The sequence below is a fragment of the Zalophus californianus genome, chromosome X, assembly GCF_009762305.2.
Source record: "Zalophus californianus isolate mZalCal1 chromosome X, mZalCal1.pri.v2, whole genome shotgun sequence".
Taxonomy (NCBI): Eukaryota; Metazoa; Chordata; class Mammalia; order Carnivora; family Otariidae; genus Zalophus; species Zalophus californianus.
Window position 1 is genome coordinate 12,209,598 of NC_045612.1, and position 144,179 is coordinate 12,353,776.

General features: G+C 41.4%; 2 long non-coding RNA genes across 5 annotated transcripts; one reads left to right on the forward strand and one right to left on the reverse strand.

Annotated features, from left to right (window-relative positions):
* Nucleotides 1-48,685: 48,685 nt before the first annotated feature.
* Nucleotides 48,686-111,061, reverse strand: LOC113931063. 4 transcript variants are annotated; one of them, XR_003522673.2, is made up of 8 exons: nucleotides 111,037-111,055; nucleotides 109,229-109,264; nucleotides 108,769-108,872; nucleotides 104,883-105,031; nucleotides 92,132-92,227; nucleotides 58,264-60,186; nucleotides 54,130-58,133; nucleotides 51,281-51,416 (listed from the first exon to the last, which is right to left on the reverse strand). It is a non-coding gene; the product is annotated as an uncharacterized LOC113931063 (long non-coding RNA). The 4 variants fall into 4 exon arrangements; XR_003522672.2 differs by lacking the exons at nucleotides 104,883-105,031; nucleotides 108,769-108,872 and adding an exon at nucleotides 48,686-48,815 and having other exon boundaries at nucleotides 50,016-51,416; nucleotides 111,037-111,061; XR_003522670.2 differs by lacking the exons at nucleotides 104,883-105,031; nucleotides 108,769-108,872 and having other exon boundaries at nucleotides 54,130-54,291; nucleotides 54,978-58,133; nucleotides 111,037-111,061.
* A 16,726-nt stretch (nucleotides 111,062-127,787) lies between these two features.
* LOC113930263 lies at nucleotides 127,788-130,971 on the forward strand. Its single transcript, XR_003522499.1, has 3 exons — nucleotides 127,788-127,973; nucleotides 128,108-128,185; nucleotides 130,785-130,971. It is a non-coding gene; the product is annotated as an uncharacterized LOC113930263 (long non-coding RNA).
* The last annotated feature ends 13,208 nt before the right edge of the window (nucleotides 130,972-144,179 follow it).

A 144,179-nucleotide genomic window follows, 5' to 3' on the forward strand; every position in this document is an offset into this window, starting at 1 on the left:
GATGCCTAATTTCTGTGTCCATCAAAACAACTTTCATCATTCTCAGCAATGAACATTATAAATCCTATGACACTGAAATTATAAAATATAATGCATTTATAACTGACATTTTTGTCTGTTTTCCACATCCATGTGAATAAAATTTTGTTTAAAAACAAAGGGTTCTGCTACTTGAAGGAAGCAAGGAAGGAAAAGAAGGAAGGAAGAAAAGGGGAGGAGAGAAAAAGAAAGGAGAGAGATTTGAGATTTGAAAATCACTGATCAAGTTATAATACTGGCCTGGGAAACTAGAGCCATGAATTCTAGTTGATTCTGTCACAGACATGCTGTGTTCCCTTGAACATTTAAGTCCTTTTCCCTCAAAACCCCGAGTCTCCAATCTGTGAAACACATGGATTTAACAAAGATTTACTGAGCACGTCTCTTAACTCAGAGCTGTGCCTGGTGCCAGGGGTACAGTGGTAGCAGAACAGGTATGGCCCCTGCCCTCATAAGGCTTATCATCAGAGGGAAGAGAGAGAATAGCCAGGTTAAGCAAAGCAGCACTAATTCTACCTGCCGCATCAGGCTATTGTGAGGGTCAAATAAGAAGATTCATGCAAATGTGATTTGAAAACTCAAAGCATTGGCCAACTAGATGCTGTCTAATGTTGATGTTTAGTTCTTTTATTGACCTTAGTAGTTTTGTCTCCCCGATATAAGCTCCTTGAAGATAGATCAACGTTAATGCTTTTTCTTTAGCTTTGTAGAGATAGTATAAAATAAATGTTAGGGCATTTATTGTTTTACTATAAATCTGCCCCCTTGCCCATTAATATATTCCACATTTGGTCTCCTTTCCTTTCCTGGAAAACACCAGGCTCATTTCTGCCTGAGTTTCTGGCCATGATGCTCCCAAAGCCTGGAATTCTGTTTCCTCCTGCTTCCAGCCTTCACAGGGCTTCTTCATTCTCATCCTTTAGATTTCAGCCTGCTGTTGGGCAGAAACCTGAAAATGGGAATCTCAGCCCATGCCATTGCTTTAACCCCTCCATGTCCCCCAATCCCCTGCTTTTGTTTACTTTCCTGTTTGCCTTCCATTTTTTCCAGAGTTTATAGTTGTTATGGAAAACCAGGTCCAGTAGGAACTACTCAGACATACCAGAAGTGGAATTCCCAGGGTGATTTTTTTATTTTTTTTATTTAGAGGAAAAGGGAGAGGGACAGAGGAAGAGGGAGAGAGAGAGAATCCCACACTGTGTGGAGCCTGACGCGGAGCTCAATCTTATAACCCTGAGATCATGACCTGAGCTGAAATCAATAATCGGATGCTTAACCCACTGAGCCACCCAGGCGCCCTGGGTGATTCTTTTAAATACAAATCTGGTCATGAAGCACCTCTACTCAAAAACCTTCACTGGTTCCCCAGATTACTCCTAATAACAGCCAAGTGACCTACATAACTCTCTATAATCTGGCCCTTTATTGCCTTCTGACATTATATATTATTGAGTTATTGTGTTTGTTTCCTACTGTCTGTCTCCCCTCTCCTGGCTATAAGTTACAGGAAGACATAAACTTTTTTTGGCTTACTCCTACATCCCCAGCCTCTAGATGGAATCTACCTGGAGAGTAGGTATCAGTATTTTGACAATTTTGTCAAATGACTAAGTGGATAAATAAATAAATATTACAAATTTCTTACATGAGGAAGCTACAAACATTTCAGGGAAGCAACCATTGCACAAAATATTTAGAGGTGGGGAGAAAAACTAAAAAAAAAAAAAGTACTTTGGGGGAGCTATTCATTAGGATCATCTTCAAATACTGGTAATATAGTCTGACAATCTTTGGTTCCTAAGGATGAATTTACCTTTTAAAAACTACCAGAATTCTCTCAGGGCTAAGGATAGTCAAAAAAGAAGGTGAATACACTGGACATTATCATTTTAGGTTGAAAAATACATTATGGTATTATAAGATTATGTGTGATTCTTTGGCTCAGAGGCATGCTATGAAGTAGTTCTTGGGAAAGACTTCCAAAAACATTTCATTTGCCTGCTGCAAAGTTTAAATTGGTATGTGGTTTTCTAATGGAACGTTTTTGAAGTTAAGGGTTCTGATTTTTTTTTAACCACCATATTCATCCTTCATAACATTGCCAAGATAAGGACGTCCACTGAATTCAGATAGGAATCAAGAGCTGAATTTTGCTAGACTATCAGATGTGAGCAGTAGAGAAAGCTTTCTCCTTTCAGAAAGTGTGGGGCTATTAAGTCTGGTGGAGCTGGAAAAAACAACTGGGTCTGAAGAGTCTTGATTCCATTGATGCTGATGGTTAGTGGCATGGTTGCTGTAGCTCAGTAAGGGGAGAATAAAGTTTAGTTAGGATTAACATTAAAGGGAATTTGTTGAGGTTTTTTCTGCCTTCTAGTATTCTTAATAGTATGTTTTTATTATTGCCTGTTTTATAATCCCATAGTATAATTGAACTACTTTCTAAGCATGCTGTAGTAGGTTTTCTTCTTTGCGTGTAATCACCTTACCTCTTCTCTGGGTGATGAGTGGCCATGTAAGTGCACTTCCTGGTACTCTTTAATTGGTCACTGTTATCAAATGGGTGATAAGCTATTGATTTAACACCATGGGTGCTTTTTAAGCAGTCCTTCCTAATACTGGGTGAATTAGGAAAAATACTGTCCTCATTTAGTTGATGGCTTATTTTGCTCTCTGCTCTACTGCCCTCACTCTGCATGTTTTTCTTTTCCCTCCTAGCATTAGAATGTATAGACACAACTGTTTAACCTTATACTTTTAACTGTCAGCAGACCAAGAAATCAGTGAGCAGGTGATCGGGCATTCCTACAGTTGGTTGATTCTTTTTCCTGGTGCCATAGACCCAAGACATCAAATAGGTTTCATCTCAAGTTCCAAGACAAACAATTTATAGTAGCTATCTGGAACACTGTGTTGAGGAATGTATAACCAGTCTATCTCAATGGGAAAGTATGTCATAATTGATTAGTGATGTCTGCCATCAGCTTATGTTAGGAGAGATTCGAGACACATGCTACCATGATAGGCCATGGGAACAGAAACAAAAGACCTCAGGAGAGAGATAGAGAATGAGGTTTAAGGGGTGAGAACAACTATTTCCTTAATGTGCATTCTGCATTCAAGGGCTTTTGGAGGACTGTATTTTGTCCCCAACACACCACATGGATCTGAACAAAGTGACAAGAGTTGGGGGTGGGGAAGAGACAGGAATTTATATCCACTTTGGCTGGAAGTCTCTTCCTACTTGGAATCCAAATTTGAAAGATTTTCCTTTCGTAAAGTGCTCTGATACTTCCTGGGTAACAGGATAAAATACAGTCACCACCAACCAAGGCAAACTAGTTTGGGAAATTACTATTTAAACACCTCATGCTCAATATTGTTTGCATTAGGTATGCATAAAATATATAATTCATAAGACTTTATAAACACCATTTTTTCTGGCACTTATCAATACCCTTGGGTAGGCAGCTATTTGCTATTTAATATGTTTACCTGAGTGGTATGATCCAATTTTCTGTCCTGAGGGATCTGAGCTCTCAGTCACCTTACTTGTATAGTTTCAGTAATAGATCATTATGCTTTACCTCTGGGCAATATAGAACAGGACAACCCAGGAGATTCCTCCAGGCTCCCTTCATATGCTTCTCTGCCCCACTACATGTTGCAGCTCCCTTCTTCTCCTATATAATGTCAGTCACCTCCCCCACCAAAAAACAGCCTCATTTTTTGCCTGGTTGCCTAGTGGGCCCCAAATGCCTGGGTGTCAAACGTAACTTCCAGCCACCGAAGGCACAGGTTGCATGAGCAGAGTGGTAACTATCTTGATCTGCCTCCTGTTCTACTGCTACACTTCCCTCAACCTGCACCCATGATCTCTTGGGGATTTTTCTATGACCAGGGGAGTAAAGGGAAACTTTAAGTCTAAGATGTACATGCTGGTCCCAGTCAAAGTGGTCTCTTACAGTATTACAACTTCACTTGGGTCTGCCCCCCTTCTTCCTGAGACCTCCCTGGTATTGTTTGCATCTCACATGTTGTCTCTCCCACTGGATTTTAGCCTCTGGATTGGTGTTCTCAACACCTAATTTTTTTCATTTTTCTTCTGGCTCTGATCCCAACTCTGACCCCTCTCTGTCTTGATTCTTTGTAGACCATTAGAACTTGATGGGAATCATCTTACCCCTGATCCTGCTCTAGCCAACAGTGTACTCTAAAATCTAACCACAAGGTCAGAAAGGCTCCTTGCGGTATTCTCCTGGTTCCTGAAAACTGTATCACAACTAATTTTATTAACTGTTTAATGATATCATGGACTATCTTTCATTTGGGAAAAGAAGAACTCAGGTTGCCAGACACTGAATACTTATTCAACATCTATCATCAGTGAGCCATTTACTCTCAAGATGATTTGTTGAGGTCCAGACAAGCTATGGAACCAAGCCTGCAAAGAATTTCTATGTTAAGAAGTCTAAAAGTGTTCTTGTCCTCTTTCCAAATATAGAGACAAACATTCTTGGTAATATGGGCATACATTCTAATTAATTAGTCAAAAGTTGTATAGAAATAGCAATACTTTGTATTCCAGAAAAAGTACTCGTGGTAGTTAATAAATAATAATTATATTCTCATTTTCAGTAATCAAAAAAATAGTTTGAATAGAACAGATGAATGGTTTCCCACAGCTGAATAAAAATCAAAATAATTAGCATAGTATCATAAAAGTTCACTTTAGAGACAAGTTATTTTTAGGACTCTATCCTTGCAAATATCCTAAGATTTCCTACACAAAATAAACAAAAGAAGAAAGAATGAAAACTGCCATGAACAACTCCAATGACTTATTCTGAATAAGAATGAAAGATGCTTGGACTTGGAGAAACAAATTGAGAAATAGACCAAAATGTCGCTCAAGCCACTGTCTACATGAAACATACCAGCAAAGTGTACAAACCACAAACCTATGTCCTGAAGAGCCAGGATCCACTACATGATGCCTAAAAACATTGTCAGGAAGTCCTGGCTAATTGAAAAAGGTACACGAATTGTTCACAACAACTTGAAAATAACTGAGTAAAATCTGTTGTCACAGAAAGGATAGAGTTCATTAATTTCCCATCTCCTGAAGGTATAAGTCAATTGACTGTAAACAGGTCATTCAAGCTTAAAGATTTATTATTTACCTGCTTCTTCTAAATAGTTTAGCATCGTTAAACAGAGTAACAAGGCACAAAATTCAAAACTAAATTAAGTCATGTAAATAGTGTTCTTCTGGATACTGGTTCAAGTAAATACATATAATTCCCAAAATATGGGTACTACCCTGGATCTACTGATGGAGTGACATTTTTTTTTTAAATATCATCACCAAATTAACAAGAGAGCAGAATGTCCAAGGTCAGAACAGCAGCTCTAATGCTGAAATTTATTTTGGACACACTGTATATCACAGGTTTCTTTTATGAAATATGGGCATAGTAGAAAGCCTTTGAAAGCACGGACTGTAATTACATTGCCATGGGAAGTTCTGGATTCTATAGCCAAAGTTGGATGATTGAGAAATGCATTTCCAGATGTTCGCTGACCATCTCCACTATGTGCCCCATATGTATCTTCAATTCAGTATGCCCAAACTAGACTCCTGTTTCTCCCCTACCTTGCCAAAAACAAACAAAAATTGAAAACAAACTGCTCTTCTCCTCCCTGTTTTCTTATCTGAGAATGGTGTCAGTGTTCATCCAGTCACTCACACCAGACACTTGGGAGCCATGCTTACTTAATAACCTCCCTCTCACTGCCTATATTCAATCCATCACCATGTCCTATTGATTCGGCCTACAAAATAACTCAAATTTCACCTGTTTCTCCATCAGTATCAACCAAGTTCATCATTAGCTCTCAGTTCCTTTACTGCAAAAGCCTCCTGAGTGGTCTCTGTCACTCACTTCAAACCCCTCCTATTTATTCTCCATGCAGCAACCAGACTGATTTTTCCACCAAAAATGAAAATCTGGTCACACTGTTCCTTACACTCCTTGATGACTCCCCATTGCTCTTAGGGGGTAAAAAAAAGCACCAGATTATTCCAGTGGACTCTCAGGTCTTGAATGGTCATATTTGGGACAGAGTGGGTCTGAGTCATACAGAATTAATTCCATCACTTCGAATATGATTCCACTAACTCAAAGGATATTAAAAGTTTAACCCAGTTACAATAAAAATTAGGTAATGATGAAACCTAGAAAACATCCAAATAATCTATGACATCCAGGGCCGCAAAGCTATATCCCAGTTAAAATGCATGGGCTTGGGGCCACCAGTGACATAGCAGGTCACATCAGGTAATTAGAAGTAGCTCAGCATGTTAAACTGTGACTCGGGTAGAATCATCTATGAAATAGCAGCCAGTTCTCGAATTTCTGACTAAGATCCTTAAATCTGTACCTATAATCTTTGACCCTGTAACAATATTATGGGCAAAATCTTTGAGCAAGTAAGTACAGACCATCAGAGATGGTAACTCTGCTCTCCTAGTTCTATAATTTTGCAAACGCAGTAGAGTTGCCAGATAAAATACAGGATGCCTAGTTAAATTTCAGTTTCTACAATGTTATTTGTTGTTCATCTGAAATTCAAACCTAACTAGGTATCTCATATTTTATCAGCTAAATCTGGCAATCCAAGTAGTAAAATATAGCATTAAGTATATAAATATCGAAGCAAATCAAACCCTCAGTAAATAACTTTTCATTTTAGGAATACATTTTGTTATTATGATAATCTGTGTATGTGTTTGTAATTTAAGGTATTTGAAACATTTAATAGAAATGGACCTATTAGAGATTCTAAAAATGATAGCTTTAATTTGAATGTTTAATTATCATTAAACGACTGAAAAGGGTAAGATAATTTTGTTACGTGTACATAAACTCGAAAGCTTATCAGAATGTGACTTATTACCATTATAACTGTGACTAATTAAATTTGTAAGCCTTAAAATAGGGCTTAGAAACCTTTTCCTTCTTAGGTATGTAAGATTACCCTGTCAAGCACTGGGAAGGGTTACGGGAATCAAATTTATTAAATTTTAAATGTATTTAGGGTAGAAATTTAAGGTAAAGTCTATTAAGAGTTACTCAAAGAGTAAGTGAAGTGATTTTTTAAATTTTTGTACAAATATTTATGACTAGAATGTTGAATGTAAAGGCGTATAAGAAAAATTTGACTTTCAGTTTAGAGCTGATTAGTGAACATTAATACGATCACAACTGAATGCAGCTTCACCCGCACCACACCGCAGTTACCGTGGACTTTTTTCAGGCCTTTCTAGGCTGCTTCCCACCACAGGTATTTGCCCCAAGTTGTTCCCTCTTCCTTGAGGCTATCTATTCTCCCACACTCCACTGGCCCCTGATTAATTCCTCTCCTTTCAGATCTCAGCTAAAGCTTCAGAACTCCCTAACTAGGTCAAATCTCAGTACACACTCCAACAGTATAGGGATAAGAGGCTATTAGTGTTTATGGTTTATTATTTGCTGTTATTTCTGGATTTCTCACCTCTTCTTTTTCCTTCTTGGCACTTGTCTTAGTTATAATTAGGGTCTCTTTCTCTGTAAGTTCCACAAGGGCAAAGACTACATTTGTCCTTAGTCACCATTTTATTCTAGGTAGATGGTAGCATCTGTAACATACTGGCCACTCAATAAATACTTGTGGAACCAAGAGGCAGGGGTCAGCAAAGACAGTGTTCTGTCTGTTTCAGGAGGTAACTATGGGGCTGAAAACCTGCATAAGCACCTACATTCACAGATCTCCTTTCCCTCCTGGCAAATCCTGGCTTTCTCCCCTCTGTCTAGACAGAAGGGAAGTTTATATTTATACTCTGGAAAAAATCAACAACTTGGGGACACCAGGCTGAAAACAAAGGACACATGATAGTCTAAGTACTGAATGGCAAGGGGCCTCAATAGACCCCTTTCCTTGCTTGACTCCCAAAATGCTGTTAGCTAAGTTCCTATCACCCAGGAAGAATAAAGCATTTCTCTCCAGAGTGAGAGATACTGACAGTCCCTTATTAATTGCCCTACAATGCTACCAGTCAAAAACCCCCACTCATAAACAAAAGCTTATCAGTTTTTTTGTGCATAGCCATTAAATACAATGGACAGCAAATCTAAAGAAAGTCTCCAACATGAAAGAAAAGACCAAAATAAACAACACAGTGGAATTAGACAATCCATAAAGTAGGGAAAAACCTTTAGAATATTTATAATTAATAGCTTTAAGATTAGAAATATTGAATCTATGAAAATATTAAATCGCTATTTTTCCAAAGAAACACCAACAATATTAGAGAATAAGAAAGAGCTCCTGGAAATTTAAAGCATACTGGCCAAATTTTAAAATCCATTAGAGGTGGGAGGAGATGAAGTCGAGACTATTTCCCCAAAGTAGAACTAAAGACAAAGAGAATAAAGTGACTCAATGTAAGAAAATTAAGGAATCAACTGAGGAGCACCCACACCCCAATAAGAGAAGTTTCAGAAATAGAGAATGAGGAAAGCAAAGGGGTAGCAAATGAAAGAAATAAAGCAAGAAAACTTCCCAAAACAGAAGGGCATGTTTCCATATTAAGCGGACGCACTGAGTGCTCCGCACAAACTATCATTATCAAGTGTTAAATCAGAATAAAGACTCTTTCAAGATTCAAGGTATCGAAAACAGTTATTCCCCCCATGAATCTTCCCAAGTTGGGAGAACCTCAGTGTCTTCCCTCCTGTGTTTCTCCTTTACTCTCCCACTACTAACCACCCTCACACTCGGGACCCCAGATGTGTGGCTTTTCCCCCACACGACCAAGCAGTTCTCCTACAGGAGCTGGATGTCCTACACTTCAACCCCATTCTGACACCATCCACCGGGAGATGGTGTCAGACACCACAGGTTAAGGGCCCCCAAGACTTCCCTCCATCCCCTACTTCAGATGCCAGTTGCGAGGTCCAGGCTGTCACCTGAACTTCTGACTGCCTAGCTATAGATCAGAGGTTCCAATGACCGTGGCTTGAATTAACTTGCTACAGCGGCTCACAGAACTCAGAGAAACATTTTACTTACTAGATTACTGCTTTATTACAAAGGATATTAGAAGATAACGAATCAACAGCCAGATGAAGAGATACATAGGGCGAGGTCCCGAACAAAGGAGCTTCTGTCCCCGTGGAGGTTGGGGCCCGGCAAGGCGGCACGTGGATGCATCCTGGTTCACTAACCCGGAAGCTCTCCGAACCCGTCCTTTTTTTGGGTTTTTATGGAGGCTTCATTACACAGGCGTGATTGATTAAATCATTGGCCATTGGTGATTGAACTCGATCTTCAGGCCCTCTCCCCTCCCCGGAGGTCAGGGGGTGGGATTGAAAGCTCCAACCCTCTATTCACGGGGTTGGTTCCCCTGGCAACCAGCCCCCATCCTTAGATTACCTAGGGGCTTTTCCAAAAGTCACCTCATTAACATAACAAAAGACACCTTTGTTGCTCTCATCACTTAGGAAATTTCAAGGGTTTTTAGGAGTTCTGTGCTTGGGACAAGACCAAATCTAACTTTCTTTACAATAAATCGCAATATCACACCTTCTTAGCAAGTTCTTTGCAGATGGTCTGCACCCAAACAAAGAAGTAAACCAAGAATGAATAAGAGGTGGAACTCAGGAAGCTGGGGATCAACATAAGAAAGAAGGGAAGACAATCCCCCTAGGCAATGGTGAAGGAAAACCCCCAGGAGGGCAGTTGTAGAACTGGCTTAGAGAGCAAGCAGTCCGGATTGGAGTGGGGAAGGTGGGGTGCAGGACGGGAAAAGGTGGGGGGAAGAGTGAAGGAAGGGAGAGTAGGGACTAGAAAAACACCTGCTATGAGTGCCTGTAACAAGCGGTTTCTGCGGTCTGGTAGGGAGTCTAGGGAAATTGTAGGGAGCAGTATATAAATAAAAGAAAGAAAGAGAAAACAAGGGAATTATGAACTCTATGGAAAGTAAACTTGTACAGTTTTTAATAGTTACAGCACACTATATGGCTCAGCTATGTACAATATTCACATCATCAAAATAACGTTTGGACAGATATTGCTGATTTTTTAAATTATAACTATAGACAGAATGGGGGTGTAGGTTTAGGAGGCCATAAGTAAAATAAATCCTGTTTCCATAGTTGCAACTTAATGAATGATGTGTAAAATGTACAAAACAAGAAATAACAGTAGAAGCGTCTGACTAGGGAATATGGAAACAGTCCGTATTCCAGACCAGTAAAAAAGCTGAAAAAGATAAAAGTCGTTGCCTCTGGAGAGGAGAACAGGACAGGAGTTAGGGGTGAGGCTAAGGGACTCCTGTTGTTCTTTTCAAGACTTGTAATACACTTTAACTTTTTAAACTGTGTAATCTGATTTTTTTTTTTAATTTATGAAACAAACTGGAGTGCCTAACATTGTATACAACAACCTTTTATCACACGATTAATAATGGACGTGTTCCCCATTGCGGTGAGCAGCACCCACACTGCCTGTTATGTGTGCCTTCAAAAGAACCACCTAATGACTGTGGTTAGGAGCTTGAGTTCGAATTCTCACTGCCACGTACTGGCTCCGAGACCGCAGACAAGGGACTATCTCTCTGAGCCTCAGCTTCTTCAGCTGTAAAAGGGGGGTAAGAGTATCAATCTTAAACGGTTGTTGTAAGGAATTAAGGAGTTACTAGTGAAAGCTAAGGTAATGAATGATGCCATGCTCCTCCATAAAAGACCTCAAAGGTTCCCTTTGTCTTTATAATGAAGTCAGACTCCTCTAGGGCACCTGGTTGGCTCAGTCAGCAGGGCGAGGGACTCTTGAGCTTGGGGTCATAGGCTGAAGCCCCACCTTGCCGGTAGAGTTGAACTTAAAAAATTTTGTTTTAAATTAAAACTTAAAAAATTGTTTTAAATTTAAAACTTAAAAAACCTTTGTTTTAAAATTTTTTAAGTCAACTCTACCGGCAAGGTGGGGCTTCAGCCTATGACCCCAAGCTCAAGAGTCCCTCGCCCTGCTGACTGAGCCAACCTGGGGTTATAAACAAATAAAATGAAGTCAGAATCCCTCAAAGAACTCCACAGTTCTTGGTCCACTTTCTTCTATCTTCCATCTCTATCCTACAGGCATTTCACAATCAGCTTTACCAGATTATTTGCCATTCCCCAAGTGCTTTCACATCTGTTGATTTTTGCTTGCTAACCCTCCACCTGGAATGCCTCCTCTGGCCTCCTCTCTGATTCTCCCCGCGCACACCTCAGGACATCCATCTGCAGCAGTTCTGCCCACTCCTCATCACCCTGCTCAAACCACACTTCCTCTTGCAGACTTCCCTAGCTTTCACCAGCGACAAGTCATCTCCCTGTCCCCTCTACTCCCACTGGACTCTAAATTTCTATTTTACCCCAATTCTTTGTACACATCTGCTGCTCCCTGCAGACCACTGCTTTTTAGAGTGTGGACCAGAATCACCTGGAGTTTTTGGTAGCAATTCAGACTCCAGGGCTCCACTTCAGCCCGATGGAATCAGAAACTCTGCAGATGATGGCTAAAAAAATCTGCATTTTCCTAAGCTCACCAGGTAAAGTTCTGGAATATTTGCCCAAGACTGAGACACCCCTCGGAAAGAATCATACCTCATTCCTCTGTGGATTCATTCCCTCTTCATATCTGTGGCCCAGGACGTAGGCATCATTCAATAAAGGTTTTAAACAGTAATTTAATGTGGTCACAAGAGGATCTTGGCATGGACGCCATAGCTGCAAATTTCAAGAATTCTACAACACCTTCTACAACTTAATTCTCAGTGAATTTTCCTTTGAAGACAAGGGAAAGCACTCAAAGATCTCAAGGATATCATGCATCATTCTCCTTTCCCTCCACATTTCCAAATCCACTCTTGAGTTTTCAGAAATGTATAATAAAAGGTAGAGCTTTTAATATCTACTACACAAGAAAAAGAACTCTGTGTATCTACTACACAAGAAAAAGAACTCTGTGTAGCAGTTCTTAATCAGAATGAGAATAATGTTCTTGCCCTTCATCCCTGCAGCTTTTAATATCTGTACACTATATTTAATCATCTGGGCCCCTTAATTTACTGACATTTAAATGATCTCAAATTAGATTTCCTGGAGCACTGTTCCAAATAAGTAACTTTTTTAGGTAATGCAAGGTCTTATTAGTTGCAAATCATGACATTGGTTGCCACTTGCAGCTTCTACACCTTCCTGAAAAATTACCCTATTTCTATTTAAAGATTTTTTTTCAATGTGGTCAGAGTGTATAACTATGTAACCATCTGAGTTTTTACACTTTAGCCAGAATAACATCAAAAAAGTATAACATAATCAGAGGCTTCTTTCTCATCCTTAGTGCAAAGCAGGTTCAAACACTTTAAACACTTTAAATTTATATAATATTTTTTATATTTCTACTGTATTACTTTCACATGTGTCATTACATTTGGTTCTCAGAACATCCCTGTGAAGCTTAATAGAGTTGCTATTATTTATTCAGCTTTAGAGATGAAGAAAATGCGTTTCAGGGAAGTCATGTGATTTAGCCCAAAGCATAACCATTGGAGCTGAAACCCAATTCTTCTGACACTAAAAAAGCATGTTCATTTAACTATAGCGGAGTTTCTCAAACTTTTCGGACTGCCACAATTAGGACACATATCCCTAAGGTGTTAACTACTCACTTATCCTCACCAACTCAAGACACCCCTGATCAGGTATTAACAAACTGTAGCCACTCCAACTCCCTACAAGTGCCTTTCAGAGATGGTGAGATCACATAGTCCAGGCAGCACCTACTCCACACACATACAAAGCCAGAGCATCCTAGACTCCCTATTGGAAATGCATGGCAGAGGACAAGTGCCCTCTTTGTGATACACCAAGCCTACAGCCTTATCCCTATTCCTATAAAGGTAGCATACACAAGCCCTGGCTTGCACAGAAGGGTAGGTACCTCCAGTGGGGATGGTGCTCAATTATTTAAGAAATGCAATAGAGATCACAAGTTCCCTCAAAACTTGCAGATTTCAGTGAATTGACAGCTCATTAGGATTTAATGCATTAACTATTCAAAAGGAAACACAGGTCATCCTGTATTACTCCAAGCACAGGGACCAGAACCAAGGAGGTAGTAGTCTCAAGCCAAGTAGGGAGACTTCAAGAAAACCACCTGGAGAGCTTGGCCTACATCTCCTCGAGTTTGGAGAATATATGAGCTGGTTCCTACTGTCACCTGGAAGTCTAAAGATGAAAGGCAGGGTAGGGTGGGCTAAAGGGGGAGAGTAGAAGGCATGGCCAGAGTTTAATGGGAAAAAGTGTTTTCTGTGGTCAACAGTAAACACTGAGGAAGGTCGATGAGTGTGTGCCATCCTGAAAGGACCCAACCCAAGAGACCTGGCTACCAAGGCAGTGATATCTCCAAAGAAAATGTCCTGTCAGAAGCAGGAGGAGAGTGGTGGGAGGAGTCAAAACTAGTCAGTTCTGAGGATGTATCACCCTTGGTAAAGTTGGTGCAGTGGAATGTCCCCATGTGGGGTGACTCCAGAGAATCCTTAAAAGCACTTCACAAGAAAAAGAGGCAGCACTGGGGCATGCAGCACCCCCAGAGCTATGCCAATGTAGGATTAACACTGCACCAGACAAGGAAGGTCTTGTCCATTTCCTTCTATCCATTGGATCTGGATGATCCGAGTGAAGACAGAAATACTATCATGGGTGGAAGAATAGGAGGGCAAGAGCTAAGAGGAATGGAAGACTGACTATGCCCCTTTGGTGGACTCCATGATGTGCTGCACAGAGGAAGGAAGGACTCATTCCCCTATCTCCTGATGTGCTGTGAGTTGACAGCCCTCAGCTCTCAGCCCCTTATAGGAGATTGTCTCAGCTGAAAAAAAGCTACCTTGCCTCAGGTCACGTGCCCCTTCAGAGGTGGCTGTCATACAACGACTGATCAATGCAAGATGTAAAGGCCTGGTCCCCTCACTCAACTCAGGACAACTCTAAAGGGTCATCTCAGCTTCACAGCTCCCCATAAGGGTTGACCAAGACCACTGAGATGCATTGCAGTTCAATTTCTTCCCCTATCCAATCCTGCATCTTTCCCCTCCCTTCCTACCCACAGGTGTTGATCCCAAGAGCACTCTCTAATGAACTGCCTGCTCACTCATCTCCATCTCAGAGTCTGCTTCCTGGGAACACAACCTGCAACAGCTCCAACTTCCCTACTGGATGCTTCTGAGTCCAGGTTGGGTGGGGAGCTGTAAGATAGGAGAGAAGCTTTGAATTGACAAAGACTTAAGTTCTCGTTTTTACCTGACTGAGCTTTTTAGTCCTTAAGATTGCGACTGTGCATTAAAAACTCTACAGGACTGAAAAAGTGATAGAATCTGCCTGAGATTCTGTACAAGAACAAGAAGGGAGATGTTATGGAATGGATGTGAAAGTCACTCGTGACAAATTAAAGTAATTGCATGATTTCATCCCACTGAGTCCAGCCTGGGCAATAAGCTAGTTATGTAGATCACACCCCAGTTTTCCTGGTGTCAGAGGTTCATTCTTCCCTAGTATTCAGTTTGGGACATGACTGTTGTTACCTTCAAATTTGTCTCCATAGGAAGCCGTGCAGTGATTCCAGGGATACTGCCAGAACTCCAAGGGTGTTTGTCACTCATTTGGATGAGCCTTCAGAGGGTTTGTTGCTCGGCTCTTTTGTTTCTCCTCAATGGTGGCAATTCTTTCTTCTACGAACCCATTTTTTTAAATTTTTGGATATGTTTAAAAGCGACCCAACCAAATCGCTGAATCAGGTAGGTAATACTGTCCTCAGTCCAACATATATTTTAAAGTAGTTATAAGAAAAATGCCTTCATTTGGCTGGATGACTGCCTCTAAAAGCAAGAAGAATTCTGAACATAGTTTGAGCAATGGCAGGATCTTTAGGACGAAATGAATATCCTTATATGTCTATGTTCTAGTATGTTTGTTTTCTGGGCATCATCTACCTTGAATTGTCAGTTGCACTACCATTTGATAGATAACTCAGGAAGGCTCGGAAGATGGGAGGGGATCCGCTGGTGCCAGGCACTGGTATGATGCCAGAAGAAAAATAGCAAAGAAAGTATTCAAGGCAAAGAAGAAAAATAGCAAAGAAAGTATTCAAGGCAAAGAGCCTCACACCAGGTTCTATATCAGGCAGCCTCTGTTAGTTAACAAACTGCCAAAAACAGACATGTGGGGAACTGTTATACTTATGCTATTGGAACACATCAAATATCACCCCATTCCCACTCCCATCACATATACTTGTATTACAAAATATAGAAAAACTTTGTCTAAGGCACAACCAATGTTTGATTCACAAATTAACAAAATGGGATTTGGGCTGGAAATCATTTGTACGCTCATTGGCAAGGATAGAGCACAAGCCTCAATAAACCAGCGGCCTTGAGCTCTGAGGCCCAAAAGGAGCAGGAGGAATTTGATGAGCTAACAACTGGTTGCTTTCACAGTTCTTTCCCATGGAAGACCTAGAAGACCTGAATATCCTCCATCTTACCATTGCCCGCAAATATCAGCCCAACATACAGAGAAGTTAAAAGTGTGTACAATCCTGAGCACATAAAGTTTACAATGGGATGGATCCCCTAGATGAAATCAAGGGTATGCATCTACTAGGAAAAGAAAATAGGCATGGGGGAAAGAAGAGGGTACAAATTTTTTTTAAAAGATTTTATTTATTTGACAGAGACACAGAGAGAGAGGGAACACAAGCAGGGGAAGTGGGAGAGGAAGAAGCAGGCCTTCCGCAGAGCAGGGAGCCCGATGCAATGCAATGCGGGGCTCTGGGCTCCATCCCAAGGGCCTGGGATCATGACCCAAGCTGAAGGCAGACGCTTAATGACTGAGCCAGCCAGGCGCCCTGAGGGTACAAATTTTTAATACCTCAGTCGTAGTGTGGAGCCTGTGGTTTGAAAATTCTGACATCACAATAAGAAAAATCGATACAGTTCTATTTTCCTCTACAAAGCAAACAACAAGCATTTACAGAGCAACTGTGTTAGGCCTGGCACAGAGCTGACCACTTCAGGGAATAGAGAAATGAATAAGACATGGACCGTGGCCTTGAAAAGCTCATGCTGCAGAGAGAGATGTAGACACATAAATAATCACAGAACAGTGAGCTACATGGACTAATGGCCCCAAAATAGCAGTTATCACCACTATCACCGCTAGGCGTAGTAAAGAATTGGTGGCACCATGTCGTAGATACACCATTGATATCACCCACTCATAATAACTATGTTCTATTTTGTGTCTATCCATTGCCATCCCAAATTGCCCCTAAATGAACCACTCCTAGACTCTGGAAGTGTTCTGTTTCATTAGAGGACTACATTGTTTTATAAAGCAAAGTACAGTATAATATTAATTTTTTTAAATCTCTATTTTGTATACAAAGCTTCATAAGCAACTTAAAAGATACTCTTACATTAGCTAGATGTAGAAACTTCTGAAACAAACTACAGTAGAAATGAATAGCTTTTAACAAAGAAATAACAGGAAGGAAATGTTTGTTTCTAACAAAAATGTGACACTGTTATGTCAGCCCAGCCAGTCTCCCAGGGATTCCAAAAAGCAGCTATGGTGTCAGAGTATGCCATTACCTCTTGTTATTTCTGTATCAAAGAAATGAATTCAGTATTTCAATTACATTCTTCCCTGTGGGGCAGGATAGCTAATGTATTATTTATTTAACAGAGGAATTAAAATCAAAATGCTGGCACTTCCATAATTTTGTCTAATTAGACATCAATGAAAATAAAAGATAAAATTTGCAGAAAGTGAAACACATGTAGGTCTTAACTGTTAAACTCCCTCAATTCAGATATCAAACTTTTGAACAAAATGTCCCTTTGGAAGGCCAGTTCTAAATGACAGATTTATTTGATAGCACCATTCTTAAAGAAAATCACAATCTTAATCAAAAACTCATTTCCTGACATTTCTGAAAGATAAATCTTATTGGATATTTCAACAGAAAAATTTGGAGGGAGGAGGATCTCCTGAACATTCCTGTAGGTCGTTGCACATAAACCTGAGTGAACAATTTTACCAGAAACTCACTAGGGTAGAAGTGATGGGCACTTCTTGCAAACTCACCTATATGCCTTTTTTGTTATGATATGTAATGACTGTAAAAAATATGTGAGCCTGTGTAGAGTTGTTGAATCACTATGTTGTATACCTGAAACTAATGTAACATTGTGTATCGATTATACTCAAATTTAAAAAACAAACAAAAAACCCCAAAAACGTGAGCCTTATTTCCAAGCCCTCAGTATGCAGAGAGACTCAGAGAATCTTCTTATACCTTCCCATACAATTCTAGAGCCCAGTCTGAACATGCTGATGCTGATACAGGTAACCTAGATGCTGCTACAAGTAACCTAGAAACCTCCAAGGCAACACTGCTGTTCCATAGCTCCCAACGTGGTTGTAAAAACTGTTTAGAAGCTTGCTCTAACCAGCATAGCATGTGAGCAATCCATTTCCTACCCCACTCTACATACACTTGACTTAAACAGACAATACAAGGGAGTGTGGAAAGATGATCAATCCACTCCTTCCCAAGATTTCACAGAGTATGTGTTGAATACATTTGACATCTAGCCCTGCAAAGCTCCTTCGAGAAATCATGTCCACAGCATGGATTCAGGCCACCTCCACATTCACTCACAATGTAGGGATGCACTCACAATGTAGGGGCATCCTTACATTTATCTACAGTCTCTGTTCTGATCTGCTTCACAACCTTTATCCAGTGTCCTAACCAATCCTTCTCACCCTAGCATTGACCCTTGTGACTTGATACGCTATTTATAAACTCACATCTTGGACCTGAAACTTGATACCATTTTTTCCAACACTGAAGTCTTGCTTTTCTCAACCAAGATTTAGCTATACCCTCTGATTCTGCTACTTCAGAAACTCTGAGAATAACCTCGTCTATCTTGGCCCAAACTGTCACACGTGGAAGCCCTATATGTGAAACATGTGAGAGAGAACAAATTGCTGGGGGCCAAGAAAAATTGTATGATTGGTATGTAACATGCACACTTTGTGCAAACAAAATACACTTATATCATGCACTGGTTCACACTCTATTACAGTATGCCTTTATGTAACAAGTTTTTCTAGAAAGCATTTCTAAAACATTATTTTCCAAATCCTTCTCAGGATGAACGAAAAACAGTGTGGCCCACCTACCTTACCTAATCCATTTTCCAATGGAAGAGAAACTCAAAAAGAATTAGGTAAGCTCTGTTAAAGGGGGAATACCTTTTCCCCACTTCTGATTTCAGGTTGGAAGGATTTTCCCTAAGTACATTCCTGGTCACCTGGTCTCTCTCCATTCCTTTACTCGGTCTACCCTGGGGGGAAGAGGAGTGATTTATCCAGTTGGTAAATTTGGGAAGATCAAGCTCTGCTCTGACCTCCTTCTCTAGCTTCTGTCTGCTACTCCAGGAATTCTGCCTCTTTAAGAGGTTTGGGGGAGCTTTTCCAGCTTAGTGCAGTTGTGACTGGGTGGGCAAACTTGCCTATGTCAGGGTTCTGTATTAGCAAGCTCCATTCACTAACAGACCTAAGGCCACATCCTCCAAGCTGGCCTCTGAAGGTTATAAAGATGATATTCGACTCCATGTGCTATTTCTTTTCTTTCTCAAATTGTTCCAAACCTTGTTGGGAGGAAGGGCATCTCCTCAGTAACCTCAGTAAACACGACTACATAAGACTAAGGATTTTGCTTGTTTTCATGGCTATGTGTATCTACCATAGCAGGTCAGTCAATAAGTTTATTGGCCAGTGAAATGTGAGGGGAAGGATGCTGGGAGGCTTTTGGGAAATACTTCCTCAGCCTTGAAAAGAGACTTAAGGAAGGGAGGTTGTCTCCTCAGGCTTCTGGGTGATGCCTCATGAGGCTGCTATTTTTAGAGCCACGGAAGCCATCTTTCCACCATGAGAGGGTAAGTCTGAGGCTGAAGATGGTCAAATGTATGTGGGTAGAAAGAACCTGGGTCCTTGATAGTATTGCTAAATCGGTGATCTCGCCAATGCTGTTATCACTCAGCCTCTGGACTTTGTGTAATGTGCAATGGGAAATCTCCTTATGGCTTAAGTCAGTTTGAATTGGACCTTCTGTTGCTTCAATTAAAAGCCCCCTAAGTGACAGAACAGTGAAAAAGGACAGTTGCTGCTTAGACTCCAGTGAGGAGAGACGGGAATACACATGTCTACGTGAATAGATCAGATAATTTCAGGTATCGATGCATGCTGTGGAGACGAAAACAGGGTGATGCAGAGAGTGACTGGAAGAGCTGCTTTAGCTTATGTGGTCAGGGAAGGCTTCTCTAAGGAGGAGGAAATGCTTGTCTTGAGACCTGAATGATAAGGAGTCACCCATTTGCAAAAATGAAGAAAAAGCATGCCGAGTAGAAAGAACAACAAGTCAAAAGTCCCTAAGATGGGGATATTGGCATGTTCAACCATGAAGGAGAAAGCCAGTGTGGCTGAAGCAGAGGAAATGTGGGGCAGAGTAGAAGATGAGTTTAGCATGATAGGCAAAGGCCAGATCGTGGAAAGCCTTGCAGGCCAGAAAGAGAGAATGAATGTTCCTCTGGTTGTGAATGGGAAGTGCTGAAAGATTTTAAGTGGTAGAGTGGATATGTCTGATTTATGTTTTAAGAACATTCAGTTTGTCTGCTATGGGTAGGATGAACTTCATGGGAGGGACGGTCCTGCGAAGAAACAAGGACACTAATTTTGAGGCTATTGCAATAACTCAGGCAAGAGACACTATTGGCTCAGATTATGGGACTAAGAGTGGAGATGATGAGAAGTGATTAAATATATTTTGTAGATAGAGAAGTCACAAGACTTACTTAGATGGGTTGAATGTGACCTATAAGGAGAAAAGAGGAATCAAGGCTGATTCCTAAGTTTTTAGCCTAAGCAATTGAGTAGACTGTGAAGTCATTTCCTGAGATGAGAAAGGCTTGTTGTGGCGCATTGGTGCTGAGGGGAACAACAGTAGGCTTTCAGTAAGTATTTACGGAATGAAAGATCAAATATTTGAACAGTGAAGCTTTATTGTATGAACACATTTGGGAGGAGGTCATGTATACACTTACCATGACACTTAGAGTATGAGTAATCATATTTAGATTGTATCACACACATGTTATAAAGTCTAGTTATTGCAAAAAGTTGGGACAAACACTTAATGCAACCATGTGCCATTAACACACTTCAAAGATTAACAAAAACATGCATGACAAATTAAATAGATAATTATGGGGCTAAACCAATAGCACTTTAAAATTAAAAGGCAAGAAAACAGCCACAGAAAACTATAATCAACTCAGACAATAATGAAAATGCAGATGGATCACTGACCAGGTATACTCCTGAGAGCCATGGGGACTCCAAAATCTATGTGTGAGCATGCCCAGGGGGGTGCTTGACAATGTTGCTTAACACCTATCAGGCTTCTTGATAGAATCCCAAATTTAAGTCCGCAAGATACATCAGCAGTGTGCTCATTTTAGTTTATGAATACCAAGCTTTGATAATCTTTTAATATCTTACTTAGGAAGTTAGTATAGTTTGCCTCTGGTTATACATAAAATGAAAGTTTTGGAATTTGGTATCATTTGTCTACAGCAATCAAAGGAAGAATCTGCAATGAGAAATCATTCAGATCCTATCAGAAGGATCCTTATGGCCCAAATGTTGGTCCTGGGGTCCTACTCTTGAGAACTTCTACCCTAATGCCTACCTTCCATAGGCTTAGGTAGGAGAAGCAGGAAAAATTCAGCAACTATTTTAAGGGTTACCTCCTTCTCATAGCCAATCTTAAGTGCCCATCCCCAACAACCAGTCACTTCTCTGAGCTCTCTGAACTCCTTTACCATTAATGGTAAAGGAGCTTTGGACCCTGGGTATTTCCATCTTGCTTCACATACGTATCCTCTTTTTCCAACTGGATGGCCATTCCTTGGCCCTCAAGGGTCCATATGGCATACCTCATTGTATGAGTGCTTATAGTAGGGGCATAATTTATATTTGTTGTTTTTGATGATATCAATGGACATATATAAGGAAATTAATCTATGTGTGTATTTTTGTTAATGATAAGACCAATGACCTAACTTCCGTATGAGTTACTATAGTGTAAGCCCTGACAATTGTGTTTTTCTTTTTTGTAATGCAAGGGCCTGACTGAAGCTTTGATTGCCGAGGCATCCACTTTAAAGATGATGATCTTTAGATGACGATCCACTAATGATGATGATCCACTTTAAAGATGACGATCTCAAATAAACACATTGCCAGCCACGGGCCTAGATAAAGAGCCGGTCCTCCCCTCTCCCTCACAAACTCCTTTGTTTTAGAGATCTTGGTTGATTTCAATAATTGACCATTTGGGTGTCTTGTAAACTCTTCCAAAATTTAAATTCCTGCCCTTTTGTTTTATATTCACCAATAAAGAATGAAACAGCAAAATCCTAAGGCCCCACCCTCAACCCCAATAAAAGTAGAATTCCACGCCCCATTCTCAACACCCCTCATCCTTGCTGTGTGGCCCTAAGTGTGCAATGTAATTTCTAGGACCTGTAGGTAATAAACTCCCTTTCTTTTTTCACGGTTTCATAGTGCTTATTGCTCGGGATATCTTACAATCATAATAAGAACCACAAGGGCCGGTCCAGCCACAACACTGGTTACCAATAGGCTGAGACCGGCACTCAACAGTTATTTTATAGTCAAGTAATAGCATTATTTTGTTACATCTAAAAATATCAGCATGTGATACCATAATTGAAACATATGACATCTCACACACAAAATAATATACTGGGAGCCAAACAACAGAATGTTGATTCTGTATATGAACTGTGCAAATGTTTTATTAAAGAAGACTGAATAAGTTGTCATGGAAATTGTTCTAATTTGAGACTTACTAGATACATCAATATTTCATTTCTGTACCTGCTACATGTCCCTAAATCTCAGACATGTAGTTTCATAGGAACTACAAATTCTGTTGTAAAAAGTCATAGATTTGTGAAGAATTTTGTAATGGTTAGAAAAACCAAAAGCATAAACTGAACCATATTTCTTTTTCTATCACTAAAATTAGAACCTGGATTTCAAATAGCAACCTGCATTGTTTTTTGAGCAGCACCATATAATTAACCTCCTCAGTCTATCTTCCACTGTACAAGGTCTTCCTGAATTTGCCTACAAGTAATTGGAAGAATAAGTTGAGACTGGAAGAATAAACACATTCCCTATCCTCCTCACTCTGCCAATGCAGGACCTAAAGGGAATGAGAGCACCAAACTGAGCCCTTGCAAAAAGTAAGTAATCTCAAAGCTTTAAGTCTTTGATAGCTGAGAGAGAGGACATCCAGACCTATATGGCTCAGCAGTGGGCCTCTTTCTTACTGCTGGTGAGGCTGGGGAGGAATGATATGAAAGCTGAGAATGGAGGAAGGCACACTCCTGATGAAAATATTCACCAGAGCACACCAATGGTAATTTAAAATTAAAATGCAAGGAAATGGCTATGGTAAATACAAGCCACTCAAGACAACTTTGAAAATGGGTTGCTATTTAAATATCCTTCCTGAAACCATGAGAGGTCCAGCAGCAAGCTGTGTGTGAACATGCACTGTGGGAGCCTTACAATCCTGAATGTGAATTGTCAGTAAACTTAAGCAATGTGCTGATTTTAGCTTATGAATATCAAGTTTTAGAAACGTTTAATCACTCTCTTCATAAGTTGGTAGTACATAATAATGTTCAAGAGCATGGACTCTGGAGCCAGATTGTCTAGATTTGTTTGTTTGTTTATTTACTTTAAAGTAATTTCTACCCCCAACGTGGGGCTTGAACTCATGACCCCGAGATCAAGAGTCACATGCTCTTCTGACTGAGCCAGCCAGGTGCCCCAGATTGTCTAGATTTGAATCCCAACTCTGACACTTACTAGCTGCGTGTCCATGGGCAAATTACCCAACTTTTCTGTACCTCAGTTTTCCATCCATGAAATGGGGACAATAAAAGCATCTTCTATCTACAGTGTTGTTATGAGGGTTAAACCCACTTAAGCAGTATTTAAAATTTTCTTAGGGCAGTGCCAGGCACAGAGTAAGCTCTATGTGTGTGTTAAGCAAGAAAGTAAGTTCTCCTCATTGAACATAAAATGATGGTCTCTGGAATTATGTGCTTTTTGCCTGCAACAAACAAGGAAAGGACTCATACTTTTATATTCTCTTATAACCCATCAGGTGAAAACTTACTGTCGTGCAGTAGGCCTGGGATCATGTTTTGAGCATCCTTTAAAGGCTTCCAGTCTAACGTACTCAAGTTACAAGTGAGGTAACTGAGGACCATGGCAGGGATAGGACTTGACCAAGGTAATAATTTTTAAAATGTGGCAGAGTTAGGAAGAGAAGCCAAGTCACTGCTCTCCTTACCAGCTGCCTTTCCACCTTCCTAAGGTTCAGTTTCAAATAGATCTTGTGAGAAATTTATTATATATGATCTTGAAAAAAATGATACTCATAAAGATGATATTTGCCCTAACAAAGTAAATGGGTTGGGGGGGAAACCTGGCTGGCTCAGTCCTTAGAGCATGTGACTCTTGAACTTAGGATCATGAGTTTGGGCCCCACCTTGGGTGTGGAGCCTACTTTAAAAAAATGCAGTGACCAAATAAATTTAAGAGCATTCTTTAAAAAAAAAAAAAAAGTAGATTGTGTGCTTGGCACACCTGAATCATGTGTTATGTGTGAGACTGTGGTTCTCACCATCATCGATATTGCTTATTTCACAAACGTTTTACCAATATGTTTCTCTCTCTCATGTGGCTAAATTAAGTCACAAGATTAATATTTCCTTCTGTTACTGTCTGTTCAGGCTGCTGTAACAAAATACCATAGACTAGGTGGCTTATAAATAGATTTTTTTTAATTTAAATTTTGTTAGTTAACATACAGTGCAGTATTGATTTCTGAGGTAGAATTCCGTGATTCATCACTTACATACAAAACCCGGTGCTCATCACAACAAGTGCCCTCCTTAATGCCCATCCCCCACCCACCTCCCTCTATCCACCCTCAGTTTGTTCTCTATCATTAGGAGTCACTTATGGCTTCTTTCCCTCTCTCCCTTTTTTCTTTTCCCACTTCCCATAGATTCATCTGTTTTATTCTTAAATTCCACATATGAGTGAGATCATATTTTATTTGTCTTTTTCTGACTTATTTCACTTAGCATAATACACTCTAGCTCCATCCATGTTATTCCAAATGGCCAGATTTCATTCTTTTTGATGGCTGAGTACTATTCTGTTTAATATATATATCACATCTTCTTTATCCATTCATCAGTCAATGGACATTTGGGCTCTCTCCATAGTTTGGCTATTTAAACAACAGATATTTATTTCTCACAGCTCTGGAGGCTGGGAAGTCCAAGATCAAGGTGCCAGCAGATTCAATGTCACTCATTTCCCAGTTCATGGACTGCAACCGTTTCAAGGTGTCCTCACATAGCAGAAGGGTCAAGGGAGCACTCTGGGGCCTCTTTTATGAGAAGAGCACTATTACCATTCATGAGGGTTCCACCTTCATGACCTCATCACCTCCCAAAGACTCCACCCACAAATACCTTCACATTGGAGATTAGGTTTCAACACAGGAATTTTGAGGGGACACAAATAGCAATTACAATGTCGTTGTAGTAAAAAGGCATGCCTTTGTAGTCAAATACAACACCTTTGTAGTCGAATAAACTGACCCTGTTGAAAGAAACCCCCTAAGGCAATTTTATTACTTATAACAACACTTCAAAAGATCTCTCCCTAATGAGTGACTCAGACAATAGTTTAATTGCAAATTTGATTTCCCATATCAGGATGTCTCCATCTTTTTAGCTTTATTATACATCAAATATTAAATTATTAAGAATGTATACAGCACAGGAATTAAATAGGAAAGCCAGCTCAGAGGCAATGAAGTATAAAACCAGAAATTGCTTCTTAATTCCTTTGTCAATTAAAAAAAATAAAAATAAGTGAAGAGCTTGGCCTTACAGTTTTTAAAAAGACATTTCTGAAGATCAAGATTGTGTATCCATATGCTATATTCCTAATAGCCAGGGAGCCCTTATAAGATCCATTTGTTGAAAAGCAAAAACGCAGAGATTTGGAGGTGCCTCCTAAAATGCACTTCTCAAATTTGCACTTACTTTATATTTATCACTTATAAAAACCCAGCAAGCTAACATTTGTAAACAGGAAATGTCCAAAAGCAAACTCATTAATTGGAGTCTTCTTATAATTTCATTATGGACCATGATTGTCTGTTTGGACTAAAGTCCTGTTAGTCTGTCACAACCATTATTGCTTCTTAGGAAGCAGTGACTGAGATCTGTCCAAGCGTGTGAATTGTACAAATCATGCATTTCCTTCTATGGGTTTCATTATCCTCAATAATTGACACTATTAGAATAATAAACAATTACAGTTCAAAAGTGAGATATCAGTAGGACATTATGTAATAAATATGTTACTATTTTAAAGAATTATTAGAAAAAAACAGTTGGGGGGAAGGAAAGATGGCAGAGGAGTAGGGGACCCTATTTCAACTGGTCCGCGGAATTGAGCTGGGTATCTACCAGACCACTCTGAGCACCCACGAAATCAGCCTGAGATGTAAGAAGATCTGGATCTCTACAAACAGAATACCACAGGCGGTTGGTTTCGAGGTACGGGGAGCCCTGATTCCGCGGGCAGATAACGGAGGATAAACAGCAGCGGGAGGGAGCCTGGCCATGGGGATCCTGCACCGCCGGTGAGCAACAGCCTCACGCACTGGGGACGGGGCACAGACTCGCAGACTGGCAGCAGCGGGGAAAGGACTTTAGGGCAGCCCCCGGGGCGGGAACCCGGAGCGGCAGGGTTGCGCGTGTGAACTGGGGGCGGCTGGCGGTTTTAGAAGCACAAAGGGCAGAGATGTGCCCCGACCTGGAGGCAGGACTGGGGGCACTGTGGAGGGGCACACAACCCAGGCCGCTGCAGTTGATAGCAACACAGACAGAAATGGAGACAGTGTGGCCTGGAGAGCTCACTGAAGAACAGACTGTGGTCTCTCTGCTCTGAGGCAGAGGGTTGGAAACGGTCTCTTCTGCTCTGACTTGCGGAAGAGACACAGAAAGCTGCCAGGGAAAGCCGCCAGAGAACAAAAGCCCCCAAAACTGATTCCTGCTGAGCCCATCCCCGGCCACGGGGGGGCAGGGCAACTCTGCCCAAACAGGGTTGCCTGAGTAAGAGCGTGGCAGGCCCCTCCCCCAGAAGACAAGCTGGGAAAACAAGAGGCCAGCAACCCTAAGGTCCCAAGAAAACAGGTGCATCTTGCTTGGGTTCTGGTCAATAATTTGGACTCTATACATTCCCTTAACCACCCATCAAAAGAATGACCAGGAGGAGGAGCCCCCCAAATAGAAAAGACTCAGAGATTATGACTTATGCCACAGATTTACAAATGGATGCAGATATAACCAGGATGTCAGAGATGGAATTCAGGCTAGCAATTGTGAAGACAACAGCTAGAATAGAGAAATCAGTTTATGGCAACATAGAGTCTCTAAGGGCAGAAATGAAAGCTGAATTGGCAGAGCTTAAAAATGCTATCAATGAGATCCAATCCAATCTAGATAATCTAAAAGCTAGGGTAAGTGAGGCAGAAGAACGAATAAGCGACCTGGAAGACAATATAATAGATAAAAAGGGAAAAGAGGAGGCCAGGGAAAAACAACTCAGAATCCATGAAAATAGAATCAGAGAAATAAGTGACACCATGAAGCGTTCCAATGTCAAATAATTGGAATCCTGGAGGGAGTGGAGAGAGAGAGAGGACAAGAAGATGTATTTGAGCAAATCGTAGCTGAGAACTTCCCTAATCTGGGGAATGAAACAAACATTCATGTCCTAGAGGCCGAGAGGACCCCTCCCAAGATCAAGGGAAACAGGCCAAGACCCGGGCATGTAATAGTAAAACTCGCAAATCTTAGAACCAAGGAAACCATCTTAAGGGCAGTTAGGGGGAAGAGATTCCTTACGTACAGAGGGAGGAACATCAGAATAACGTCAGACCTATCCACAGAGACCTGGCAAGCCAGAAAGGACTGGCAAGACATATTCAGGGTACTAAACGAGAAGAACATGCAGCCAAGAATACTTTATCTGGCAAGGCTGTCATTCAGAATGGATGGAGAGATGCAGAGCTTCCACGACTGGCAGAAACTGAAAGAATATGTGACCACTAAGCCGGCCCTGCACGAAATATTAAGGGGGGTTCTATAAAAGGAGAAAGAGCCCAAGAGTGATATACAACAGAAATTTACAGGGACAATCTATAAAAACAACATCTTCACAGGCAACATGATGACAATTAATTCATATCTTTCAATAATCACTCTCAACGTGAATGGCCTAAATGCTCCCATAAAACGGCACAGGGTTGCAGATTAGATAAAAAGACAGAACCCATCCATATGCTGCCTACAAGAGACTCATTTTGAACCTAAAGATACATCCAGACTGAAAGTGAAGGGATGGAGATCCATCTTCCATGCCAGCGGACCTCAAAAGAAAGCTGGGGTAGCAATTCTTATATCAGACAAATTAGATTTTAAGCTAAAGTCTGTAATTAGAGACACAGAAGGACACTATATCATTCTTAAAGGGTCTCTCCAACAAGAAGATCTAACAATTGTAAATATCTATGCTCCCCACATGGGAGCAGCCATCTGCATAAGCCAACTGTTAACCAAAATAAAGAGTCATATTGATAACAATATGTTAATTGTAGGAGACCTCAATACTCCACTCTCAGCAATGGACAGATCATCTAAGCAGAAAATCAAAAAGGAAAGACGAGCTTTGAATGATACACTGGACCAGATGGACCTCATAGATATTTACAGAACATTCCACCCTAAAACAACAGAATACTCATTCTTCTCGAGCGCACATGGAACTTTCTCCAGAACAGACCACATACTGGGTCACAAATCAGGTCTCCACCGATACCAAAAGATTGAGATTATTCCCTGCATATTCTCAGACCACAGTGCTTTAAAACTGGAACTCAATCACAAGAAAAAAATTGTCAGAAATTCAGACACTTGGAAGCTAAAGACCACTCTGCTCAAGAATGTTTGGGTCAACCAGGAAATCAAAGAAGAACTTAAACAATTCATGGAAACCAATAAGAACAAAAACACATCGGTCCAAAACCTAATGGATATGGCAAAGGTGGTCCTAAGGGGGAAATACATAGCCATCCAAGCCTCACTCAAAAAAATAGAAAAATCCCGAATTCCCAACTAACTGTACACCTTAAAGAACTAGAGAAAAAGCAACAAACAATGCCTAAGCCACACATTAGACGAGAAATAATTAAAATTAAAGCAGAGATCAATGAATTAGAAACCAGAAACACAGTAGATCAGATCAATGAAACTAGAAGTTGGTTCTTTGAAAGAATTAATAAGATCGACAAACCACTGGCCAGACTTATCCGAAAGAAAAGAGAAAGGACCCCAATTAATAAAATTATGAATGAAAGGGGAGAGATCGTGACTAACACCAAGGAAATAGAAATAATTGTTAGAAATTATTATCAACAACTATATGCCAATAAACTCAGCAATTTGGATGAAATGGAAGCCTTCCTGGAAACCTATAAGCTGCCAAGGCTGAAACAGGAAGAAATTGACAACCTGAATAGGCCAATAAGCAGTAACGAGATTGAAGCAGTGATCAAAAACCTCCCAAAAAACAAGAGTCCAGGGCCTGATGGATTCCCTGGGGAATTCTACCAAACATTCAAAGAAGAAATAATACCTATTCTACTGAAGCTGTTTCAAAAAATAGAAACAGAAGGAAAACTTCCAAACCCATTGTATGAGACCAGCATTACTTTAATCCCCAAACCAGGCAAAGACCCCATCAAAAAAGAGAATTTCAGACCGATATCCCTGATGAATATGGATTCCAAAATCCTCAACAAAATCCTAATAGGATCCAACAATACATTAAATGGATCATCCACCACAACCAAGTGGGATTTATCCCCGGGATGCAAGGGTGGTTCAACATTCGCAAATCAATCAATGTGATAGAACACATTAATAAGAGGAGGGAGAAGAACCATATGGTCCTCTCAATTGATGCAGAAAAAGCATTTGACAAAATACAACATCCTTTCCTTATTAAAACTCTTCAGAGTATAGGGATAGAGGGAACATTCCTCAAGTTCATAAAATCCATCTATGAAAAACCCACAGCAAATATCATCCTCAATAGGGAAAAGCTGAGAGCCTTTCCCTTAAGATCAGGAACATGTCAAGGATGCCCACTCTCGCCACTATTGTTCAACATAGTACTAGATGTTCTAGCAACAGCAATCAGACAACAAAAAGAAATAAAAGGTATTCAAACTGGCAACGAAGAAGTCAAACTCTCTCTTTTCACAGACGACATAATACTTCATGTGGAAAACCCAAAAGACTCCACCCTCAAATTACTAGAACTCATATAGCAATTCAGTAATGTGGCAGGATACAAAATCAATGCACAGAAATCAGTTGCTTTCTTATACACTAACAACACAACTGCAGAAATAGAAATTAGAGGAACGATTCCATTTACAATAGCACCAAGAATCTTAAGATACCTTGGAATAAACCTAACCAAAGAGGTAAAGGATCTATACTCTAGGAACTACAGAACACTCATGAAAGAAATTGAAGAAGACACAAAAAGATGGAAAAACATTCCATGCTCATGGATCGGAAGAATAAACATTGTTAAAATGTCTATGCTACCCAGAGCAATCTATACCTTCAATGCCATCCCGATCAAAATTCAATGACATTTTTCAAAGTGCTGGAACAAACAATCTTAAAATTTGTATGGAATCAGAAAAGACCCTGAATCGCCAAGGAAATGTTGAAAAAGAAAAACAAAGCTGGGGGCATCACATTGTCTGATTTCAAGCTATATTACAAAGGTGTGATCACCAAGACAGCATGGCACTGGCACAAAAACAGACATATAGACCAATGGAACAGAATAGAGAGCTGATATGGACCCTCAACTCTATGGTCAAATAATCTTCGACAAAGCAGGAAAAAACATGCAATGGAAAAAAGACAGTCTCTTCAATAAATGGTGCTGGGAAAATTGGACAGCCACATGCAGAAGAATGAAACTCGACCATTCTCTAACAGCATTCACAAAGATAAACTCAAAGTGGATGAAAGACCTCAATGTGAGACAGGAATCCATCAAAATCCTAGAGGAGAACATAGGCAGTAACCTCTTGGACATCGGCCACAGCAACTTCTTTCAAGATACATTTCCAAAAGCTAGTGAAACAAAAGCAAAAATGAACTTTTGGGACTTCATCAAGATAAAAAGCTTCTGCACAGTAAAGGAAACAGTCAACAAAACAAAGAGACAACCCACAGAATGGGAGAAGATATTTCCAAATGACACTACAGATAAAGGGCTAGTATCCAAGACCTATAAAGAACTTCTCAAACTCAACACCCAGAAAACAAATAATCAAGTCAAAAAATGGGCAGAAGATATGAAAAGACACTTCTCTGAAGAAGGCATACAAATGGCTAACAGACACATGAAAAAATGTTCATCATCATTAGCCATCAGGGAAATTCAAATCAAAACCACACTGAGATAACACCTTACCCCAGTTACAATGGTAAAAATGGACAGGGAAAGAAACAACAAATGTTGGAGAGGTTGTGGAGAAAGGGGAACCCTCTGACACTGTTGGTGGGAATGCAAGTTGCTACAGCCACTTTGGAAAACAGTGTGGAGGTGCCTCAAAAAATTAAAAATAGAGCTACCCTATGACCCAGCAATTGCACTCCTGGGTATTTACCCCAAAGACACAGATGTAGTGAAAAGAAGGGCCATATGCACCCCAATGTTCATAGCAGCAATGTCCACAATAAACAAACTGGAAAGAGCCGAGATGCCCTTCAACAGACGAATGGGATAAAGAAGATGTGGTCCGTATATACAATGGAATATTACTCAGCCATCAGAGGATGAATACCCAACTTTTACACCAACATGGATGGGACTGGAGGAGATGATGCTAAGTGAAATAAGTCAAGCAGAGAAAGTCAATTATCATATGGTTTCACTTATTTGTGGAACATAAGGAATAGCGTGGAGGACATTAGGAGAAGGAAGGGAAAAATGAGGGGGGTGGATTTGGAGGGAGAGATGAACCATGAGAGACTATGGACTCTGAGAAACAAACTGAGGGTTCTAGAGGGGAGGGGGGGGAGTGGTTAGCCCGGTGATGGGCATTAAGGAGGGCACGTACTGCATGGAGCACTGGGTGTTGTACGAAAACGATGGATCGTGGATCACATCAAAAACTAATGATGAATTGTATGGTGACTAACATAACATAATAAAATTAAAAAAAAAACAAGTTAATGGGCCATGGTACATTATGAGAATGTTAGATTCAGTATGTCAAAATCAAAAATCTCTTAGAGATTGTGCAGTTAATCCAAAAAGGCAAGGAAATGTTTCAGATCAGTGAGTTAGTCTTGGAGTCAGGAGTCTTCCAGATCCTTGTCCAATGCTTTTCCAAATTTAGGATCTTGTGCGTGTGTGTGTGTGTGTGCATTTCAGTATATATTTTCCCTGTTTGAGGTTGGTTAATTCCAAGGTTTTTCTCTGAAGCAAATCATAATCTAACCAGGCTTCATTGCAAAGAAATTCCCATTTATGAATATTAACATTTATGAATATTAACTTATGTCTTCAGCCATGACATTCATATTTGGAAGAAAAAGAAGTATAATCTGGGAGAACTTCCACATTACAGGCATTTTCTATTATTTATGAACATAATTTTTCATATGTGGCTTCTTAGATTTATATTAAAATGTTACATATTAAGAAATTATCTACAGAATCATTCTAGAATTCTAAAGATAATTGGACCAGTTAATTTATTTTAGGCAAACTAAGAAACTAAGTAAGTGGAAAAATCATCTCAAAAATGCAATTTCAAAGCAATAAGGGCATGGGTCTTTTCAGTGACTTCATAGAAACCCATTGCCACAATATATCCTAAACTCTCAAGAGCAAATGATATAATCCTATAATAACCATTTAAACTTTTTCCCTGATTTGGGTTCAACAGCTATTCTGACACAATGCTGTCCTTAAAGGACACCTCAGCCTTGTATAATCCTTAAGACTTTACATGATGCTCAGTAAACCAAGATCAAGCTCCTCACCCACATCATCAAGGCATTTTGCCTCTTAGCCTTTTCAACTAAAACCTGAAGCCTGTTGCTATTTCCTTGCTTACATCTCCCACTTAAATGAGCTGACTCCCTTGCCCACTTGCAAGATTTTTAGCTAGACAGTAGAGTTTTGAGGCTTGTTCCATGCCAACCCCCTTAAGGGAGAGCTGCAGGCTATAAAACTTCTTAACTATGGTGTGGAATTGGCCCCTCAGGAACAAGGTATCTTACTACTCATATTGCCTTTCATCAGGCCCCTTTGATTTCAGTGTCCCCCTGTGGGACAAGTGATATGGGGAGCTGACAGTATAAAGATCTTGCTTTTGCTGTCTATGTAAGTAGTACACTCTTAAAATGTACATGGGCTGATTGTTTTTTTACCAGATGAATCTATCAAGCCATTTGATATAGTGTGTATTGGTAAACATCTGAAGCTCCAGAGCAAGATCACCTGAGTACAAATCCCAAACGTCTCACTTATGAGCTACATGATCTTGGGCAAGGTGTATAACATTTCTGTGCATTGATTTCTTCATATTATCCATTACTATGTAAGCCTCCGTGACAGCAAAAGAGCAAGTTTACCTGTGAAATAACCAGTCCACTCAGTGTCATAAAATAAGCTATATCACTTTTTTCATCAACCATCGTGTATTTACTTAAGGACAGTTTTGCACTAGGCCTTCTAAACAATACAATGACTTTTAAGACATGAAGCCCTTCCCCATAACACCACTTAGTTGGGAATGTTGAAGAACATGTGCTTAATGAGTAATATTGCACAATAAGCCTTCTAAGAGTTCAGAGGAGAGACCTGGCATTTTTTTCTCCCATTTTTTTCTATGCGTTTTTACATTGTTGAGATAATATTGCAAAATTGGCTTTTTAAATAATTTCTTTTCTCTTAATTTAAAACGTATAAGGAAGCATATCATATGTTTCACTCATAAAGTGGAATATAAGAAATAGAGCAGAGGATCATAGGGGAAGGGAGGAAAATCTGAATGGGAAGAAATCAGAGAGGGAGCCAAACCATGAGAAACTCTTGACTCTGGGAAACAAACTGAGGGTTGTGGAAAGGGAAGGGTTGGAGGGGTGGGGTAACTGGGTGATGGGCATTAAGGAGGCCACGTGATGTGATGAGCAGTGGGTGTTATATGCAACTAACGAATCATTGAACACTACACCAAAAACTAATGATGTACTATATGCTGGCTAATTGAATCTAAATTAAAATAAATAAATAAATAATTAATTAATTAATTAAAATGTATAAGGAAGGAAACAAAAATTCCATGTAACTCTACTACCAGTTAACACCAGATGACCTTTTTTAAAAAGCTTTACGTGATTAGAAAATTCAAAAGGTATAATGGTGCATCTTTCCACCGCACATTTATCAGAATATATGCTATATAATATGCCAAATGATTTTCAAATAGGTTTTCAATTACTTGAAATTATGAACAATACAGTGTTGAATATTTTTATGAACACATATCACTATCACAAGAAAATGGTTGAATGAATTTGCAGCAAATTTGTTAAGGTATGCTTAGAATAGTCTGGCTCAAAAAATAGGCTATTTGAAATACAGGAGTTTCACTTTGGGGGTCAGGAGGTTAACCCTCACAAAAATCTGCTTCAAAGCACCTAAAGCAGAGGTTCAGTGAGAGCCCTTTATGACTGCTAATCAGGAAAGCCCTCCCATATGCATTAAGATGCCAAGGAGACAAAAATCACACAGTGCTTAAACAGAAGCCCCTGTTTGAAAGTCACAAGAGCAGTTTGAAAGTCACAAGAGCAGATGCTCCAAATTACAATACTCCAAATTACAGGCACTGATTTTTTACTGAATTGTTTCCCAAATAGATAACTCAATATTATGTGATCCAGAGTAACAACAGGGATAGTAGTCACATTATGATCATTAATAATTAACTGGAACAGCTCAGAAGAGGCCAGCTGAAAAATAATTGCCCGTTATCTGAAGATGATGAACAGCATGGAAAAGTGAAGCAAAGCAGAATAGAGGAACTAACTCCCAAGGCTTAATGCAGGAAACAAGAAAACTTTGGGGAAAAGTCCTCAGAGAGAGATTCAAGAGGATTTTGAAAATGAACAACACAGGCAACAACAGATGTTGGCGAGGATGCGGAGAAAGGGGAACCCTCTTGCACTGTGGGTGGGAATGCAAGCTGGTGCAGCCATTCTGGAAGACAGTATGCAGGTTCCTCAAAAAGTTAAAAATAGAACTACCCTATGACCCAGCAATTGCACTGCTAGGTATTTACCCCAAAAGATACAAAAATACTGATTCAAAGGGATATATGTACCCCAATGTTTATAGCAGCAGCATCAACAATAGCCAAATTATGGAAAGAGCCCAAATGTCCACTGACTGGTGAATGAATAAAGAAGAGGTATGTACACACACACACACACACACACACACACACACACACACACACACACACACACAGAGGAATATTACTCAGCCATCAAAAAGAATGAAATCCTGACATTTGCAATGATGTGGATGGAGCCAAACCATATTATGCTAAGCGAAATGTCAGAGAAAGACAAATACCATATGATTTCACTCTCATATGTGGAATTTAAGAAAGAAAACAAATGAACATGGGGAGAAAAAAAGCGAGGCAAACCAGAAAAGAGACTCTTAACTATAGAGAACAGACTGAGGGTTACTAGAGGGGAGGTGGACATGGGTTGAGCTAAATGGGTGACTGGTATTAAGGAGGGCACTTGTGATGAGCACCGGGTGTTGTATGTAAAGTGTTAAATCACTAAATTCTATACCTGAAACTAATTTTTCACTGTATGTTAACTAACTGGAATTTAAACTAAAACTTGAAACTAAAAAAAAAAAAAGAGGATTTTGTATCCATAAAAGAATAGTAGCTTGTGCTACTGTGGAATAAAAAAAAGTATAATTGTAAAGGAAACAGTTTGTGAACATTGTAAATATAATTGCCAGATTAAAAAAAAAATCCCTCAAACAAAAGTCTAAGTAGCAGAAGGAACACAGCAGGAAATCAAATTAGCTGTCTGGAAGATGGCATTGAAGTACACTTTTAGAACATATTGGGGAGGAGTGGAGGGAGAGCAGCAAAGCTAGGAAAGAAACGCTGTGGGGGGTGGAGAATAGATACAGGTGAGTCAATGTCTGATAGAATTTCCAAATGGTGAAGAAGAGAAAGGAGAGATAGGAAAACATAACTGCAGGAGTAACGGAAGATACACTCCTTTAAGCTGAAGACTATTGTTTTGAAGAAAAAGACTGAAAGATGGCACATTATGATGTATCGCTTGCAAGAATGGCCACGATTATTCCCCTCCCTGTATTCCTGCCCCTTTGCAATGCCCTTGAAGCTCCTCCCATTGAGAAGTGGAACCTTTTTCCCCACCCCTTGAATCTGATAATGTGGCCTTCTGACTCACTTTGGCCAACAGAATGTGATGGAAGTAATATTGTGCTGGTTCCAAACTAAGTCTCAAGAGCCCTTGACCGTGCTTCTACGTTTGCTTGGAATCAACCTTATGATTACTATGTGAACAAGCCCAGTCTGGTCTGCTAGTGGGTGAGAAGTAATGTGGAGCAGACACAAGCCATTCTAGCTGAAGCCTTCCTAGCACCCAGCTGAGCTACCAGATTATCACAGACACATGAGTGAGTCCAGCCAAGAACAGAAAAATTGTTAACCCACTAACCTGAAGGAGCCAAAGGAACTAGCTATGGGAATATCTGATGGAAGAATACTTCAGGCCAAGAGATCAGCATGTGCTGAGGGGAGAGCATGTCTGCCATTCTAAGGAAAAGCAAGGAGGTCGGTTTGCCTGGAGTAGAGTAAGTGCTGAAGGGAGGGGTAGAGGATGACATGAGAGGAGGAGTGTGGTAAATTATAAAAATGTTATTCCCCTTTCTGCATGCTTGCTCCTGCAATGTGATATCACAGATCCTGCCATCAAGAAGTGGACTCTGTACCACCACTCCTTTCTATCTGGGTTGGCCATGTGGTTTGCTTTGGCTACTGGGATATTAGCAAAGATTAGCAGAGACTTGAAAAGCACTTGCACATCAGGGCTTGCTCTCTTGCTATTCCTGAAACCCCTGACTGCCATGTAAGTTCAGGCTATTTGGCTGGCTTGAGATCCAGTCACAGTTGTCATCAAGACAACCCCCAGCCAACCCCCAGCCATGTGGTCTGTAGTGTTATTCAAGTCAGCTGTTTCTTCATTGGCTTTCTGTCTGGATTTTCTATCCATTATTGTAAGTGGGGGTATTGGAGTCCTTTACTATTATTTCTTGCTGTCAATTTCTGCCTTCAGATCTGTTTTTTATATATAAGTATTATATATGTTATATATAAAACATATTTATAAATATACATTTAGATGCTCTCATGTTGGGTGTGTATGTAATTATTACATCTTCTTGTTGAATTGACCCTTTTATCATTATATAATGACCTTTGTCTCTAGAGACGGTTTTAGACTTAAAGTCCATTTTGTCTGATATAAATAGAACCACCTCTGCTTTCTCATGGTTACCATTTGCATGAAATATCTTTTTCTGTCCCTTCACTCTCAGCCTATGTGTGTTTAATTCTAAAGTGAGTCTCTATAGGCAGCATATCACTAGATCATGTTTATTTATTCATTCTATGCCTTTTTGTTGATAAGTTTAATGCATTGACATTCCAAGTAATCATTGATAAGTGAGAACTTACTGTTGCCATTTTGTTGTTTCGTTTGTCTCTGTTGTACTCTTTATTGTACTTCTCTATTATACTCTGGAGCTCTCCTAGAGCTATTCTCATTGGCATATAGTTGTTTATTCATTGTTTTTGTAGGAGAGATGAGCATTGGGACTTCCTAATTTGCCATCTTGCCAACATGAGGCCAGAGACAAATTTCAGTAACTCAGAGACTATTTAAAAATAGTCTCTGAATTGGAAATATTCATTGACGAGGGCTCCACCCTCATGACCTAATCATTTCCCAAATGCCCTATGTCCAAATACCCTCGCATTGGAGATTCGGTTTCAACATATGAATTTTGGGAGAGACAGACATTCATTCTGTAGCACCCTATAATTTGCTCTGGCCAACAGAATGTGGAAGAGGTGATGAGGGGCCAGTTCCATCTCTAGGCCTCAAGGGTTTGGTCCCTTCTAATCATCTCTTCAATTCCTGCTATGTCATAAGAATAAGGCTGCTAGAAAGCAAGAAAACATGTGGAACAGACCCCAACTGTCCCAGCTGGGGCCATCCTAGGGTAGGATAGTGCTAGTGACCCCCAAAGATGGGAGAAGGCCCAGTCAAGAGCAGCATAGCTATGTACGTGATCCACAGCTGATGGCCATCATTAATGGACTCCCTATAGCCACACCTGTAGCAAGGTGACTTTGCAGTCCTTCCCATTAACGGGTGACATTTTTGTTCCCCCACATCTTTAATCTGGGACCCATTGTGACTTACTCTGGCCAGCTGAATGTGGAATAAGTGATAATGTGCCAGTTCCATCCATAGGCCTTGAGAAGCTTTTCACGCTTCTACTCTCCCTCTTGGAACTCCACCATGCTATGAGAACATGCCTGGGCTAGTCTGATGAAAGATCATGTGATTGAGAGCCTGGTTATCCCAGCAAACCCCCAAATATGCGAGAGAGCCACCCAAGATCACCACAGCTTCCTAACTAACCCATAGCTAATTGCAGACTCATAAACGAGTCTAGCAAAAAATGAGAAGAAATACCCAGTCAACTCATAGGCTCATGGTAATAAAAGGTTACTGACTTAAACCCCTGAATTTTGAAGTGGTTCGTCACACCAAAATATGGAAGCAGCATAATGCCCTATCAACAAAGTAATCTGGAAGAAGGTCACTTTGTGTATCTTTATCGTGGCAGTCATTGAATTACCACTAAATTCAAACTTGGGCTCACAGAGATGGGGCATCTTAATCCATGTTGATCTTTGATCTAAGACTTTAAATGGCTGTTTTGTCCTTTTACAAATAAGAAAACATGCAAATAATACCAGTCCCTGGATTAGTGGAGAGGGGAAGGGTGAGAAAAAGAACAGTAAGGAAATGTAATGAACATAAAATTACAATTGAAGTTTGTTATCTTAGTTTTCTGGTGTTTTGTGTTGGTGCTTATGGTGAACAAACTAAATACGAATTATACATGCGTACAGAAATAAACCCACCCGAACTTCATGGATAAAAATTTAAGTCTGACTACTTTTGACATTGGCTACATTTTTCAGATATTCTTATTCTTAATTGCTATTTGCAAAGGTAAACTGGTACAATACTAAGATAATAACTATCTGTATTTATCTAAAGGCCTTTAATAAACTGGGGTTCAACATTAAAGCTGCTCTCAACAACAGAAAAAGCATTAGTTCCCATAAAAATAAAGCATCAATGATAATTTTCAGATAACTGCCCAATATCCACTTTGAACTACTTATGTCCTACATTTTTTAATTCCCTGGATAGAGATTTTTCTTTGTAGACAGCTGGGGTTTGGGGAATACTGATGGAGATTGTTTGAAGCTATACAACCTTACAGCCATTTTGAAGAAACATATGCTACTAGAAAGAAAAATGAAGGCTGCTAAATTGGGTCTGAGGCTAGCTGTGATTTGAACACGTGGTATGGTTTCATACATCGCACGGTTTAATAACGTCAGTAGAAAAGGAGAAAAAATTGGCTGCACAAAAACACAAATGAAAATTTGGATTAATAAAGCCCTCATTAAACCTGGTAAAAAGAAATAGTGACTTAAAAGCAATAATGTGAACCTGCGGTATAGTTTGAAAAAAAGTAATCCTCTCGATTCTTCATGAAAAGTGGAGAGTAGCTATCCTGTTCCACTTCAAGCATTCTTGTGAAAGAATTTCCACTCCTAGCATCCTGAGATTGGTCTCTCAATTTTTCACTGAAAAGAAACTGGGGTCCCTAGAGAGCAGCATACTTTCAGACCTGCCTGGAACATCCTGTTCTTTAAGGCAGCGAGGGACACCTTCAAAGATGCCTCAGTTGTGATATGAGTCAACATAAAATCACTCCTATGGGTCTATGAAAATTTGAACGTTAAAAAAGTGATTATGGTCCCCTAGAACCGGTGGAGTCTATAAAAGGCCAAATGTCTGTGATGATGCTCAAAAGGGACAACATAAAGTGAGCAAGAAACGAGTTGTGTAAAATACATATGTGACTGCAATTCTCAGGATCAGGACCACCTGAGTCTGGATGTTAAATCAGATCTGTGTCTCTCACCTACCAGGAACCTGGGGGCAGATACAGCACGAGCATCTGGGCCCGCCCTCATGTTTCACATCGCTGAAGAGGACGGGACCTTTTTGATGCTGAGTTTGGTTCAAAATGGAGGCACATGTTTTGGTGAGTTTATCCTCAATGATATAACACCCACATATAAAAAGGCGGTGGTACAGTGAGCTTCGATGTGTCTGGACCCCATCCCGTAGTGGAATTTTGCAGCTACCTGCTCCCAGGGATCCTACATACCCAAGAGAAGCTTTGCTGAGATATGAAAAAACTGAGACTCTATACCACACTTCAGGGGGGAAACATGTTTTATTCACTAAAAATAAGAAATGCATGCAAGAAGGGAGAAGACTTGGTGCTAACCATGAAACCAGGCAAACATATTGTCTCAATAAACTATTAAGTTGAGGTCCTAAAATAGAAACAGCATAGTGTAAGCATCCAAAAGTATTTTGAAGTCTAGACAAGGGGCAGGGGTTCATCAAGAATTCAGCTTTGTTGATCCAGCAGAACTCCATCTCAAGAGGAAAACACTGCTTGCAGATGTACTCCCTTCTAGGAACTCTGGGGGCAGAGTTATCTGGAAGAGATGGTAGGGAAAATAAAGAGCATGCTAAAGATCTTGTCTTGTTGGGGTAGGAGTGCAGTAGATAACTGATTATTTCTTGGCATTGATAAGAAAATATGTTTCTTTAGTGCCTAGAGTTCTTGCGTCCCATTCCTAACTTGAGTCTAAGACTTGATCTACACTAAGAATGGCCACTGAATGGCTGACTGAATGCAAGCAAAGGCTCTGTTGAAGCATCAGGCCTAGAGCAGCCTCTAGAAACTTCCAGAGGAGCTCAAGGTCACAGAATAAATTTTGATAGGCCCCCAACAATTCTCAAGGAAATAGAAGACTGACTATCCTTTGCTAGAGAGGATTCAGAAACTGGGGAAAGGTTTTAAAATTGAGGTGATGTTGACCAGCACTGCCATTAAGGAAATAGTATATATAAAGAAACCTTTGATTTGGGGTGAGGGGTTAATATCAATCTCAAAGTTAAGTCATTTTAGGACATCGTCCAAATGTCCCTTTTCAGTAAACACATGCTTCAGGGTTTCATGGTCAAAAATGAAGTCTCTTCCCACAGTTTTGTGACCGGAAATGTTTCTGCTCCCTGAAGATGCACACAGTCCTGTAATGGAAATCTATTAGGACAGAAGAAGAACTTATTTTGTAGGACAGGTATCTAGAGTCTTCGTGGTTCGGTAGGACTCAGGAGATCTAGGAAAACAGTAGAGAACAAAATAAATGAAAGTAAAGGAAGGAACAAAAGCTGACACGTGAGGGAGTGAGGAAATCAGTCTGACCGCAGTAGATGTGCAGGCAAGTAGAGAACAGGAATGGGTCATGGAGGACTTGGGTGTGTGTCAGGTGGAGAAGTTTAGATTTAATTAGGAACTGAGTTATATGAAGAAAATGATTTTAAGAAGATAACCTGGCAGCAATAAACAGGATGGACAGGAGTGGAAGGATATAAAATGTCCATGATGAGAGCCTGAGCAAGGGGCAGGAGACTGGTAAGGAATGAACAAATACTAGGCACATTTAAAAGCAGATGGCTTTGCTTTATTTTTTTATTACAAAGGTATTATGTGCTCACTTTAAAAGTTTTAATGATACAAAAGTATAAAAGGTAAAAAAATACATATATATTTATATATGTGCAACGACCATTAGAAGTGATATTTCAGGGGCGCCTGTGTGGATCAGTCAATTAAGCGTCCAACTCTTGATCTCAGCTCAGGTCTTAATCTCAGGGTCGTGAGTTCAAGCCTTGCGTTGGGCTCCACGCTGGGCATGGAGCCTACTTAAAAAGAAGAAGAAGAAGAAGAAGAAGAAGAAGAAGATTTCAAACTCCTAAACTACTATAGGAAAGGAAATCTAGCAAGAGAAAAAAAATGACAGAATTATAAATAAATATTACAGAATTGTAATAAATGTGAAAGTTTTAATCATGAATTAAAAGGCAGACATTCCAGATGGAGTAAAAAAAAAAAAATCATCACGTACTGTTTTGAAAAAAAAAAGCCTAAACAAAACAACATGGAAAAACTGAAAATATTGAAATGGATAAAGATACACCAGACAAATGCTAATGAAAATCAAGTAAAGGTGGTAAAGAAATATCAAGGCAAAAAGCATCAAATGGGTCAAAGAAGGTATCTTTATGTTGCGAACTAATACAATCCAATAAGATAATCACGAAATTTAATGCACTGAAAAAGAATTTCAAGTATGTAAAGCAAAAAAGGCTAGAAATAAGAGACTATGATAAAATAAGTGGGAGATTTTACATACTTGCGTCAAAAATTTAGATCAAGCAGATAAAAGGGGAAAAGCTGAGTAACAACAAGTTTGATTTAGTATGTAGAAATATGATATACTATTACCCAAACAAAAAGAAAATATACATTTGCTTTAAATGCCCATGGAATATTTATAAAAGTTCATTACATTAGGACACCAAAAAATTCCAAACTGTATAATCCACGCAGGAAATATTCTCCATCCATGAGACAGTGTAAGTAGTAACAAGGGGGAAAAAGGGATAGAAAAAACATCAACTAAAACCTGACTGTGCTGAAATATATAAATACTTCTAAATAACTCTTGGATTAAAAAGGAAAACAAAACTACAGATGAAGTGACAAAACAAGGATTATGGCAGTACTGCCGGTGGAAACTAGGGGACACGGCCAAACACGAATCCAGAGGGAAGTTTATCTGTTAAATGCATTAAGCATAAAATAAGAAAGACTGAAAAATAAACTAAGCATTCACCTAATTAATCTAAAAGGAAATCAAACAGAACCAAAGAATATAAAAAGAAGTATTAACAAAAGCAGAAAGTGATATTTTAAAAACAACTTGTAAAAATAGTTAACTGAAAATAAAATATATAAATCTATGAACAGTCCAACTAAGGAAAAAAGGGGAATAGAGTCACATATATGCAAATTGAGACACATTAGGAAATATTATGTACAATTTCTACTCAATACATTTGAAAATCCAAATGAAATGGAAGAGTTTTACAAACTGACCCAAGGAGAGGTGGAAAACTTACATAAACTGATCATCAAAGCATAAAAGAGACTCTTAAATACAGAGAACAGACTGGTTGCCAGAGGGAGGTGTTTGGGGGGATGGGTGAAATAGATAAAGGGGATTAAAAGTGCACTTATCTTAATGATCACTGAGACATGTACAGAATTGTTGAATCATCATATTGTACACCTGAAACTAATATGAACTGTGTGTTAATTATTCTTCAATAAAAAATATAAATGAAATTTTAAGAATAAAAACTCACACACATAAAAAAGAAACTGAAAGAAGATCTATATTTCTACCCTCCCTCTCCCCAAACAAGCACCAGGACAAAATGGTTTTATGGGTATTACCAACTTTTCAAAGGAACAGCTTGTGTCTAAGTTACACTGTAAAATAAGAAAAAAAAATTCAAGTTTGTTCACAAGTACACACAATCATGATATTAAATCAGGAAAAGGACATCATCACACAGAGGAAAACTATAAATGAGAGCTTCCCAACAAGTGTGCTGTGGATGGGGTGTAGGTGTCATTTATCTCCCAAGGCCTTGGGGGCAAACATGCAGAGCCTGAGAAGCCAGCCGCCTCTGCCCTCAGCAAGCCTGCCCATTTACCCCAGTGAGCCACGATGTGAAAAAGGGAAGGAGGCACTGCTCTAGGCACTTGTTAATATAGAGTTTTATATCCTAAATCAAAGATCGACAGTCAGAACACTACTAACAACTCAATGTTATTCCAAGAATGCAAGCATATCTCAACATTAGGAAACCTAATAATGTCATTAGCCACATTAATGGATTAAAGAGAATAACCATGTTATCACCCCGGCAGATGCCAAAAAAAAAAAAAGACATTTATACCATTCTATATCTGTTCCTGACAAAACTATAAGTCAATCAGGAATCAAGACTAGAAGGGTATTCCTGTAACTTGAAAAAGGTTATCCATCAGAAACAATGGCAATCATCAATTCTTTTAATGGCAATCATCATATTTTAAAGTGAAAAGGGGTATTTGTGTTAGAGTCAAAAACAAGAGAAGGATGCCTGCTCTTTATTAATCAATATAAATCTGCACTGTCCTAGAAGTCATAAGATCTTTATCAATGTAGTAGAAGGAAAAAAAATAGATACAAACATTAGCAAAGAAAAGACAAATGTTCCATTATTTATAACTGACATGACTGTGTACCTAGGACTTCAGGCTAATTAACTGGAAAACTAACAGAGCTAAGAACAGAGTTTAATATGAGGCCTGGATACAAAACAAACGCAAAACTCTGTATCGTAAAGATGTCAGTTCTTGACACAAAAGGTCAGAGGCAATTCAAGGGATTTTTTTTTTAATAGAAGTTGACGAGTTGATTCTAAAATTCATCTGAAAAAAGGAAATGCACAAGAATAGACAAGTAAATTCTGAAAAATAAAAAGAACAATGAAGGGAGAAGAGCAGTCCCATCAGATTTCAAAACACATTATAACGTTAGAGTAATTAAAGCAGTGAGGTAGTAGCTCAGTAAAAGACAAAACTGAACAGAAAAGAAACATAAGCATACCCATATACTTCATGATTCAAAAAGAATTCCAAATTAGTGCAGATATAATAGAGTAAATACAGTAAATAAATTAGGAAAACTATCTATCTCTTCTGAAAAAAAACAACAACACGTAAGTCCCTGCTTTCCACCACACACACACACACACACACACACACACACACACACACACACACACACAATCAATGCCATATGGACATATGGATTAAAGCACTAAGCAATAAAAAATATATAACATATTCAAAGAAAATAGAGAGCATTTTTAAAATGTTGAAATACAGGTGCCTACCTAAGTATGAGACAAAACCAAGAAAACTACAAAAGAAAGATTAATACATTTGTCTATTTCCATAATTAGATCTTTAAGGCAATACTACCGTAAATAAACTTTTAAAAAGACAGATGACAGACATCTGTGGCAGAGAGCAGACAAAAGGACACCAGCTCTAATGCCCAGAGACCTCCTACAAATCAACACAGAAAAAAGACAAATGATTCAACAGAAAAACAGGCAAAGGACATGAACAAGCATTCTCCAACCGAAGAAATACAAATAGCTAAGAAATACATTAAAAGGTGCTTGACTTTACTAGTGATTAGGGGAAAATAACTTAATGGAATGAGATTGGATTTTTCATCCAAAATGCTGACAAATTAAAAAGAATGATAGCGTCCACCACGCCAAGAGGGCAATTTAGCTCAAATCCTTTGATCTAGCTGTTCCATTTTTACAGTATCAGCCTGTAAAAATACTTCTAAATGAGCAAAAGATAGATTAAAAAGAATGCTTTTTATAGCATTATCTGTACTAGTAAACACACTGTTAACAATCGAAAGATTGATCATGTGGAAAGAGTTGGGTAAATTATATAGTACACTTTACCAGGGCATTCTACTAGCTATTACAACAATGACTTTCTATTGAGCAGCGGGTGGGGAGGGCAAGTTGTAGAATACTATGTATAGGATAGTTTCATTTTGTAAAACACACCAAGGACACAAGCACATAGAGAGAAAAAGTACTTGGAAGATACAAAGCAAACAAATAAGCATGGCTGTCTCTGGACAGTGGGACTGGGAGAGGGATACTTTCACTTGTTACTTTATATACTAATGCACTTTTTACTTTTATAATAAGTATATGCTACTTTTGTAGCAACAAAAAAGTAAGCTTACTTCATAACATTTGGATTAAAAAACAAGTATAAGAAAGCATAAAAAAAATGATGTGAAATCTCACTACACGAAGACAATTGTTATTAACATGTCAATACTTTTTCAGTCCCTGTTATGCATGTTTACTGTATTTGAGATCTTACTCTATGTAATTTAGGGCTTGTTTTTCAATTCATATTATAGAAAATTTAGAGAATAAAGAGGCACAGGAGAATAAAAAGCCCATGCACTCCAACCACCAGAAGATAACTGCTTAAAATTTCATGAAATTTGAGTGCACTGAATTGTATTATGAGTGATCCATGCACACTGTCATAGATCACGCACACAGTCTCATTGATCTATGCATGGCCCTCTTTTATTTTTACCCATTAAATTATTTTAGTTAATTTTCATAATACTCATACAATTATTAATAGTCAATGGCATGCTTTTAATTTGTTAAAATTATAAATTATATAATGAACACCCACCCACCCACTGAACCTGAGCACTAGAATACAGACAAGAACTTCAATCCATTTCCATGATCCTCTCCTATTCCAAGCCCCTTTCTTAAGCCCCAGTGACCATTATCCTGAATTTGATTCTCCTTTGCTTTTTAATAAAATACTTTAATCCCAAATATATATGTACACCTAAATAATATAACATCTAGTTTTACTTGTTTTTGAGTAATATAGAAAGGATATCCTATTATATGTAGTCTTCTGGGACTTGGTACCTTAATTTAACATTATATAAGTACAATCTACCCTGATTATGTTTAGCAGTAGTTCATTCATTTCACTGCTGTATAATATTACATTGTCTAAATATACCACAATTTAGCCATTTTCCTTTTGGGACTTTCACTACTAATATATTAGTGTATATTCTTCTGATCATTTTTCTGAGGACATTTATATAGTTTCATTTTTAAAAATTTGAATATTACAATACATACTTTCATGTGACCTGCTCCTCTCACTAATGGGATCTTATGGACATATTCCCGTTTCAGTAAATATTCTTCAATGGTATAAACTTAAATGGCTGCATAGTATTCCATCATATAGTTAGCACACAATTTTATTTTTTATTTTTTTTTTATATTTTGTATTTTTTTATTGTTGGACGTCTGGATTGCTTATAATTTTTTTGCTCTGATAAGCATCATGAGGCACATATCCCTTGACTCAGCAACTCTCCTCTAAGAATTTATCCTAAGAGCTGACTAGGGGCGCCGCCTGGGTGGCTCAGTCATTAAGTGTGTCTGCCTTCGGCTCAGGTCATGATCCCGGGGTCCTGGGATCAAGCCCCGTGTTGGGCTTCCTGCTCAGCGGGGCGTCTGCTTCTCCCTCTACCTTTCCCCCCCTGCTTCTGATCTCTTTCTCTCTCTCTAATAAATAAATAAAATCTTAAAAAAAAAAGTAATACCTGACCAAATTTGCACACAGTCATGGACAGGGTCACCATGCAGGATGACACGGTCTGTGCTCTGCACAACTTGTGTAGTGTATGTGCTCATCACAGCAGTTTTTAGAATACAAAAAAACTCGGAAGAACCTAATGCCCACCAAAGGGAGATAAAGTAAATAAGTTATGTATTAAAATTAGAACGTAGACTCACAGCTACTGACATGGAAAGATGTTTACAATTTATTAAGTGGAAAGAACAGGTTAAATGGCAGTAGGATTCCATTTCGTAAAAGAACAAACATGTCTGTGAAAAAGGGTGGAAACACATACACCAAAAACTTTATAGCATTATCTCTAAGTATTGAGTTTATTTGAGATTTTAATTTTTTCACTTTGCTTGCTTTTATTTTGAAGTGTTTTCAACAGTAAAACTTGATTACATTATAATAAGATGAATAAATAATGAGCTTTTCATGCACAATCGTTTAAATATTTTTCCTGAATATATTTTCACACTGTAAGAACTTTGGAAGAAAAAAAAGGAACACCAAGAAGTAAACAAAAATCACACATAATCTTACCTACCTAGAGATAATTAGTTCACAATCTCTAATGTGTTTATTTCTAGTCATTTGTCTCTGATTATATATATTTAAGATAATTGCAATCACACTTTATATAATCTTGTATGCTGATTTTTCACTTAACATTATATAATATCAACATACCATAAATATTTTAATGAAAGAATATTCCATCACATGGAAATAGCACATTTATTTAATCATGCCCGTAAAGTTAGACCCCTAGGCTTCTCTGTTTTTCTCTATACCAAATAACTATGTGAGGAACATCTTTGTGCATGAATTATCCACATTTTAGATGATTTCCTTGAACATATTCACTGAAGTGAAAATACTAAGTCAAAGAGTACCAACATTTCTATATCCCTTGATATATATTGCTCAAACTGTACTTACTATATATTTTAAGGCAGCATGGAGTGGTAGGGAAAAAAAAAAAGAAGTCAAAATACATGGATCTCATGCCCATCGTTAGTACTTGCTATTTAACCTGATTGGGTAAAACTGATATAAAAGCATCCATCTTAATAATCAAATAAGAAAATAGATCCTCAGTCACCATAAATGTTACTTCCTCAGGAATGCTTTCCTTCACCTTCCAGACTCTCACAGCATCCTATACTTACTTTTCCTTCATGGTCTTGCAACAACTGATAAATAATTTTTCAATTATTTGTACACTGTCAGTTTTCCCTAGGTGATTTTAAGCTCCTTTGAAATATGCCTGGCACACAGCTGGCGCTCAATAAATATTTGTTGAATGAATGAGTAGATGAGTGATGGATGAAATGACAGCACTTTGCAAAATAAGCCACTAGACATTTGGGAGGTATTTCAATTTTAATAATAATTATTATTATGATTCATTTGTATTACTATGTAGATGATTCTGTATCTTTAGAGATTCCTTGTCTAACCATAATTTCATTATGTAGCTTTGATGTTTGTCATGCCAGCCAGAGGCATGGTGGCCATGTTGCTGGAAGCACCTGGTAGGAGCTGAGACTTGGAGAACCAAGTAGTTAGTTCTCTAGTTCAGCATGCTGGGAGTTAGGAAGTTGTAGTTACCATTAGCTGAATGCAAGGCAGTGGTCAGGAATCTAGGAGGTCAGTGATATTTGAAGAAACAGGTGAATCCTAGAGGTCAGAAACAAACTAATGGTTAGTGGTCTAGACAATAAGGTGCAAAGTGGAGAATGGTCAGTGATAAGGGATTGAAGTAGATGGGAGAGTCAAATTCCAAGCACCAGTACTCAAAGCATGGAGATGTGAAAATGATTCTAAAGCAAATGGTACTTGAACTCAGTGCTTCCTTATATTATTTCTGCCCAAACCGAAAATCGTATTAGGAAGTGTTTGTGTCTAGTTCCATATATACGGGCAAGGGAATAATAGTAGCTAGTTGAGGAATGAGATCTGTGAACACAAATAGGTTCCGATAGTGACAGGATAAAGTAAGACCATTTGTACTAAGATCTGATAATAGTCTGCACATAAAGTCGGAGCAATCAAGCTTTGGATCCCATAATTCTCAACTTGACTTTCAACAGCAGATATTATAGCACAGTGGTTAGGATCATGGACTCTGGCAACAGGCTAGCTGTGTTCAACAGGCTAGCTAGCTCTCTCATTTATTAGTTGTGTCCTTTGGACAAGTTACTTCCCCTCTGTGTTAGTTTCATCATCTGTAAAACGGAGATGATAGAACCTACACCTCAGTGGGTTCTTGTGAAGATTAAATGAGGTGATGCATGTAAAACCTTAGAACAGTGCCTGGATGTAGCAAATGCTATGTTAAGTGTTGTTGTTGTTGTTGTTATTATTATTATTATTAGTCACATAAGACCAAACAAAAATTGGCAGTATAAGAAATGGATAAATACACTGTATTAACATACTCTATCTAAAATAATACAGTTTCTAAACGAATTTTTTTCATTAAAATAAGAATTTCATTTGTACCTAATCATAGTTGACTATATAAACACTATAAGCATTACCAAAGTAGCAAAATTTATCACAGTAATCCCATTGACGTGTTTATTTTATAGATGTTTTACGTACACCATCTTAAAAAGTTGTAAATACACAAATTCTAATAGCAAAAACACTATTAAGCTGCAATACAGTTGATCCATAGAATCTGGTTTATAAGAAGGAATGCCTTATTAAATTTTTTGAGGCTAATTCTACTGGAAGCAGGATTATTTGTGTTGGAAGACCTGTCTGTGGAAAGATCTGAACATGGAAAGGCTCGGACTTGGGAAGACTCCTTTTAAAAAGGTCTGGACCTGGGGAAAGGTCAGAAGACCTGGACTATGGAACATATTAGAATACCTGGATATCGTAGACACTGGAAGACCTGAATGTTAGAAGACCGGTACCCTGGAGACGCTGGAAGACGTGGATATTGAGCCCGCTGTTGGAAGACTGGGTAGTTGTTGGAAGACGCAGAGATCCCGGAAGACGAGCAGATGCAGGAAGACGAGCAGATTCCGGAAGACGCAGGGATGCCGGAAGACGCGGAGATGCTGGAAGACGCAGAGATGCCGGAAGACGCAGAGATGCCGGAAGACGAGCAGATGCCGGAAGATGCAGAGATGTCGGAAGACGAGCAGATGCTGGAAGCCCTGGAGATGCTGGAAGCCCTGGAGATGTAGGAAGACAAGGATTTTCTGGAAGACGTGGCTTAGTTGGAAGACGTGGATTTTCTGGAAGACGTGGATTTTTCTGGAAGACGTAAATTTGTTGGAAGACGTGGGTAGGCTGGAAGACATGAATTTGATGGAAGACACACAGCTTTGTTGGAAGACAAGGATTTGCTGGAAGACGTGGATTTTCTGGAAGCCATGGATTTGATGGAAGACATGAATTTTCTGGAAGACTTGGAGGTCACTGGAAGACATGGATTTCCTGGAAGACATGGCTTTTCTGGAAGACGTGGATTTTCAGGAAGACCCGAATTGTCCGGAAGACCTGGATTGTTTGGAAGATGTAGATTTGCTGGAAGACCTGGAGGTTACTGGAAGACATGGATTTTCCGGAAGACGTGGATCTCTAGGAAGACGTATATTTGTTGGAAGACCTGGATTTAGTGGAAGACATAAATTTTCTGGAAGACGTGGCTTTACTGGAAGACCTGGATTTACTTAGTGGAAGACATAAATTTTGTCTGGAAGACGTGGACTGACTGGAAGACTGGATTGGTGGAAGACATGCATTGGTTGGAAGACCTGGATTTCTCCGGAAGATATGGATTTGGCGGAAGACATAGATTTTTCTGGAAGACGTGGACTGAGTGGAAGACCTGGATTTCTTTCCGGAAGACGTCGATTGACTGGAAGACCTGGATTTTTCCAGAAGACATAAATTAGCTGGAAGACTTGGATTGATTGGAAGACTTGGATTTGGTGGAAGACATAGTTTTTTCCGGAAGACCTGGATTGGCTGGAAGACCTTGAAATTGCTGGAAGACGTGGATTGTCTGGAAGACCTTGCAACCATTGGAAGACATAGATTTTCTGGAAGACATGGATTTTCCTGGAAGATACGGATTTTGTGGAAGACCTATAATTACTGGAAGACGTGGATTATCTGGAAGACGTGAATTTTCTGGAAGACAAGGATTAGCTGGAAGACCTTGATGCTGTTGGAAGACTTGGAATTTGTTGGAAGACTTGGAGTTGCTGGAAGACCTGGAGTTGTTGGAAGACCTTGACACTGGCGCCATTGGAAACCCTGGACATTGGAGACATTGGAAGCACAGGATGTTGGAGACATTGGAAGCCTTGGATTTGGTGGATATTGGTTATTCTGGACATTGGAGACTTTGGAGACCCTGAATGTTGGAATTCATGGGTATTGGAAGCCCTGAATACTAGAGACATTGTAAGTCCTGTACCTTGGAAGCCTTAAACATTGGAAGATATAGATAACAGAAGATCTAAACATTTAGAAACCCTAAGTCAGAAGCCCTGGGTATTGGGAGACATTTGGAAAACCTGGGTATTGACACATTTGTGTTAAGAAATAAAATTTGGAAGTTGAAATTTTCATGATGCTGGAAGTCAAGGGTGTTGGCAGCCCTGGACATTAGGAGACTTGGACATTAAGATGTCAGGATGTTAAAAGACCTAGTCATTCAGACATTGGGGATGCTGGAACACCTAAACATTGGAAGACCAGTTCTTGGAGATATTGAAAGACTTGGATGGTAGAACTGGTGATAATGAGATACTATAAAACCAGAATTTAGGAGACACCGAAGGTTGTACAAACTGAATGATGTAAGCACTAGAAGATATTAGAAGAGCTGGACTTGGACACAATGAAACACGCAGACTCTAGAAGACCTGCTTATAGGAGACACTGGAAGATTGGGAACATATAAAAATCAGAACTTAGAACTCTGGACCCAGGAAGACAAGACCTGGATCTTGAAGATTGATTGTTGGAGAAAGTAGAAGACCTAGACTTTTAATTTCCCCCATATTGAGATTAGAAAACCTGCATTGGAGATACTTCAGGCCAGAGAATGGAAGACATGGATGTTTTAACATTTAGAAGATCTGGCAATTGGAGATGTTGGAAGCTATGGTGCACAGAAAACCTGATGTTAGAGACACTAAAGAATTGAAAGGCTTAATCTTAGAGATGCTAGGTCATGTTGACAGATATTGGCGATTTTGAAAGACTTTCATATTAGGACCTGGTATGACATTTAAAGACATATCATAAGGCTACTCTAATAGTCTTTATGCCTATGACATCTCTTTTCCTAAAAAGCAAAACGCAGAGAAAATACATTTTAGGAAGACAACAAAGAGGAAGTGGGAAATTCAAGTAAAAGCAAGTAGTATGAATGGATTGGAACCTACTTTCATGGTCTCAGTGAACTAGATTTCTAGGTCCATATTGTTTGACAGGATGGAAACAATGAATTATCAAAGAATAAGCAATATCAAGGCTTGGAGAACTACTTGGCTTTAGATAGGAGTCAGCAAATGTTTTCTATAAATAGTTAAGTTTTTAAAGGTCATATGGTTTCTATTGGAAGACCTGGAGTTGTTGGAAGAACTATCCAACTCTGTCATTATAGCGTAGCCATAGACAATACATAAGTGAGTGGGTATGGTTTTGTTGCAATAATACTTTATTTAAGAAAAAAAAAAAAACAGTTGGACCAGATTTTAACAAAGGGCCCTAGTTTGCCAGGCCCAGCTCTTCATGCCAAATCTAGGGTATAGTAAGTACATTAGGTACATTCCAGGCTAGCATTCACATGCAAAAGAATGGATAGAGTACTTTGAAGCCCAGTGGTAAATAAACATACTATGTATGTGATGATGCTCAAGACATGAGGCTAGCAAGAACCTAAGAATGGAGTTTAGATCTCCACTTACTTGTTTCAGGGACCCAGTAAGGATATTTGTATTCAGAGCCAAAATTAAATGGGTAGCATCCAGGACCCCAGGCAAGGGGGACTAGGGTTCAGTGCAGATACCCTAATTTGGTAGGCTGGAAACTTAAAAAGAAAACTAAAGAAGAAAGGCACCTTTTCAGATTGGGGCTATCCTTCCAGGACTAAGCACCACTCACCCAAAGAGAGGGAGTCCTCAGTCCAGGGCAGACAAGAAGTAGCAAAGCCCTCACTCTATTTCCCATGTTCTTCTCATTAGGGCACTCCTCATACCACTGCCAACTAATCAAGAGCCACCTCTAGGTGTCTGTAATGATGGAGGAGAAGAGGAAGGAGACTACAGCTTTGTAGTCTCATCTCAGGCACTCTGGCTTCAGGTAAGAAGTCTAATTTCTGTTCTTACCCACCAGAGCTTAAGTGACAAACTTAAGAGATCAGGGTTGAGTTGTAGGCTGAAGATCCTTAGTGCTTAGTCAGATGGGACCGAGGAAGACACAGACTATCACATATATTCTATGAAAGAGAACACTGGCAGACAAAACCGGTTCTGGCACACTGGGACCGGGTCATGATTTAAAGGCTAAGTAGTGGAATACACAGACAATGGGCGGCCACTGAAGATTTTTGAACAAGCAAGTACCAGAATCAGAACTGTAAACAAGGAATGTTCATCAAGCAGCAAAGTGCTGAAGACTACCAGATATATATACATACACACACACACACACACACACACATACACACACACACACACACACACACACACACACACACTAGGACATGAAAGACTCCCAGATAAAACAGTAAAAGGGTTGGGATGTGAGTTATGAGGCCACCGTGATCATCCGGGTGAAGTGGTAATGGGGGCCCAGGGATAAGGCAGTGACAGCTCTATTTCTCTACAGATCCAGCATTGGGATGATGATGAGTACTCAGCATGCTGAAAAGCATGATTTTAAACTTCTTGAATGCTATCAGAATACATCAAATAACAAAGATGTTCAGAAGCTAGTTATGAGGAATTGTCCTCACCTAGTAACACTGCTTGGATATCCCAATTTTCTCTCAAAGGCAGCAAAGCTAATAACTTGGTGGTTTAAGCAAAGTAGATCCTGCATAGTTTTATCTTTAGCTCTTATTAACACAGTGTGACTTCATTATCTCAAAAGTGGAACCAAGTGGACCGATTATTTTCTAGAGAATAGGAATACATCCATGTGAAAAAAGTCATTAAAAGTAACCACTATATAAATAAGTATCATGCAATGGTAACTGCATTCTAAGTAAATCATATATAAATGAAGCTGTAGGTCAAAGAGTAACATAGGGACAAAGGAATTACTGTTTCAGGTCTCTTTCACAAGCAAAGAAAAATACTGAAAATCAATTTTTATTCCTTCTCTCTTCTTAAAACTACATCATGCTACCATTTTTTGAGGGAAATTAGGTAAAATATCTAAATATTAAAATTTTGCAAAAACAGGAGTAAACTATCATATTTAACTCTATGATGCTAATAATAATAATAATAATGATAATGATAATAATTGCAACAATTTATCGAGCGCTTGCTATGTGCCAGGCACTGTACTAAGCATTTCTTATAATCTCATAGCAATCCTATAATGCAGGTATTTTTGACCCCGTTTTACAGATTAGAAACTCAAGTCTGAAATGGTTAAGAGGCACGTCCCCAGTCACATGGCTGGTAACTGGCAGGAACAGGATTGAAAGCAGGTCTGATTCCACAGTCTCGGCCCTAGGCTGACTTGTCACACCCCGACAGCCCAAGGGTTATCCTGCCAGGACTAAGCACCACTCACCCAAAGAGAGGGAGTGCCCCACCCAGGGCAGACAGGAAGTAGCAAAGCCCCCCTTACCTAAGTCCCATGTTCTTCTCATTATGGTCCTCATCACATCACTGCCAAGTGACCAAGAGCCAACTCTAGGTGTTTGCAAAAATGGGTTAATTATATCACGGACTTTACGCAGTAATGCAAGAAAGACGAAGTGCAACGTCTTGAGCACAACTAGATTCATATGTAATTCCTCAACATTCATTGTTCATGGTAATGAAATGTACTGTTTAGCCTTTCATCTATTTTCTATTGGATTTTATGGCTCCCAAGAACATATACACTCTGTTCGTACCACAATTTATTTTTGGATTCTTAGGTAAACAAGCACATTGACATCGAGACCATTAAAAGGTAACTCCATGTAAAGTTCAGTGATCAGTGTATTCCGTAGCACAAACATCGTTCACACACTCCTTTCCACTGTACACACTCTCCTCGAAGCCCTTTATTAGCATTCAGGTGGTGGCAGCTCTGTAATCCCAATGTGTGGTTTAAAGAGCCTTCTCTGCATTGTGAACTTAAAAGATCTTAAACAAACAAAAGACTCTTTTTAAATGTAATGCCGGTTTTCTAATCTTCTCTACAAAATTCAGCAGCTTGGGCTCTTCTTTCTCCCCACCTCCTTTTCCTTTCTTTTTGCCAGTGGTTAAATATGTCTGTAAAGAAGGAAACTGCCATGCCCTTCATAATAGTGAACACAAGACTTTACCTGAACCATTTGACAAAAGGAAGATTCTTCTCACTCAAACTGTGTGTAAAATCTTCTAAAAGAAATTTTAGCTTGTCAATTTTGGGGACTATTCTTAATTTGAAAAAGAAAAAGAGAAACGCCCAGTTACATGGCCATGTTGCCATGCATTTCTATTTCTACCACTTAGCCCATACCAACTTTCAAATCTGCCTGTAAGTTCTGCTCACTTGTTAAATTCAGCCATATTGAAATTTCCTGGCTTTTATCCTCATCGATGATACTTCTCAGACTACTTTAACTGGGTATTACCTTAAATAAGAATTAGATTTATCTCAATAATTTATTTCAAATGGCCTGGGCCCTAGGAGAACATTTGCATCTTACCAAGCCAAAGTCGAAGCATTCCTATGACAACTAAACTCATATAATTGTCAGTTACCCATTGTAGTATTTTCTACTAATGGTTCCCGGTTGATGCTCTTCAACTTAAATTTGCTTTCTCTAATTCTGGTCAAATTAAGAGAAAAAAATGCCAAGGCAGTAATCTCAATGAACGGTAAAATTATCAGGAAACCACATTCTCTAAAGGCATATGGAACCACTGATTATACTGGTAAAACAATCATTGACTTAAAACTATTTACCTCTAGATATGATTAAGAATACACCAATTATCCTTGGAACCTTGGAACAGCAACCCTGACACAAAGTTCTTTCTGCTTTGGTTTATGAAAACAATAGACACAACATGTTAAGGTGTTTTCCTCATAATATCTATTGTTTGCCCCAAGCCCTGTAACTCAGAAGAAAAGTAGCAATTATTACAAATAAGAAACTCACAGGAAGTCCCCTCTGTCTTCCTTTTCAGGAAATTGATGCTATGTTTGTTTCTCTTTTTTCTATGCCTCTCTTTTCTGGAAGGGACTAAACCATGGTCAAACTTGAACCAGAAGCACAATTTTTAAAATATCAAGAACACAGTGCAGCAACAATACTACTTACCTTGGTCTCTGTGAAAGGGCTCAGGTACACTCAAAGTCAACCAATGAGACTGATGCAGCTTTCTCTCAAAGTAACAATGTCAGAGATAGAGGGACCTTAGAGACCAAGTGGTCCTAATCTCTCATTTGACGGATAAGGAAAGAGTAGGGTGATTTGAATAAGACCATCCATTGAACTAGTGGTGAAGACAAAATTTGGAATCAAGGTTTCCTAGCTCCTGGGCCCACTACCATTTGCATTGTATTTTCTAGTGCAATTCTGTTTAGACTTAGAACAGCAGTTGGCAACTACAACTATATGAAAAAATCAGTTGAGGAGCTTTCAAAATAAACAGATGCTGACCCCATCCCTGATTCAGCACATCTAGGGGCAGGTCCCAGAAATCTGTAATTTTTAAAGCTCCCCAACTTGATCTGGATGCGTTGAGAACTACTGTGGCTTAGAACAAGCGTGTAAGCTTCGCTGGCACTGGGGGGGGGGTGTCACTAGATCCACAGCACCCGAAAATGAGTTTTTGACTCTCATCTGCCTCTTTTGAACCTGTTGAGGAATGTCTGTCATCTCAACTGTAACTATGCAAGCAAGCCCTTTTAACTTTCGTATTTTTTCCCCTTTCCCCTGATCACGTCAAACTCAGGCATAGGTAACCCATCATTCAGACCTCCAGGCTGGGGGTGGGGTGGATTACTGGATTTCCACCACCTTTAGGGAAGAAGAAGTTTCAGTCAGAATCGCTTTCCCAGAGGATAGTCAAATGTTCAAATCGCCGCAAGGACCAGATATGAGGACAGACAAGATCTATGGAAATGAACTCTAGCAGCTTCTACTCCTTGATTAGATACGAAAGTAAATGCAGGAGTCCATTCTAAATGCACTGCCCTTCGGGACTGACCGACAGCTACCTCACACAACCGCTGCAAGGCAAGTGCACTGATACCAAACCAGGTAAAAGGCAAGGGTCTGGATTCTTTCTGTTGAAATACAAGTTAGGCTGAATCAGAATTGAAATAAAGTTCAGGATCAAGAGTACAAAGCCAAATTGTGCAGCCAAGTAGAGTAGCTCCCCTCCCTAGGTATGAGAGCTGAGTTCCTGAAACCCTGGCAGTAGAGGAATTTGTGTGGGAGGGATTCACAAGCTTTCAGGGGAAAACTGGGGCAGGCAAGGGAGTATCAGGACAACCCAGACAATTGGTTTGTTCCCTCAAATAAAACACCAAGCAAACTGAAGCTTGTTGGTATTTTCCTAATTTTACATTAGCAGTAGTGATTACTGGGCAATTATTTTCTATTTCTCTCTGATCTCAAGGTGAGGACAATCATGGCGTCAATGCAAACGCAGATATGGGGGAAGAATCAGGACACTTGGGTTTTGTCTGGAGATAAGTAAGCTCAGTCTTCTGCACTACTTTCATCTTCTGCCTTTCTGCCGGCTGTTTGAGGAAAGGGTTGGAATGACGAGGTCCGAAGGTCCAGCCTCTTCTCCCCTGTTGAAGCAAACAGAGAGAAAGGACTTACTGGCCTTCATTTGAAGGTTTCTTATTACTGCTTTATAGGGTTGTGGGTAATCATTTAAATCTTGCCTGTAGGTCAATAAACACTCCGTCGAAGGCTCACCTTCCTCTGAATCACTACAGCCATTTCATTTGCAGAGGGGCTGCTTCAACATTCTTCGAGTTCTGGATGTTAACCTACGCTGACCTCTTCTATCAATTTTTGATATGATCATATCTCGGAAAAATTTCTCAACTGTCTTCTGAGGGTGAGAATCTAACAGTTCAGCAAAATGTCACTTCATTCAATGTCTTCAAATCCTACACTTCCCCTCCCCCCAAAATGCTTTGCAGATGCTACAACATTTTCAGTTTCTTCTACCACTGGAAGAAAACTTTCACAGTCCGTTACAACCTCATTCTGAAGTTGCTGTCCGGCCCCATTAGGGGGTGACTGTGTTATTTCTCCCACCGATTCTTCTACTACCATTAAAGCATTACAAATGGAGAAATTTTGCCAAGCTACTTTCACAGTAAGTTCCGGGGTCTCTTTCATTTGATCTTCGAGGAAATCAAATGTACTCCAAGTCCAGGACATCGTGAACAATCTTTAGCACTCCCAGATGCACGGGATGAAGGAGTGGAGTCGTACCGGGGGGAATGGAGATGACTGGAACACGACGATCAGCGGTTACTATCGCACTTTTGTCAGTGGCAGCTGTGTCCGGAATCAGTGACACTTTGAATTCATGATTTTTTCGGTTTAAATATAGTTTAACCTCAGGAACAAAACACTTCAAAAACCAGTCCGAAAAAGAGTTTCTCAGTGGCCCATATTTTATGGTTTCCCTCCATGTAAACAGAAAAGTGTTTTTAGCATTCTTTTTGAAGAGGGCAAGGATTTCGGAATCTGCGAAGCAACATGGATTTACTCTGAAAAGTAGCCAGAAGCACTGGAACGAAACAGAACTTTGAGCTTGTCTTCTCCGGGCTGGAAGCCTCTGGTCTTTTTCTCATCCTTTGCAATAGATGTGCAAGTAGGCACGCCCTTCCGGCGTGGGGCCAGCTCATGGGCGCTGAAGACACAGCCATTTTCCTCAGCTTCTTCAGGTATTCAGGATACTTGGCGGCAGCTTCACGACCCACTTCCTCTGCCAGCCATTTCTTGTCACACAGACCATAGCGTTTCTCAAAGCTATCCAACCACCCATTACTGGCGATGAACGTTACAACGTTTGGTCCAGATCGAAACTGAAACTTGCATTTGTGTGATGCTCACTGGCAGATGATGCATACAGGAGGAGGCCTATTCAGCTTTCTCTGCATTAGAAACGACCCAGGCCAATATTTCCCATTGTCTCTCCTTTGACATTTCAAGCTATGTATGATTTTCTCAATGATTCTGGTGTGCCCCTCAATACACTGGCCCCAATAGCTTTCTCATTTTTCTTTACTGTGCAAATTACAGATCTATTAACACCCCAAAAACACCCTACAGGTGTCTCAGTTTCACCATTATCAAGCATTTCAAGAACTTTCATTTTGTTTGCTATAGACATCCCTTTTCTTGCCCTCGTTGCTCTTCTTGCATTTCTATCATCTGTATTCTTGCTTTGCTGCTTGGATGCCATTCTTACTCAAACTTATGCAAATTTACAAGTATTGAAAGTTTTTAGATCACTGTGCAGCACACGACACTAATCTGTGATGTATACGAAGCCAAGGACAACATTCACAAGACAAAAAAGAAAAGCAAAACAGCTTTTGTATGACAACACGTGTGTGCGATCAATGGCAGCAGAGGGAAGGACAGGTGGAAGACCAAGGGCAGAAGCAAGCAACCCCAGTGTTGGTCTTGTCCCATGAGATCGTCAGCAAGATGACATGATGGTGACTTAAACTTGCATATTGTTCCAAAACTCTCAAAGGTGCACACTAGGTCAACTCAACGTTTGCTTGAGAATGACTTGCAGTTGTGACGGGACCACAGAACTCGGGAGTTAAGGTCAGGCCACCAGGCTGAGCTGAGAAGCACAAATATCACCATCTAGGAGAAAGCAGACACAAAAATAGGAAATGAAGCCCGGAACAGAGGCAGACTGCCTGAGTAGCTTTTACATTAGCGAGGAAACAGAAATTTGGAAGAATAATAATATATGCCAAATCGCCCTTACAAAGGCTGTACCAATTTGTATGCTCACTCACAGTGGATGAGAGTCTTTTCTCCCGTATGTTTCCCAACATGAAATATTACCGATCTTTGTAATTTGTGCCAAACAGAAAGTGAATAATAAGGTAGCTCATTTTTGTTTTTTCATTTCTTTAATCATCTTTCCATATGGTGAGTCATTTCTAGTTCTTCATCTTTAAATTGTCTGTTTATATCCTTTGCCCGCATTAGAATGTTTTTCTTGCTGATTTGTAGGCACTATTAGCATATTAGGGAACTCTTATTTTTAACTCTACGTTGCAAACGTTTTGTCCGAGCCTGTCATTTACTTTTTAACTTTGTCTTTTGCCATAAAGATGGTTCAAATGTTCTATGTAGTCAAATGTTTCTGGCCTTGCTTTGAAAAGGCTTCCCCTCCCTAAGATGATAAAAACATGTTCACATATTTTCCTTCATTATTTTTACAGCTCTGTGGTATTATTTCAAGGTATGAGGAAAGGATGGACTACTCAGTGAATGGTGTTTGGAATAACTGAGCGTCCATCTACAAGAGTGTCAGAAGGCCTCTCAATGGCATTTCCCCTCCGTACTGGAGACAGGGGCTCTTGGTAGAGTCAGGGCCCCAAGATGACCAAGTTGGATGGCTCAATGTTCTCTGGGGGTCAGTATAGCTTGAGGAGGGGAGTGTTTCCAAATGAATCATTAATTACTATACATTTTGCTGGCTTAAGTTCTGTTCCGCTACCAGTCTATACTCCTGCCTTATGTCAACTGAGGTACAGTATCCAGTTCTCCGATCTCTGACCTTCCGATAGTGGCTTCACCAAGAATTACCTGTCACTCACAGTTTTGGCACAACTGGAGAAACTTGGGTATGAGTAGGCTGCTGGGTGAGAACAGGTGATTATTGTTGACTCTAGTAGGTACAATAACAGAACTGTGCTAATGTTGGCAAATACTTTTTTGGGGGGAGGGGGAGAGCTGAAGCAAATACACATATAACTAGTCACTTATTTTATGAAAAAATGTTAACAATTGTTCAATCCAGGTGGGTGGTAGGTGGCCATGCATTTCACTATCTCACTTCTCTGTAGATTTGAACATTCTCATAATAAAAAGTGTGTGTGCGGGTGTGTGTGCACATGTGTGCATGAGGTAATAATCTCATGCCTCATGGGTACATTTTGGACACTATTCACATAGGTGTCAGTGGCTTTTCAGGTTAAAGACAAGATTCAGAATTACAGCTCAAGAACAACTGATCATTGAAGGGAAATCGCTTTAAATAAAATATTTTCCTCGCTTGAAATCAATAGATTAAATACTAAGGCATCACGAAGCCTGAATCCCAATATCAATTTAAAGATATGAGACTCAATTTCCAAGTCTCCTTTTTCTCTACCAAACCCGAACAGAAGATTTAATAGCAATTTTATCCAAAACCAGATTACCTGAACCTGGGGACTGCTTAACTTCATTATACTAATAACAACTCTCTTCTATACCATACAGGAGATGGAGATGGGGACGCCTGGGTGGCTCAGTTGAGTGTCTGACTCTTGGTTTTGGCTCAGGTTGTGATCTCAGTGTTGTGGGATTGAGCTCTGCACTGGGCTCCGTGCTCAGCAGGGAATCTGCTTGAAGATTCTTTCTCCCTCTCCCTCTGCCCCTCTCCCCACTCATGTGCGCGTGCTCTCTCTCTCTCTCTCTCTCTCTCTCAAATTAATAAATAAATAAAATCTTTTTAAAAAGAGATGGAGATGTATGAAAGGAAATAAAGAGCAAACAAGAGCATAAAAACAGATCACCCAGGGCAGGAGGAATGACTACTATATGTTTAACTAAATCCCTGGGTAAAACTTCATTCAACCAACTTTCAAAGGATAAAATGTGCCTTGTACCCACAACATTCACTTTGGGTCAGAGTTTCGCCTCGTGTTCTGTGCCCTTGCTAAGGATATGTCACTTTAGTAAGATACCGGCATCAAGCTAGTGTGAAGAGTAAAGCCTCTGAAATAAATGTCCTATTACCTTTCGGTTCTGTGAGCCGTACAGAGCCCGGAAGCTGTGAGGATGCTATTAAATAGCGACACAATCACGTGCACCCCTTCTCAAGTACATGCATCTCAAGGGTTGAGGGTGTCATGCCATTCGTCTAGCCCTTGTGATTCCAAGGATGCCCGGCATGTTCTCTCAGGAGAAATGAAGCCTAGCTGATGGAGCTTTGAATTGAGGTGCACACTGCTCAGGTGCCCAAAAGGGCAGGAGGATCTCAGGATGTTTTTTTTTTTTTTTTCTGTCGGCGGCATTTCAACAGAGAAGAACGAAGACTTTTTCCACAGGCCCCGCCCTGTGAGGATTTGTCTGGACAATCCGGGGTGAGTTCATCACAGCCTCTGCTTTGAAAGGACATTTGGTCTCGAGGTGTTTGCTGTCATACAAGCTGTGCAGAGCGATCGGTTTCCCCCTTCTCAAGTCTTAACACACACACACTCAAGCGGCGAGCTCAAAAAGTGCAGACCCTCTGAATCATTTAACCTTTTCAAGTCTCATACCCATAAATGGTAGACAATGGTGAGAGGTCCAGGAGAAATCTTATTTTCTCTCAAAATGTATAAACTACCCACAAAGCATTTGCTAAGATGATAAGCAGAGCTGTCACGCCACTGACTTTTGAGCCCAAAGAGCCCAAATCGAGCATTTCAAAAGCAAACCCTCATGATAAAAAATTTCAGACATTGTCTCCTCAGTCAACTCATGCTGATCATGTATAAGGCCATGTGAGATGAGGAATAAAGAAATGAACTGAGAAAAAAAAACCTGACCTCAAGGAACTTAGTCTCCCAGAGAAGGCAAATATAACACAACAGAAAGTAAAAAGCCACACATTCCATAAGAATTGCAAACAATGTGTTATTGGGGCCTAATCCGCCCCCTTTTGTCCATTTCTACTTCATCTGCCCTGGTTCAGGCCCTTGTCTTTCCTCATCTGAAGAATGGTGTAGCTTTGCAAGTCGTCTGCCTGCCATTCAAACCTAGGGACCGCACTGCCTCCCGAGCAACCTTTCTAAACTACGGGTCTTAATCCAATCCTGCCTCCATTTTAAACCGCACCAGGAGTCTCGGCGGCTTATCGAAGAACATCCAACCTCCCTCAGTATGATGGTGCCTGCCTCCTTTCCCAGGCTGATCTTTCACGACATCATCTACACCGTAGCCAGATAAGGGGCGATGTCAATCCTCCAGATTTCCTTAACCTTCAACACTAGTTCAAGCACTACCTCTTCCGGGAAGCTTTCCCTGATCTCTCTGGCTATATCCGAAGCACTGGCTGGCTCTGAAGTCCTGAGCAGCGCTCTCAGAGCCTCCTTCCCGTACTTATTCTGATTTCTTTATGACATTTCACTGTAGTGCCATCTGGTTCCCCGTGTTCCATCGTTTGTGAATGCCTTGGCAGCACTCACGGAGGTCAGGATTTGAATTGGACCTTGAAGAATGGGCAGGATTCCCAGTGTGTGAGATGAGGCCGAAAGACAGGGTGGCTGAAGTGGATAGTAAAGCACAACGTTGAAACGTCTGTTGAGGCAAATCACAGAAGGCCTCAGATGGCAGATTTCGTTGGTGAGATGGAGTTACGTTTAACTGCCCTGCTATTAATGAAAGAGTTTGTTTGTAATAAATGAAAAATTAAAAAGAAGATGTTTCAGATAAAGCAGATAGGTTCTTCCTTGTTACTAGGTCTCAGCACACACCTTCCCAGAAAAAAAGTCCTATTTGTGTCCTAAATAATTTAGGTATATCATGCTGATATTTATTATCACATTGCTATTTTTTCTTGCTATTTTAATGTTTGATAACGACAGTTATGAAACATCTTCTTTCCTTCCATGGTTCGATGGGTCATTAATCAAATAGACATCCACAAGTTCTTAATAATAATGGATTTTTCACATTAATATTTCATGGAAAATCATGCATGTTTCTTATTGGAGCCAAGTATTTGTTATAGCGCTGAAAATTCTCCCCGCCCCAAGAAGTCAAACGGATTCTGTGTAGCGACAGAGCCCTCTGCTGGCTACAGCGTGGCATAGCTACACCGGGACAGGGAAGGAACGCAACCGCCAAGGTGGTCAGCCATGCCTCCTGCAGGACAAGGCCCCCGAAGTCCGCACTTCTTCAGTTTCTTCCCCTTTGTATTAAGCAGAATGTTGACTCAATAGCTCCTCGAGGTAAGCAAACTCGTCTCAAATGGCCAGGAATTGGGCAAGTGATCCGACAAATTCCCCTTTTTCCCTGGTCTTTTGAGGGACTGGAGACATCCAAAGCTTCCAAAGATTTTTTTTTTAAGAAAACGTACATAAATATGAACAATAGTTTCCTGATCTCCTTCATTTGCTCTTCCTCTTTACCTCATTTTCACTGGCCTGTGTAAGACAAGAGGGAGGAACCCTTTAAGGAATCCAGCAGTCAGACCTAGTGGCCTTCCACATCCCAACCTGAAATATAACTAGGCCATCTCCTCAGCCTGGGCCAGATGTGTCCTTTGTCTCTCTCTCAGCCATGAGGACAGCAAACAACACAAGGTCAGCATAAAAACGGTTCTAGGGGATAATGACAATTGAAAGCCCTTTGAGCCAGCACCCAGCACTGTGCCTGGCTGCCGGCTGAGAGAGTTGATTGAGGTATAATAAAGGGGAGATGCACTGTAAAGTATGGAGTGTCATCCTCATTAAAGGTGCCCGTACCTTGCAAATTCAGACTGAATTGCAATACCAGGGAATGCTCATGGCCTGCTGGAGAGGAACAAGGTGTCCCCAAGCACTTCAGATCCCTCTTTCTGCAAAATAATTCCCAAAGTCCTTCCCCACTACTTGTGGTTCCTTTAAAACATTTACATTCAACCCAGTTCTGAATGGGTTCCTAAGCCCTAGTTAAGGGAGCAGAGCTTCCTCTTGTGCCTTACTTCTGTGGGGTTTTGGTGCTTCCAGTGCAGAGCTTTGCAACCTGGGGCTCTTGCATAAGCTCTTACCTTCGGTCTCCTCCAAACTCCATACTGTTCCCATGGCCTCAGTGAGCCAAGAACCGGGCTTTGCTCCTGGAGGCACAGGGTGGTGAGGCAGCTGGGTCTCCTTCCTGCTGCCCAGCCAGGGAGGGACGTACACAATAAAAACCCAACTCATTGCATAGAAAGAGCCAATGAGAAGTAGGACAGAGGTCCAGGCCTTGGGAGCAGAGAGAGGAGGGAATCACTTCAGGGTTGATTTGCAGAGCCTGGGATTAGGATGCGGCCAGTGTGGTTAAGTGGTGTCACAGCAGGGTCAGATCATGTCTTTATTTCACATTTTCATGTTTTGTTCACCATGTAATTTTTTTGCATTAACTTTGAATTTTTAAAGATATTGCATTAATTTTTATCTTAATACTGGGTGTCTTGGTGCACCCCCCGCCCCCGCGCGCGCCTTAAATTTTGCGCCCGAGGTGGCTCACTTGATTTGCCCTAAGCCCAGGCTCGGGGATTGGAGTGAGGGATACGTGAGGGCCTTAATTTTGCAGCTAGAAACGGGGTAAACGACCGCCCCGGGCAGGCGCAGGCGGTGGGAGCCGAAGCCCGGGCCCCCGCGGTTCCGAGGGAGCGGGAGGCCCAAGAGGCGGGCTTGGGCTGGCGGCGCGCGGACGGGTCATCTGTGGCAGCCCCTGGTGAAAGCGGGAATGCCGAAAGGACGCTGCTTTACCAGGCTCTGGCTGCTCCAGGCACCCCCCCCAACCCCCCAAGCTCCTCTCCTCACCACCAAGATACGATCCGCTTGCTCCCCTGCGGGGACGACGCGTCTCGTCCTCGCACTGCGCCCACCGAAGCCGTGCCCTTGGGCGCCGCCTTTACCAACCGGCTGCCCCCGGGGAAAGGCCTGCCCCCAACGGCTTCCCGCCGCGCCCTGTCGCCCGCCCGATGTCCCCTCCCTCCGCGCCAGGGGGGCCCGTCCCCCCGCAGGGATGGGAGGCCGCGTGCGGTCACTCCCCACCCACCCCGGTCGCAGCGTGTTCCACCGCTCCGTCCACCCCCCTGCCCCGCGGCCCGTCCCGTCCTAGCGGCGGCAACCGAAAGGCACTCTCCATTGTCCACGTCAAGGCCGAAGTGATGAGCCTCCGCAAAGGGTCGTTATTCCATGGCGGTCAAAGTCGCTGACCCGCCTGACCGCTTGGGCAGGCGGCAAATCTGAGGGCAGGATTTAGTCTTTTCGTGAAAAGTCACCAAGCAAATGAAGTATGTGTCAACAGTTGGTACAGAAGTGCACGCTAACAGGTGCATACGCAAAAACAAAAGCAAGACGTCTAAAGCAAGCTCTACCAATCGCTGCCTTGTGCACACTTGAAATTTCCATCAAGAGGTACCAAAACGTGCTTAGACAAGGGTGGGGTTTCTGCGGGGAACTGGCTGGAAGTAAGCCCAGTCCCCTAGAACACCAGCCTGGGAGAACTGGATTTGTTGTTCCCACGCAAACCCTTAATAAGACCTCAAATTTCTCTGAAGCTCTTCGCAAGTGACTGTTTACAGGTTACTTTGGCTTTCTTGCGAAGCAATTAAAATGGCTTGTTCAAGTGAGACTGGCACTCGGATTGGAAACAGATACTCCTGGAAAATGGATGTGAGAAACGTGTTAATGCCGCACGGTTGTTGGAATGTGTTAAGGTATGCTGAATGCAACCTGCACATTTCCCTCAACTCTCTAAAGACCTATTTCACTTCAGGAGTCCTGCCTTCAGATCTTTGGTTATTTTTCAGGCCTTAGTAAATGAGCGATGGACAAAATCCATAAGTACAAGAAATGCCAGATTTACCAATAAAAACACAGGTCACAGGGTGGGAGGGATGGGGTGGCTGGGTGATAGACACTGGGGAAGGTATGTGCTATGGTGAGCGCTGTGAAGTGAGCAAGACTGTTGAATCTCAGACCTGTACCTCTGAACCAAATAATACATTATATGTTAAAAAAAAAAAGAAGAAGAAGAAGAAGATAGCAGGAGGGGAAGAATGAAGGTGGGGAATCGGAGGGGGAGACGAACCATGAGAGACGATGGACTCTGAGAAACAAATTGAGGGTTCTAGAGGGGAGGGGGGTGGGGGGATGGGTTAGCCTGGTGATGGGTATTAAAGAGGGCACATTCTGCATGGAGCACTGGGTGTTACATGCAAATAATGAATCATGGAACACTACATCAAAAACTAATGATGTGATGTATGGTGATTAACATAACAATAAAAAACACAGGTCACGCAGTTAAAATTGAATCTCGGATAAACAACAAATACTTAGTTAATAGATGTATGTCCTATGCAATAGAGGGAACAAACTTTTATGTTAAAAATTATTCGTTGTTTAGCTGAAATTCAAATTTAACGAGGCGTCCTGTTTTTTTTTCTGGCAACTCTAAGAACAATGCATCCACTACTTGAATTCTTTTTTTTTTACAGTCTAACAAACAAGACACAAGGCTATATGGAGAGGTAGGCAAAAATATCACAAGCATTCTCAGGAATTTGTACACGCAAAAAAAAAATAATAAGCCACATTGAAATATTTATCATGAAAGCAGTAAAACGTTTATTTACGTTAACTGAGGAGACTGCCAATCTGATAGTTATGACTAGTAAGGGTATTAATCCAGGGAGCTACAAACGACTCCCTGGAAAACAAATCAGGCTTGTTGCCGGTTTTTGTATGGTCTTTGAGCTAAGAATGGTTTTTACATTTTTAAATGGTCAAAAAGAATCAAAAGAAGAATAGTATTTTGTGGTAAGTAAAAGTTACATGAATTTCAAAATTCAGCATCCATAATTAAAATTTATTGCAACCCAGCCAAGCCCACTCATTTTCTTATCGCCTCAGTCTGTCTTCAGGCTTGTAGCCTGCAAAGGCAAAGTCGAGTCCATGCAACAGAAATGGATCGACATGCAAAGCCGGAAATATTTACTCTCTGGCCCTTTACAGAAGCAGTTTGTCGACTCCTGATATGGATGAAACCATTACCTGTAAAGTGGTGTTATAAATAATCTTTAAGTCGGGTAGCTATAACTCTGAGTGGGCTAAACACTTCCTTATTTGCAGCAATTATTCGCTTAGCTGTCTTTTTTCTCATTAGTCAGAAGGATCGTGTTTTCACAGATACAAAATTTTGGTGAACTGAAAACCAGTGGCGTTTGAATGAAATTTGTTTTCACAATACAGGTGGTCTTCACTTTTCACAAGTTCTAATTCAGCCTTTGTCCATTGCTGCACGGCCGGAATATTGCGGCGCATCATAGATCCCTAACCTGAACAGTATTTTACCAAGTGGCTCGCCTGCCATCTAGTGGGGAAAGGCAGAAGGGAATGATTATTTATTTATTTAGACAAACGGACTTAGCTAGCTGTAAGGGGTAGGACCTTGAATGGTGATGATAATAGTAATTCCTTACACATGAAGAGCAGCTTGTGATTTACAAAGTATTTCCCCGTACAGTATTGTAATTAATCCTCTTTCAGGACAAAGGCTGTGTTCTAAGCAGATCTTTGCCTTATCTTTCCGATGAAGAAACCGAGTCTGCACATTAGCTTACTCAGGGTCATCCAGGTGGCTCAAACCCAAGTGCCATGTTCTGTTCGCTAAACTGAACTCCTCTGAACTTAAGTTCCCTTGTTTCTACATGTCTAGCTCTACTCTATGAATGATTTTGAAAGTCTATTTGCCACAAGTACATTTATTTTAGTAAACTTCCATGGATAGTGTTTTTAAACAAACATGAGCCATCCAAAATATTCCTTCTCAAAAAAAAAAAAATCAAAGGAGGAACATACAACTTTTTTCCAGGCAAAGTTTTAATTAGTGTTTATCAAAAACAGGGTATGAGTCAAGACCCATATTCTAATGGAAGGTGCAAAAACAGGGCAGAAGCACTCATTGCTTGACCCTCGGAGGGCTGGCTGTTGATTACTGCCACCGGCCAACCTTAAATCCATTTTGATTAAGACCTATACTCATAATTTTTCCAGTGTAATATGATTCCCTTACTTTTAGGTCTACAAAATGATGTTTGCATAGAGCTTTGAGAGTGTAAGACCCAGAGGTCTCAAAAAGAGATCCATTTTAATTGCTCTGTGTCTCAGGAACTTCCAGAGACTTGTTGTGAATCTGCAAAGGAACTTTTGAGCCTTTTCTGCTAAAGCTCATTTGAGAAGGGAGATTTGTGGGCTCTTCCAGGAGTTACTAAAGTGCCTCTGTCTTATAACAGCAGCCCACGTGCTTAGTGATGACCAGGAACCAGATTCAATAACCACAGTTTAGGGCAACCCCCTAAGAGTCATGTTTGCGATGACATCCATCTGCTGGATCTGCAGTTGGACACACAGTGGGAATATACGAAATCACAGGCCGCCTGCTAAATGCAGCTGTACTATCGAGTGTGTCCAAAAATGCACCAAGTGTCAACACGAGAAAGAACAGTTTCCACAACTTTGCAGATCATGGTTCTCAGGCTTTGCCTGTTTCTTGTGAGCCTGCCCCCAGTGGGAACACTGTAGGATTACTTGCAAATAGCCACAATTTCATACTAAAATTTCAGCTTGAGGTAGGAGTATGAAAACTAAGGCACCTGGGACATAGGCATTCAATTCTTTGGCTGCCAGACTTTCTCACCACCTTCACTTTTTTTAAAGGATTTATTGACCTATTTTAGAGAAAGAGAGAGCATGAGCAGGGGGAGGGGCGGAGGGAGAGAGAGAGAGGCTCTCAAGCAGACTCCCCATCGAGCACAGAGCTCGATGTGGGGCTCAATCCCCTGACCCTGAGATCACGACCTGAGCCCAAACCAAGAGTCCGACGCCCAGCCAACTGAGCCACCCAGGCGCCCCAGCACCGCCTTCAGTTTAACGACAGGTAATCCCTACTGTTTGCAAGCTTTGCTGATGATGTGATTTGTATCGTAGATAGAGGAGCTCTCTGCAACTCTGCCCTGGACATGGTCCTGGACCTGTTTTATTGGTTGCCCCCATTGTTCTGGAAGGTAACATTCTGGTTGGGCCATTTTAAACTGGTGAGGCCTGGTTATTTATGTGGCTAGCACATGGCTGAATGCAGGTATACCTTAACAATTATGCCAAGAGGATAGTATCGATCATTCTTGAACAGCAAGTCCTGTCATCCTAGGTATGTCCCTACGAGTTCGCAGCACGAGAACTCGCTAAAGTTGCTCCTATTTCTATCACAGCTGTGCTGGTTACTCCTGCTGCCGCCAACAAGCCACACGTGCAGTGTGCCCTCCTGCTAGGCACTGTTGTGGGAGCTCCGTATGCACGAGCTAAACCAATCCTCATGGACTGTAGCTGTGGGGTACAGTATTACTGTCATCCCCATTGTATGGATGTGCAAACCAAGGCCCAGGGAGGCTAAGAGACTTGCTCAGTTTCTCTAGTAGGCTTGAATGTGAAGGACTGAAGGATGCGGCAATATCTGAACCCCACCAGCCCGACTCCAGAGCCCTAGCTTTAGTTAATGTTGCCCCAATCCCAAAGCAGAGTCAGAAGAAGAAAAGACACCCTGCCTACTCAATGAAGTCCAGCGACCCAGCACGGCGTTCCCTACCGTCCACGGTCTAGCTGCATCTCCTGTTTTCCTCGCACCATGCCCTCGCCCAGCCTCATCCACTCTCGCCACTCCAAAGGCCTTCCCAGTAACAGGCCATGCCTGCATTCATGCTCTTCCTGCTGTCTCCTCCCCTCCCTCCCCCCTTCCCCTGTTGAACGTCTACTCATCCATTAAGGCCCAACTGCAATTTGACCTCTTTTTTTTAAAAGATTTTATTTATTTGAGAGAGTGTGAGAGAGAGAGAGAGAGCACACAGAGAGAGAGTGAGAGGGAGAAGGAGACTCCCCGCTGAGCAGGGAGCCCCACATGGGGCTCGATCCCAGGACCCTGAGATCAGGACCTGAGCCGAAGGCAGACGCTTAACCCACTGAGCCACCCAGGTGCCCCTCGACCTCTGAGGCCCCGGCTAGAAGTAAACACATTCACCCCTCTATCCTCCCTCACAGCCCTTTGTGTGAAGTTCTCCTAGGGCCCTTGGTGCCTTTTACCTGGTATGGGAATTATTTACATGCATAGCAGTCACATTCACTAGACTATAAACTCACTAAAGAAAACCCAGCTCAACCTCTGCTTCATCCATGACTCCTTGGCTCCCCAACTATATTAACTCATAGGTTCCCTCAGCACTTTGTTCTTACCTTAATTGTCTAGAATACTTAACCCTACTCCAGGGTGCTGTCATTAGTCTGGGTATCTGCCTTACCCTAGAAGGTAAACTCCCTGAGGGCAGACAGTGTTTTCTTTGTCTCTGTATCCTCAGCCTAGCACAAGCTCTTGTTCATTTGCTTGTTGAATGAATGAACGAGTGAATGAGTGAAACCCTTCCTGAATTCCCCCAACTGAACACCAATAGCTCCTTGTTCTTCCTTGTGACATTTTTTAAATCTCTGTTAGACTATAAGCATCTTAAGTTTGGAGCTATGCCTTTATTTTTTTTTAAAAGATTTATTTATTTGAGAGAGCGAGAATGAGAGAGAGAGAGTGTACATGAGAGGGGGGAGGGTCAGAGGGAGAAGCAGGCTCCTCGCCGAGCAGGGAGCCCAATGCAGGACTCGATCCCGGGGCTCCAGGATCATGACCTGAGCCGAAGGCAGTCGCTTAACCAACTGAGCCACCCAGGCGCCCGGAGCTATGCCTTTAGACATCTCCATGGTTCCATCGCTTAGAAGAATTCCTGGTCCACTAAATGAGCTCAATAAATATTTTCTGAATGAATGATTCATCAAAATGAATGGAGAGCCTTAATGATGGGCTCACAGGTGGTCCCAAAGAATAAGTGAACGAAGGTTGGAGCACCTGGGTGGTGCAGTCAGTGAAGTGTCTGACTCTTGGTTTCAGCTCAGGTCGTGATCTCAGGGTCATGAGACTGAGCCCTATGTCGGGCTCCACACTCAGCCCAGAGTCTGCTTAAGATTCCCTCTCTCTGGATCATAGGGGAAGGGAGGGAAAAAATGAAACAAAACAAAACCAGAGAGGGAGAAAAACCATCATAGACTCTTAATCTCAAGAAACAAACTGAGGGTTGCTGGAGTGGTGGGGGGTGGGGGGATGGGGTGGCTGGGTGATGGACAGTGGGGAGGGTATGTGCTATGGTGAGCGCTGTGAAGTGTGTAAGACTGCTGAATCACAGACCTGTACCCCTGAAACAATACATTAAAAGTTTAAAAAAAAGTCTCTCCTCTCCCTCTGCCCCTCCCCCCACTCATTCTCTTTTTCTCTCTCTCAAATAGGTAAATAAACCTTAAAAAAAAAAAAAAAGAAGACGAAGAAGAAGGCAGAACTGGTTGGGACTCAGCCATGAAGGCTGAGGTGAGCTGTGTGTGATGGAAGGGCAGTGAGCCACGGGACCGGTTACTCACACCCACACAAACTAGCAGCCATCATTTATCACTGTCAGTACTGTCGTTAAAGGCAATTCATTATTCTTTGCTTTGCTACTGGAGATATTAGGAAAACAAGCATCAACATCCTCCAAGAGAATAGGACAAAGTGAAAAAACCCATAAAGTAAAAACTATTTTCAGGTTCATACAACACCTGTATACATTCTGTGAAACCATTATGCATCCAGGGGCGCCTGGGAGGCTCAGTCGGTGAAGCGTCAGCCTTCGGCTCAGGTCATGATCCTGGGGTCCTGGGATCGGGTCCCACATCGGACTCCCCGCTCAGTGGGACCCCTGCTTCTCCCTCTCCCTCTGCTGCTCCCCCTGCTTCTACTCTCTCTCTCTCTCTCTGTCAAATAAATAAATAAAATCTTTTAAAAAACCATGCATCCATTTGCCAGTGTGATGATATTCCAATCCTAGCTGGTATTCCTTTCCCATGATTAAAAACATCATCTTAGCACCATAAGATAAGGAAAATAATAAATTAAAAAGGTTGTATTATAATGCAATGGTAGGAAAGTGTTGAAATATAAAAAATTGTATGGGTTTACAGGTTAATAATGGGTCATCCTTATGCCATCAACTGATAAATAAGTGAAAAATAAGATATCTCAGAATGAAGTAATCTTCAAAGCTGAGTTCTTCATAGAATGACACAACTCTAAGATTTAAGAAAAGAAAGAAAAAGAACATTTGCTGAGAACCTTCTGGGTGTCTAGTACTATCCTGAATGCTTTTACCCACATTATCTAATTTATCGGTCTGAACAAAATCATGGAAGGTCGCATAGCTAGTAAGCATCTGAATTGAAATTTGGTCACACGTGTTCTATGTCCTCATCTTTATTCTGCCCCTCCTACTAAGAATTCGGTGCAAATACAACACTTACTGACATTCCTCATCACTACTGTTTAACTTTATCCCTCCCCACCACAAACAACATTTCAGAGGCTCTCTGGGCCAGTTAATTGAATTGCAGAGATTCATTCAACCCATCTAAGTCCAAGGGGTCAGGATTTCTCCCATAGATGCCCTATTGGTAGACACCCTATTGTCAATGCCTATCATCTTTTCCTTTGGACAGTGTAAACCTGTTAAGTTACACAGCCTACTAGTGTTTTTACATTTTCTTCTTCTTCCCCAAACACACAGTTTTAGTAGCCTGATGACAGAAAGCCAATCCTGGCGATCCAAATAGGCTGAGCTCCAATGGATCAATAACTCACTTGGTGGCCTGCTGCCAAGTGGCCGAACGACCACCATCAGAAAACCTGGCGTCCTATTCTTCTCTAGCCTGCCACTGCTGGAGTGGAGCGGTGACAGTCCCTTCCAGGCCGTCCTGGGTGTTCGAGCAGTATGCAACCGGCATGCCGGCGGGGGACGAACAGCAAGCATTTATCGACAGTTTCAGACTGGGGGAAAGTTTGTGAGGATGTCTAACTACAAATTTCAGTAATAGAGTATTCATAGTCAGTTTTAAAAACACTAAGCACTTGTCAAAATGGCAGAGTTAATTTCTTTTAGAATTAAATGAAAATGAAGGAACAATTAAGCATGTAATTACCCACAAAAATGTTTTTAAGATTTGTAATTACAGTTAATTGCTATAAAATATCATGTTGACTTAAAAAGCTGTTAACAACATTGAAAATAAAGTAATGGCATGGTAAATGCATTTTCCTTATGTTCACGCAGGCACAGGGGCTAGGGGAAGGCCCCAACTCACTTTGTGACCCAGTTCCCTGCAATGCCCATTGAGCCGGCCATACATGCAGCCTCCCTGTTTTCTCTCTTTCTCACTTTGTCCCTGCACATGTGAGAGGTCCTAATAGTCTCTGCTCCCGTCCCCCACTCCATAGAGCTCCTATGGTGGAGACACCAAAAGAAAATGATCTATGGGATTAAGAAAAATTAAAATGGAGCCGTGGAGGGCCTCAGCTGGTTAAGCGTCTGCCTTCAGCTCAGATCATGATCCCGGGATCCTGGGATCGAGCCCCGCGTAGGGCTCCCTGCTCAGCGGGGAGTCTGCTTCTACCTCTCCCTCTGCCTGCCGTTCTGCCTACTTGTGCGCTCGCTCTCGCTCTCTCTTTCTCTCTCTCTGTCCAATAAATAAATAAAATTTTTTTAAAAAATAAAATGAAGCCATGGAGGGGATCTGGCTTTAAAATTCCAGGGGCGCCTGGGTGGCTTAGTTGGTTAAGCATCCAACTCTTGATTTCAGCTCAGGTCATGATCTCAGGATCATGAGATCGAGCCCTGCATTGTGCACCATGCTAGGTGTAGAGCCTGCTTGAGATTCTCTCTCTCCCTCTCCCTCTGCAAACCCCCCTCAAAAAAAATAAATAAAAATAAAATAAATAAAATTGGAATTCCAATTAATTACATCAGGGTTGACGTTCTCTAAACTGAACCTAACTTCAAAACATGTCACTTTTACTCATTGTAGCCACAACAATCTCTTAATCCAAGAGGTTTCCAATCTTATTCTTTCCAAGGTCTCATTCAAGTGTCATTTAGGTTATGACTATAGCAAGAAGATGAACTTTCAGAAAATCTATCCTCAGTAAAAAGGCATGATGTTATCTTTTCAAACGACAACTGACATTAAGAAATCTAAATGCCTGGGTCCATGTAATATCTCTTTAAGTTAATGTCACTATCCTCTTACAGCTGTTCTTGAAAAGGAAAAGTTGGGCTACTAGTTACCCACTTGCTCTATTTGCGGGGGCAGAGGTTATACAAGCAGTTCAGAGAATCCCACTTTTTTCTTCAAGCACTAAAATGTACGTGTTTCAATGTAATATATAATTCCTGGTTACCAATCGAATTCAAAGCTTGTCCATTTCAGTAGCTCCTTATTTAGTAGAATTTACTTATATTTGGCTATAAAATACCTGTCTTTATCATTTTTCACATCTGAGAACAATTTGATCCCCTAAAATATCTCTGTAACATAGAACATGTACCCTGGCCAGTGTGAGCCTCAAAGCCGATGGTAGAAGATGCTTTCTCTAGGGGCCCCTGGGTGGCTCAGTCGTTAAGTGTCTGCCTTCAGCTCAGGCCATGATCCCAGGCTCCTGGGATTGAGCCCCACATCGGGCTCCTTGATCAGCAGGGAGCCTGCTACTTCCTCTTGCCTGCCGCTCCCCCCACTTGTTCTCTCTCTCTCTCTGTGTCAAATAAATAAATAAAATCTTAAAAACAAAACCTGTCAAACCACGTTGTTTTTTTTTTTAAGATGCTTTCTCTAGCTCTCCATCTATGTCTAGAATCTACTGTATGGAAATGCCAGGGGAATGGAGGTACACTGAGTCTAAATATTTGATAGAGAAGCTGACTGGGTATTAGTAATTAGTTTAGCAGACTAAACCCTGGTACTTGTAGATTGATTCAAAAAGAGGGCATCTCTGTAAGCATGTACTTTGACTGTAATACTCATATTTGTAAATTCATTCATCTATTCACCCCACAAACCTTTCCTCAGCCTGCTCTTTTGGGCACGTCACGGTGCCAGGTGCTGGAGATACGCAGAGTGACTCACTAAATCTTCACAGGAATACGAGGTAGGTACTGTGATGATTCCTATTGTACAGTGGAGCTTAGAGAAGTTATTTGCCCAACGTCACATAGCTGGTAAGTGGCAGAGTCACTCCAAAATAACTCGGACAACACAGACACCTTTAACTTAATCTTAACTCTGGGAAGTGGTATTTAATCAAAACCCCTAGGCAGAGAGAGGAATGGTCAAGCCTCAGGGCACCGTGAACACACGGGATTATTGACCGGAACTTTTCTCTTATTAACGCTCCGGTGCCTTGACCAGGTATCACACCACTGTCGGTGGCACCACATTTGGCCATTCATGATCCCAGGGGATCAGCACCTCTTTTTCAAGCAGCCCTAGGGTCAGGAAGTACTGTGATTTCCCCAGACCCCAAGAGACAATTCAGGAGAGTCTGATTTAAAAGCCGGGGCCTCGCCACAAAGAACTGAGGCTCTAATGAACACTCAGGGTTGACAAGACCAGGGAGGGCAACTCCCAGAATTTGAGGGTCAGGCTAGAAAATGCAGCGTATGCTACTAGGAATCAACAAGAACTTGATGGCCGCTTGTTCCATTCTAGAGGGCAGCCTAAGTCTAATGAAACTGCCTTTTCTGTGTTCCCTTCCTTAGGGCCCTAAGGGTCCCTCCCCCCGCCCCAAAAAAAATCTCACTAAAACAAAAATAAAACAAAATAGCCAAAATTTGGCAGGAGGAATTCTCTTAACCAAAGAGATGGTCATACTCCTTGAGCCCCATTTTCCTCTTCTGAGAACAGACCAAGCAAAGCCAAGTATCTCCCTGGGAGGCCAGATGGAATGCTCTAAGCTGATTTTCAGAACCTCAAATAAGCAGCAGCAGCTAAGACAGAATGAATTCGAGTTCCTGTTTTGTGTCTGTTTGCTTGATTTTTAACAACTGAAGGGGTAAGGAGAAGGCCCTTTTGCTCTTAATAACTAGCTGAGGGTCTGAGCGAAGCCTGTTTCAGTGTTGCTTTCCCCTTCATCCAGCAGCTGTCCAGCCCGGGGTCATACGTGTCTCTGGCACTCAACTAACAGAGTCCATCTCTATGACAACACCACCTATAGCCTTAAGGAAGGAATTCCGAGATATAAGAAAGATCCCTATGAGTTGTCTCAGGTGAATCAGAATCATAAGGTGGCAGGGGGCGGTCAGTATTTTTTAAAAGATCCCCATGTGATTCTAAAGTGAGCTCAAGGCTGAGAACCACAAGTTTAGATGATTTCAACCATGGGAGGTTTTTCTAAGTAGCTGGAACTCGGGTCCCATGGAGAAGGAGGAACTCTCTAGGCCAGGACCGTCCAAGAGAAATATAATATGAGTCGTGGATATAACTGTAAATGGTTTAGATAATACAAAGAAGAAAGTAGAAAGTAACAGGGAAATTAATATACTTTATATAACCAAATATACCCCAAATATTGTCATTTCAACATGGAATCAATATAAAAAATAGAATATTTTTTTTCCATTCTAAATCCTGGAAGTGTGCTGTGTATTTGATACGTAGAATGTAGGCTGTGTCCTAGACAGCACATCTACAAGTCAGTTCAAATGAATCCCCCCAAACGGCTATGGTTTCTACCTCCCTGTTGGCTTCCAGGACGGTTACTCTATAAAGTCATAAAACAATGTTTCATCTACAGAGTCACTGGAAGGGCTAGAAGAGCCAGTCAGTATTTGGTCCAACTCCTTTACGTAGTAACAGTGATTAATAAGACCCAAGGCGGGAGGGCTTGTACCAGTGCTCCTGGTAATTGGTTACAGCACAAAGGCTCTGCAGTCTTTGGCCGTTTTCTGTACCCTGAAAAGGGCCGGCAGTTGAAAAGGTGGCATCTGTCCTAACTCTCCTTTTTCTTGATTAGCAAAGAAGTATCTTCTCTAATGCTCAATAAAACAAATTCATCGGAAGCTTTTCATTTTATGTTAGAAATTCAAATACTGAATTTTCACTTTGTTGGGATTTTTTTTTTTTTCTTAATTTTGGTGCAGCCGGCTTTGGACAGCTTACTCGATGCCTCCTCAGCTGTCAATTTCAGCACACACAGAGCCAAATTAACTCAAGAGGTTCCCAGCTGAATAGACTGATCTCTGAAACAATCCACACATCTGGCCGGAGCAATCAGAAGCCTCATTAACACACCTGAGTTAAACAAAACATTATCAGGGGTGTTAAAGGCCACTTGTTGGTTACACAAACCTCCTTAGTCTCGCATCTGTTCTTTAAGGAAACAAGAGTCTGTAAAAGTTACTTTAATACTAATAGCAAACTGCCTAAAATTCAGGAGTGTGTAGTAACAAAAGTGTTTCCCCCCCAAAAAGATGCCTAGTAACTATCAGCATGTTTCCCTAATATGCAGTTGTGTATACTAGAGAGAGCCATGGGTCAATGTGTTTGGGTCTTTTCTTGTTCCTTTAATTTTCTCTTCCATGGTCTAGGTTAGGCTTTACCTGGAGACAGTTCTGCCCCATTCAGTACTGGCTTCTCAGTGGCTTGTCACTGATACAGCTCATAGCTGAGCAAAGAGCCAACCCGTAGATACAAACAGACACATGAACACTGATTCTGCCCTTCACTCATTCGACTGTCGACTGAGCACCCCTGTATAAGGCACTGTACTAGGCCCTGCAAGGGACACGAAGGTAAAGGAGATACACCTTCTACCCTCAAGATGCTTACATGTAGGAAAAGAGAATATAAAAATAGCTGAACTATATCAAAAACTCTTAAGTGTTCAAAGACATGCATATGCAATATTATGGGAGACACATCTTTTTATAGATCTATATCTGAAAAATTTGTTTTTTGATCATTTTGACTACATCTGTCAAAATAAGAAAGGGACACACAGATGGGGCAGGATGAATGGACAGGCCGTTTTGATAAACTCCAACGCTTGAAATCAGCCCTTAAGGATGAAAGCTACAGTTTTGGCTTCCACAGCAATAATTTTTTTCCCCTTATTCTGCTTTAATTACAGTGGTGAGAAAATCCCCATTTACCAGAAAAGTAATACGTTCTTGCTTGTCCAACTTGACAGTACCCTAGAAGAGCTGGGCGTGAATTTTTACCAAAAATGGGAAAGATAGTCTTCGAAGTCAATGGTACATTTACAAAACATTCAAGTATTTGCACAGAGTAAGCAAGAAAGTCCTCATTACGGGGCTTGCACAGAGCCCAGCTAACCTGCCAGTATTCAAGAGCCAGAGGAGGAAGACACAAGCCATTGGCCGTGCCTGGGAAGGACTGTTGACGTTAGGGACAGAGAAGCCTTTCCCCACAAGAAAGCCAGGGACCTTTGCTCTCCACTTCCTCCTCCTCTCGACCTTGGAGCTGATACGATGTTTAAGTTTTGCCACTGGGCAGGCAGAGCCGGGAAGGCCAAAGACCACTGAAGATTTTGTTTCTTGTTTGTGGTGGAAGGGACAAGAAGGGTGCATTTGAGATGAGCCTTGAAGGAGGGGATGAGCCTGAAGCCAAATGGAGGAAGAGGAGCCTTCTAGGCATGCCAAGGAAGGGCGGGAGAAAAGCCTACACTTCCAAATCCGGAGCCCTGGCAAGCCCATTCAAGAGGCTGAGCCCCATCCCCAGAATCATCAGCAGCCGGGAATCAGAGAGGGGATGAGGGGATGGTATGGCAAAGGTGAAGAAACAGCCGCAAACTTCTCTCTTCCCCGGGCCCAGGTCGTCTGCCAAAGCTGTTTGGGTTCCCCTTTGTCTTTCCTAAGCCCCCCCCCCACAATAATGACTGGCTGTGGGGGTGAGTGTGTAGAGGGCTCTCTGAGCCCCTGCAGAGAATTGAATAATAGGGCTTTGCAAAGGAGGGGCTTTAAAAGTCCTTAATCCCAAGAAATTTAATGATATTCACAAACACAAGTTTAAATGAAAGACTTGAAAAGCAAAAAATGCTACATTAATAAAGCATTAGTGGACTGTAATCAGGTTTTGATTTAATCTCTTTAGGAAGCCCTTAATACTCTGCATCAAATACAAAGCTAATCTCTTGTTTCCTCTGAAACTCCACCTCAGCAAACTGTTCATCCAGCCGTGGAAAGAAATTGAAGCCTCTTCAAAATTTATTCTGCCCACCGGCAAACCAGTTGAGGTTTTCAGATCTTATTTTATATCACACGCATCTCCCTTTGGACTCACAGTGATGATTTTGTGGATTGAACAGTCCTCTATCCATAGTCATTTTTAAGTTTGGCAGCTTTGCAGTTTTTAAGCTGCGAAACTTAAAATACTTTCCAAGTCGTTACCCCCCGATACGATTTCTCTTTCCTCCTCTCCCATGTCTTCCTGTAATTTACAGACACTCTGGGGTCCACTTCGGGTCCACCTGGGCACACACTGACTACTGTGCGTCTCCCTCGTCTTTTGTGTCTGGGTCATTCACTCAACCTCAAATTGCTCTTGTATTCTGGCTCCTCAAGTCGTCCTTTGGGGAACTGATCTCAAGTTCCAGGCACGGGTACCTGTGTGCTTAGAACCCACCCATTTCCCCCTGCAAGCTGCAATACCTCTTTCCCTAATTTCCATCACTTACAAAGTGTGCCAATTTGCTTCTCTCTGAGGCAGGGGTAAATAAAATGCATCGCAAAGACTCTCCCATCCCTGTTACCCAGGATAATTAGAGAATTTTAGGAAACTCTCGGTGACAAAAGAAGTTTTATATTCCTATAACTGTGGCTACTTGGGAGGTATCACGGGGACCACTGCCTCCTGTATGACACATTCTAGGCTTGTCATCTGAAAGCTATTTCAGAATTGGGGAAACCACCTTCTCTTATACATCCAAGAAAAGGGACCGATTCTAATAATAGGTTGGCATCTAACTCAGTTGAATTGTCTTTATCTTTATAAAATATATCAAAAGATGTCTGCAAATTCTATCTAAGAAATGGAAGTACACACTAAAATCTCCAGCTTCAATCACTTTGCTGGGGCAGTAAAAGCCACTCCTATTAAATATGTTAAGTATTGTTTTCCACATCTGAAAAGTTATCTCCGCTTCTTATTACAATTAACAATACTTCACAACTGTATATCACATTAAATTTGTGTTCATATGTATTTTCTCGCCTGTATTCCTTTAAACATTTTTTAAAGATTTTATTTATTTATTCATGAGACACAGAGAGAGAGGCAGAGGCAGAGAGAGAAGCAGGCTCCCTGCAGAGCAGGGAGCCCGATGCGGGACTCGATCCCAGGACCCCAGGATCATGACCTAAGCCGAAGGCAGATGCTTAACCGACTGAGCCACCCAGGCGCCCCTCGCCTGTACTCCCAACAACCCTGTGAGGTAGGCAGAGCAGCTATTCTTGTTCTTCTCATTTTACACATGAGAAAACTGGTAATGAGATAAAGATTACCCAACCAGTCGGTAGTGGAGATGATGAATCCAAGTTTTCTGCCTTCCTGTTCAACATGGGTGTTGCCAGTAAATACTACTGGGGTAAACTGTAATTCTCTGGCATTCAATAATAAAGACATTCATCGTCTGGATAAACTGGATAGAATTACCTCAGGGAACTGGCCCTTAACTGATAGGCTGCGGGAAGAGAAGGAGGCTGAACGTACAGAGGACGAGATCTGTACGCCTCCCAGATCAAAGGCTCTCCTGCTGCCATTAAATTGCAACTAAATGAAATATTTTGCTGCCTCATGGCTTCACTTTCTCTACACAAGAAACATAGGTTCCTGCATATTTAAATTTGAAGCTCATAGCTTTAGTCAAGTTTCGTTAAAACGAAAAGTGAAGTGGTTTCTTTGGGAGTGGAAGTTAATACTTTCTGTTCCTCTATGTCAGCTCTCGATCAATCCAAGTCAATATACCTGCTTTCACAGGCTCACCATGCATCTAAAGTCAGGCCACGACTTGAAGCATTCCAACATAATTCTTTACTCATTGGGCTAGAGATTTCCAAACTTTGAAAAAATACAAATTTCAGCTCAGCCCACCCTTTACTTAAATAAAGCTTTCTTACTGTATTGATTATTTCTCCTACTAAGAAAACTATGCAGGGAAAATGCACTTATCTTTCCTTTTTAAAATGAACAGTTTGGTATTTGAAGCTTACGTGCTGTTTTCTTCAGAATACTTAAGGTAGGACAAAGGCAAGCAATGAGATTTGAAACTATAGGACCTCCAGTCCCCAGAAGAGAGGAAGAAAGAACAGTTAATGTAGTGAATGCCAAGGAGGTGTGTGAGGGGTGCAGAATATGTCATTGTGAATATGGTACAATGCAGGCAAAGCCTTCACCCGTATGGCTCTTCTTTCCAGAACACTCCCAGTGCTAAATAGTGTGTTGTACTATGTCCATAAATATATTTGTAGCTATCACCCCTCTTGTCGTAAAATAACCATTGCATAGAGTGTTAATTACATAATTTTAAGTGAGTGATTACTGTGATGTGTGCTGATTATATAAACCAGGAATGTGCACATTCTCAAAAAGGAGTATCACACTGGATCCTGCTTTTATTCATTTATATGAAGCATGAATCTACCACATCCCACCTTCTTTATATTCTACTGGGGATTAGTACTGAGTTAATTAGATACAGAACATATCACACTTTTCAGCCCATGCAGTAGAACAAGCTTATTAGCTAAAATCTAGAGAAAGAAAAAAGTCAAATTGCTCTACTTTTTAGTGACTGAGTCCTCTTTTCCTGTACTTGTAGGTAACGTTGTTCATTCCTAAGACTGCGGCAGGGGAGGAGGACATAAAGAGAGAAAGGAAGCTTCAAGCTCACTCCTGCTTCACTGTGAGCAATGCACGGGATTAATGCAATTTCTCAACCCCATTTAAGGTTCACTGTTCCATATTTTCCCAGGCTCCCAGACTTCTTATGAAATGATATATACATAAATTAGGGACACGTCGAAGAAAAACAGATACTAAAGCTCTTAACAAAAGACAATACACCTGATAACTTTCTACCCCTCCCTTTGTTCCTCCCTGTGGACCTAATTTTCAATGAGGGAAATACTTTTGCTCAGAAGCATTGGCTACCCCTGTAGTTCTTTTTTTTTTAAGATTTTATTTTTATTTATGAGAGAGAGAGGGAGAGTTGGAGGAGGAGCAGAGGGAGAAAGACAAGCAGACCGTGCTGAGTGCAGAGCCCGATGTAGGGCTCGATCCCACAACCCTGTGATCAGGACCTGAGCCAAAACCAAGAGTCAGACACTTAACCGACTGTGCCACTCAGGCGCCCCTACCCCTATAGTTCTTAGTGAAGCAGGTTTCAGGCCTCTTCAAGGTGAGTTTAGACTGTCTGGAAACTCTGAGTGAGTCAACAATCTGACCATACATGTCATGTGGTCACTAGAGAGATGATACTAAGCTTATGGAGAAAGCAGTCAGCCTGTGCAAGACTTCAGCAGCTGGTGAGAGGGTGCCCTGACTTTTGATACCCTGTCGAGAAGGACAACCCAAGGATAACAGGGGCCAAAAAAGGGTAACAGGGGCCAAAAGTGTCGAATGGGGAATGGCAGAGAGAGACTAACCTAGGCAAAGAGAAGAGTTCAATGAGACAGGCACTGTCTTCCATGATCAAAAGAGTCATGTGTCAGCAGGAAGTGACTTGCCCCAGGGTCAGAATGTGCATCCCAGGGAGGCAGATTTCAGTCCCACATGAGGCAGAACTATAAAGATGGCCAGAGACTGAACGGGCTGCCTCAGGAAACCTGAGTTTCCCATTACTGGAGATGTTCAGACCAAGGCAGAAGAAACTATTTATTGCAGATTTCAAAATGGAGGTATAAGGATGGCACTAAATGGCCTTTAAGGGTTCTTTGCAATTCAGAGACTATATTATCATCTTCCCTTCTCTGGTCCTTAGCCTCAACTGGGGTCCTAAGAGAAACACTGGAAATCTTCCTATATTACAAATGAGATCTTTGCTAAACTCCCAACCTACCTTCGCCAATGGGTATGGCCTCTCTTGGTTGGTCTGCGAACACAGGAGGGATTTCAGGCAGTGCTACAGGTAGCTCAAAAAAGCTCTTATCTCTGGGCGCCTGAGGGACTCAGTCAGTTAAGCATCCGACTCTTGATGTCAGCTCGGGTCATGATCTCGGGGCTGTGAGATGGAGCCTGCATCAGGTTCTGCACTGGGCGTACCACCTGCTTAAGATTCTCTCTCTTTCTCTTTCTCTCTCTCTCTTTCTCCCTCTGCCCCCTCTCCTTTCTCTCTCCCTCCCCCCTCAAAAAAGTGCTCTTATCCCAACCTGAGTAGAGCTTAATCTAAGTCAATTACAGATACCTACACAGACACCCTCAAGCCAAGTTGCTAGGTAGCCGGAAGTCTCAGATGAACCAATCACAGCCCAGATATTGGCTCTCTGCTGTTGGTTTACCAGGTCTTCGGCCCTTGCCATAGACCGGACCTAGTGGGCAAACTCAGATACAAAAAAAATCACAGTAATGCAAAGACATCCCACCCACTTCACCCCTGCACTCTGGCACAACACGGTAACCCCTTATTCCCCAACTGCGCAACCAAACACACTGTATCCTCTTAGCCAGAAAACAGCCTTCTCCTGGACACTCATTCCTAAAAAGCTACGTGCCTATTCTTGCTTCTGCCCCCCATAAGAGACAGTCTTTAGTGATCTCTGATATATGAAATAAGACAAACTATTGATCACCATGTCCCATCAGCGACAGGAGACATTGCCAAGATATTCTGAGTGGCATTTTCTGTGACCTCATTTGAAGTGCTAGCTTCACCTCTCTCTACCGCACTATAGCAAAACCCTGCAATTGTGTAAATAAGACCCTGAGGACGTCCCATGGGAGTCACTGACAGGCATTCTTGCATACTTAAAAGCCACACAGTATTTCCTGACCTGCTCAAGGTCTTTGCTGTGCCACTTTTCCCCTTTACATGGGAGAAAATGAGCTCCTTCACACAATGGAGACAAAAGTTTCCTCTTCTTACTCAGGTCATGGCAACTCTGAATTCACTTCCATCCTGGGCAATAAGAAAACTTCTGTGGCAGTCCGAGGTGGCTAGCACCCTTGGCTGTTCCCTCCCTAACCCCGGATGTAGCTGCAGGTGCCCCAGGGGCTCAGAGGATCTTTCCCAGCTATGATGCCTCTCCTCTAGCCTCAACCCTCCAGCCCTGTTGAATATCTGTGACTTCCATCCAAGTGCCTTGACCCGGCCCTTTGGACAGCAAGGTGATGCACTGCTTGGGCTCTTGAAATATCAGGGGCATTGGTGTTCTGGCTTTAGGACCACCCTGGGGTACCTGTTCTATAGTCATGGGCCAGAGCAGCCTCACTGTTGAGCCCAATTCGGGCCGCCAGGACCCCCAGGCAGCTGGTTGCCACCCAGATTCCATATTGGGGAGGGTAATAATCTTTTACATCTGTTTCAGCCTTTATGGTCCACAAGTACCACCATGGGCATTTCAGGCTGATTCTAAATTAGCCTCATCTGGGGTTAAGAAGGGCAGATGTAATGGCACTGCCATTTTATAGATGAGAAAAATAGAGACATATCGAAGAAACAATTCTAAAATTTATATGGAACCACAAAAGACGCCGAATAGCCAAAGCAATCTTGAAAAAGAAAAGCAAAGCTGGAGGCATCACAATTTCAGACTTCAAGTTATACTACAAAGCTGTAGTCATCAAAAGAGTATGGTACTGGCACAAAAACAGACACATAGATCAATAGAACAGAGTAGAAAATCCAGAAATAAATGCACAATTCTATGGTCAATTAATCTTCGACAAAGCAGGAAAGAATATCCAATGGGAAAAAGACAGTCTCTTCAACAAATGGTGTTGGGAAAACTGGACAGCAACATGCAGAAGAATAAAAAGGGACCACTTTCTTACACCACACACAAAAATAAACTCAAAATGGATTAAAGACCTAAATGTGAGACCCGAAACTATAAAAATCCTAGAAGAGAACGTTCACAGGCAGTAATGTCTCTGACATCTGCCATACCATCTTCTTTCTAGATATGCATGTTTATTGCAGCATTATTTACAAAAGCTAAATTATGGAAGCAGCCCAAGTGTCCATCGATAGATGAATGGATAAAGAAGAGGTGGTGTATATACACAATGGACTATTACTCAGCCATAAAACAGAATGAATCTTGCCATTTGCAGCAACATGGATGGAACTGGAGTGTATAATGCTAAGTGAAATAAGTCAGTCAAAGAAAGACAAATACCATAGGATTTCACTCATAGGTGGAATTTAAGAAACAAAATAAACAAGCAAAGGAGAAAGGAGAGAGAGGCAAACTGAGAAACAGACTCTTAACTATAGAGAGCAAACTGATGGCTACCGGAGGGGAGGGGGTGGGGGGATGGGTGAAATAGGTGATGGGGATTCAGGGATTTTATTTGTCCTGATGAGCACCAGGTGATGTATGTTAGTGTTGAATCACAGTATTGTACACCTGAAACTAATATAATACTGTATGTGAACTATACTGGAATTAAAATAAAATGAAATAAAATAAAAATAAAAAACTTGGGGGTTGCCTAGGTGGCTCAGTCAGTTAAGCACCGGCCTTCAGCTCAGGTCATGATCCCAGAGTCCTAGGATTGGAGCCCGCATAGGGCTCCCTGCTCTGCAGGGAGTCTGCTTCTGCTGCTCCCCCGGCTTGTGCTCCCTCTCTTTCTCTCAAATAAATAAAAATTTAAAAGATAAAAAATTTGGGGCGCCTGGGTGGCTCAGTTAGTTAAACGTCTGCCTTCGGCTCAGGTCATGGTCCCAGGATCCTGGGATTGAGCCCCCGCGTCGGGCTCTGCACTCAGCAGGGAGTCTGTTTCTGCCTCTGCCCCTTCCCCCACTCATGCTCTCTCTCTCTCTCTCAAATAAATAAAAAAAAATCTTTTAAAAATTAAAAAAAAAAAGAAAATAGAGACACAGAAGACACCGCAGGTCGTATGAATAAATGAGGGAGTCAGTATAAGGGACTGTTGAGTAGTACTACTACTCCAATTACTGCTTCTACAACAATCATTCCTAACAACAACAGCAAAAGTAGCTTATGGATATGTTTACGAGTACTGACAGAAAGAATTCAGTTTCAGTACACAACATTAGAAAAGCAATGCTTCTAATTTAACTTTGCAACTTCGGTTAATTATTCTCTGGCAAGTATCCCCTTTTGAACAGGATCAGCCACATAACTGGTGGGGCCCAGTGCAAAATGAAAACGTGGGGACCCTTTTTCAAAATGTATTAAGAATTTCAAGACCATTACAGCAGAGCATTAAACCAAGCAGGGAGCCCTATGAGACTCACAAGTCACAAGTCCGTGAAGCTGGCCTGCTTTGGAGCCCCTAAGAGATATGTAAGTCTTAGTATAATGTTGAACTGTAGGGACAATGAAGGAAACGTGTCAGTTCTCTGATTCTTTTCATTTCATGAAAAGGTCTGTTTTTTGTTACCGCTTGTAAATCTCATATCATCAAGAGTATCATCAGAATCAGAGATGTGTCACAATTCCTGGACGGCAAATCTAGGGTTCTTTTCATTGATTCTTGAGATAATGCACTTCCCGTGGAGTTTTGATTCATCTCGCAGACCCTACTGAATACTATATAAAACAAGAACTAGAAAAGTGGCTCAATCACCATTCCTCCCCCTCTCAAGCCCTTCAGTCAAGAAAGGGTACAATGAACATGTTAAAATTAAACTAAGCCATGACAAGGAGAAAGGCTCCCTCTCTTAGCCCACTTATGAAGAGCCAACAATGTCTTTGAAGGCACAGCCACACACAAGACTGGGCTAACTGGTTCTCACAACCGAGCTGCTAGACCTTTTCAGGCTGGAGAGGTCCAGTCTGTCCCCAGCCATATTCTACCCATTGCGATTCCCACCCCCAAGCGGGGAGACAAAGAAAAGAATGCTAAGAAAACCATCAAGAGCTAAGATGAAATGTAGAATGCAATGGTATTCAAGTGCACTGTGATCAATGTTTAGATAAGAGCCACATTTTGTTTTTCACAAATACAGTAATACACAGAAGAGGGGTTTTCACTAGGCTGATGTCTTGGGGTTTGCTTTCTGTCTTCCATGGTCCTTTTTTCCTGACAAAGGACTTACCATATTTACCCAATTCTAAGATGTATCTTTTTGTCCCTTTTTCACATCTCTGAAATCAGAATGCGCCTTCTAATCGGGTGCGTGTTACAGTCACTGTCAGCCGTGAGGCAGCTGAGAGGGAGCTGTCATCGCCTGCATATGCTCAAATCTGCTTGTGGCTATTGTAGAATCATGACATGTGAGAAACATATATATCTAGAGAAGCCAAAAAGAGCTCTCAGTAAGTACAAAATCACAATTCTATTGATATGAAAGCACTGCATCATAGCTTATTTAGAGGCGTTTGTCTTCTTTCTTAGTGTTACATAAACATAATTACAGAAAAAAAGCATCTCAAATGTGATGAAACACTTCATATCTTTAATAGAAGGCAATACATGCCCCCTGACATTTTTGAAGAGTTTGAAAAGCTTCACATGCACCCACTTAGAAGCCATCCAAAGTTCATACTGGGAAAATTCCTAGGTACTAATAAAAGACTACTTTTTAAATATCCTTAATGGAATATTGAGGGTTTTTTGTTTTGTTTTGTTTTGTTTTTTTACTTTTTCCTGCTGTTTTACAACTAGAAATTCCCCAACCTGAAAACCTAAACACTAGTAAGAGGTCCCAGCTACGTCCAGTATATTGGTATTCTGATGTCAAACAATTTTTTCTGTGGTTATGCTTTTAGAGGAAATTCAAGAGTTCCAACGTAAGGTCCTAGAGCAACACTACCATATATAATACATATGATGCAAGCTACAGATGTAGTTTTAATTTTCATGTGCAACACTTTAAAAAGTTTAAAAAGTAGGTAAAATTAATTCTAATGATACGTGTTACTTAACTCAATATATCCAAAATACTATTATTTCAACATGGAATCAATATAAAAAGATTAGTGAAACATTTTCTTTATGTTTGCCCTGTCTCTGAAATCTGGTATATACTGTATTCTACACTTAGGTTATATCACAGTTCACATTAGCCACATTTCAAATGCTCAGTAGCCATGCGTGGTTCCCATACTGGACAATATAGGACTAGTCAATACAGACATTTATCAGCAAAATAAAATAATCCCTTCCAGAACATCTTGCTCAAACACAGAAGCATTCAGCAGAAATTTAACCATGGCAGCTCTTTCCACAGCACTCTTGTGCATGTGAACTATGATGAATTATCTCGACAATGACAACAGTACATTGTTCTGGAGCAATCCTGCTGAAAATAGTCTAGAGCAATGGTCTTCAAACTAGGTTACTGGTACATGAAATCTTTTCAAGGAGTATGTGAGCAGTGATAGTTTGCATGGGATCCACTCTCAGATTCTTAACTCTCATGGGTCTTCTATACTATAACTGATCTGGCTAAAAACAAATTTTTTCCACATGCTTAAAATTAAGCATTATTTCACAACTATTCTCAATACTGATCGCTTAAATGCATCATTAACTGGAAAGAAATGCACCTCCTAACTAATGGCAATATATACTGTTGACGCTGATTCTTTTAAGTATAACCCCTAGAATGTTTTCCTATACCACAAAACATTTACACTGGTAAAACTGATACATAGAAATTGTATGTGATTTCTTTCAGATAAGATACATCATTCAGTTAAACTACTTAAAACCTGTCTTCTCAGATTGTATCTTCAAGTATCTTTTCCAATTAAAGTCAATCCTCATTTCACTTTATAAATAATTATATATTTTCTACCTCCCATTATCAAACACAAAACATGGTAGTTTCCAAACCAATTATTCTTTAGCTATACATACTTACCTCTTTCATAAAATACGGTTGAAAAGTTTGATTCTGTGGTCTAATAAAATTAATGGATTTTTTAAATTTTTGTACATGATTCTTAATTATTTTCAAAAACCCAATACCAGAGTTCTAAGAACACATGCATACATGTTTACCAAAGGAAATAATGCCTGCCGTCAGATTCCTTGTTTAATACATGAATTATAATGTTAGCTACATATTATGTTGTTTAATTTAAAATCACATGAGAAACAAAATTATTATTTAATCTCTTAATTTATTTTGAAGTAGATAAAAATCTCATTATAATTTTAATCTATTTACTTTGTTAGTAAACTATTTGACAAAAGGTGTCCCATAATTGATTTCTCTGTGGTTTTAATAATGCTCCTCAAAATGCATATCAATTCATTTTTCCATTGAAAAATGAAGTAGAGCACTTTTTGTGAAGGTACAGTTGATTTGGCCGATTATTTTGATATGGACGTTGCCTTTGCCAATTAAGTTATATTATAAATATTTTCTATGAAATCAATGATCCAAATCTGCAGCCTCAAAGTTTTATATTTAAAGGATATAATAAATCAAAGGCACTTTATCAAAATGTTTGTATTGGCTAAGGCATAGTGATCTAAGTATTTTGATTTTTCCAACCTTTTGTAAGTACACGGGATTAAAAATAATGCCTCAAAATGCAAGTATGAGAGATATAATAGTCATTTGCTAAAACTTGATAAAGTCATTTTGGTAAACTTACCAGAAACTCAGAAATAAATGATTCAGTAAGAAATCTTTTCATAAATTGGGGCTTCTTTGCTTTCATGGAACTAAAGATAAGCCTATTCAAGTTGTCCATTACAAATTTTAAATTTTAATTAAAAAATTTAAATCATGAAAAATTACTTTTAGTGACAAGTCACTGTGATTTTTGACTTACAATTTGGACATTCATTCCATTCCCTTCTACTTATTTATGGGAACAAAATTTTCTGAGTTCTTAGGGCTCTAAAAGTGAAAAATAGGAATAAAATTTATACTGTGCTGTCTCATTAGAAGTAACAGTCATCCTCGGAGTCACGAACTGACTTGGAGGAAAATGAACAATCATATGCACTTAAGGGATGCATTTCCAACCAAATTTGAGTTTTCATTTTTAGTAATTACTTATCAAAATACGTGATGTTTTATACAGTTCTGATAAACTGTCTACTACTAATAATTTAATCGTAAAAAGTTTAATATTTAATAGGCTTAGCATTATAGGAACACTTATTTCAATCCATGTATACTTTTCACAGATATATAGTAGGATGGCCAATAAAAGGTTTTTAAACATAAGAATATATTACATTAGGATACATTACTGAGGGGACTTAAATAGAACAGTGATTTCAAGGAGATAAGATCATGAAAATTTCTGACTGTTCATGTTTTTTTTTCTTTGCTTTTAAATCAACAATTATGAGTATCAAGATCCTATGGTACTTTTAGTTCACTGAATGAATGTACAAATGTGATTAAATCATTTTATTTAAAAGTATAAGGAAAATATGCTGGAAATAATAACTACAAACAAACTTATGGTAAGAAATTTCAGATGCCAACTTCAAGGTGGGTGATGGCGTTGATAGTTTTCAAAATGATTTTAGCAGGCCTATAATTAGAAAGTTTGAAAACCATTGCTATAGAACACAGTCTCAGGGAAGCCCAGAGGAAAACTAAGTGGGTGGAAAGGAAATTTAGAAAGAAAGATTTCTTTTATTTTATTACTATTTTTAATTTCTGAATATACCAGAGACCACTATAAGTTGAAGTATACTAGCTTATTTGCCGGGGCAGTTAGGCAACCCTGCAATGGGTGAAATTTTAGGGATATTTCTGAGCAATCCATAAACACTGTACTTACTCACTATGGTCACTAGGTGGCAAATACACACTGGGAACGAAGCCCTCTTCCCCTCTTCCCCACTTCCAAGAGCTCTCTCAGTTGTCCAATCTCCTCCTGCAAAGGGGAAAGGATATGAATAACAACGACAGTCACAACAAACAATAGCAAGAAATATTTATTTCCCTTTGCCAGGGACAGTAATAAGCCCTTAACACCTCTAAAAATTTCAGGAATGGCCTTGCTTATGAAGGTAATCTACTCTTCATCAATACCATTCACAAATAATGTTAAGACATTCTATGATATAACCATGCACTTTGACCACAAAATCCAAACCTTATGCAGCTAAGAAATTCACCTCTGGTAAAACCAAAAAGCATCAGCAGCATCTATGACATTCCAAGCACAAGGCTACGACTTTCATTTCACTGACTCTTCAAACAACTCTAAAAGAAAGGTGCTAATATTACCCCCAAATTACAGGTGAGAAAGCAGGAAAATGGCGCCAAATCACTGGGTTAGTAAGAAAATGCAGGCTTGGCTTTTTTTTCCCCAATTCAATAGCCACGCCCTTGAGTATTATACCGTGTGATGTTTCAGTGGTGTGTGTGTGTGTGTGTGTGTGTGTGTGTGTGTGTGTGTGTGTGTGTGTGTGTACATGGGCGCGCGCATGCATGCATCTATGTACCTTCCTGTATCTGGCTACGCACATTTGTAGTTCTGTGCTTCTGTGTGATTCTATGCCCGTGGTTCTGTGCATGTGGAAGTGTGTGTGCTTTCGTGTGTGTGCACACACACAAACACCTGTGCACCAAGATCTTTTGGATTTCTTTCTGGTAATCTCTACATCTGCTTTTATACTGTATAGCCATACCGGGAACTCAATAGTTTCCATTTTCTCTTGAAGAGGCTAAGAAAAAGGTACATTAAAAGTCACAGCCTCCTTTGGAAAAGTGTTTATTTGTGTGTGCTTTTTTAAGTACCCGAGTCTCTGTGTTTTCATATGTATAAATCTCTGCTTACGTCTCCATGTCTGTGCATACGTCTGTGTTTCTGTTTGCAGCATGAATAAGTCCGTGTAAGCGTCTATATGCTTATGTTGGCAGATCATTCCTACATTTGATGTACATTGAGGATTGAGTGCCACATGGGCATAAGAGTACACTTGTAGATCATCTGTGTGTATGTACACATGTGCCAATGCGTATATATGTTGACATGTGAAGGCACACGTCTGTGCTTTCGTGTGCCTGTAGATATGTCTGTATTTTTTTTTACCGTGTTTAGGTCTGTGTTGTCTGTAGATACATGTGTGTATGTCTCTTCCTTTTATATCCTGAGGATGTTGTGTATTTCTGGCGGGTACATCTGGCATCTGAGTGGACATCTGCGTGTGCACTCACACGTCTGTATAAACAAGTGCTTTTATGAAGTTCCGTGTGCGTGTGCCTGTAAGAGAGGTTTGGAGTGTGTCACCATCTGAGTAGGTGAAATCTTGCCTTTTTTGGAGGCAGGACTCATGTCTCTCTCTACATACGGAAGTCTGTGGAACTACACCTGTATTCCCATGTGCAGATGTCTGCATGAGTCCAGGTGGATAAGTAGCATCTCTCCCTATGTGGAAATGTTCAGTCCTCATGTTTGCTGCTTGCAACGGTTCATCTGTGTGAGTAGCTGCATGTTTGTCTGTGTGGACATGGCTGTGTGCACGCTTCTGTGGTTCACGTACTCATCTGTTCACATGCATACACATGGCGACACATTCAAGTGTCTGGAAGGTGTGCTGGATTCTGCCAGGGTGTGCATGCATTTCTATGACTATGTGCACAGATCACCAGACATGCATGCTTTTGTGTACATCTGCATGCCTCTGTGTTCAGGTGTGTGTCTGTGGGCCTCCATGTCTATCTGCACATCCATGTAAAATTCCTGCATGCGTGGAGCTCTGTACATATGCTTCCGCATGCGTCTGCCCAAGCTTCTGTAGCCATCTCTTTGTGGTTCTGTACATGTGTGTGGCCCTGCACGCTCCTCTCATGAATCTGAGCGAGCCTTTGTGAGTGCAGATGTGTTTGCCCCCATATATTTTTGTGTGGGTCTTTAGGCCTGTGTCTCTGTGGGTAGGTATATGCTTCTGCATAGAAAAGCATGTCTGCTAAACTGTTTCCTCTCTGCCTCTCTCTCTGGATCTATATAGAACACATCTCTCTTCTCTATAAAAGCATCTCTCTCAATGCATATACCCCTATCTCTGTGTGTGGATGCATGTAGAAATCTCTTTATGGATCCATCTCTGTTTTGTATCTGTGTGCATGTATATTTCTCCATGTACAAGTGCATTTATATGTGCACACCTGTGTGCTTGTGTATTTCCATATGCACACCCACACGCATGACTATTCCTCTGTGTACCCTCATCTGCGTTGTCATGCATGTGTGTGCACTTAAATGTTCATGGTAAGCAGGGGCACTTACGTTGCATGTGCAGGCATGAACGTGCTTATGCCTGTGTGTTCTGATAACAACTATGCTTCTGTGTGTACATGCATATGACTCTTTGGGCAGGAAAATGCCAGTAAACACATGTTTAAAACACATGTATCTACCTATGAATGAATCTGTATGTTGCAGTGTTTGGGCGAATGCCTCTGTGTCTGCCTATCAGTAAAAAACACATACACCTGTGTCTGTGTAGGGATGACTCTATGCATCTGTCTATGGGTATGTGTGCACACGTACAAACACATATGTGCTTGTGTGGGTTCAAGAATGCCTGTCTACATGTCTGCATAAATGTCTGAGGATGCCTGAGAATGTTTCTAGGCCTCATGAGCCTCTAGAGGCATCTATGTGTTTCTGTATGTGCATATGTGTGTGCATCTGTGTGTTTGCATCTTCGAGATTCTGAATCAGTAAATACATCCTCTGGATGCTAGCCAGGTCAACATATATGTCTGCATGCTTCTCTAGGTCTGTGTGAATGTGGATTATGTATTTATGACTATGGGTCACTCTGTGCCTACATATAGAACTGTGGGCACTTGCGTGGATCCATGTGTATGCATATGAGTATCTGTGTATACATGAAATGACCCCTGTCGGGACTCTGAGTTTTATGTTCATACTTGTGCTAACCTGTGTCTCTGGCTGTGGCTGTAAGAATATATGGTCTGTGGGATTATGATATATTTGGAGGTCTGGGTCAGTGTGAACATCCCTGGCACTGTGTGTGTGTGTGTGGGGGGGTGTTCTAGTGTATGCTTATCTAGGATGAATGTATGTGTGTAGATGGGAGCACTTTCTTCCAGAAAGACTTTTCTGGACATTTCCACCCCTGCTTTTCTATGATACAGCCGAAGGGGCTCAAGATTTTCTTCCTACTCTTGAGGTAGCCAAGAAAATAAACATTAAAATATGGGCTTCTTTGGAAAATGTTGCTGATTGAAGATGGTAATTATGGTATAATAACACAGAGGATTTTTATCATCTGAAGACAAAAAGCAGGTGGCTGCTCAGTTCTTCAAATCCTGCTGCCACTGCAGACATTTCTGTCAGAGACTCTGGCCTGCACCTACCTTCCCTCTCACCTTTGGCCCCAGCCAGAGCCCCACGCTGCCTCCTGGCTGCTCCAAGCCCACGTCATATTGCCTCCATCCCACCTTCCACTTCCCCAGGCTTCCCTATGACAAAGGGCCCCAAAGTTAAGACTCCGACTTTCTTCCTCACTCTACTTTGCTTTGGCTAGAAATTCAGATTAAGATACCTGGTGTTATTTAATCCTTACAACAGCCTGGGAGGCAGGAACCAGGTTCATCCCCAGTTTACAAAGGAGGGCTGAAGATCGGGGAGTTCGAGTGCATTCTGTAGGTCATATGGCCAACAAACGGCAGGGGCAGAATTCAAAACCAGGCCTGATGGACACCAAATCCATATCCATATCTTCTACTCTACCACTGATCATTTCTACTATTGAATGTGCCCGGGTCCCAGCAACCAGTAAATGGGCGCATCTGCCTCCAAAGACTACATTCTAAACCTTGGTTCTTTCTTGAAATGACCTCATTTAATTCCCGGAATGACCTCAAAGGAAGTACCCTGTCCATGTTTACATGTGAGTATGCAGACTCAAAGAAGTGAAGTCACTTGCCAGAGTTCTGTGGGAACATGTGGGCCCTCTGTCCGAACCCTGTGGAGCAACATGTTGAGGCTAAATGTGATAGAGTGAGTATGTGCCTCGTGAAGTGCAGCTGAATGTTCTAGTGTCAGCATACATATTGCGCTGTCCTTGGTGTGTGAGGCCTCCTGCGTACTGTGTAGTGAGTTTGGGTATTATTAGAGGTGTCTGTGAAGTCTGGGGCAAGTCTGGGCGTCGTGGGCTGAACACGTGTATTGTGGATTACGAGTCTCTGCGTATGGCTCTTCTCCGGGTTGTGGTCTGGGTCTCTGAGGACTGTGGGGCAGGTCTGAGGGTTCCGGGGCTAGTTTCTGGGTTAGGTGGCCTGTCTCCGGGTAGTGCTGTGAGGCTAGACGTTCTGTGGTGAAATGCATCGTGGGTTAGGTGTCTGGTTGTATAGCTAGTCTCTGTGCTATGGCATGAGGCTAGGTGTGGGGGGAGTCTGGTGAGGTAAGGTGAGTCTGAGTGTGGTGGAGAAAAATCTTTCTGTTACAGGGAAATCTCTTTGTACCTGTGGGTGGATGCTACATGTTTGGGGGTGATACGTCTTATGTTGTAGGGTGAGTCTGACTGAAGGAACGTGGATCTAGGTGTTGTGGGGCAAGTGTATGGGTTTTGTGAAATATTAGTAAATTGTAGGTCCTATGAGTGAGTTTCTTGTGATGTCAGTCTGCGACTAATATGATTCATGTATGCACTGGGAGGTTGGTCTCAGTGCACACTAAGGGAAGCATAGCAAGGGCAGACGAGGTGAAGCAGTGGACTGTGGGTTGTCTCTATGAATTATGGGTCCTGTGAGTCCTGAGCTTCTGATTTGGAGTAACTGTGCATTGTGGGAGTGATTCTGGGTGTTCTGACTTTCATGGCTGTGATTTTTTGGGTGTACTGTCAGGAAAGTCGGGATTGTGGAACATGTCCTTTCATTATAGGGCATGTCTAGGTATTGTGGTGTAGACATTGCAGTCTGTACATTGTGAGATATATCTTGGAGTAATGGGGTGAGACTATGTGTCATGGGTTGATTCTAGAGATTCATAGCAAATTGTTTTGTCATAGGGCCAGTCTTTGCATTGTAGGGTACGTCTGTGCCTTATGGGGAATCTGTGTGGGTTTTTTTTTTTTTTAGCAGGGGGAGTCTCTCAGGTATGGCGTTGTGTCTGTACATGGTATGGCATTTCTAGAGGTTGTGGTCCAATGCTGAGTATCATGCGGCAAGTGTGTATGATACACACTGATTGCGGATGTGGTGTTGGGTGTGTTCTGGGGTTATAAAGAGAGTATGGGTTGTTACAGGTAAGTCTGGGTGTGGGGAGCTTGTGTTTGTGCTGTAGGACTATTTTATGTGCTGTAAGGCATATGTGCTTTATAATGTATTTCTGTGTGTGATGGGGTATGCCAGTGTGTAATTGAGTGTGTCTTGAGTTGGAGATCTCTATGTTGGGTGATGATTCGTTTTGTGGGGTGAGTTTGTGTGGCGGGGCATGTCTATGTATCATGGGGTGTGTCTCTCCGTGGTGTGGGGCAAGTCTGCATATTGTAAAGTTTATCTGTAGCATTGTGGGTCATGTATTGATTTTGTGGGGTGATGTGAGATTGTGATGAGATTTTGTGTGTGTAGGAGAATCTGAGTGCTATGGGGCATATCGGTGCATTGTGGGGAAAACCTGGTATGGGTTGAATTTGTATCCTGTGATTTGATTCTAGATGTTTAGGAGTGAATTTGCATTTGGGACAAAGTCTGAGCATGATGTGACCAGTGTGGGACTGTGGGGAGCATCTGCATATTTTCAAGGTATTTTGTACATTGTAGGATGCATCTTTTCATTGGAGGTTTTGCCAAGGTGTTGTGGGGGTGAGTATGTGCACCACAGACCGTGTCTAGGTTGTGGATCAAGGGTGCCTTGTGGGGCAAGGCTATGTAGTAAAGCATGTCTGTTGAGGAACAAAACTGTGTAATATGTCTTCATCTTGTGAGGTACGTCTGTGTATCCTTGGGCAATTCTGCATTTGGAGATAGTTTTTCTTTGTGAGGTATTTGTCTTGTGGGGTGACTGTGTGTGTGTGTGTGTTGGGGTGAATCTGTACATCAGAATGCAATTCTGTGTTTGTAGGAGAAACCTATGTGTTATAGAGTACACCAGTCCATAGGAAGCTAGCTGCATCAATGTATCGTGGAGCTATTTTGTGCATTACATGGAAAACATGTCTTAGTGTCCTATGGCAAGACTGTGAATTTGGGGGTGTGGCTGGATGTATGCCGTCTATTCTTACCACAGTGGAGTAACTTTATGTTGTAGAGTGAAGCTGTGCATTGTAGGGAGATTTTTGCATTGTGGAACTTAACTGTGGGTTCTAGGGCATGTCTTGGCGTTATGGGGTAAGTCTGGGCATTGTAGTGCAAGTCTGTTCATTGTAAGTTCACTGTACATATTGTGAGGCATTTCTGCAGTATTATGGTGCAAACCTGAGTTTTGAGGCCAATCTAGGTATTATGGTAATACTGAATGCCTATGGAGTAAGTCTTGGCATTTTTTGGAGAATTTCTACATTGTGAGGTAAATTTGTGCATTGTGCTGGAATTCCATGGGCTGTGGTAGGTCTTATGTCATGGAGCATGGGTGACATCATAAGTTGGTCTAAGAATTGAGGGGTGAGTGTGGGGGTTGTGGGAGAGTCTGGGTATTGTGAGGCTCATAGGCATGTTGTGGAGTGTTTCTGGGTGCTGTGGCGCATGTCTGTGTGTTTGGGCACATATCTGGTGGTTGTGGTATGTGATGGGCTAATTACTTGCTTTGTGGTTGAGTCTGCATTGTGGGATAACACTGCGTAGGGGTAAAGTCTGTGCACTGTGGGATGAATTTGGAAGTTGAAGAAGTTTCTATACATTTGTGGGTCCAGTCTGTTTTCTGTGGTATGTTTTAGGACTCCTGGACGAGGATGCCGGTGGGGGTGGGGTTGAGTCTAGGCATTTGATGATGTGACTGGATGTTGTGGAGGAGTCCACTGATTACAGAATGTATGTTCTGAGAAAAGTTTGTAAGTTGTTATGCAATACTGTGTGTTTCTGGGGGGTCCATATCTTATGTGGAGTATCTGTGTCCTGTGGGATGTATGCTGTGGGAGAAGCTGTCCATGTTGGAACAAAAGTGTGTGTTTTTGCGCCATTTGGGGTGCCGTGAGGTGAACATTATAGGGAGAGCTCTGCAGTGTTATTGGATTCTGTGAATTGTTTGGCACAAATTTGGAAATTGTGTGCTAAGTGTGTGATGGGGGAGCCTTTGTTCTCTGGGGTAGGCCTGTGAGTTGTCCGTCATGGTTGTGCATTATGATGCAGTTCTGTACATGGTGAGGCAACTCAAAAAACTGCGAGCTGAGTTGGAGTGCCGCTGTTCCTTTCTATTCATTTCAGGGCAACCATGGGCATGGTGAGGATGTTTCCATGGGGGCATATTTTTATATTTTAATATGATTTGGCAGCTATTTTTAGAATGTGTGTGTCATATTGTGAGTTTGGAATGCTATGGGTCAAACCTGTGCAAGTTGGGGTTTTCATGCAAGTTTGGGGTTTGTAGGGTTAGTGTGCTGTGGGGCAAAAGTGTGTTACGCTGATCTATATCTTGAATTGTGAGTTGATGTGCTGTGATGTAATCTTATGTGCTGTGAGAGAAGTCTCTATGTTGTAGGGTGTGTCTACGTGTTGTAGTGTATGTGTGTGCAGTGCTTGGGCAAATCTTTGCACCATGGAGTAACTGTGTTAATTGTGAGGTTGTTCTATATATTGTAGGATGGATTGTGTCTTGTGATGCTGTTCCATGCCTTGCTGGGAGAGGAGGCTGAGTTTTGTCGCTGACCCCAAACGTGTTTTGGGATCCGTCTTCTGCTGAGGGGTGTGTGTGTGTGTGTGTGTGTGTGTGTGTGTGTGTGTATTTTGTATCAACTCTGAGCATTGTGTGACACATCTATGTGTCATGAGTTGACCCTATACAACGTATGGCAAATCTATACGCTTCTGGGTGGTTTTGTGTGCTTTGGTGTGGGTCTATGAGTGGAGAGCAGAGTCTTGGCTTATATCTAGGAATTGTAAAGAATGTCTGAATGACCGTGTCATGGAAGAGATACGGGGGGGCGGCATGTTTCTGCATTGTAAGGAGAGTCTTGGGACATGAGATGCATCTCCCCATTGTGACTTGATACTGTGCATTGTAGGGGGCATATCAGTGCTTTGTGATATGATTCTGTGCTTTTTGGGAAGAGTCTGAGTTGTGCATTTGTGTCTGTGCATTGGGTTTTTTGCAATTCTGTATGCTGCACCATGAGCTAGTTGTTGGTGGAGCTAGAAAGTCTGTGTAATGGGTTGTGGGTGCACATTGTATGATGTGTCCTTGTCCAGCAAAACAGGTCTAGGGGCTCTGTTGCTCCTATCTTCCCTGTAAGCCAGGTGTTTTCGTGGCAAGGTGAGGGTATGTTGTAAGGCACGTCTCTGTTGTAGGGCACGTCTGTGCACTGTTGCCCAGCTAAGTACTTTTGAGGCAAGTCTGCATGCTGTGTATTTCTGTCTGTGCATTAATGATATGGTGTTTCTGGGTACTGTGGAGTGAATCTGGGTATCATGAGGTGAGTGATTCTGGATGTTGTGACACATGTCTGTGCACTTTAGGATATGCTTTTGTGTCCAAGGACAAATCTAGGCTTGTGATACTAGATAAAACTGAGGAGGGTGGACCTGTGCTGCACGGGATGAGTCTGCACATTGTGGATTAAATGTTATATGAGCCATGTGTGTGTCATACACGAAGTGTTCTGACAGCTGTCTGGATTGTGGGGCATGTCTATGCATTGTATGGCATGTCCAGTTGTGGATGGGCAAGTCTGTGAGTTGAGGAGGTTATCTATGTATTATAGGGCCTCTCTGTGGTAGAGAAGTGGGGGCAGGAGGATGCTTTGCTGTGAGCCTTGGTGTTGTGGTTCTAGCGTTTTCATTGTGGAGTGACTGCATACGTTGTGGAGCAAATCAGCTGTGTAGAGTGAGTCCGTGCACTGTGATTCCAACCTCTGCATGGAGACTCTGTGTTGCACGGCACACCTGTGTTATGAGGCAGGCCTATGCACTGTGGGGTTTATCTGGACTTTGTTGGGGTTTATACATGGTTTTGTGGTGCATGACTGTGCTGTGTAAAGCCTATGTGTATCATGTGGCAGTGTGGGCTTTGTGAGGCATACCTTGGCATTGTGTGACTATTCTGTGCATTAGGGGGCGAGTTTGTGGATTAGGGTTATGTCCATACTTTAAGAGGCATGTCTGTATGTTGTGGGGCAAGTTTGTGGGTTGTAATCTGTAAACAGTGAGTTGACTGAATGTTCTGATGTGAGCGTGGGTCATGCAGGCAGACATCTGCATTGTGGGAGACATCAATGCATTATGGGACATGTTTGCAGATTGTGGTATAAGTCTGTGGTTATAGGTTGTTTTTGAGGTTTATACGTCCTGCATACCTTTCGGGGGACTATGTGGAGACAACTGAAAGTGTTTTGGGCCTTTGCACTGTGATGTAATTGTTCCCTTGGGGAGCTGTGGGTTGTGCGGGTGCTAGAGTGCACAGTGGGATAAGATGGCGCCCTGTGACACCATTCTCTACTGTGTGGGAGGAATCCGCACTGTAATGCTGGGTCTGTACAGTGTAGGGCATGTCAAGGTATTGTGTGTTGGCTTTGTGTGTTTCCACATGTTGTAGGTATTGTGAAATGAAGGTACTAACTGGAGCCAGTGTGTGGGTTCTATGCCTAATACAGGCATTGCCGGGTGCATCTGCTTTGTCATATAATTCTGCATATAGAAGATCTGTTTGTGGGATCTGGGGCTATCTGTGTGCTGAGGCACAAGCCGGTAGGTTGTGGAGCAGGTCTGAATCCTGTGGAAAGATAATCTGCATTATGGGGTGAGTCTGAGCATTGTGAGCAATTTGGGGTATACAGGTGATACTTGTGGGTTTTGACAGGGATGGTGTGATACAATTCTGTGTGTTGGAGAAGTCTATGCATTACGGATTGTTTCTAGGGATTTTAAAGTGAGTTCTTTATGTTGTGGGGCCAATGTGTTCTGCAGTGAGTATGTGTATTGTAGAGCCTCTGTGTGTGTGTGTGTGTGTGTGTGTGTGTGTGTGTGTGTGTGTGTGTGTGTGTGATAGGGTGCATTCAGCTGATGAGTCTTTGCGTGGCTAATTGGTCTGTATCATGGGTATGTTTATGCACTGCGATGTGTGTCTAGGTGTTGTGTGATGAGTCTAGGCGTTTTGCAGAGACTCTGTGTGGTGGCTGCTTCTGGGTGTTGTGGGCTAAGTGCCCTCATTATGGGAACTGTAAGCAAAGGACGGTGAGAGTGTGAGATATGGTATGATTCTGGGCTTTATGGGGGTATACTCCATGTGTTGTGGGTTGATTCTAATGATTTTAGATTAAGTCTTATCATCGTAGTCCAGGTCCTTGTGTAGAAACAACAACAATAATAGCAACAACAAGATCAACTAACATTGATAACACCAATGCTGTACCGGGCATTGTTCTAAACACTGTACAGACATTCACTCTCTTACTCTTAACAGCCCTACTAAGTAGGTACCATTACCATTCCGATTTGTACCTGAGAAAAATAAGGCACAGAGAGGTTACGAAACCTTGCCAAAGTCACACAGTTAGTAAACAACACATGTGGGATTGGAACCCAGGCAATCTGAATCCTAAGTGTAAGCTTTTAACCACAACCTATACCGCCCCTTTGTTTGGGGGTGCGCTGTCCTTGTAGCATGTCTCTGGACCTTGTGGAGTATGTCTAGGTGTGGTGGCATGTCTTGGGTTACAGAACAGCTAGGGATTATAACATTCATCCAAGTAATATGGGACTTCTGCGTGAATTGTGGGATGGTGTCATTGAAAGGGCATTCTTTTATACGGTTAGGGTGTCAAAGTGTTAATGTTTGCCCTGTGTGGAGAGGCTTTCTGTTGTGGGCCAACTGTGTAAGTGGTATGCCAAGCCTCTGCTTAAAGGAAACTTGTAAGGGGATGCGATTTTGTGATTGTCAAAGGATTTTGTGTGTTTGCATGAGTACCTATTTTGAAAGGTGTGCTTACTTGTGAGTGTAGTCCCTGGATTACGGCACGTATCCGTGCCTTGTGGAGTGAGTCTGGGTGTTATTGCTCAAGTCTGCTTTATGGGGGAAGTTTGTACATGGCAATGAAGTTCTGTGAGTCATGGGGGGACCATGATTTCGCTGTGCGAAATGTGTCTATGTTGTCGGGGTCTCCAGGTATTCTGAGGCTCATTGCTACATGGGGGGGGGGGGCGGTCTGGGCGTTGTAGGATGCCTCTCTGTGTTGTAATGTGTGTGTGTGTGTGTGTGTGCGCGCGCGTACGTGCATGGGTATGTCCTCATGGAATGCATCTATGCATTTTGGGGCCTGTCTGTGCTCATGGGAAGTGTCTTCATGTTGTGGAACATGTTTGTGCAATAGAGGTGAGCAGGCATGTTGCGGAGGGATGAGTGTGTGCCTTGTGGAGTGAGGGTGTGTGTTATGTGATGGTGAGCACTGTGAGGCTTCTTTGTACATACTGAGGCACCGCTAGGTGTCTTGGGCTATGTAATCTGTATCATGGAGTGTTTTTGGGATTCGTGAGGCAAGCCTTAGTTTATAGGAAAGGCCTTATGTTGTGGGTTTAGTCTGTGTGTTATAATGTGACTCCATGCATCGTATAGGGTATATGTGTACAAGTTGAGCTGTTCTGGAGCAAATCTGTGTACTGTAGAGCATGTCTAGGTGTCTTTGGATGAGTCTGTGTATTGTAATGAGTCTGCATCATGGGGAACCCCTGAATTGTTGGCTGTGTCTGTGTGTTGCAGGAGGAGTCTTTGGATCATGGCACAGTGTTGTACATTTAGGAGCATGAGTTTAGGAGCATGTTTGTGAATAGAAGATATAGCCACACATTATAAAACAAAAATCTGAGTGTGGGAGGGTGTGTTGGTGTGATATAGGGTACATCACTGAGTTGCAGGATGCATGCATGCGTGTTTGTGTGTGTGTTGCGTTGTGTTGTGTTGGGTTGTGTGTCCGTGCCTTGTAGGGTGAGGCTGGGTGTTGTGCATCTGAATATTGTGGAATGAGTTTGTGTAAAATGGAGCAAGCCTGTGCACTGTATAGCAAATTTCTTGACTGTGATACAGTTCTGTCTTGTGTGAGCGGTATCTGGCTTAGGGTTCTGTCTGTGTTCTGTAGGGTGTGGGGGGCTATCTGTGTGCTATAGAGTATTTGTACATGTTCTGGGGCTAGTCTATGTATCACGTGGTGAGTCTTGGTGTTGTCAGGTTCTAGGTATTTGGGGTAGATCAAATACCTTTTCGCTTTAATAGTAATGGTGGTGGGGTGGGAGGGGTGATAGTAATATAAATTAACAACTGCAAGAGTTCCTATGTGCCGGGCACTGTACTAAGCACTTGACATATCATAACTCATTCAATCCTCACCAACAACCCTTTTGAGTAGGTACTATTGTTATCTTTGTTTTACAGAGGAGCAAACTGAAGAACAGAGAAACATACTTACCAAGGTGATACGATTAGAAAGGGGTGGGACCTGGGTCCTAACGCAGGTAAGTCTGTGTCCAGAGGCCTTGCTCTTAACCGCTACACAAGTTGTATCTCTGTCGCGGGCCAGAGTTGTAGCTCAGTAATATGGTAAAGTAGATCTGTAAACTACGATGGAAATACTTGCATTACAGGGGTAATGTGTGTGTTGTGTGTCTGTCTATGTGCTGGGAAATGTTGATGTGAACGGTCAGTTTTCCATTCTAGAGTAAGTCCGTGTTATGATGCAAATATGTGCACTGCAGAAGAAATCTATGTGTTTCTAGGCACGCCCATGAATTGTAAGTTTTGTGAGTGTGATTATGTTGTGGGACAAGTCTCTGCCCTGAAGGGCTTGCCTGTGCACTTAGGGTGAGTCTCAGTGTTCAGTGGTGTTTGTGTGCATTGCAGGGCAAGTATGCATATGAATGGGAGAAGCTGTGCATTTTGATGGAAATCTGTGCACAGCTTGAGCATCTCTTGTTTATGGGCAGCAGTGAAACTAGTCTACGTGCTTTGAGGCAGCTCTGGGGGTCGTAGAGCAAGTTGCTGCACATGTTTGGGGCACATGTTCACAATGTGCAGCCACCATAAGGAATGTGGGTTTTGGGAGATGAATCTGCAGGACAAACGCGTGTTGTGACACAATTACGTGCACTGTCAGGGTGGAGCGCTGTGCTGCGGGATGTGTTTGTGTGTTGCATCTGTGTTGTGAAATGAGCGAGCGAGTCTGGGTCATGCCTGTGACTGTGCCCTGAGGGGCGGATCTGGACACTCTGGAGACAGATTCAGTGTGGCTGTGGCATGGGTGTGTCTGTCATAGAGCAAGTCTGTCCACTGTAGGGCCAGTGTGCTGCTGTGGTGCGCTGCTGGGCACCGTGGGTGGCGTCTATTTATTGCAGCATGTCTAAGGAACTGGGGGCATGTTTTGTGGACACTGGGCCACAGGGCGCATTGTGTGGAGACCGTCCTCATGGTGGAGGTCAAGATGCGGCGGGGCAAGTGAGTGCACCACGAGGCAAGTATTTGTATCGTGTGGGAGCTGCATGTGTTGTGAAGTGAACGGGTGCACAGTAGGACGAGCTTGGGTGTTGTGGCCCAATTCCTGTGCACCACGGGGGGATATATGAGCTGTGAGATATACCACTGCATCTCTGTGATGTGGGGTGAGCTTGTCTGAGGGCTGTGGAGAGTGTCTGGGCTGTAGGTTTAATCTGTGTGCCATGGGGTAAGTCTTCAAGCTGTGGGGTGAGTCTGTGTTCTTAGGGGCAAGTCCTTGTGCTGTGGGACAAGTCTGTGTCTTGGGAGAAGCTGTGCACCCTGGGGCCAGTCTGCCTGAAGTGGGGAGGTCCTGTGTCCCATGGAGAAAGTATGTGGGGCAAATTTATATGCTGTAGGGAGTGTCTGTGTGCTGTGGGACATCTCAGTTTGTGGGGCAGACTGTTCTATGGGAACAATCTTTTGGCTGTGGGGAGAATCTGTGTGTTGTGGGGAGACTCTCTATGCTATGGGTTTAATTTGTGTTTTGTGGGGTGAGTCTGTGTGATTTAGGTAGTGTCTGTAACCAATGGAGCAAGTCTGGGTCCTTGTGGGATGGTCTGTGTCCTGTGGTGCTTGTCTATGTGCCATGAAGCAAGTCTGTTGTGGGAGAGTATGTCCCTCTGTGTGGGTCTCCAAGCTGTGCCAGGAACTGTGTTCTGGGGAGAAGTCTGTGTTCTGTGGAGAGTCCATGTGCTCTAGGGTGCATCTATGTGTTACGGGGTAAGGCTGTGTGCCCTGGGGCGGGGAGGGGGGGGTAGGAATCTGCGTTCTCTATGGAGTGTCTTTGGGATGTGAGGGGAGTCTGTGCCCTGGGGAGAATCTTGGCCATGGGTTCAGTCAGTGGGGCACTGGGAGAAATCTGTGTGCTGTGGGGAGAATCTGTGTGCCATGGGGAGTCTATATGCCATGGCAGAGACCATGTTCTGTGGTGAGGGTTTCTATCCCGCAGGGCCTGTCTGTGTGGAGTGAGTCTGTATTCGCTAGAGAGACTGTGCTAGGCAAAGGGCCTGTGTGATATTGGGGCAGTCTGTGATGTCGGGGACTGTGTGTGTGTCATGGATAGAATCTTTATGGAAGAGTAAGTCTGGGTCACGTCGGGCAGGTCTGTGTCCCTTAGGTGAGGCTTTTTGCCTTGCGGAGAATATGTGTGCCTTTGGGTAAATCTGAGTGATATGGGGGATGTCTGTGTGCTGTGGGGCAAGTCTTTCTGCTGCGGTGCTTGTCCATGTGTCATGGGTAGCTGCAAAGGTAAGTGTGTGTGTGTGTGTGTGTGTGTGTGTGTGTGTGTGTGTGTGTGTGTGTGTGTGTGTGTGTGTGTGTGTTACTTGACCAGTGGACAATAGAGGGTAAGTTTGTACATTGCAGCACAAGTCTGTTTCAGGGCAAATTCTCCTTTAATATCTACAAATGATACCAACACTTATACAGTGGTTACTATGTAACAGACACTGTTCTAAAGCTGCTATTATTAATCTCCATTTTACATCTGAGAAAATGCAAGCACTAGTACTATGGTCATGCAACTAGCAAGAGGTAGAGGTTTGAAACCAGGCAGTTTGTTTCCTGTGCTCCCACTATCATGAATCCCCTTAGGGCCCTGGGGGTGTCAGTGGTCTCAAACACTGAGAATATTTCGTGGTCACTGCTGGATATCTTGAGAGCAGGGAATTTGGAAGAAAAGAGAGTAGCTCAAAGCCTTCCAAGTATTAAAAAATAACACAATGCTCTATATACAATAACGATGGCAGTTTAGCCCAGAGAAACTGACATCACGACTGCAGGAGAACTCCTTCAGTGACGTCGGCCCCCACAACAGTCCCCCCTCCCCACCTCCGCCGCCGCATTCAGCCACTGCAGAGGAGCAAATGCGCATGCCCTGGCAAGCTGCTGTTGCCAGGGAAACCAGCCTCCAGTCACAAACAAATCACAGCCTAAATGCACAAGTCAAGAAATGACCAGGGCTCTGGCTGTGAGCCAAATGAGCCCCTTGCAATAAGGGCGGGCAAGGCATCCTTCCACCCAAAACCCCCTATTTTTCTTCCTGAATCAGCAAAGCCTAGAGGCCAGAGTCCGAAGTCAATAGAGAAAGAAGGCTGTGTTGGGAGTGGGGATGGGGGGGGGCGGTCAACAGTGGGTGGCAGGTGATTTTAATAATCAAAGATTTCTGTGAGCAACATTTAACTCTTCCCCCACTAAGAGTCTGTGTTTCATGCTGGAGACTTCCGCCTACAGTGAACAGAGGTGAACCACTGGGGTGTGTCTACCTACAAGAGATGGTGGCAGTGATGGCATGGATTGGGACTCATCCTACCTTATTTGAATCCCTAGATCAGACTACTGCCAGCAACAGGCTGGCAAACATTATTTATTTTTGCTCCTCATACATTTCTTACATTTCCTTCTTATACCATTCTAGAAAATTCCAGGGAATGAGTCCAGACAGCTTTAATTCTCTGAGTACCTGAGAAGTAGAAAAAGAGGTTGAAGGAGGAACCTTAGGAGTAACACTAACCCCAGGGGTAAGTTTTAAACACACAGTTAGGATGCCAACTGTGTCCAAGAGGAATAGCACATCCGGAACAGTGGTTCTATATATTCGGATTCCTCAATTTTAATTTGTAAAAAGCATCTGATAAAAATACAATTTTGGAAAATTTAAAATTTAAAAATCCTGTTTGAAAACCACTGCCCTAAACTGCATGTGCCTAGAATTCTTGAAAGGCCTGAGCACGAACATGATGTTTTAGAATGCTGCCAGAAGCCGCAAGAAGGTAGGAGTGCTATTGTGGAATGTGACCACCTTGGGTAGAGAGAAAATGGCCGACCTGTGGACACTATACCCTAGCTAATGGGAGAGCAGTTGTTGCCATTTCAAATCAGTGGAAGAAGGTTGGATTATTCAATAAATGATGCTGAAACAATTGGTGACCTATTTGGAAAAAAAACAAAATTAGATCCTACTTCATATTCATACCACATACCAAAATGAGTTCCAGATGAATCAGAGTTAATTGTAAAAAATGAAGCAATGAAATAACTAGAAAAAAATACAGGTCAATATACTCAACAAAGGAAAGAAATAAATCATAAAATCAAAAATTGATAGCTGTGGATATCTAAAAATGTAAAGCTGCAACATGTAAAAAAAAAAAAAAAACCCAGCATAAATGATACAAAATGAATAGGCAAACCACTGGGAAATAATGTTTTTACCACATATGATAAATAAATTAGGTGATAATGTATAAGGTGATGGTGGAGGAGAAATCTTAAACTGGTTCATACCATTTGATCCAGAAATTCCACATCTACGAATTTATCCTAGGGGGGAAAAAAAAAACCAGAAAAGCACACAGAGGTTTATATGGAAAGATGTTCCTTAAATTATAACAGCAAAAATTGCACATATTAAGCATTCAATAACTGGACATTTAGTGGGACAACTCTATGATCAGAAATTATGCATCCACGAAACATTGCCTTCTTGTGGAATGTTTAAAAATATGAGGAATTGCTCCCAATATATTGTTGAATGATTATTAAAGCAAGCTGAAAACTACATGTACATATAATTTTCATTTTGTATATAAATATATATTTCTATGCATTTATTTGTATGTATTCAGGAAAGAGAGAGTAATTTTTCCAAATTTTAAACAATTAATGTGTGATTTTTTTTATGATAAAGGGGAAAGATAGCCTTTTTAAGAAGCTACTTTAATAAGTGCTAGAAAAGCAGTGGGAGCACAAATAAAGTCTAGGAATAAAGAGAATAAAAACAGCCTAAATGTACCTAGGTACCAATGGAGGACCCAGCAAAGCAAACTCAGTATGTACTACATGAAGATTACAGTATTATTTGCATGTTAGCAGGTACAGAATTTCTTATACAAGATGGACTCCTGGAAAATTTTCTTCACTACACCAGAGAATAGTCACATGTCCCTGGATGCGTCAGTCATTCTCTTTGCCGCAGTGCTCAGTTCAACTTCCCCCTCCCTTTGCATTTAGCCAGCTCTCCCCCACTCCCCCTGCAAAACATGCTACCCGCAGACATTTCTGGCTTGGAAAATGGCCCATCTTGCGAGCTTTCTTTTAAGCGTTTCCTTCTTATTTTTCCTCCTTGATTGCTGTTTGTCATCTAACTCAAAAATCTACCTATCATTTTTTTCTCCGTCCTCTTGAAGGGACAAAAAACCTGAATTTCAAAGAAATAAAAAGACCACTTCCGCTTTTTTTATTTCTTGCAGAAATGGATCTACTAATGCGATTTCCAGGTGAAAGGGGGCACAAAAGCTTACGCATTTTCAGGCACATTTCAGACACAAACATAAAAGCTTTTCTGATAGGAATCTCTGCTATCCTTCTCACAGCCCTTTTCAAATAAAGAAGCACTGAGAATATTCTGCCTTTACTGTACAAATTGATGTCCATGAATACAAATCAATTACTCAAAATAAAGGCAGTCACAATATTATTTCTTTTTCATGATTTTTCATCCTAAAACCAAATTTTAATCTTTCCCATTCAACACATGTTCATCTCTCACATGAAGCAATTAAGCTCAACATTACAGGCTGCCCTCCTCATTTTCTCTCCTGTACAGATATCCAGTCACGTGATTTTCTTCATTAAAAAAAAAATGAGGTATGGTATCCTTCCCATTGCAAAGTAACAGTTTTCTCATGCTCTCTCCATATGGGGACAGGAACTCAGATCTGAGAACATTTTCAATAGTAACCCATTCTATCAAGTCTAATTCAAACATCGTAAGGCTGAGATACTGTTCCGAGTGCACTTTCTCATTTCGGTAACATCTTCGTCAAGTCATGCGTTGGGAAATATCTTACCAGAATCACAAGGGGAGATCTCTATATTTCCTTCTAGCAACTCATTTGCCATTTAAGAAACGAGCTTTAAACTAGTAAAGTGACCATGGAATATTTAGAATTTAAATGAATTCATTTTCCCAATACTGCTGATTAGAATCAGAAATTCCTACACAGTTCTGTATTATTCTATTCCATCAAAACTTGTCACTTTAAAAGCACATTTTGGGTATCTATTTTACAAAAGATTTCTCAGCTACTTACCACTGCCTGCGCTCTGCCTCTCCACCAGCTCTGAGGACGTCGCGCCAAAGGGGAGGGGGAAAAAGGAGCAGCAACCACTTGAAAATGAGCTGTGCTCTGAAGAAGGGATTCGCTCTATGGAAAGAAATGAAATGCCCTGGAATTATCCTCAAATTCCTCCGAAAGCATAGAATCATATTAAACATTACATGCTAAAAAGTACATGTTCATCAAAGAACAGATTTTAATAGCAAAACCTCTGATCTACAACCTACTTAAATTGTCTTGATTTCCTGTGGAACCCCTACAATGTCATGGGCTTTTGGCTCTCCCGTCTCCTAGCAACAGTCTCATTAATATTTTTTTTTCTGCAGTGGTCCTACTAGGCATCAGAGAACATTGACAAGGTCTAGTCTCTGGGAGCATTTTGTTGTTCAGTATGTGTTTTCCCCCAGGCAAGTAATAAGGAGAGTCAGGCCTTCAGTAACAAGTTCTCCAGAGGAAGATTTTGGATTGGAATGAGATTCCATTCAAATGACAGAGACTGTTCTTCTGCCCTCCCTTGATGCAATACTCTCATTAGACCCCTGACCTAAAGATGGGCCTCAGCAAAAGATGCCTAACCCCTTCTGCAATCCCCAAATTACACACAGAAATTCAGGCCCTAAACCAGTGTTGTTATTATCCACTATGCTCAGAAAAAAAAAAAAAAATGCACAGAAGTCACCTGTGTCCTTAGCTCTGTCCTCATGACCCCCACCCATCAGCATGGCTACTAGAGGTATATGGCATAAAAACAGTGGATGAAATATAACTAGATCAAAACCCACTTATCTGTAAATATTAACATTAATATGACAAAATATTGACTACATGTTAAGGAAATGAGAGCAGGTTATTATACAATATGCACAATGCAATCACATAATTTATGTGGATAGGAATAAACGTACGCAAAAGTCTGGAAGGATACTACACCAAGATGTTAAGAGTGATTATGTCTGGGTTTTCTATGGATGATAGAATTTGATGGGAGTTTAGATTATTTTTCTTTTTGATGGTCTATTTAATAACTTTTCTGCAATTAACACATATCCCTTAGTTATTAAAAAAGAACCATGCCCAGGGCACCTGGGTGGCTCCGTCATTAAGTGTCTGCCTTCGGCTCGGGTCATGATCCCAGGATTCTGGGATTGAGCCCCGCATTGGGCTCCCTGCTCCGTGGGAAGCCTGCTTCTCCCTCTCCCACTCCCCCCCCCCCCGCTTGCGTTCCCTCTCTCCCTGTGTCTCTCTCTGTCAAATAAATAAAATCTTTAAAAAAAAAAAAAGAACCATGCCCAACAATGTGAATGTACTTATTGCCACTGAACTGTACACTTAAAATAGTTACGATGTTAAATTTTATGTTATGTATACTTTACCGCTATAAAAAAGAGTGAATCATTCATTCACTCCACAAACATGTACTGAGTCTCATACTGTGTGGTGGGCAGAGATTATAAAAATGAATAAAACACAGTCTGTTCCCTTCTAAAAGCTCATAGTCTAATGAACGACTACCCCAAAAATTTCTATATGGGTTTTTATTATACACGACATATGGAATTGCTGCCTTTAGAAACGGAGAGATTTTATTAACATACTTTTTATATTTCATCAGTTTTGGGTAACATTTATAATTAGGGTTGTTACATTGTTTGCCTAAAAAATACTGGACTCCCAGGGGGTGGAGGAAGTAAAGAAATACATATTAAATATTTGAATATGCTATTAAGTATTTTAATATGTAAATAAATATATACACCCATCTGTATAAAATTGTCATATTTTTTAAAGGATGGGAAGGGAAACTGTTCTAGATTTAAAAGATACGACCAAAAAAAAAGTATGATGACCAAATGCACTATGTGATCTTTGATTAGGTCCTGTATAGAAAATAAAACAGCTATAAAAGACATTTCAGGAACAACTGAGACATTTTAATGCAGACTAGATAATATTAGATCAACGTAAAAGTTGTTTGGCACAATAATATAGGAGGATGGATCTGTTCTCATGAGATACATGTTAAGTACTGAGAGGCGAAGTGCCATAATGTCTACAAATTACTCTGAAATGCTTTAGAAAAAATCGTAGTGAGAGATAAAGCAAATGTGGCAATATGTTAATAACTGGTAAATCTAGGTTAAGTATACACAAGTTTTTACTATATTATTCTTTGGTCTAAAATTCAGAAAATAAATTTTTTAAGGATCTTTTTTTAAAGATTTTATTCATTTATTTGACAGAGAGACACAGCAAGACAGGGAACTCAAGCAGAGGAGTGGGAGAGGGAGAAAGAAGCAGGCTTCCCACCGAGCAGGGAGCCCGATGCGGGGCTCGATCCCAGGACCCCGGGATCATGACCTGAGCCAAAGGCAGACACTCAACCGATTGAGCCACGCGGGCGCCCCTGGAAAATAAAATATTTTTTTAAAAATAATTATTGCAGGGGAGCCTGGGTGGCTCAGTCGGTTAAGCATCTGACTCTGGCTCAGATCATGATCCCAGGGTCCTGGGATCGAGCCCCGCATCAGGGTCCCTGCTCAGCAGGGAGTCTGCTTGTCCCTCTGTCCCCCCACCCAACTCATTCTCTCTCTCTCTCAAATAAATCTTTTAAACAATTATTATTGCATAACAATTGTATTTAAAGTTAAAATTCATAGACATTTTGGAATCAATGACAATTAGGTTTATAATCTCTCATTTAGGGGCGTCTGGGTGGCTCGGTCGGTTGAGCAGCTGCCCTCAGCTCGGGTGGGTATCCCAGGGTCCTGGGATTGAGCCTCACCTCTGGCTCCTTGCTCAGCGGGGAGCCTGCTTCTCCCCTGCTGCCACTCCCCCCTGCTTGTGCTTGCTGCCTCCCTCTCTCTCTCACTCTCTCTGTCAAATAAATAAATAAAATCTTAAAAAACAAACAAACAAACAAACAAAAAACTTTATAATCTCTCATTTAGGGAAAGCTTTCCATACTGACCAACTGGATGATGAATTTTGTCGTGCGCCATCTAGTGGTAAAATTCTGATTTACCATCATTGAAGGATTTCTAAAGAACACAATTTGACAACTGACCCATTAAATATTACTATGTTACTGTAATAAACAAATAAAAGTAAAAGTATTTTATTACTGTTTATCGATACAGTTAAAAGTTTTCCTTAATTTTCATTATTTGTGGGCGCCTGGGTGGCTCAGTTGGTTAAGCGACTGCCTTCGGCTCAGGTCATGATCCTGGAGTCCCGGGATCGAGTCCCACATCGGGCTCCCTGCTCAGCGGGGAGTCTGCTTCTCCCTCTGACCCTCTTCCCTCTCGTGCTCTCTATCTCTCATTCTCTGTCTCTCAAATAAATAAATAAAATCTTTAAAAAACTTTTTCATTATTTGTCTTTGGTTAGAGGGGAATGCCTCTGCTCAGGTGTCCTAACAACCTGGAACATCTCCACATTGGTCCCATCAGCAAAGCTCAACTGCAAGCTGACCTAAGTTTTGGTGAAATGCCCTGGGATCCTCCCTGGAACAGGGCAAGACAAGAAGTCTTGTGAAGACTGTTTCTCACTACCTTCCTATTTTATGGGAGGCTGCCAAGAGGGAGTTTCTTATCCATCTCCCCAATTCTGGTGAGGCATGGGACTTTCCTTCTTGCTTCCTCCCTTAGGGTACAACTTCAGGCTATACAACCCACTAGATGTAATATGGAAACAGCTCCTCCATGATAGAGTGCCTCACTGCTCCTGTCATCTGTCATCTTGTCCCTCTGGTTGTCATTCTGTGGGATCAGGTATGTGTAGAGCTGACACCATGCTGACCTTCTGATCTTGCTTTTGCTGTACTTGTAACAGTGTCCATTTGGCTCACTGTCACCAAGCCTTCATCATCGCTTGGCAATAAAGTATCTCCAGGGGCACCTGGGTGGCTCAGTCAGTTAAGTGTCTGACTCTTGATTTCGGCTCAGGTCATGATCTCAGGGTTGTGAGATGGAGCCCCGCATTGGGCTGTGCGCTGGGCGTGGAGCCTGCTTAAGATTCTCTCTCTCTCTCTCTCTCTCTCTCTCTCTCTCCCCCTCTGCCCCTGCCCCCCTCACTTTCATACATTGTCTCTCTCTCTCTAAAAAAAAATTTTTTTTTAAGTATCTACAAATGTGCATGGGGGCTGGGGTAGGGGTAGTGTTGTGTGTACATAGAAGGAGCACACAAAAGTCATACGTCCTGTTGAAATGCCGAAAGCTTCTTCCTGAAATTGAAATAGGATGAGTGATGTCCACTTTAATAACTTCTGTTCAACACTGTGCCATGGGGAGGGTGGAGTACAGACAGTGCTCAGTGTAGTAAAATTACATAGAGAGGTAAACAAAGAGTAAATATGAAGAGATAAACATAGGCACCCAAGTAATCACTCAGTCATAAATAAAAGAGTAACAAATCATGAAGAAAAAATTATATGGCTTCCTTGTGAGTCCAACATATTGCTTCAGGCCAAGTAAGTAGAGTTGGCCCTCAGCAACCACCCCTTTTCCCTCCCAGACATCCCATTGTAGTAGCTCTTGATTTGACCTGCCTGCTTGGTTACCTGATGGAAACTTCCAGACCCACTCAAAAGCCACCATGAAGGGGCTCCTAATAAACATTTAAAAATGCCTGAAATGACAGCAATGCATCAAATATGTAAAAATCATAATTAACCCCCTCAAATCATTGGTCGGCATTGGTAGTTACTAAGGTAACACCCCCTTATTCTTAACAGTTGATAACTAAAGGGAACTATTCGAGGATTTAACTTAACTCTCCTTGTGGACTGCATTTCAACAAAATCAAGTGGTTAATAAGGGGAAGCTCATTTTTTAAGCAAATTTCCAGCTAATATGTACAGAAGGAATGAAAAAATTACAAAAAAAAACCTCATCATTTTGGAACCCTCAACAAAACAGTGGATCTAGGCAACAATTTTCAGTAGCTGCCAAAACCGTTCAGTGAATGATTGACGAGAAATTTCTTTTTAAACAACAGAAATAACTTCTCAGGCCCAACCTCCCCAATATCTTTTATTACGCTATTACAATTGTGATGTTGACTCTGGGAACAGATAGCAGGAGAAAGGGAAATTAGTTTTTCTTGTGTTCTAGAGTGTTACCATTTCCAAGTAAGCTATAAATATATTCACTGGAGAGTTCTGGAAAGAATATTTACACCAAAGGAGTGACTCTGTTCTAGGCCTGATCTAAATTACTTCCTGATTAAAATGCAATCCAATTTAAACAAAATATTTGAAATAAACTATTTAGGAAGGATTGTCAAGAGAGTAATTTTGGACTCTGGATTGTTCAGGCAGGTCATCAACGGCACGGTGTGAGGTACATGGGTCTTTGGAGCTGACCCTTGGATCACACTAACAGACTCAGCAACAGAGCCGCACTTGCCACGCCCGCTGCAAGGATTAGTCAGGACATATTTCAGTGGAAAAATAGGCACCAGTATCTGGAGAAGGACTGCCAGAACTGGAACTATATTCCAGTGAGGTTATATCCTGTGCTGTTGATGTTCCCACGCCGGGTACTGCTATGAAAATGGCTCTAATTTATTTTAAATCAGGAGATATGAGAAAAGATGATGGTGTTTGCAACCTAATGCCTAGGAATTAGGAGAATACACTTAACTACTTTTTTGCATAAAAGGAAATTCAATTCAATTTTCCAGTTCTTTGCATCTATCAGAACATAGTCTCTAGCAAGGGATCGTACAGTGCAAGTACAGCATAAATAAAATCACAGAAGCCTGCATAAGGAAGCTCAACTCTTCTGCTGAGCATTTAGACAGAAGTACACTTTTCATCTGAATTCAAAGGTTTTCATTATAAGGAGAAAAGAAGGCCCAGAATTGGAGTTTATTTTTTTTAAAGATTTTATTTATTTGTTTGACAAAGAGAGACACAGCGAGAGAGGGAACACAAGCAGAGGGAGTGGGAGAGGGAGAAGCAGGCTTCCTGCTGAGCAGGGAGCCTGATGCGGGGCTCCATCCCAGGACACTGGGATCATGACCTGAGCTGAAGGCAGACGCTTAATGACTGAGCCACCCAGGCACCCCTGGAGTTTATTTTTAACCCAACTAGAAGCATCAATGACTAAACATTGGGGAGAAACTAAGAGAGCAGAAATGAACAAGACAGTAATATCACTGGTGATGAACCTGACATGGCTCTCCTTAGTCTGTCCTTCTCCAGACTAAACACCGAAATTTCACAACTTGTTTCTCATTAGGTTTCCAAATTTTTCACCATGTTGAATATTCTTCTCTGGAGAGAATATTACCGGGTAGTGGGGAAAGCCAAGCATTGCTCTGGGTGCTGTGGTACAATGAATCAGGCAGACAAGGTCCATGCCCTCAAAAGAGCTTACAAGTTTAATAGAGAAGACAAACCAATACAAGGAATCAAACAAATAATAAGAACATAAGATCATGATAAGTGATAGAAAGAAAATAAAAGAGAATAACATGACAGAGCATTCTTGGGTGGTCAGGAAAGGCCACTCTAAGAGCATGTCATTGAGGTGAGACCTGAAAGGCAAGGAGTAAAGCAAGAAATTATATGTAGAAGTATTTTCTGGACTGAGAGAAGAGCTAACGCAAACGTCCTGAGAATGAATGTGCCAGACATGTCCAGGAACAAAAAGATGGGAAAAGGTAAGAGATAAGGCCAAAAAGGTGGACAAAGGTCTGATCACTCAGCACCCTAATGGAAATGGTAATAAATTCAGGTATCTAATTGCAATGGGAATCTATTGCAAGGACCTAAGCAGGAAAACTGCATGATACGTTTTTTTTTTTAATTTTATTATGTTATGTTAGTCACCATACAATACATCATTAGTTTTTGATGTGCTGATCCATGATCCATTGTTTTCATATAACACCCAGTGCTCCATGCAGTATGTGCCCTCCTTAATGCCCATCACCGGGTTCACCCATCCCCCCCCTCCCCCTCTAAAACCTTCAGTTTGTTTCCCGGAGTCCATAGTGTCTCATGGTTCATCTTTCCCTCCGATTCCCCCCCTTCATTTCTCCCTTCCTTCTCCTAATGTCCTCCCTGCTATTCCTTATGTTCCACAAATAAGTGAAACCATATGGTAATTGACTTTCTCTGCTTGACTTATTTCACTTAGCATTATCTCCTCCAGTCCCATCCACGTGGATGTAAAAGTTGGGTATTCATCTTTTCTGATGGCTGAGTAATATTCCATTGTATATATGGACCACATCTTCTTTATCCATTCATCTGTTGAAGGGCATCTCGGCTCTTTCCACAGTTTGGCTATTGTGGACATTGCTGCTATGAACATTGGGGTGCATTCTTTTCACTACATCTGTGTCTTTGGGGTAAATACTCAGGAGTGCAATTGCTGGGTCATTGGGTAGCTCTATTTTTAATTTTTTGAGGCACCTCCACACTGTTTTCCAAAGTGGCTGTACCAACTTGCATTTCCACCAACAGTGTCAGAGGGTTCCCCTTTCTCCACAACCTCTCCAACATTTGTTGTTTCTTTCCCTGTCCATTTTTGCCATTCTAACTGGTGTTAGGTGGTATCTCAATGCAGTTTTGATTTGAATTTCCCTGATGGCTAATGATGATGAACATTTTTTCATGTGTCTGTTAGCCATTTGTATGTCTTCTTCAGAGAAGTGTCTTTTCATATCTTCTGCCCACTTTTTGACTTGATTATTTGCTTTTTGGGTGTTGAGTTTGAGAAGTTCTTTATAGATCTTGGATACAAGCCCTTTATCTGTAGTGTCATTTGGAAATATCTTCTCCCATTCTGTGGGTTGCCTCTTTGTTTTATTGACTGTTTCCTTTGCTGTGCAGGAGCTTTTTATCTTGATGAAGTCCCAAAAGTTCATTTTTGCTTTTGTTTCACTAGCTTTTGGAGATGTATCTTGAAAGAAGTTGCTGTGGCCGATGTCCAAGAGGTTACTGCCTATGTTCTCCTCTAGGATTTTGATAGATTCCTGTCTCACATTGAGGTCTTTCATCCACTTTGAGTTTATCTTTGTGAATGCTGTTAGAGAATGGTCGAGTTTCATTCTTCTGCTTGTGGCTGTCCAATTTTCCCAGCACCATTTATTGAAGAGACTGTCTTTTTTCCATTGCATGTTTTTTCCTGCTTTGTCGAAGATTATTTGACCGTAGAGTTGAGGGTCCATATCTGGGCTCTCTATTCTGTTCCATTGGTCTATATGTCTGTTTTTGTGCCAGTGCCATGCTGTCTTGGTGATCACACCTTTGTAATATAGCTTGAAATCGGGCAACGTGATGCCTCCAGCTTTGTTTTTCTTTTTCAACATTTCCTTGGCAATTTGGGGACTTTTCTGATTCCATACAAATTTTAAGATTGTTTGTTCCAGTACATTGAAAAATGTCATTGTAATTTTGATCGGGATGGCATTGAAGGTATAGATTGCTCTGGGCAGCAGAGACATTTTAACAATGTTTATTCTTCCGATCCATTACCATGGAATGTTTTTCCATCTTTTTGTGTCTTCTTCAATTTCTTTCATGAGTGTTCTGTAGTTCCTAGAGTATAGATCCTTTACCCCTTTGGTTATGCTTATTCCAGGGTATCTTATGGTTTTCGGTGCTATTGTAAATGGAATTGTTTCTCTAATTTCTCTTTCTACAGTTGCATTGGTAGTGTATAAGAAAGCAACTGATTTCTGTGCATTGATTTTGTATCCTGCCACATTACTGAATTGCTGTATGAGTTCTAGTAATTTGGGGGTGGAGTCTCTTGGGTTTTCCACATAAAGGATCATGTTGTCTGCGAAAAGAGAGAGTTTGACTTCTTCTTTGCCAATTTGAATACCTTTTATTTCTTTTTGTTTTCTGATTGCTGTTGCTAGGACTTCTGGTACTACATTGAACAATAGTGGCGAGAGGGGGCATCCTTGGCGTGTTCCTGATCTTAAGGGAAAGGCTCTCAGCTTTTCCCCGTTGAGGATGATATTTGCTATGGGTTTTTCACAGATGGATTTTATGAACTTGAGGAATGTTCCCTCTATCCCTATACTCTGAAGAGTTTTAATAAGGAAAGGATGTTGTATTTTGTCAAATGCTTTTTCTGCATCAATTGAGAGGACCATATGGTTCTTCTCCCTCCTCTTATTAATGTGTTCTATCACATTGATTGATTTGCGAATGTTGAACCACCCTTGCATCCCGGGGATAAATCCCACTTGGTCGTGGTGGATGATCCTTTTAATGTATTGTTGGATCCTATTAGCTAGGCTTTTGTTGAGGATTTTGGAATCCGAATTCATCAAGGATGTCGGTCTGAAATTCTCCTTTATGATAGGGTCTTTGCCTGGTTTGGGAATTAAGGTAATGCTGGCCTCATAGAATGAGTCTGGAAGCTTTCCTTCTGTTTCTATTTTTTGAAACAGTTTCAGGAGAATAGGTACTATTTCTTCTTTGAATGTTAGGTAGAATTCCCCCAGGGAATCCATCAGGCCCTGGACTCTTGTTTTTGGGGAGGTTTTTGATCACTGCTTCAGTCTCGTTACTGCTTATTGGCCTATTCAGGTTGTCAATTTCTTCCTGTTTCAGTCTTGGCGGTTCATAGGTTTCCAGGAAGGCCTCCATTTCATCCAGGTTGCTCAGTTTATTGGCATATAGTTGTTGATAATAATTTCTAACAATTGTTTCTATTTCCTTGGTGTTAGTCATGATCTCTCCCCTTTCATTCATAATTTTATTAATTGGGGTCCTTTCTCTTTTCTTTTGTTATCCAAGTCTGGCCAGTGGTTTGTCGATCTTATTAATTCTTTCAAAGAACCAACTTCTAGTTTCATTGACCTGATCTACTGTGTTTCTGGTTTCTCTAATTCATTGATCTCTGCTTTTATTTTAATTATTTCTTGTCTAATGCGTGGCTTAGGCATCGTTTGTTGCTTTTTCTCTAGTTCTTTAAGGTGTACAGTTAGTTGGTGAATTCGGGATTTTTCTATTTTTCTGAGTGAGGTTTGGATGGCTATGTATTTCCCCCTTAGGACCACCTTTGCCGTATCCCATAGGTTTTGGACCGATGTGTTTTCGTTCTCATTGATTTCCATGAATTGTTTAAGTTCTTCTTTGATTTCCTGGTTGACCCAAACATTCTTGAGCAGAGTGGTCTTTAGCTTCCAAGTGTCTGAATTTCTGACAATTTTTTTCTTGTGATTGAGTTCCAGTTTTAAAGCACTGTGGTCTGAGAATATGCAGGGAATAATCTCAATCTTTTGGTATCAGTGGAGACCTGATTTGTGACTCAGTATGTGGTCTATTCTGGAGAAAGTTCCATGTGCGCTCGAGAAGAATGAGTATTCTGTTGTTTTAGGGTGGAATGTTCTGTAAATATCTATGAGGTCCATCTGGTCCAGTGTATCATTCAAAGCTCGTCTTTCCTTGTTGATCTGCTTAGATGATCTGTCCACTGCTGAGAGTGGAGTATTGAGGTCTCCTACAATTAACGTATTGTTATCAATATGACTCTTTATTTTGGTTAACAGTTGGCTTATGCAGATGGCTGCTCCCATGTTGGGGGCATAGATATTTACAATTGTTAGATCTTCTTGTTGGAGAGACCCTTTAAGAATGATATAGTGTCCTTCTGTGTCTCTAATTACAGACTTTAGCTTAAAATCTAATTTGTCTGATATAAGAATTGCTACCCCAGCTTTCTTTTCAGGTCCGCTGGCATGGAAGATGGATCTCCATCCCTTCACTTTCAGTCTGGATGTATCTTTAGGTTCAAAATGAGTCTCTTGTAGGCAGCATATGGATGGGTTCTGTCTTTTTATCTAATCTGCAACCCTGTGCCGTTTTATGGGAGCATTTAGGCCATTCACGTTGAGAGTGATTATTGAAAGATATGAATTAATTGTCATCATGTTGCCTGTGAAGACATTGTTTTTGTAGATTGTCCCTGTAAATATCTGCTGTATATCACTCTTGGGGTCTTTCTCCTTTTATAGAACCCCCCTTAATATTTCGTGCAGGGCCGGCTTAGTGGTCACATATTCTTTCAGTTTCTGCAGGTCGTGGAAGCTCTGCATCTCTCCATCCATTCTGAATGACAGCCTTGCCGGATAAAGTATTCTTGGCCACAGGTTCTTCTCATTTAGTACCCTGAATATGTCTTGCCAGGCCTCTGGATAGGTCTGACGTTATTCTGATGTTCCTCCCTCTGTACGTAAGGAATCTCTTCCCCCTAACTGCCCTTAAGATGGTTTCCTTGGTTCAAAGATTTGCAAGTTTTACTATTACATGCCGGGGTGTTGGCCTGTTTTCCTTGATCTTGGGAGGGGGTCCTCTCGGCCTCTAGGACACGAATGTCTGTTTCATTCCCCAGATTAGGGAAGTTCTCAGCTACGATTTGCTCAAATACATCTTCTAGTCCTCTCTCTCTCTCCACTCCCTCCAGGATTCCAATTATTCTGACATTGGAACGCTTCATGGTGTCACTTATTTCTCTGATTCCATTTTCATGTTTTCTGAGTTGTTTTTCCCTGGCCTCCTCTTTTCCCTTTTTATCTATTATATTCTTCCAGGTCGCTTATTCGTTCTTCTGCCTCACTTACCCTAGCTGTTAGATTATCTAGATTGGATTGGATCTCATTGATAGCATTTTTAAGTTCTGCCAATTCAGCTTTCATTTCTGCCCTTAGAGACTCTATGTTGCCATTAATTGATTTCTCCATTCTAGCCATTGTCTTCACAATTGCTAGCCCGAATTCCATCTCCGACATCTTGGTTATATCTGCATCCATTTGTAAATCTGCAGCATAAGTCATAATCTCTGAGTCTTTTCTATTTTGGGGGCTCCTCCTCCTGGTCATTCTGTTGATGAGTGTTTGAGGGATTGTATAGAGTCCAAATTATTGACCAGAACCCAAGCAAAGATGCACCTGTTTTCTAGGGACCTTAGGGTTGCTGGCCTTTTGTTTTCCCAGCTTGTCTTCTGGGGTAGGGGCCTGTCGAGCTGTTACTCAGGCAACCCTGTTTGGGTGGAGTTGCCCTGCCCCCCCACCATGGTGGGGGATGGGCTTAGCGGGAATCAGTTTTGGGGGCTTTTGTTCTCTGGCAGCTTTCCCTGGTGGCTTTCCGCGTCTCTTCCAGGAGTCAGAGCAGAAGAGACCGTTTCCCACCCTCTGCCTCAGAGCAAAGAGACTGCAGTGTGTTCTTCAGTGAGCTCTCCAGGCCACACCGTCTGTTTCTGTCCGTGCTCCTATCAACTGCAGTGGCCTGGGTTGTGCGCCCCTCCGCAGCGCCCCCAGTCCTGCCTCCAGGTCGGGGCACGTCTCTGCCCTTTGTGCTTCTAAAACCGCCAGCCGCCCCCAGTTCGCACGCGCGACCCCGCGGCTCCGGGTTTCCGCCCCAGGGGCTGCCCTAAAGTCCTTTCCCCGCTGCTGCCGGTCTGCGCGTCTGTGCCCCGTCCCCAGCGCGTGAGGCTGTCGCTCACCGGCGGTGCAGGATCCCCACGGCCAGGCTCCCTCCTGCTGCCATTTATCCTCCGACATCTGCCCACGGAATCAGGGCTCCCGCTTCGTACCTCAAAACCAACCGCCTGTGGTATTCTGTTTGTAGAGATCCAGATCTTCTTACATCTCAGGCTGGTTTTGTGGGTGCTCAGAGTGGTCTGGTAGATATCGAGCTCAATTCCGGGGACCAGTTGGAATAGGGTCCCCTACTCCTCTGCCATCTTTCTAGAATCTCCTATGTTTTTAAATTATAATTTTGGCTACGGTGCTGAGAACAGACTATATCTTGGCAAGTTGTGAAAGCAGGGAGATCTGTGAAGAGTATCTTGCAAAAGTCAGGCAAAAGATATTGATGGCTCAATTCAAGTAGAAGCAGAAGGAGTGGTGAAAGTTCAAATTCAAGACATATTTTGGAGGCAGAGTCAACAGGGTGCTAGCATTGTGATAAGGGAAAATAAAATCTAGGTAAAGGAAAAAAGAAATGTAGGATGACTCTTAGTTATGGACGTAAGTAACTGGGTGAATGGCGGTGCCAGATCTTTGATGGGAAGATGGAGGAGGAAGAGATTTGAGAGAGGAAGGTATGAATCAAGAGCTCTCTTTTGGAAATACTGAATTTGAGATTCTTTTGGAGACATAAAAACTGGGGGCGGCTGGCGGTTTTAGAAGCACAAAGGACAGGAGAGGTGCAAACTAGAGCTATAAACTGGAAGTCATTGCCCTATAAATGATAATGAAAACCACGGGAGTATTTGAGGATACCTTGCACGCCTTGGGCAAGTCACTGCACCTCTCTGAACACCGGTATCTTCATCTATGAAAGGGAGTTGATACCTATTAATGTTTGCACCATATTGAGTTGTTGTAAAGATTAAAGAATACCGATGTAGCCTAGGATTGCTTAAACTATTTTTAGTAGCTGTGCTGTACGTACGTAAGTAGATCTGTGTTGAACTCAAATTTCCAGAGCTTTTTCATGATACCCTTCTGTTAAAACAGTTATCTTCCTCCATTTTGTACTAGTATAATTGATTTATTTCATCAGTCTATGATGATGCCTCTCCTCTATGCCACCAATGCCTCTCCTCCATCTCCAGCCTCAGTCTTAGGCCAGATCCTGCAGTCTCTCCTTTCCTACACGCCGCATGCTGCCATGAGGCACTGTCAGGTGTCTTGCCTATGGTCCCCCTACTCTGGCCGCAGAATGGACCACACTTCAGACAAATGCACTACAGTGGGCTCAGCCACAGCCTGGCCAAACACCAACAACCCAGGAGAGCTGGGCACATATCCAAACAATTCCAGACTATAATGCTTAATCTGCTCATAGCAATTTAATGAGGCACAGGTATGAATTAGTATTATCCTCCCATAGGACAGAAGGTGCAAAGATCATAGATATAAGAGTAATAGTGGCAAAAAGAGGGTGGGAGCCAGATGACAGAGACTGGAACAAGGAGAAAAGTAAGGAAACAGGAAGGAAGCAAGGCAAATAAGGAAAGAGTAGTGCTTAGGTCCAGCCATATGGACTTTAGTTCATGGGCAGGACTTCTGTTAAAGAAGAAGAACTTTTAGGAAAAAGGCAAAACCCTACTCCTGATGGTGGTGAAGCCAGGCCATGGATTCAGTCAGTAGCACAAAGAACAGATAGGAGCTCGGTTAAAATAGCTAAGATTTATGGTCAAAAGCCAGATTGTACTGAAGCTAGCAAGTGTTGCATACGGGTACAGAGGCCCTTCTAGTGCCCTCTCTGGGGGCCAGACTGGTCCGATTCTGGAATGCAGCTGAGACTGTTTGTGGGCGGTTGTAGCCCAACTGGAGAGAGTGAAGGAAAGGAAAATGCATAATTAATCTTACGGCAGAGAATTTACCCTGAAGGGAACACTTTCCTAGAAATGAGAGAAGTGCTTTGAAAGACAGAATGGATAAGCTGCATCGATCAGTTGAAAGATTATTGTAAGAGTTTCCTCATCAGTCACACAAAGAGGCCAGACCATATCAGGGCCATCAAAATCACTAGGAAAAATATTTTTCAAGTGCATATATGCAGTATCCCCCTAAGGACATGGAATTAATAGGTCTTGGGTGGTTGGTACCGGAGAATCTATATTTTAAAGTTCTCTACAGGATTAGGATGTATTGGCAGGTTCAGAGATAACTGGACTAGAAGATTCCCAACATATTATGATCTGCAGTGAGCTGTTGTATATATCACCTATACGGCATTACTTTGTCTCAAGCTTGTTTACTAGAGCCTTACCTCTGGGGCGCCTGGGTGGCTCAGTCGGTTAAGTGTCTGCCTTCAGCTCAGGTCATGATCTTGGGGTTCTGGGATTGAGCCCCGCGTAGGGCTCCCTGCTCAGCCAGGAGCCTGCTTCTCCCTCTCCCTCTACCTGCCACTCCCCCTGCTTGTGCTCTCTCTCTAACAAATAAAATCTTTTAAAAAAATAAAGCCTTGCTTCTAACTACAGAGGGATTATAAAATGGGATAATAGAATTAATGGCCCTCTAACCCATGCTTCTCTCTACCCCTCTGTCAATATCATTAATACAGAGCCATATCCTTGTAGGCAGGTAGGGCTAGCCAGCGAGGCCGGGGGCATGGCATATTAAAGCCAAGGGACGGACCAAGTCTAAGGGGAGCAAGGTGCTCACTGGACCTCGGAGGAATTTGGAGAAACTGAGTATGATGTTTAGTTAGCTTTATGTGTCAACTTGGCTAAGCCGCAGTGCCTAGTTATCTAATCAAATGTTACTCTAAGTGCTACTGTGCAGATATTTTGTAGATATGATTAACAATCAGTTTATTTTAAGTAAAAGAGATTATCCTCAACAAAGTGGGTGGGCCTCATCCAATCAGTTGAAAAGCCTTACAGCAAAACTGGGGCTTCTTTGAAGAAAAAATTACACCTGCGTAAGCCAATTCATAGATAGATAAGTACAGATATAGAAAATATATATGGGATATCTCCTATGTAGAGAGAAGATATACGTGTGTGTGTGTGTGTGTGTGTGTGTGTGTGTATGACATGTTTCTCTGGTAGAATCCTGACTTATGCACTGATTAAGTCAAAAGGGAACAAAGAGCAGGATCAGTCCAGGTCTAAAGGCAAACCATTGTGGAAGGAATGAGTCAGAGATGTAATTCTGAGAATTCAGGCCAGACACAGAGTTAGGGCCAAGGCCTCATGTAGGTCATTCACAGCCAGAGAATGAGGGGAAGAAGACAGGAATGGGGTGTTGGAGGAAGGGTCCAAAGACCTACTGGCTCACTTCCTTCTACATGGCCTGAAACTGCCTTGTACATAATGAGAACTTCTGGATGGGGCCAGGGTAAGGGCCAACAACCTTCTTGGGTGCCATCCACTTTTCATTTCCAGTTTCACATTTTGGGATTATCCAATTTGTTGCCACAAAATAAACTGGGAGGTAGCCACTTGGGTTTAGGTCTCTGAATAACACCTCAGAGGTTAGAAGTGCACAGTTGTTGATTTCCTATGCATGTAGATATTTCCATATATAATAGAAACAGCTAACATGTGTTCAGTGTCAGACACTGCTCTGTGAACTTTACATGGATTGTCTTATTTAACCATCACAATAACCATATGCAGGAAGTACTATTTTTATCCACATTTTATAGATGAGAAAACTGAGACTCAGAAAGCAAATAGCTAGCAGAAGGTCAACTAATAAGTGAGGGACCAGGACTGGAATCCAGGCATTTTTTTTTTTAAGATTTTATTTATTTATTTGACAGAGAGAGAGAGAGAGAGAGAGAGACAGTGAGAGAGGGAACAGAAGCAGGGGGAGTGGGAGAGGGAGAAGCAGGCTTCCCGTGGAGCAGGGAGCCCGATGTGGGGCTCGATCCCAGGACCCCGGGATCATGACCTGAGCCGAAGGCAGCCGCTTAACGACTGGGCCACCCAGGCGCCCCGAATCCAGGCATTTTGAGCATAGAATCCATCCTCTTGACATTCTACTCCCTCCTCTATTTGATTCTTGTGATGTGTGTCATCGTGAATTATCACGGCTACCTGTCTGCCTTCTGTTACTGAACTATAATCTCTCTCAGGACAGTCTAGTCTCATTACCCTATGAGGCCCTAGGCAACCCTGTAGGCCTGCCCCTTCGGTCTCCCAGGCACCCCATTGGCTGGCTTGATTCTATGAGGTAATACCATTATGGTGACAGGAGCTGACCTCACATTAGTAGTGGCTGTACTTCGGAATCCTGAAGGGAGCAGAGCACCTTTGATCAAAGGATAGAGAAAGGGCAGATAACTAGACCACAGTTAAACTTGTTCTGATAGAAGAATTAAAATATTTAAATGACAGAGAAAATGCTGAAGTTATTTTATTTTTTTATTTTTGTGTTTTTAGTGGAATGCCAACCTCATTTACACTTGTCTTATTCCGGTAAGTGAATATCAACTGGACAATAAGCTTAGAAAGTAACACTAGCCACTGGGGAAGTAAAATTGTATCTTGGGGTAATTACATTTTCCTGGTAAAAGTTTTCAAAACAGTAATTAGTCACATGTATTTTGCAGTACACGTAAAGCTCAACGGATTGATGAATAAAGCAAATGAAAACAATGACAACAGTGAATATACACCAAAATACTCAGGTAAATCAGTGCAATATTCACATCCAGTGGGATTAGAGTTATTTCAAAAGAAAATGAAGGTTAACTCTTCTTTTGTATGTTATGTGATTCTGTCTTTGCCTGTTTGTTGCTTATCAGCCTGGGTCATAAAATACAATAATTAGATGAGTATTTGCTCAGAAGTTAAATACTATAATCTTCTGTGTCTTTATGCTGAACATTCTCTTTAGGGGTTACTGCTTTCCTTTCTTTCTTGTTTTTTTTTTTTTTTTTTTTTGGTTGGCACACACAAAATCTTCATTCCTAACTTGCCCATATGAACGTGACTATAACTGTAAGTTGATGCACATGTTTTGGGAGTAGAGAATATTAGTCCAGACATAGATGATTTGCAAGGGTACAGCTTTTTAAAGTTATTTGTCTTTTGTTTTGCTTTGCTTTTTTTTGTTTGAATGCTAGTGACAATTCTGTTTATCTCAAAAGACAGGAATCAATACCCAAAAATCTGTACGATCTGAAGGTGAATATTGGTTGGAGATATGCAGCATGCAAAAATGATTCAATTTCTTACAAAGTAAATAATATCTACATGATATAATAACATTTAACTAGTGTTAGTCTTGACCCCTCCCTGAAACCGACTTTCTTATCTTCTGATGAAAAGTCTTCTTAATCTACAATAAAGCTGACCAGAAACCAAAAGGACTCTATCCTTACTGTTCCTTATTAATGATGGCAAATATTTGATGTGAATATTTGCAAATACCGTAAAATTATTCTACTAGATGTGGAGTAGATTCCATTAATTTCATTAACATTTAACATTTTAGCTACAGGAAAACATTTCCAGCTCCTTCTATGACTCCAAGTTATTTCCTAAGCTCCCTAAACCTATCTCTAACCTGTCACCTCCCTCAGATCTCCTTCCACAGCCTTCTAACTGGGAGCCCTGCCTCTTGCCCTTCCATACTACTCTCGGGACATCAGGGGAAGTTGAGGACCTGGGAGGGTGGGTGAGGACCCACAGTTATCGCCAAGGTCACTGCTGCATGACTGCAGAGGGCACCAATGTGGCCACCACTAGCATACATAGCACTTTTGTGCAAATTAGAGAAAGGTACCCTTTCAGGACAAATGGATTTGGGAAAAGGTGGCTGGGTTAACGAATGAGTCACACACACCCCTCCTCTTGTTGGACATTTAAGAAATGAGAACCCTCTCCGGGCTTACATAGCCCTGTGGGCTCCTGACATAGCAGACAGAACACAGGCTGATTTTCAAGCTTTACTGTCCACTCTCCCCCACTAGGTACCTTTGTGCTGCACACAAATTACACAACCACACACAGCAGTCCTAAGAGCAGCCCTTCTGGCTTGGCCTTCTCTCCTGAAACTCTAGAAGACCACTTGGTTCGGAGTACAAAGAGCCAGGAAGCCACCACTGTGCCTGCCAGTTTGCTCCCCTCCTGGAAGGTGTCCTTTCTCTTTCTCCTTTGCATACTCGGTAACTGCCGTCTACGAGCAAGCCACAGTGCTCCTCATCCATCATCATCCATCACAAACACACGGGCTTGTTCATCTTCCTAAAGCTCACACGTGAATGGTTCACCACTTGCCCGCTCCAAAACCTTTGTCTTCCCCACGCACCAAGCACAGAACTGGACTGGGTTATGGTCCTTATTCTGACACTTACTTGCTTTCTTCTGAGCTTAGACAAAACCAAACACCTCTTTTAAGATCTTTGCTACCCTGAGCTGCTGGGGGTCCCAGTGTAGGTTGAGTCATGGAAACAGAAAGTAGAATTGTTTGCCTCGTAAGATTGAGAGGTAGTTCCCTAGAAAAATCCAAATGTCTCTTGTAACTTTTGACTCGTAATCATATGAAAAGATGCTTACCTCGTGTATAATAAATATTAAAATTTAAAAGTACACCAAAATAAGAGTTTTCAAATATTATATTGAAAGAGATCAAAATGTTTGATAATATACTGTGTTGGCAAAGGAACAGGGGAACAGGTGAGCTCATATTTATAAGAGTAGAAATGGGTCCAACTTTTATAGAGGTAAATTGTATCTTTCAAAAGAAAAGAATGCATACTATTTTTGCCCCAGCGTTTAAATTCTAGCACTCGTTTCCTAAGAAATATACTAGTCCGTTTCCCTAGTCCGTTTCCTCTCCTGATCTAGAATCTTCACGCATTTTCCTCTCCTCTCAAATCCCTAGTATATTTTCCAACAGCCTCCCACTCAGCTGATGGTCTTGTTTTTTATTTTTTTTCTTTCACTAAGAGAGAGAACTTCCCCAGCTCCCACAGCTCCACCCCCGCTTCTACCTATCCTTTGCCTTCCCTCCTGTTGTCACAGATGAGCTAACCACGTTAAGGCCGAGCCTTCCACCCGTGCACAAAATTCTGTCCCCAACACATTATATCACTTCCATCAGCACATCTGCCATCATCCCCCTCCCTCAGTGCCCCCTATATGCCCCGTTTCCAGTAAACTTGTTGTCCCTTTATGATAAGGCTCCTCCAAAGTGCTGCTAAAACGTGATACATCATCTGTTGCTCTTGGGTTCAATGTATACCAACAGCAATTCCTGTGTTTTTTTTTTTTTTATTTCAGGTGGAATGAAAAATGAAAGTATTATCAAAGAGACAAAAACCCAGAGAGATGATGATATAGCATATGCTATACCAAAGCGATACATCAAATGGAATATAGGGAATACGGGTTTGTAAAATTCAATCCCAAAGTGCCCTGTAATCCCCTTTCATATGGCACTACACAACTTGAAACAATAAATGCATCATTTAATCAGAAAAGTATGGCTGCTGTTTTTTCAACCAAATTTGTAGCAAGTGTCATTCTGAGTCAGGAATTCAGATGCTCAACAATGCAGGAGAGAGGTGCTTTGACTAGGGACAGGAGGCAGATGAAATAAGGGAGCCAGGCATTAAGTGGGAATTTAATTTGTATTTGCTTACACTGACCGCAATGTAGTCTCCATTCTTTATTTGTTTAAAATGGTATTTTAAATTTTTATTTAAAATGCTCTCCCTCTCTCGAATAGGTAACATCCATCAATCAATCAAAATGGTATTTCTGATTTTTTTAGGTATATCTGATTTTTTCGTCTATTCCCCTGTGGGAATAACAATATGATTGACAAATACATCACTGATATACAAAGTTAAGACAAAATTCTGAGACGTTCTTCTTTTTTTAAGATTTATTCATTTGAGAGAGAGCACAAGCAGGCGGAAGGGCAGAAGGAGAGGGAGAGGCAGACTCCCTGCTGGGCGGAAAGCCCAATGCGGTCTGGATCCCAGGACCCTGGGATCCATGGCCCCAGTTGAACCCAGATGCTTAACTGACTGAGCCACAAAGGCGCTCCAACACTTTCTTCCTTTTAAGCAGTGGAACCACATAGACTAGCTCTCGCTGAAGTCATTTTAATTGTGTATGTAGCTAGCCACCTACCTTCCTCTGATAGTTGGACTGACTATTTTTTGCAACATATAAATGTATACTGAACAGTATACACTATTCAATAAGCAATTGCATATTAACTAAGGTGCTGCTTAGTGTCAACTAATGATGATGATGATGATGATGATGATCACTAAATTATTACAGTCAAATAAATGTTTCAGATTAGTGTTTTCTAAAATGTGGGGATGTGCTCCTGAGTTGCTTCATAATATCAATTGTTTAAAAATGAATCATAACGTAACATTACTTAGTGGAATGGAAAATATCACATGTATTAAATTGTTATCACTGGGGCACCTGGCTGACTCAGTCAGTGAGGCACAACCATGTGACTCTTGATCTTGGGGTCATGAGTTCAAGCCCCATGTGGGGTGTAGAGATTACTTAAATAAATAAAACTTTAAAAAAAACTATAACATGTATAGATATTTTATGATATTTTTCTATTATACCACACACACACACACCACTGAGTTGTGATATAAAATGTATTTCCTATCATGAATCATGGTCAAAAATTTTTGAAAGCCATGGGTCCAGATGCCGAACACCTTCCCAATGACCCACCCAAAATGTGGTGTCATGAAATGAACGTACTATTCCAGCTGAAGTCTTAACAGTGCAGATCAGAAAAGGATGACCGCCTTCTCTTTCTCTAGATACTTATTCTTATTAGCTCAGCCTGTGATAATATTAGGAGGTTGTTTTTTTTTTTTGGAATATAGATCACACTGTTTGCATATATCAAGCTTGTGGCCAAGCTCAAGCTCTTTCAAGTAGTATTATCAAACTGAAATTAGCATTAGACAAAAGTGAGCCATGATGTCTCCTCATATTACCAGCAGGAAGAGGTAGAACTCTGAATACAACCCACATATTCTGATTCCCACTCCAGCATTCAAATATAATCACATCACAGGAGTGCCTGGGTGGCTCAGTCAGTTAAGCATTTACCTTCGGCTAGGTCATGATCTCAGTCTCCCTGCTCAGCAGGGAGTCTGCTTCTCCCCCTCCCTCTGCCCGTCCCCCCTGCTCCTGTGTGCTCTCTCTCTCTCTGTCAAATAAATAAATAAAACCTTAAAATTAATTAATTAATTAAAAATATATATCGTATCTGTCCAATTAAAATTAAGTAGAAAAAAACAGAGCATATTGCTATGTAAGTGTAGCTATTTTTTCATGTAGCCATTTTAGGACTACTTTGAGGTAAGCAAATATAGACAAAATAAAATGGAAAACAAACTCAAAGAAACCCTGCTGCTGACAAAAAGTAACTGGAATGTTTCTGAGTTATCTAGTTTGATTATCTAGCTATCTGGATTATCTCAATCTACGTTGATTCAATTTATTCAAATGTGCAATTCTTGCGTATTTCATTAGTGTGCACAAATATAAAATAAATATAAAATTTTCATTCCCTAACATTTAAATTGAAAGGGGGCACCTAGGTGGCTCAGACGTTAAGTGTCTGCCTTCGGCTCAGGTCATGATTCCAGGGTCCTGGGATCAAGCCCCGCATCGGGCTTCCCACTCCGTGGGGAGCCTGCTTCTCCCCCTCCCTCGGTCTGCCGCTCCCCCTGCTTGTGCTCCTCCCCCTACTTGTGCTCACTCACTCTGTCAAATACATAAATAAATAAATCTTTTTTTTTTTTAAAGATTTTACTTATTTATTTGAGAGAGAGAGAGAGAATGAGAGATAGAGAGCACGAGAGGGAAGAGGGTCAGAGGGAGAAGCAGACTCCCTGCCGAGCAGGGAGCCCGATGTGGGACTCGATCCCGGGACTCCAGGATCACGACCTGAGCCGAAGGCAGATGCTTAACCAACTGAGCCACCCAGGCGCCCTAAATCTTTAAAAAATAAAAAATAAATTGAAAAAACATCCCTCTGACCATTCAGTGCTCAAATAAGGAGGTGAGCTAAAGTAATCTCTTATAGTTTCCCTATTTGGCTTACCCAATTTCTTGAGTATTTTTAACAAAGTTTAATACAGGCTGAATTCTTCCCACCAACCAGCATGCTTCTGGAATGCCCGCCCTCCTCCCACTCCTAGCTCGTGGAACTCAAATAAGTTAAGTCAAAAATGTATACTTTTTATTACATAGCCAAACAGAATTAAGAACATAAATATGTGAGGAAAAAATAAAAATTTCCATTATCCATTTAAACAGTGAATAATGAGAAACAGCTGTTAGATGATCCACACTTTGGGATTATCAGAGTCACTCCCCTCTTACTTAGCACATAAATTTGAGAACTGACTATAATGGTTTAAAGGTCCATTCCTACCCTCCTTCCCCACTAACTCACACCCACAAGAGACTTAGAGATTCATACAGATGGTTGTACATCCTGCTGGTAAAATGGCCACATGATTAAGATGATAATTCCCAGTTAAAATTCATTCCTAAATTTATATATATTAATGTATCTAGTTGTCACGAACAGTTTGAGGAAAGACTTCCACCTAACTGGCTCTATCGAAATGTTAAAACACTATTATTAGTGGTGGAAGAAGATATCGAGGAAGACAAAAATGTAAAGTGCAGAAACTAAGAAGTTACTAGAAAAGTTCTTTCAAGTAGTAAACCTACCCTTTTAATTTATCAGATTCAAGTTTACATGAAATCTAAGCTAGCAATGATAAGCTGATTTTTCAACAATGCTAAATGGGATTTATTGCAGTTAAGGGTAATAAAGATTAATATTAAGATATTCACAGCTACAGAAAAAGAACTGTTTTCATCAAGTTATACTGAGGGACAAACAGCTTATTTGGTTACTTCATTTTGCAGGGAAATCCTAAACACCTAAAACAGGATGCTGTGAACAAACTGTTTCCTTAGACAAAATATTTCCCATAAACAGACACACGGAAGTTGTGTTATTCCTGCACATAGGAACACACACAGATGGGCCCCTCTTCCACCCATGCCAACTGCTTTGATCTGATGAAGAAATGTGATGCAAGCCCACCGAAGTGCATCCTTGTGCAAACAACATCAGAGAATGTTAGGGAAATCATGTGAATGAAACGAAAGACCAGTGAAAGACCCCTATTTTAGAGGCATGTCTATAATAAAAGTATTCTACATTATTAATAGCAATAGGAATGCAATATGATCATATAAACCTGATTGTGTAAAAGTTCTAAGATTTCCAGTTACCTGTTTAAGAAAATCTAAAGTGCAAACATTTAAGTAGTGAAGTTATGCACAGGTTACCGCTGATAATTCAAGGCATACATAGAAGGGCATTCAAGGGGCGCCTGGGTGGCTCAGTCGGTACGCATCTGCCTTCGGCTCAGGTCATGAACCCGGGGTCCTGGAATCGAGCCCCGCATCAGGCTCCCTGCTCAGCGGTGAGCCTGCTTCTCCCTCTCCCTTTGCTGCTCCCCCTGCTTGTGCTCTCTTGCTCTCTCTGTAAAATAAATAAATAAAATTTTTAACAGCAACAACAAAAAAAGAAGGGCATTCAAAAGGACTAAAGGGCCCAAGAGACAAAGAGATAATGGATATTTAATGCAGTAGATGGCCCATGTCATACTCTATAGAAAAAAAAATTTAAATGTTATTTCTAGCATATGTTAAAAGCTTTTCTACATTCTTGGGATGCCTGGGTGGCACAGTTGGTTGGGCGTCTGACTCTTGGTTTCGGCTCAGGTCTAGATCTCAGGGTCCTGGGATTAAGCTCCTCAATTCCTCAGCAGGGAGTCTGCAGGAGATTCTCTCTCTCCCTCTGCCCCCCCCCACCCCACGCACGTTCTCTCTCTAAAATAAAAATGTCTTTTTCTTAAGCTTTAATTAATTTATTTATTTGAGAAAGAAAGAGAGCACAAGCAGGGAGAAGGGCAGACGGAGAATCAGGCTCCTCACTGAGCATGGAGCCAGATGCAGGACTCGATCCCAGGACCCTGGGATCATGACCTGAGCCGAGGGCAGATGCTTAACCGACTGAGCCACCCAGGTGCCCCAAATAAAAATAAACCTTTAAAAAAAACCTTTTCTACATTCTTTATAAATTTTGAGGAAAGTGGGAAAACAATTTAAAAATTCAATTTTCAGCATCCTTTTTGACAATTAGCATATATTCCCTTGAAATTCCACTGTTCACACCTTTATCTTTCCGTACTTTTTTCTCTTTTTGTTTCCACTTTTACTCCTAACAATTAGTAACTCAGTAACACCTTACCTAAATATTAATTATGAAATGCAAATGAATTGCATTGTATTGAAAAGAAGAGATGAAGTAAAAATGAAAAGCTGGAAAAGTTATTTTTTTAAAAGATTTTATTTATTTATTTGAGAGAGAGAATGAGATAGAGAGAGCATGAGAGGGGGGAGGGTCAGAGGGAGAAGCAGACTCGCCGCTGAGCAGGGAGACCGATGTGGGACTCGATCCCGGGACTCCAGGATCATGACCTGAGCCGAAGGCAATCGCTTAACCAACTGAGCCACCCAGGTGCGCTGGAAAAGTTATTTAAAGGAACATAAAGAATAGGTGTGGTAGTCATGAAATCTCTCCTTACTGTGCCTCTCAGAACTCCCGACCACCGGGAGTACATTTCACTGATGGCTCCATCTGTTGTGCTCCGCGATCTATTGCTGTATTCACACCAAAGCCACACTTTCCGCAAGCTGCTCCGAGGCAGTGACTGAGCAAGGCAGGCTCATTCCTGACTGATGCAGAACACCTCTGACAGCCAGCTTTAGTTCAAAAACCCCCATCGCCGCCCACTGGCCTTGCCACACGTCCTTAGAACTGTTCTTAGTCTAAGATCCTTTCATTCATTTTTTCCTACTCAAGTTCCTTCATAAGGATGAAACCTGCATTGTGATCTTTCAGCTCTCCCAGCCTCCACTTAATAATTCTCTGCTTGTCTAACCCCATCTGGGCATCTGCTTCTTGGGGACCTAAACTTGCACCAATGGTCCCAAGCGTGGTCTGAGGAAACAGGCAAGAGGCTTTGCATCTGGGGACCTGCTCATTCACTACCCGGTAGAGGAGGAGGACACCATCCCGGTTGGTAGACGGAACACGGATAGCGGTGCTATAATTGCTGAAGATTCCCCAGGGCTGACCCAAGAAATGTCTTAGCGGAGGGAAACGCAGCTGTAATGGTTCAGGCATTTGAGAGAGATGGGTGTAATAGTGCCTACCCAGAGGAGGGGCGCCTGAGTGGCTCAGTTGATTAAGCAGCCAGCTCTTGATTTCAGCTCAGGTCATGGTCTCAGGGTCCTGGGATTGAGCCTCTCAATCCCTCAGCAGGGAGTCTGCTAGAGCTTCTCTCCCTTTCTCTCCCTCTCTCTCCCTCTCTCTCCCTCTGCTCCTCCCTCTGGGCTCCCTCGGCTGCACGCCCGCTTTCTCTCTCTCAAATAAATAAATCTTAAAGAAAAAAAAGAGTTGGCCAGTTACTGATAAGTTCTATTGATGCCCTTTAGAGGGATAATGAAAGTCTGTGGGCCTCTAACAAGCAGTTAATGGCTAAGTGTGAGAACAAAGCCTAAGCAGTAGCTCACAAAGAGGCTGTTAGCTCCTGCAGTGAAGAGCAAACACAACTAAAAACTGTTAAAGATGCAGGGTCAGAGATGCTTGGCCAAGATAAGATCAGTTATGTAAATGTTAGGGACCTGGTTGGGGAAAACCTGGGACACTGAACTACGAAAATAGAGCATCTCTCTGAATGGAAGTCCCTGGAGATGTCAGCTCTGCAGCCCCCTGCCTTGAACACATGGGATTGCAGAGGTGGCCTAACCGTCCCTAGTAAGTGCAGGTGCTTCTGCTGTACTAGAAAATGCAGCAGAGGCTTCTTCCTTGCAAGATTACAGATGCTACGCTAAGGATCTGCCTTCACCTCCTCTCCTGACTACCTCCTGAGACCAATAGCTGGGGTTAAACTCCAGGGTAACCCAGATAATGATGTGCCAAGCCTGACAAGTGAGGAATGTGACTATATGCTGAAATGATGTAAAAATTAGCCTCTATGTATCTGTATGATCCATGAGATGCATAGAGGAGTATTCCTGAGATGGGATTCTGAGGCTGTTTGTTCCGGGGGGCTGGAATATAAGACTTAATCATTGGAAATTCAGTGACTTGGGAGTACTTTCTTAAGACACAAGATTTAACACCCTAGTGAGGATCCTGTGGGTGCACATACGTTACTGGGGGTATTTTAGTAGCCTGGAGAAAGCTATGGCCAATATTTGACAAGGAAACATTTGAGCTGGTAGGAAAAGGAATAAAGGGGATGTGGGAGGGAGCAGGACTGTGGGAATGGTACAGTGAAGAGCTCAGCAAATTCTCTCCCCAAAGGAAATGATAAAACTGGACAAAGTTGTCAAAAACAGTCATTTCAAGACTCTAAACTGACCAAAGGCATACAACAGATTGAAAAGCACTTATATAAGAGAACGTACTGAACTTCTGGGTCTTGGATGTTGAGCTCCTATCCCCAACCAGCTCTTGTAGAATTACTGCCCTGTGGCCAGAGGGTACTAACTGGAGAAAAAGCCCACAGTCTGGGGGCGCTAACAAAAATAACAGACCTTAGTGGTAAACAACTGGGAAGGCCATTATCACAGCTGCTTGAGGCTGCAATCCTACATGGGACAGGCAACATGCCAGCCAGAAATTTAAAGAGAAACAAAATAGTCATAGTGAGCCTTGATAAGCTACCAGATCCTGGAAGGCTTTATACACGCGTGAGGCTGCTTGACTTCAGAAGATACATATCCACAAAGCTCAATAAACTCCAAGTGGATAAACACAGAGATTTACAACTAATGTTTCATAATCAAAGTGAGTTTTTTTGTTTTGTTTTGTTTTTTGAGAGAGAATGATCGAGAGAGAGAGAGAGAGAGCGAGCACAAGCAGGGGGGAGGGAGAGGTAGAGGGAGAAGCAGGCTCCCCACCTAGCAGGGAGCCCAACACAGGGCTCGATCCCGGGACTCTAGGATCATGACTGAGCCGAAAGGAGACGCTTAACTGACTGAGCCACCCAGGTGCCCCCTATAATCAACGTGTTAAAAGCAGTAAAAAAAAGAAGACTCATCACACATAGGGAAACACTTTAACAGCCAAATTATAATAACTATAAAATTGCATGGTTGGGTTTATAACATATAAGGATGTAATAATATATATGAAAAAAATACCACAAAGGAGTAGTGAGGGAATGGAACAACATTAAGGAAAATTTTTATATTTTACTAGAATTAAGTTAGCACTAATTAAAGTAGGCTGTGATACATTAAGGTGCATACTGTAATCCCCAGAGAAACCATTAAGAAAATAATTCAAACTATACAGTAAAAAATCAATAAATGAATTAAAATGGTACACTAGAGAGTATTTAACACAAAACAAAATAGTAAAGGAGACAGAAGAACAAAAGAGATATATGACATAGGGAAAACAGTAGCAAAATGGCAGTGGTAAATCCAATCCTATTAATAATTACATTAAGTGCAGAACGATTAAACATAAATCAAAAGGCATATTCTCAGACTGAATTTTAACAATACAGCCCAAATGTATTCTATCTACAAGACATTCACTTTACGTTTTTTACAGATTTTATTTATTTATTTATTTGAGAGAGCGAGGGGGGTAGGGGCACAAGGAGAGAGAGAATCCCAAGCAGACTCCATGCCAAGCACACAGCCCAATGCAGGGCTTGATCTCACGACCCTGAGATCATGACCTGAGCCGAAATCAAGACCGACTGAGCCACCCAGGTGCCCCCAAGACAAGCACTTTAAATTCAGACACAAATTGAAAGTAAAAGTAGAAAAAAAGATATACCATATATACAGTAAGAACAGAGAACTAGAGTGGCTATTCTAATATAATACAAAAGCAACTTTAAGACAAAAATTGCTAGAGATAAAGAGGAACATTTTATAAGAGTAAAATGTCAATTCATCAGGATGTTATACAATTAAAATACATATACATACCTAACAACCCAATATACACAACAGAATTGAAGGGGAAAATAGACAATTCAATAGTAATAGAGACTTCAATACCCTCCTTTCCTCTCAATAATTGACAGAAAATTAGCAAGGATATAGAAGATAAGAATAACACTCTTAAATACAGAGAACAAACTGGTGGTTGCCAGAAGGGAAGTGGGTGGGGGGGGCATGGATGAAATAGGTGAAGGGGATCAAGAGTACACTTATCATGTTGAGCACTCAGTAAGGTATAGAATTGATGAATCATTATCTTGTACACCTGAAACTAATATAACACTGCATGTTAATTATAGTTCAATTTAAAAAAAGAAGAGAAAGCTACACCCAAAGGATGCAAAAAGAAGGAAATAATAAGGAGGAAAGTAGAGATGAATGAAATAGGAAACAGAAAAACGGTAAGAGAAAATCAATGTAATCAAAACTGGTTCTTTGAAATGATGAACAACAATTGGCAACCGTTAGTAAGACTAAACAGGGAAAAAAGAAGACGTGGATTACCAAAATCAGGAATGAAAGAGAGGACATCGCCTCTGACCTTAGAGAAATTAAAAGGATTATGAGAAAATACTATGAGCAACTGTATGCAAATAGATTAGAAAATTTGGATAAAATGGGAAAATTCCTAGAAAGATACAAAATACTGAAAATGACTAAAGAATTAATAGGACGTTTGAGTCAACCCATAAACAGAAAAGAGATTGAATTAGTAATTCCAAAACTTCCCACAAAGACAAGTCCAGTCCCATGTGGCTTCACTGGTGAATTTCACCAAACATTTAGAAAGAATTAACAGCAATTCTGCACAAACTCTTCCAAAAAATAGAAGAGGAGGAAACACTTCCTAACTCATTCTGTAAGACCAATATTACTCTGATACCAAAACCAAAGACATCATAAGAAAAGAATACTACAGACCAATATCCCTTATAAATATAGATGCAAAAATCCTCAACAAAATACTTGCAAACTGAATCTAGAAGCACACAAAAAGGACTATCTGCCATGGCCATGGGATTTATCCCAGATATGAAAGTTGGTTCAAAATAGGAAGGATCAGGCAATGTAATACACCATATTAGTTGAATAAAGAAAAAAAATCACATCATGTCAACAGACATAGGAAAAACATTTAACAAAATCCAAAACCCTTCCATGAAAAAAAAAGAAAAAAACCTTTCATGATAAAAACACCTGTACAAGTGTAAGACTTGTACATTAAAAACTACAAAAAAAAAAAAAAGAGGGGCTCCCGGGCAGCTCAAGTTGGTTAAGCACCTGCCTTTGGCTCAGGTCATGATCCCAGGGTCCTGGGATCGAGCCCCACGTCAGGCTCCCTGTCCAGTGGGGAATCTGCTTCTCCCTCTCCCTCTGCTGCTCCCCCTGCTGTGCTCTCTCGCTCATGCTCTCTCTCAAATAAATATACAAAAACTTAAAAAAAAAAAACTACAAAACAATGCTGAGAGAAATTACAGAAGATCTAAATAAATGAAGTAACATTCAATCTTCATGGATTGGAAGATACAATATCATTAAATGGAAATTCTCCCCAAATTGACCAATAGATTCAATGCAATCTCTATCAAAATGTCAATAGGCTTTTTTTTAAATACAGAAACTGACAAGCTGACCCCAAAACTTATATGAAAATGTAACAGACCCATAATGGGCAAAGCAGTCTTGAACAAGAACAAAATTGGAGGACTTATACTTCCCAATTAAAAAATTTACTAGGAAACTATATTTATTAAGTAGAAAAATAACTTGACCAGTTGACATTAGCTATCCAGAATTGTCAGGATGGGCACAGGAATGGAATAACCACAGTGCAAAGACAGAGCCTGCATATGGGCCCAGCAGCATGAACTCCCACTTACCAAGGCCAAACTAGCTATCAATACGTCTCAATGTCCAGACTGTCAGCAACAGAGACCAACTCTGTGCTCCTGGGTGGTACTATTCCTCAAAGAGAGCAACTAGCCACTTGGTTTTAAATGGACTATAATCTGACCCTCCCGTCCTGGAAGGGTTGACAATACACATTCACAGGGATAGATACTTATTCTGGCAAGGAGTTTTCCATTCCTGCTAGCAGACCCTCAGCCAGCACCACTATCCTGGGGCTTACAGAATGCACAGGCATGGACCAGAAGACCCAATTCACAATGAAGGAAGTGTGGGAGTGGACCCCCATAACCACGGGACCTACCCGTTATATAATATACCATACTTTTCAAAAGCAGCCAGCCCCAGAGAGCGCTGAAATGGCTTTCTAAAGACGTAGCTGAAACACTAGCTTGGAGACAATGCTCTGAAAGGATGGTGTGCCACCCCGAGAAATGCAGCGTATGTATTAATTAAAGACCTCAATATAGTGCTCTGTCCTCACTAGGAAGAATAAATGGATCATGAACTAAGGAGTAGAAGCAGGTCTGGCCCCACTTAATATGACTCCCAGTGACTGAATGGGGCACTTAGTACTTTGTACTCCCTCAACTCTTAACTCTGCAGGGTTGGAGGTCCTGTTTTCCAAAGGGGACACATTCCAGGGAACACAGCAAAGGTCCTGTTGAACTATAAAACAGAGTTGATGCCAGGGCACTTTGGATTGGTGCCAAAGGACCAGCAGACAAGAAGAGTCATGATACTGGCAGCGATAACTGACCCTTATCGGCAGAAGGAGGTAGGACCGCTTTTACACAAGGGGGCCAGGAGGAATTATGTGTGGAACCCACGTGATCCCCTTGGGTACCCTTGCCCCACTATAACTGTGAATGGACAAGTGCAGATTGAGACGGGTGTGATTTCCAAGGTCTCAGAGCCCTCATGAGTGAAAGTTTGGGTCACACCATGAGGTAAGCCACCAAGATCTGCTGAGGAGATAACTGAGGAAGAGGTGAATTTTGAATGGATAGTGGAGGAGGGCGAAGATGAGTGACAGTGACGGCCCCCAGATCGGCTGCAGTGAGTAGGGCTGGAGGTCATCCCACTAACCTCCCTCTTTTGAGTTCTCAGAAAAAGGTACATGAGAACCATAAAGCAGGTGCTCCCTGAACCTGCATGGAGAAGTAGATTTGGGCAAAGCAACGGGAGGACTCCAGCAGTCATGAAAATGCACCATTCACATCACCAGAGAGTGAAACTGACAAATGGCCACAGCCGCTATGCTCTGAAGCCAATGCTACATTTAGGCCGAGACTACACTTCCAGTGGCTGAGAACAGCAGGTGTACTAACGCAGACCCATTCCTGGAAGACGGAGGCCTCCTTAAGGAAACCCAGTGAATAACCTGAAAAATATCCTAGGTCCCTGATGCTCCAAGTGTTGTAGAGACCCACTGCACTGCGTCGGAATGACTGAGTCTTTTCAGGCTTACAACCAGGCCAGCTTTAAGAACACCCAGAAACCAGTCCTACTCTTTCCTCTCAACCTCAGAAAACACCACCACCACCACCCCAACACATATACATATAAATTATTTAAATTACTCAGAGATGACACCAAAATTATATAGAGATATCTCTCTGGGATTTAAAATTATAATAATTTTATTTTAGTTCCTTCCCTTTTTTCTGTAATTGTAGGAAATCGGCAAATGGAACATGATATAGTAAAAGGAATAATAGGCAAGAGGTCAGAAAAATTGATCCCAGCTCTGTTCCTAAACAGATGTGTGAGCTTGGGAAGAGTCTATTTGCTCTCTGGGCCTCACTTCCCTCATTCGTAAAACAAGAAAATTGGATTAGATTATCTCTAAACCTCCATCTGAGCTCTAAATATGATTCTGTGGTCAATCAATCCATACGCCTTCAGTTCAACCAATGGAATTACAACATCACACCATACCCCTAAATGACCACAAGGTGTCAGAATGTGCTCATCTAACACTTAAATAGTCCTCAATTAACTATTCTAACACTTAAATAGTCCTCAATTAACTATTCTAGTTATTAACTAGATGCAAAATTAACTAATTTTGCATTAGTCTAGACTAATTTCCATATATCTCACACATTTCAAGAACCTTCGTATGCCCTATCAAAGAGGTAACATAAGTATTACCAGTAAAATTTATCCTGGCGATAATAGGGACCCACCCATATAGGTTCTACCACCCAATAATTAACCCTTAACTTTCCCCAGACACTCCATGTTTATTTGCTTTGGTAAACCGTCAGTTATGCTAATTTTGCTTCCCAAATCCAAATTTTACCCACCATTCAAAAGCTAGCTCTACCTATTCACAACAGCAATAATAATCATCTCCAGAAATAAACCTAACACAAAATGCTTAAGACCTACATGAATGCAATGATAATACTTTACTGAAGGACAGGAAAGATGATGAGGATAAATGAAGACATCTACCATGGTCTGGAAAAGTCAGTTCTCTACAAAGTAATCTTAATTCAATGCATTTTGCCCCATTAAACTTGAAAATTTCAGTCTAATTATTCAGCGAGAAGAGAAAATGGGCGAGAATGGCCTGTATTTTTTTAACCTCTAGAAATAGTAAGAAAAAATAAATTACACATGCCTTACAAAATA